The sequence below is a fragment of the Cherax quadricarinatus genome, chromosome 30, assembly GCF_038502225.1.
Source record: "Cherax quadricarinatus isolate ZL_2023a chromosome 30, ASM3850222v1, whole genome shotgun sequence".
Taxonomy (NCBI): domain Eukaryota; kingdom Metazoa; phylum Arthropoda; class Malacostraca; order Decapoda; family Parastacidae; genus Cherax; species Cherax quadricarinatus.
The window spans coordinates 35583162-35727340 of NC_091321.1; the positions used below are offsets into that span (position 1 = coordinate 35583162).

Here is a 144179-nt window from a genome sequence, read left to right on the forward strand (position 1 = left end):
CGTGCCGAATATGTAAAACTGGTCAGTTAGCAAGAACTCATTCAAAATTAAGTCCTTTCTAAAAATTTCTCTTATACTTTTAAAGATATATTTTTTTCATTAATGTTGATGTAAAAATTATAATTTTGCACCAAAAGAAACTTAGAAAGCTTACCTAACCTTATTATAACAAAAACAATTTATTTTAGCCTAACCCAACTAAATATATTTTAGATTTGTTTACAGTAATTTAATATTAAACAAACACAGTGAAATACATTTTTTTCGTTAGGTTCAGAATGATTTTGGCGAAATTATTGCATACACAAATTTTCACTTGTCCTATATGGCAAGATGAGCGTTGCTATTTAAGCCAAGATCGCAAGTTCTGCCTATTCGGCACGACATATATATATATATATATATATATATATATATATATATATATATATATATATATATATATATATATATATATATATATATATATATATATAATATATATCGTGAGTAATGAGGGGGTGGGGGGTTTGTGAGGTGTGGCAGCAGGTATTAGCAGTAAGGGTTTATCACACGATGTGTCGTAATATGGAACTGTATTGGAGGAGGTGGGTGCAGGATTTTTCGGAGGGATATGGAACGCTAACGTTTGGGTTTTTATTGAATCTGTAAATTGGGAAGGGTGGGAAGAGGGGTGATTCTTGGAGAATACATGTGGAAGGGGAAGTCAGGGGTCACAATGGGGTCGCCTCCCGGGGGCTGTGTGAGGTGACGTGAATGTGGGTATGGAAGAATGTGGGTATGGAAGATGTATGGAAGATTGGTATTAAGGGGTACGGGAGTTATTTCTTGAGTAGCTTTAGGTAGATGTCGTTTTGATAAGGACCTGCCTCGTATGGGCCAGTAGGCCTTCTGCAGTGTTCCTACATTCTTATGTTCTTATGTTCTTATGAGTCCATTGTGATGTGGCATGAAAGTTGGCAGGGTGATGAAGTAAAGTAACTTTTTTTTTAACGTGTGTGGAATTAGTGTTTGCAGACGTGTCATCATCATTATATATGTATGTACTTGTTAATATTCGTGCTGAGCATGTACTGTGCTCAGAGTAAAATTATGTATTTTAGGTTTTAAGTATGTGTGTATTGGTGATGGTATAGTACTGTCACAATTTGTATGTAGGATTCCTGCTAGTCGAATATACTAGCCTAATGTTAGTAGCTGTGAGCTTAGTATTAAATGTAGTGCGACCTGCGAGTCGTAGTGTTTAAAAATATGAGTATTATTATTATAATCAAGGGGAAGCGCTAAACCCGGAGGATTATACAGCGCCTGGGGGGGGATGTGGAAGGCACTCAGGCTTAATTCGGGGAACTGGAGCACAGATCCAATTCCCTAAATCAAGAGCCCCTCACCAACATCAAGGAACCTTCCTTGAGGGGAAAAATATGAGTAGACATAATTTTGTGTTTCAGTTGTGTTGCCATACAGTGCGAAGAGATAATGTTAACATAGGTATAAATGTCTTATTCTGTTGTTAAATGTTATGTTTACTTACTGGTGCTGATGTGTATTTCTTATAATAACGTAAATTACCTGTTTTTAAGTCAGTGTTTCTTACAAAAATTTTTTGCAACCTTATCAATGTTTTAAGGTTGAGACACCATAGATGGGAGGTAAATGATATGTGAAATCAGAATAGAGTTAACAACCATTGTTTGTAGTATATGTTGTTAGGTTGTAAATAGTGGGGTGGTTGGATAACCACAGGGGGGTAAGGTGTAATATGTCAGTGTGTAATATGTTCAGTGCAATGAATTGCATGGTCTGTAATAGTTTTCTAGTGGTCGATTACATCATTAATAGTGGGATGAAAATGAATGTATCTGAGGGCACAGATTATGTACCATTTCGAGGGATGTGTAGATAACATTGTTGTTCATATATGTGTAAATTCTGTTGGATAGCCTAGAACAGATTAACTCGGTGGCACTCGATGTATGCACAAGGCTTATTCCTCTAAGAAAAAGGAGGAGTAGATGTAAAATAGAAAGAGACAGGCGCTCCCTTTACAGGCGACGGAAAAGAATAACAGAGCGGCTAAAAGAGGTCAATATATCTGAAATGCGTAGGGAGACACTGGTCAGAGAAATAGCAAGCATCGAACTTAAGCTAAAGGAATCTTATAGGAGTCAGGAATCGCGGGAAGAACTAAAAGCCATGAATGAAATCGAAAGAAATCCAAAGTATTTCTTCTCCTATGCCAAATGAAAGTCGAGAACAACGTCCAGTATTGGGCCCCTACTTAAACAAGATGGGTCCTACACAGATGACAGCAAGGAAATGAGTGAGCTACTCAAGTCCCAGTATGACTCAGTTTTTAGCAAGCCGCCAACCAGACTGAGAGTCGAAGATCAAAATGAATTTTTTATGAGAGAGCCACAAAATTTGATTAACACAAGCCTATCCGATGTTATCCTGACGCCAAATGACTTCGAACAGGCGATAAATGACATGCCCATGCACTCTGCCCCAGGGCCAGACTCATGGAACTCCGTGTTCATCAAGAACTGCAAGAAGCCCCTATCATGAGCCTTTTCCATCCTATGGAGAGGGAGCATGGACACGGGAGTCGTCCCACAGTTACTAAAAACAACAGACAAAGCCCCACTCCACAAAGGGGGCAGTAAAGCAATAGCAAAGAACTACAGACCGATAGCACTAACATCCCATATCATAAAAATCTTTGAAAGGGTCCTAAGAAGCAAGATCACCACCCATCTAGAAACCCATCAGTTACACAATCCAGGGCAACATGGGTTTAGAACAGGTCGCTCCTGTCTGTCTCAACTATTGGATCACTACGACAAGGTCCTAAATGCACCAGAAGACAAAAAGAATGCAGTTGTAATATATACAGACTTTGCAAAAGCCTTCGACAAGTGTGACCATGACGTAATAGCGCACAAAATGCGTGCTAAAGGAATAACAGGAAAAGTCGGTCGATGGATCTATAATTTCCTCACTAACAGAACACAGAGAGTAGTCGTCAACAGAGTAAAGTCCGAGGCAGCTACGGTGAAAAGCTCTGTTCCACAAGGCACAGTACTCGCTCCCATCTTGTTCCTCATCCTCATATCCGACATAGACAAGGATGTCAGCCACAGCACCGTGTCTTCCTTTGCAGATGACACCCGAATCTGCATGACAGTGTCTTCCATTGCAGACACTGCAAGGCTCCAGGTGGACATCAACCAAATCTTTCAGTGGGCTGCAGAAAACAATATGAAGTTCAACGATGAGAATTTTCAATTACTCAGATATGGTAAACACGAGGAAATTAAATCTTCATCAGAGTACAAAACAAATTCTGGCCACAAAATAGAGCGGAACACCAACGTCAAAGACCTGGGAGTGATCATGTCGGAGGATCTCACCTTCAAGGACCATAACATTGTATCAATCGCATCTGCTAGAAAAATGACAGGATGGATAATGAGAACCTTCAAAACTAGGGAGGCCAAGCCCATGATGACACTCTTCAGGTCACTTGTTCTATCTAGGCTGGAATATTGCTGCACACTAACAGCACCTTTCAAGGCAGGTGAAATTGCTGACCTAGAAAATGTACAGAGAACCTTCACGGCGCACATAACGGAGATAAAACACCTCAATTACTGGGAGCGCTTGAGGTTCCTAAACCTGTATTCCCTGGAACGCAGGCGGGAGAGATACATGATTATATACACCTGGAAAATCCTAGAGGGACTAGTACCGAACTTGCACACGAAAATCACTCACTACGAAAGCAAAAGACTTGGCAGACGATGCACCATCCCCCCAATGAAAAGCAGGGGTGTCACTAGCACGTTAAGAGACCATACAATGTCAGGGGCCCGAGACTGTTCAACTGCCTCCCAGCATACATAAGGGGGATTACCAACAGACCCCTGGCAGTCTTCAAGCTGGCACTGGACAAGCACCTAAAGTCGGCTCCTGACCAGCCGGGCTGTGGCTCGTACGTTGGTTTGCGTGCAGCCAGCAGCAACAGCCTGGTTGATCAGGCTCTGATCCACCAGGAGGCCTGGTCACAGACCGGGCCGCGGGGGCGTTGACCCCCGGAACTCTCTCCAGGTAAACTCCAGGTAGCTCCAACAGGTTTGGGTTAAGTGATAGGATGGGGGAACAGGGTTGGGGGGGGGGAGGTTATGCCCACATGGAGTTGCAAGTGTGGTGTGTAATAACTGTAGCTAGGATTGTGTTACTTTTATAACTACGTGAGTTTTATATATTGTGTTTTTGTAATGTTACGTTTTAAATAAAAATAATAAAAAAATGTGGTTGCAGGGGTCGAGACTCAGCTCCTGGCCCCGCCTTTTCAATGATCGCTACTAGGTCCTCTCTCTGCTTCCTGAGCTTTGTCATACCTCGTTTTAAAGCTATGTATGATACCTGCCTCCTCTACATCACTTGCTAGGCTATTCCACTTCCTGACGACTCTGTCACTGAAGAAATACTTCCTAACATCCCTGTGACTCGTCTGAGTCTTCAGCTTCTAATTGTGACCCCTTGTTTCTGAGTTCCCTCTCTGGAACATCCTGTCTCTGTTCACCTTGTCAATTCCACGCAGTATTTTGTATGTTATCATGTCTCCCCTGACCCTCCTGTCCTCCAGTGTCGTCACTCCGATTTCCCTCAACCTTACTTCGTAGGACATTCCCCTTAGTTCTGCAAATAATCTTGTTGTAAATCTTTGTACTTTCTCTAATTTCTTGACGTACTTGACCAGGTGTGGGTTCCAAACTGGTGCTGCGTACTCCAGTATGGACCTGACGTACAGTGTACAGTGTCTTGTGTGTGTATGTGTGTATTATTATTATAATCAAAACGAAGCGCTAAGCCACAAGGGCTATACAGTGTGTGTGTGTATATGTATGTGTGTGTGTGTGCATATGTGTTGTAGACAGCCTGTACTGTCTGCACAGACAGCCCATGCTGTCTGCCAGCTTAGTTCATATTTTGCGCCACTCAGATGCTGCCCTCTGTAGCCAGGCCTCTCGGTAGGCACGCCAGCCTGTCTGCCCTTGCCTCGCGCTCACTCTCACAGCGGCCTAGCAGGAAGACACAAGTGCTCCCAGCTCTCTCTCGTGGGATGGCCCTGCCCGGGCCATGGGCTCAAACACACAAGCGTGTGTACCCACCACGACTTAACAATAAAGTAAGAAGCCTCCGAAGAAGTATATCTTTAACCACCCGCTTACAGCCTACCAAACAAACTCATTATAGTGTTTATGTGTGTTTATGTGTACTTATGTGTATGTGTGTGCGTGTGCGTGTGTACACGCGTTTGTCATAGTCTTTGAAACAAAATAAGGGGGTTCAATATATCACACTAGGCTGAGCTACTCTTTTGAAGATTATAGGATTATTTTACAGTCAATTTCTTATTAATATACACTAATATTTACTAATATAATACTTACTGGTGTACACGTGTGTTTGTGTGTGCGTGCGTGTTTATTAACTTCTCGTTCTTGAGAAAAAAAAGGGGGGGGGGTACTTTTCCGGCCCGGGTCTTTGCACTCTAGGCTACGATACTCTTTTGAAGATTCTAGAATTATTTCTCATTCTATTGCCTATTAATAAATACTAATATTTACTATTATAATACTAGTGTACACGTGTGTTTGTATGTGCATACTCATTTACTAACTTGTTGCTCTTTGAGAAACAGGGGAGGGGGGGGGTCACTAGGAAACACAACTCTTCTACAAATTTTTAGATAGCTTACTAAATATTATCAGGATTACCTCTATCTGCTGGCACTGAAAGTTAGGGAGAGAGTGATGGTATAACATACAACCAGCAGGGCGAGACACTGACACTTTAAACACTAACCAGACATAGACAAGTGATGTCTGCACAACACTGGAGGTTCGTGGTGGTGGCTGCTATGATCACCTTCACTTTGTAATTTCCTCAGTAACTTACATCATGCGTTCAAGTTTTTATTTTATTTTATTTTTTAATGCTTGGTATTCACTCTTTTTTCTTTAGTATTATGGTCATAACTAATTTGATGATATTAACTACATTCACAACACTAACAGCTAAAGACCGACTAATTTTGTCTTTCATTATTTACTTAATCGCTCGTATATGACCTTATCACTACGCTGCTGCTATAACCCACCAATATTTAAGATCACAACCTTGACCCAATTAACTATGTTTGTTTCGATTATTTGTGTGTCACACTGCGGCCAGCAGCCTGATCAGCTGATTTTCTACCCTCCCTCGCACGGATTCCAGTAAATCACCCGCGTTCAAATTTAAATTGTAAACATCTTGATCTTATGACATTATTCACACACTAAAAAGCTGTTACATTCTTGTAGGTATGTTCACTGATTCATTCACGTACGATGACCGCTAATAATATCTTAGGACAGCCACTAGAGCGCTAATCCTGGGAGCACTATTTAACGATACTGCTTCACGTGTGTGTGTGTACTCACCTAGTTGTACTCACCTAATTGAGGTTGCAGGGGTCGAGTCCAAGCTCCTGGCCCAGCCTCTTCACTGGTCGCTACTAGGTCACTTTTCCTGAGCCGTGAGCTTTATCATACCTCTGCTTAAAGCTATGTATGGATCCCGCCTCCACTACATCGCTTCCCAAACTATTCCACTTCCTGACTACTCTGTGACTGAAGAAATACTTCCTAACATCCCTGTGGAAAATTGCATTTAGCTGGATGTATCATTATATACATAACAGTAAATGAACAAAGATAATTATTATTTACCAGTTAGACAAGTAGGAATTTAGGACACCTAGGTCGCAAAAAATGTCCACCTTCGATACCTACCACTGTCATATCCACAAGTTTCTCTGGACCTATTAATCATAAATGAAACATACATCACCAGGAATGCTGGTAAATATATAAATTTGTGGACTGTATATTAAATTAAAAAATGATTATATATAAATACACACTACCTATCAAAATATTTATTGGGCCTACAGAATCATCACTTACCCCAGAAGGTGCTAAATTTACATTATGTGAAAGTCTTTCTGTAGCTTTACTAAGCCCTACTGTAGATATTTTCTCTGGAAGTCTATCTACAGTTACTGCATTAACACGTTTTTTCTCATTGCCCAACCTGACAGTTACATAAACAGTGTCATACAATTGAGACCTTTTATCTGAGAGAAAACCAGATAATTTTAGAGTTGTAGGATCTCCCATCTGTACTTTCATACCATGAAGACATTTATGTTTTATGAAAGTATGCTGGGATCCCTGGTCCAATAATGCAGTTACATTTTTTGATTTATGCCTTTTATCATCAATTTTTACCTGTAACACAGGTAAGGCTACTTCAGCAAAACCATCATTATTAACATTAGCAGCAATTTTTACATTAGCCACTGTTGTGTCAGGATTGTCAACATTATCATTATTATCAACATTATCATACAGACCCTTACACATGACTATATGGTGTCTTCCTTTGTGACATTGATAACAGTTGTTTAATTTAGCATGACAATCCTTTACATTGTGATTACCTAAACACCTGATACATCTGTCAAGTTCCTCCAATCTTTCAACTTCATCATTCCATGAATTGTATGCATTGCAATTCTTAGAAAAATGAGTACCCTTGCAGAAGAGACAATCTCTCTTTTCTTTGACTGGTTTCTTATTAACTGGGCTACTCTTAGGAGGGTACTAATTCTTCTTACCTTGTGGAGAATCATTATTTCTGATTCCTGCTACTTGATATGTACCTATGCAACTATTTTTAGGAAATGAATTTTGATTATTAACATTGGGATAATTTTTCCCTTTGTGAAACTTGACAGATACCTCAGAGTTATTATGTGTTGTATCTTTAAAATGAGTTAGTTGGCTGGTCTGCAACTGCACAATTAAACCATACCCCCGGCCGGGATTGAACCCGCGGTCATAGAGTCTCAAAACTCCAGCCCGTCGCGTTAGCCACTAGACCAGCTAGCCACAATAAGATTCATCCAACTAGGTATATTTCTACACCATAGGAAGGTTAGCACAGGCACCACTGTGACCACAAATGCAAGTTTTTACAGACGAATCTTCAGCTAGCGTCGCCGTGACGAACTCTAGCTCAAGTCCCTTCACTGCCGTCAACTTGAGTCATGTTGACGGCAGTGAAGGGACTTGAGCTAGAGTTCGTCACGGCCACGCTAGCTGGAGATTCGTCTGTAAAAACTTGCATTTGTGGTCACAGTGGTGCCTGTGCTAACCTTCCTATGGTGTAGAAATATACCTAGTTGGATGAATCTTATTGTGGCTAGCTGGTCTAGTGGCTAACGTGACGGGCTGGAGTTTTGAGACTCTATGACCGCGGGTTCAATCCCGGCCGGGGGTATGGTTTGTTTGCAATCGTGTCATTACGATTTCTTGAGTCAAGTGCACAATTAATTCTTGTAGACCTAGTCTTATTTCCTCCAGACCAAAATAACTCTTGCGATACTTGTTTTACAACTTAATTTATTCTGTACCATGGCACTCAATAACCAGTCTGATTCCTTTAGATTATATTTATTACTTAAAGTTTTGAGAGTGCTCTCCAGTTTAACTCTAAACTGCTGTAAACCTTTGTAAGTGTGATCTGGGGATTATAAATTAACAATGATATTCACTAGATCCAACCTACTTTGTTCTATATTACCATAAGTGACCTTCAACAAGTCAACTGCTTCCTTGTAAGAGTCATATACATTGGGAAAGGCTTGTATGAGTATGTGAGCATCTCCTCTTACCTGTCCTTTGAGGTAAAATAATTTAGTTACACAGGCTAGGTCACTCCTGTCATGCACAGCTGCTTTAAAAATTGACCAAAACTCCTTCCAATTTTCTCCAGGATTAAATACAGGTAAACATAATTCTGAGAGTCATCTACATTGGGAAAGGCTTGTATGAGTATGTGAGCATCTCCTCTTACCTGTCCTTTGAGGTAAAATAATTTAGTTACACAGGCTAGATCACTCCTGTCATGCACAGCTGCTTTAAAAATTGACCAAAACTTCTCCCAGTTTTCTCCAGGATTAAATACAGGTAAACATAATTCTGGGAGTTTTGGCAAAGACATATTATTTGTTGGAGTAGATTGATTAACTGCCTGGTATATACATTTTAATTTATTCAAGGCCTGACTTTTACAAGAAAGAATCTTTTCCTCTAATTCATAGTACTATTAATTATGAGATCTACTTCAGTCTCATCTACACAGTTTACTAAAAAATCTCCTTCATATTTGTTATAATATAATTTGTATGAATCATATCTATTAATTAAAGCATCTAAATACAATTTTAAATCATCAGTATTCACAGTTTCTTGATTCATTAATTCCAAACATTTATTGTATGTTTTTGTTACATGCCTTTTTCTAGCTTGCAGAGATGCTTTCTTTGCTCTATATTCCATATGTTTGTCTTCTACATTAATTTTCTCATTTTCAGCCATGATGCAATGTATTAAATTCAACCCAATCAATAACACTGATACAACTTACCTTTGAATAAATCCCAGCTGCTTGAGCTCAGCAATTACATGTAAAAAAATATAATATAATTTTTTAATGTACATTAATACAAACCTTTAGCCAGACATGGCTCATCAAAATTATTGTACAAATTAATATAAATCCTTGCCAGAATTTGGCATATCAAGATTAATATTATACACATTAATATAATTTGCAACACTTGGCTTATCAATTACACATACACTAATATAAATCTTGGTCAGAATTGTCTTATCAAATTAATATTGTACAAATACATTAATATAAATCCTAGCCACTTTGGCTTTGGAAAATTAATATTATACACAATATAATCTTTAGCCACCCATGAGCTTAGCTTATCAAAATTAATATTGTAATAATTATAATCCACTACACATTAAGTAAATTTATGAACTTAACATCCACCTCCTTCTGTCATTTCACATATAATTATTAAGTAATTAACTAATTAATGACTTCACTAATTACCTCCAGTTCAAGAAGGACCAACGGGCAAATGAATTTGGAAAATTACATTTAGCTGGATGTATCATTATATACATAACAGTAAATGAACAAGTAGGAATTTGGGACACCTAGGTCGCAAAAAATGTCCCCCTTCGATACCTACCACTGTCATATCCACAAGTTTCTCTGGACCTATTAATCATAAATAAAATATACATCACCAGGAATGCTGGTAAATATATAAATTTGTGGACTGTATATTAAATTAAAAAATGATTATATATAAATACACATTTATATAACAGAAGGAGAATATATCTTAATCATAACACTCACCAATTTGACTGGAAATCTAGGTGTATCATACTCAGAAAACCTCTGTCTATACATGAAAATAACAACTGGCCAGAGTTATAACATAACAGACTTATCTGAGGTTCCTGGAGTTGTCCTGTCCTGTCGCCTGATATCTCAAGTTATGCAGGAATGCACATCCAACAATTTCGCCTCCTATTTGAGAGGTGTCAACCCAATTTTAACCTCTAGAGCACGAAAAATTCTTCCCATTACACTGACGTTGTATCCAATTCAAATTAACAATGGCGACTCTCCCTTCTCCCCAGGCTCAGTTTCCCATTTTCTATGACAAATGTTATTAAATACAGTATGGCCATCTATATAGATATAAATACTGAATTTCTGGAAAATATATACAGTATTTTCCACAATCCCTGTGATTCATCTGTGTCTTCAACTTCCAACTGTGTCCCCTTGTTGCTGTGTCCCATCTCTGGAACATTCTGTCTTTGTCCACCTTGTCAATCCCTCTCATTATTTTGTATGTCGTTATCATGTCCTCCAGTGTCGTCAGGTCGATTTCCCTTAACCTCTCCTCGTACGACATACCTCTTAGCTCTGTGTGCGCGCGCGTGTGTGTGTGTGTGTGTGTGTGTGTGTGTGTGTGTGTGTGTGTGTGTGTGTGTGTGTGTGTGTGTAAGTGTAAAGAAAAGTTGGTCAAGGTAAAGCTTAATTAACAAAGTTGCTACAAATATTCCATACAATTTATTTAAACCCAATAACAGTTTAAGAAATGATATAACAATGTAAATTTACATGTAGCGAAGCAAGGCATAACGTCTGTTAATCTTATGATTCAAATTGTTGTGGGTAAGTTTTAGCCATGTGTGTTACTGGTGATCGGCGTTATTACAAGATTGACTCCTTCATCTGGTCTCAAAACGAGCAGAGATTTACCGGTCTTCAGCTCCGTGTGGTTCTTGTCAAGGTGTATTTCTGCTGCTAGCAGCAGCTTAGCAAGAGCCACCTTGGCCTCCATCAGGGCAAAACGCATACCTAATAAAAAAAAAAACAAGATAATATAAGAGAGAGCATGTGTAACTTTAAAAGATTACATTTACCATTAAATTTCACTGAGATTTCGTTAATACAATCCCCCCCCCCCACCACCACCACCAACACACACACACATACACACGTTTGGGACACTATCTGACAGAGATAAGAGGATGAACCAGCAAGACGGGATTTAATATTCTCCTTGAGCAGTTCAGACATTGAGCACATCACCTATGAAAGGCTCCTTGGAGCTAGTGATCATGGTCCTGAACTTTGAATACAGAGTAGAGTTAGAAGTGAAGAGGGAAACAGGGAGAAAAGGACTAGAGAAGCCAAACAGAGGCAGAGGAGGGGTTCGTACCCAAGGGAAACAGAAATAATGGAATGTCCAGAATGAGCCTTGATTCACGCAAAGGTATCGAGAGGCCAAATGCAAGTGTGCTAGAGAATGTGGAAAGTACAGAAAACATAGCCCCAGGGAAAATAAGGAGATTAGTGGCCTGGTGGCTAATGCTCTCGCTTCACACGGCAAGGGCCTGGGTTCGATTCCCAGGCATAGTAGAAACATTGGGCGTGTTTCTTTACACCTGTTGTCCATGTTCCCCATCAGTGAAATGGGTACCTGGGTATCAGTCGACTGGTGTGGGTCGCATCCTGGGACACTGACCTAATTTGCCCGAAATGCTCAGCATAACAAGGGACTTTCTATATAGTACTATGTCATTGACGTCAACTAGGCCTGTATACCATGTACTTGTAGTAAACAAAAATATTATTAACGAATATGCACAGATAAGGGGGAAGGCCCAGCGGCAATATGGAAATGACTTACACAAGAAATAACCGAGAATTATGTGAAAGAGCTCAACGTGAGATTTAAGGAAGCATTTTCAGAGGAGACTTTAAGGGCTCTAGAAATCCGGAATGGTGTGTGTGAATTGTGTCTTGGACACAATACACACAACCGAGGAGGAGGTAACAGACTGCTGAGTGACCTAGATACCTCAAAGGCAGTGGGACCAGACATCTCTCTGTAGGTCCTGAGAGAGGGAGCAAAGGCACTGTGTGTGTGCCACTAACAACAATCTTCAACATATCTATCGAAACAGGGCGACCACACGAGGTGTAGAAAACAGCAAATGTAGTCCCATTTTTTAAGAAAGGACACACACACACGCAGCGTTAAACTACAGACAAGTGTCACTGATATGTATGGTATGCAAAATCATGGAGAATATAATAAAAATTATCATGTGGAGTGCTAAGCCCGATGGGATTATACAGTGCCTGTGGGGGAGGGGGGAGATGGAAGGCAAATCAGGAGAAGAGTGGTGGAGCACCTAAATAGAATGAGAATATACAAGGCTTAACCTCGCTGCCTTGATTTAAATAAAAAAAGTCACACTGTGTGTACTCACCTAATTGTACTCACCTAATTGTGGTTGCAGGGGTCGAGACTCAGCTCCTGGCCCTGCCTCTTCACTGATCGCTACTAGGTCCTCCCCCTCTCTGCTTCCTGAGCTATGTCATACCTCTTCTTAAAATTATGTATGGTTCCTGCCTCCACTACATCACTTGCTAGGTTATTCCACTTCCTGATGACTCTATGACTGAAGAAGTACTTCCTAACGTCACTATGACTCGTCTGAGTCTTCAACTTCCAACTGTGACCCCTTGTTTCTGTGTCTCCTCTATGGAACATCCTGTCTCTGTCCACCTTGTCTATTCCCCACAGTATCTTGTATGTCGTTATCATGTCTCCCATGACCCTTCTGTCCTCATGTGTCGTCAGTCCGATTTCCCTCAACCTTTCCTCGTACGACATTCCCCTGAGCTCTGGGACTAGCCTTGTTGCAAACCTTTGTACTTTCTCTAACTTCTTGACGTGCTTGACCAGGTGTGGGTTCCAGACTGTTGCAGCATACTCCAGTATGGGCCTAACATACAGTGTACAGTGTCTTGAACGATTCCTTATCAAGGAATCGGAACGCTATTCTCAGGTTTTCCAAGCGCACGTGTGTGTGTGTATGTGTGTGTTCATGTGTGTGTTCGTGTGTGGGGGAGTTGTGAGGGGAAGAGATAGGGTTAGGGGAAAGGGGAGAGATGGTTAGAAGGATGGGGAACCAGAGTGATGGAGAGGTGGAGAGTGGGAAGGGAATGTTGTGGCCTAAAAAGCTCTATCCCACAGATTCAAATTTGTAGTCCCAGCTCTGTTTCCTAGTAATGCTATCTTCTCCACTTATTGCACTTTCTGCTGGTTATTATCCTATTCCTTGCTCACGCTGAGAGACAACCTCCTCACGTTACAGTTGTGGGAGCTAGACCCTATACCTGACCCCCAACACCATGTTCAGGCGAGTACATACTGCTGGCAGCATTAAGCTCGTTGACTCCTGGCTCCTGGTTCCACTTCCATTTCTTCTCTATATGTGTTTTGATCCCATTTACAGTGCTTCAACCACAGCACTAGACTTGCACTTTACTGTCTGCATTGTGGTCACACCTTATCACTTATCATTCATGATTGCTGGCACTGGTGGCTAGCTGGTCTAGTGGCTAACGCGACGGGCTGGAGTTTTGAGACTCTATGACCGCGGGTTCAATCCCGGCCGGGGGTATGGTTTAGACCTGGGTTATGACTCAATGTTGTACCGCTTGTTATCATCTAATACACTTTTTTCTAATACACTCTTACTATCTAATACACTTATCTAATGCACTACACTATCAGGATGCTTCCAATCTTTATTATGGACACCGTTGCTTCGAGAAGAACATCAACATCTCAAGAATAATTGCTAGTTATTTTTCCTTTTCTTTCCCCTCACTTTATGCACTACCTCATCTGTCCTTTACTTGCACTTAACTCTCTGGCTTGGGTCACACTTATTATTTTGTGGCAACACTGCCTACGCCCGGCTCTAGGCCTTCTCTCCCCACTTCTGGTACTGATTTCAATTTCGAAATTATTTATGTAAATTGTAGCCCTCACCTCCCTTTTCTGGTTTAGGCAGCTTGTATTTCACTTCCCGTCTTGTTCACTAAGCTCTAACACTTTAAATGATCCCTTCAGTGTCCTTGGATAGGACAGATACAACCTAAAATCCGTGAACACTGAATATGCTGTTACTCCCACCGTGTGTGTATGTGTGTACTCACCTAATTGTGGTTGCAGGGGTGTGTGTGTGTACTCACCTATTTGTACTCACCTATTTGTGGTTGCAGGGGTCGAGTCCTAGCTCCTGGCCCCGCCTCTTCACCGGTTGCTACTAGGCCCTCTCTCTCCCCGCTCCATGAGCTTTATCAAACCTCGTCTTAAAACTGTGTATGGTTCCTGCCTCCACTACGTCATTTTCTAGGCTATTCCACTGCCTTACAACTCTATGACTGAAGAAATACTTCCTACTATCTCTCTGACTCATTTGTGTCTTCAACTTCCAATTGTGGCCTCTTGTTTCTGTGTCCCCTCCCTGGAACATCCTGTCTTTGTCCACCTTGTCTATTCCACGCAGTATTTTATATGTCGTTATCATGTCTCCCCTGACCCTCCTGTCCTCCAGTGTCGTCAGGCCGATTTCCCTTAATCTTTCTTCATAGGACATTCCCCTTAGCTCTGGAACTAACCTTGTTGCAAACCTTTGTACTTTCTCTAGTTTCTTGACGTGCTTTATCAAGTGCGGGTTCCAAACAGGTGCTGCATACTCCAGTATGGGCCTGACATACACGGTGTACAGTGTCTTGAATGATTCCTTACTAAGGTATCGGAATGCTGTTCTCAGGTTTGCCAGGCGCCCATATGCTGCAGCAGTTATCTGATTGATGTGTGCTTCCGGAGACATGCTCGGTGTTATACTCACCCCAAGATCTTTCTCCTTGAGTGAGGTTTGCAGTCTTTGGCCACCTAGCCTATACTCTGTCTGTGGTCTTCTGTGCCCTTCCCCTATCTTCATGACTTTGCATTTGGCAGGATTAAATTCGAGAAGCCATTTGCTGGACCAGGTGTCCAGTCTGTCCAGGTCTCTTTGAAGTCCTGCCTGGTCCTCATCAGATTTAATTCTCCTCATTAACTTCACATCATCTGCAAACAGGGACACTTCTGAGTCTAACCCTTCCGTCATGTCGTTCACATATACCAAAAATAGCACTGGTCCTAGGACCGACCCCTGTGGGACCCCGCTCGTCACAGGTGCCCACTGTGATACATCATTACGTACCATGACTCGTTGTTGCCTCCCTGTCAGGTATTCTCTGATCCATTGCAGTGCCCTTCCTGTTATATGCGCCTGATACTCTAGCTTCTGCACTAATCTCTTGTGAGGAACTGTGTCAAAGGCCTTCTTGCAGTCCAAGAAGATGCAATCAACCCACCCCTCTCTCTCTTGTCTTACTTCTGTTATTTTATCATAAAACTCCAGAGGGTTTGTGACACAGGATTTGCCTTCCGTGAATCCGTGCTGGTTGGCATTTATACTCCTGTTCCGCTCCAGGTGCTCCACCACTCTCCTCCTGATAATCTTCTCCATAATTTTGCATACTATACACGTCAATGACACAGGTCTATAGTTTAGTGCCTCTTTTCTGTCTCCTTTTTTGAAAATGGGAACTACATTTGCCGTCTTCCATACCTCAGGTAGTTGCCCAGTTTCCAGGGATGTGTTGAAGATTGTGGTAAGTGGTACGCACAACATATCTGCTCCCTCTCTAAGGACCCACGGAGAGATGTTGTCCGGTCCCATTGCCTTTGAGGTATCGATGTCCCTTAGCAGTTTCTTCACCTCCTCCTCATCTGTATGTATGTCGTCCAACACTTGTTGGTGTATTCCTTGTTGGTGTCCCCATCTGGTCTGTCCCCCCAGAGTCCTTCCTGTCTCTACTGTAAATACTTCCTTAAATCTCGTGTTGAGCTCCTCACATACCTCTTGATCGTTTCTTGTGAGTTCTCCACCTTCTTTCCTCAGCCTTATCACCTGGTCCTTGACTGTTGTCTTCCTCCTAATGTGGCTATACAGCAGTTTCGCGTCAGATTTGACTTTCGATGCTATGTCGTTTTCATACTGTCGCTGGGCCTCCCTCCTTATCTGCGCATACTCGTTTCTGGCTCTTCTACTAATCTCCTTGTTTTCCTGGGTCCTATGCCTCCTGTACCTTTTCCATTCTCTGTTGCACTTAGTTTTTGCCTCCCTACACCTTCGGGTAAACCAAGGACTCGTTTTGGTCTTCCTATTATTTCTGTTTCCCTTGGGAACAAAACTTTCCTCTGCCTCCTTGCACTTTGTTGCCACATATTCCATCATCTCGTTTACTGATTTTCCTACCATTTCTCTGTCCCATTTCTGTGTGTGTGTGTGTGTGTGTGTGTGTGTGTGTGTGTGTGTGTGTGTGTGTGTGTGTGTGTGTGTGTGTGTGTGTGTGTGCATGTGTGTGTGCATGTGTGTGTGTGTGCATGTGTGTGTGTGCATGTGTGTGTGTGTGTGTGTATGGGTGTGTATGTGTGTGCATGTGTGTGTATGTGTGTGCATGTGTGTGCATGTGTGTGTATGTGTGTGTGTGTGTGCATGTGTGCATGTAATCACCTGGTTGTGGTTGCAGGGGTCGATTCACAGCTCCTGGTTGCTACTAGGTAACACTTCCTGATCCAAGAGCTTTATCATACACAGCTCATTCTAATCTCCTAACTATGGATTCTCTGCATTACACTCAAACCACACATTGCCCACAGACATGATATCTCTACTGCCTCCAGCCTTCTCCTTGTTGCAACATTCACCACCCATGCATCATGCCCATATAAGATCATTGGTATGATTATGCTCTCATACATTTCCCTCTTTGCTTTCATGGATAAAGGTCTTTGTCTCCACAGACTCCTCAGTGCACCACTCACCTTTTTACCCTCATCAGTTCTGTGATTCACCTCATTTTTCATTGACCCATCTGCTGACATGTCCACCCCCAAATATCTGAATACATTCACCTCCTCCATACTCTCTCCCTCCAATTTGATATCCAATCTTCTGTTACCTCATTTTTTTGTCATCCTCATCACCTTACTCTTTCCTGTACTCACTTTTAATTTCCCACTTTTACATACCTTATGAACCTCAACCAACCTCTGCAACTTCTCTTCAGAATCATCCAAAAGCACAGTGCCATCAGCAAAGAGCAACTGTGACAACTCTCACTTTGTGTTATATTCTTTATCTTTTAACCTGACACCTCTTGCCAACACCCGAGCATTCACTTCTCTTACAACTCCATCTATAAATATACTGAACAACCATTGTGACATCACACATCCCTGTCTAAGGCCTACTTATACTGGGAAATTATCTCCCTCTCGGCTACATACTCTAACCTGAGCCTCACTATCCTCGTAAAGACTTTTCACTGCTTTCAATAACCTACCTCCTATTCCATACATCTGTAACATCTGCCACATTACCCCCCTATCCACCCTGTCATATGCCTTTTCCAAATCCAAAAATGCTACTAAAACCTCTATACCCTTATCTAAATACTGTTCACTTATATAATGTCACTGCAAACACTTGGTCTACACACCCTTACTCTTCCTAAAGCCTCCTTGTTTATCTGCTTTCCTGCTCTCCGTCTTACTTTTAATTCTTTCAATGATAACTACCATATACTTTACCAGGTATACTCAACAGACTTATTCCCCTATAAATGTTACACTATCTTTTGTTCCCTTTGCCTTTATACAAAGGAACAATGCATTCTCTCTACCAATCCCTTGGTACCTTACCCTCTTCCATACATTTATTAAATAAAAGTACTAACCACTCCAAGACTATGCCCCACTTACTTTTAACATTTCTATCTTTATCCCATCAATCCCAGCTTCTTTATCCCCTTTCATTCTACCCAATGCCTCAATCATATCCCCCACACTCATAACTGGTTCTTCCTCACTCCTATAAGATGTTATTCCTCCTTGCCCTATACATGAAATCACAGCTTCTCTATCTCCATCAACACTTTACAATTCCTCAAAAATTCCCTCCATCTTCCCGATACCTCTAACTCTCCGTTTAATCACTCTCCTCTCCTATTTTTAAATATCAAATCCATGTGTTCCCTAGGATTTCTCAACTTATTAATCTCACTCCAAAAATTTTTTTCAATAAAACATGTTGATAACATCTCACCCACTCTCTTTTCACATTGCTTCACCACTCTCTTCGCCTCTCTTTTTCTCTCCATATACTCCTCCCTCCTTGCTTCACTTCTACTTTGTAAAAACCTCTCATATGCTAACATTGTCTCCCTTACTACTCTCTTTACATCATTATTCCATCAATCGCTCTTCTTTCCTCCCGCACCCACTTTCCTGTAACCACAAACTTCTGCTGAACACTAACACTATCCTGAAACCTACCCCATACATCTTCTACCCCATTGCCTATACTCATATTAGCCCATCTGTCTTCCAAAAGCTGTTTATATCTAACTGCCTCCTCATATAGTTTATAAACCTTCTGTCTGTGAGGTGCGCAAGCGTGCGTGCCTTTATATATATATATATATATATATATATATATATATATATATATATATATATATATATATATATATATATATATATATATATATATTTATATAGAATGGGGTCCACCTCTGGTGTAAATTGTGGGACCCATAGCCTCGGAGAAGTGGATAAAAAGGCTTCAAGGAAGAATATTTGGATTTCTTCCTGAAGCCATTTGAATATTCCACTTCCCCTACCACCCCATCTTTTAAACTATTTTTTTTTACCAATAGGAATATTTTATTACATAATATGGCACAGAAGATTTAAGAGATACATTGTTGATATAAAGGTGGCATATATATATATATATATATATATATATATATATATATATATATATATATACACATGTTGTTACGTGTGTATCACCGATTATAAGGCGAAAATCTCATCCAGCTCCTCAGAGCTGGGGCGTGTGCCCAAAATGCAGCATGCATTACCCCTTTGAACAGCCACGCTGAGCCGCTGGAACAGAAAACTAGCTGCCCTGGGATCCCTAGTTACCCTGATGAGTCTTTTTCCCAGCTCCTTAAGGAAATTAGATGCACTCTTTCCCCATGAGCCAAGGGTCTCTGAACCTATGGGAACAAACATATAATGATGGGCAAGTTCTCCATATTTTCTAGACTTTTGGGACTCCCTAAAGCTGGCAGCTGCCCCTCCTTCCTCCCTGGTGTATTGGAGATAGGTATCAGCCAAGGTAGATGCACATGTATAGTCCCACACCACCTGCTTCCCATCTGTCCAGGCTTGAAGGGTGATACCATCTGGACGCTTCTGGCTGCCATCAGATCTGCATAGTTGGGGTGGCTCCCTTTCTGCTGGGCATCCAGCTGTTGTGAGGCTCCTCTTGATAATGTTATTAACCTCCTCATGTCTTGCAATCTTTCCCTCGGATTTACGGCACACAAGACCATGGTACCCGAATCGGTCTGCTGCTTCACTGCCACAAATACACCTGTGTTCGGCGAGAATAGGGGCGGCAAGTCGAAGGGCAACACTGATGCGGATGGTCTGTGGGTCGAGGCGTGTGCCAAGGCTGGAGTTGGGAACAGCCAACAGAAAGTCCCCAGCATGAGGGGCTCTCACTGCCAGCAGGCGGGCTCTATCCTTCCCTGACACACTCTGAAGCATCGTTGAGGCTATATTTTCCACTATTGGACCATCCCAGTGCGATTGTTTGTAGTTGTTGGGGGGAGCAGGTCTGGTTTCTGAGCCCGTTAGATTATCCCAGATCATTGCTCCGTCAATGAATTTTTGGTCCTGGGCTCCAATCTTGTCCCTAAGATGTTCAGGGAGAATCGCTGCTACAAGCTCTCTGGATGCAATACACGAGGACAGAAAAGCAGGTAACGCAATCTGTGATGACTTGCGGACACCAATGCCTCCTAGTCTGACTGGAAGTGTAGCTTGGTTCCACTGCCCGTCTTCTAGAGTAAGGTTAAGTACTTTCGTAAAAATCTGCCTCAGAATACTGTCATATTCGTGCAGTATAGGGTTATCATATGAAGGTGCACATCTTAGGAAATATGTCAACCTGGGCAGACTCAAGCACTTTGTGAGAAGGTACAAGGCATCGTGGGTGTCCAGATTGCCTATTCGTTGTTCCATTCTCCTTAACTCTTCCAATTTCTTCCTGAGAATTGTGTCAATGGCATTGCTTCCCAGAGGTGCTCCTAGCAAGACACTATTTGTGGGGGCAATGACTGCTGCTCCTGGTAGTTTTGATCTCACTGCATTTATCACTTGTTGACTGACTGAGATGATTTCACATTTGGATGGATTCAGGATGAGACCCATTTCCTGTCCCCGTGTCATTACCTGTGTAAGGTCATGTAGGAGGGACTCCTTTGTACCTGCTAGTGTGCCCTCATCTAGGAACCAGATGTTTAGCTCGCTGGTCAGTCTGACTGTGATTTCCCTAACTGCAATACAGAAGAGAAATGGTGCAAGAGGATCTCCTTGTTGGACACCCTCTGATGATGTTATTTCATGCTCTCCAAAGAGAAGCATTGATTCCTTGCTATACCCAGCTGAAACAAAAGGGAAGAGACCAGGGAAATGTTCTTGTACTGCTGCTAATACCACGTCTCTTTTCAGGAGATTGAACGCATTCTTGAAATCTAATTTTACCACTGCATTGTCCTCAGGCAGGTTGTTGATATATGCCCTTGTTGCATGAACCGCTGCTTCACTTCCTTGAGAGACCCCAAAGCCAAGCTGGTTTGGTTGAAGCATCATGGCTGCCTGTGCACGAATACTTCAGACAGCAGCTTTGGATATGAGGCGGCGTAACGTGTTGCCTACTGCAATTGGCCGAATTCCTCCATCCTTCTTTTTAAGTGAACAAAGTGTTGCACCAAAAAAGAAAGGTCTAATTTCATCAGGAATCAGACCAGCCAAGGAATTGTTGACGAACCTTGTGATCTCTGAAAGCAGTGTCTCAGCAATTTCCCCAATAACTGGATTAACCATTTCCTTTAAATGCTGTGGCCTTATTCCAGTGTAACCCCCAGCAGAGCCAGATGGGAACGACATTATTGCTTTGTAAATGTCTGAGTCTTCCACAATCAATGGTTCCATAGTGGGGACAGAGGTGTTGGAACTGTTGGTGCCACTGGTTTCCCTGGCAGGGTGCTTTCCTCTAAGTGCTTCAGCCGTGTCAGCATCCCTGGGAGCAACTGTATCTTCACTGGTAATAATTCTGATTGCCCCCACTGTGTTGCCCTCTTCAATTTTCTTGCTCACCTGGACTCTGACTTTTTCACTGTCAGTAGAGTGAGTGGGGGTTCTGCCTCTCCCTTTTTTGTGTTGACGAGGAAGGTGAATGAGGTTATCAACTCTAGGAAAATCTCTTAAGGATTTAATTATCATTGAGGCTAGCCTCTTTCCCCTTCTTTCCGGCACAGCTAAGCAGACATTGCCAAAAAGTAGCAAGTTGTGCCATGCCTTGATGGTTGGTGGAGCATTTAAGATAGTGGAACCATCGTTTACTTTTTTCAGGAGGTCTGTAAGTTTCCCAGCTGCGTGTGGACGGGCTGCTTTGGGAATATGTGTGAGTGTCCTCGTACCTGTTGCTTTGATTGCTTCCAAGAGATTGTCTGATGAGATAAAATCTGTTGGAGTGGGTTCAGGTGCCTGAGGTGGCTCTGGATCATCACTTTCCACAGGAGGACATCCTGAACCAGGGCAACTACCGTGTTTGCGGAGGAAACCATTAGAGTTGAGACAACGAAGCTGTAAGCATGACCGACACTTGCCTCTCCTAGTATTGCCAGCCGTGCCATTTCCCTGGCTGCTTGCTTCCTCCTGGTTGGCATCCATCTGCTAGACTAGACAATAGGAGTGGAATATGACATGCTGGGTGGGTATGGTGCGTGGAAGGTAGTGAACTTGACCGTGGTGGCCTGGTGGAGTTTGAGGGGCCGGGAGGGGAAGGGGAAAACTTCCCTTGGGAATTAGGTGGGGGAGGCGCAGGTTGAGTGGGGTTATCCCGGGGAGTACAATACACATGGACTTGCACACTATATATTGTTCACACTGTCTTACAATACACGTAACTTTATTTGTTTCCCATGTACACTATGAACAATGTGGGTATGGGCACTGCTGAACCAATGTGGTCACTCACCATCTAGTTACACATCCCACCTCTTCCACCCACCCCCGTGACGTGGGGGTGGATGAACTGACTGGTCACTCCCTCGTTAACATTAATTTCACATTGTTTTTCCATAACATAAGCCTTTAAAAAGTCCATGCATCGACACAATCATTTCCACGTTAACTGGAAGCATGGTGATATATATATATATATATATACATATATATATATATATATATATATATATATATATATATATATATACAAGTAATCAATCTTACCTATGCAGTTTCTAGGTCCCATTCCAAAGGGTATGTGAGTGAAGCTGGTGATGTTGGGTTTGTTTTCCGGCAGGAAGCGGTCTGGCTGAAACTCCTCGGGTTCTGGCCAGTAGCGAGGGTCGTGGTGCAGACTCCACAACGGGTAAGTCACCACGTCACCGGGATGCAGAGTTACTTCAGTGCCAGGTATTCTGTTAGTGCAAATTTCTTTTTTATAATGACAGATATTATTAACCTTGAGTTCATTCAGTGTAGCAGATAATATGACAGGAAACAACATAAAAAATGAGAGGTTTCTGACTAACTAGACTTAGAAGTTTTCAAGGAAATGAGTATTGCTAACCTGAACAATCTGACTGACCAAAGTGTAAACCATTAAGCTTTGTCTGATGCTAAAGTCCAATGACACTGATTCACATATCACTCGACAGGTAACCTGCAGCTACCTTCATGACAAAAATGCCTATGACTGAAAAGAGTCCAGACAAAGTTCAGGGTTGATCTGACAGGTAGTTACTAGAATTCAATCACAGAAAATATAATGTTATAAAAATATAGAAAGGGCAAATTGTGATCAGAAATGGAGTACAGGCTAGGGCACAATGAGTGTATAACTTACTCTAAGAACAGGTCCTCTTGGAAACCATATTACCGAGTATATTGCCAGAGGAACACAGCTAAATAACCTCTGCAGCAAATGTATATTTGGTAAATCAACGATTAGTCTATAACACTATCAAAGAAAGCGCCATTTACGACACTAAATACGACATATGTCAGACCAATCTTAGTGTACGCAGCACCAGAAAAAAAAAGCTGAAAGGCAATTTGAAAATGATATAGCATCAAGGCAATTTGAAAATGATATAGCATCAAGGGCCAAAACTGAACCAAAGCTTCTTTACAGCAACAAAATAAAAATAAAACCAAGTTTTAAGAGCCAAGTTATAAGGGTAGAGTAGAAGGATGGGACACTGATGGAGAGCAGCAGATAATTATATTATATGAAAGCTTATGCACAGATACCATGAAGTCTTTATAGAAAGCAATAGAGAGATACTGGAAAATATCATCATCAGACCAAAACAATAAGAGGTAGAAAGCATCAGCATAACAAGATGAAGTGATGAGATTACTAAGAGAACTTGATGTAACGACAACAATGGGACAAGATAACATCTTCATGGATGCTTAAAGAAGGAGTGGAATTTCTGGGTGACTCAAAAGCAAAGTGTACGACCAGTCTCTGATCAGTACAAGTTCCAGAAATTTGAAAAAAGGGCAAATGTCGTTTCAAATATAGGATGGAGAATAGGCAAGAGACACTGAATTGCAGACTAGTTTCTCTAATATACATTTTGTCGGATGTTATGGAGAAGGAAGAAAGAATGGAAAAACATACTGAAGCACTTGAGAATATTCTTTAATGAAAAGCATCATTAATTCAGTGATGGAAAATCCTGTCTTACAAATATGCTGAGGTTCAATGACAGAGTCACAGAAGTAAAACAAGAACACATAGTTGAATAGATTACGTTTTACTGGACTGTGGGAAAACATTTGATACAATTCTACACCAGTGGTTAATATAAAAATAAGAGGAACAGGAAGGGTTAAAATCCAAGTTGCTCCACTGGGTCAAGGAGAACCTGAATGACAGACAGCAGAAAGTAACAATAAAGAAAACAAATAAGAATGAAGACAATAACAAATGGAGTTCCACAAACGTCAGTATAAGAAGGGCTACGGCTTCTAATATATACAACGACCTACTTGAACTGATGGACTTATTTGTGTAACTCTGAGGATGATGTAAAATTAATACGAAGTATAAGAACTGAAAAGGATAGGTATAGGTATAAGGTGGCCCAGTGGTCTGGTGGTTAAAGCTCCCGCTTCACACACGGAGGGCCCGGGTTCGATTCCCGGCGGGTGGAAATTCCGACACGTTTCTTTACACCTATTGTCCTGTTCACCTAGCAGCAAATAGGTACCTGGGTGTTAGTCGACTGGTGTGGGTCGCATCCTGGGGGACAAGATTAAGGACCCCGATGGAAATAAGTTAGACAGTCCTCGATGACGCACTGACTTTCTTGGGTTATCCTGGGTGGCTAACCCTCCGGGGTTAAAAATCCGAACAAAATCTTATCTTATCTTATCTTAACTCCTGAGAAACTTCAACAGACTGAAGATGTGGTCAAACAAGTGACTTACTGAGTTCAACTCGAGCAAATTTAAAAGGATGAGGACAAACAGAACGCAGAGGATATTATTATAATCAACATGGCTTCAGAATTGATAAATCTTGTTTTCTAAACATAACAACAAACTTTTAGTTTTTAATTCGACTCAATGTTAAGAGCAATTTAAGTATTGGGTAATATTTCATGTTGTTACCCCATAACAATTTTGTTTTCAATTTTAGCAATTTTTTCCACCTAAACATTATGTATCTTCCATGACTTTGCAGAAGAAATCTCAGACAATACGACAGAGGACTGAGTGACCTGTTATTTCCATCTCATTTTTTTTTTGGGGGGGGACTATATTGACATATGTAATATATTTTTGTTTGGACGTATGAGAGAAGTAGTAAAATTTTATTTATTAAGATGAAAAAATATTTCACAAAGAATCACAAGAAGTCCATATATACTTTTTTTTATAAATTCATACTATATTCTGGGCCATTTTACCAATATTGGTCAACTCTGCTGTTTATCGACCGGATACGTTCATTTTTTGTGTACTATAAGAAGCTTGTTTCGACCATTCCTTCACGAAGCTTCAATATGATGGGCCAAAAAACAAATGAAAAAGGGCAAAATTTACTAAAAATTACATTTGGCAAGCTCAACTATGAAGTGGTACTGGAAAAAGTGGTTTTGACACTTCCTGCTGGCAGAACACTTCAAATTCCATCAGTTAACGAGTTCCAGTTCTGTAATAAACCTTATTTTCATTTAACAAAAAATACAGTTTATAAGTTTTTTGACATTTAGTAAGATATCAGAACATTTTAGCCACACAAATCTGAAAATGTTTGGGATACTTCAAAAAGGTACACGTAATATTGTACAGCAATCATTTTTTTATGTTTTTTGTGGAAATCACTAAGTTGTTCATTATTAATCATGGGTTACCACAAAATAGGTGAATAACTTACTTCCGAGAAAATGGTGGAAACGTGCGTATGTCCGAGTACTCGGGGAATTATTTTTTTCCCTGAAAAAAAACCTTTTTTTTCACTGTTTTCATAAGCTATGAGTGTCCATTGCAGTTTACCTCAGCTAGATTCGTTTTCTCTCATAAGAGTCACGAATGGACGGTGCTGTGGGTAGTGTCCATAAAGTCCCTTTCTATTCTATTCTATTCTATTTGATTCGCCGGTAATCCCGGCCCGGGTCTCTTCCATTTTGGTGACCCGGCATTGGCTCCCCGGGTAGGGAAGTGACATTTATCGTTACTTGCACCTGTGTGGCAGGTCTTCAGAAGGAAGGGGGGGGGTACCTCACCGGCCCTATGGCCAGATGACGTACCAAACGTTAGTGTGCACTAAAAGTGGCTGGTGTGCAGTGCAATGGAGGCCCAAAGCAGGCCCTCGCAGCAACTTCAGCGGGGGGGGGCGGATGACATGCAAGGACTGGAAGTAAGGTTTCCAAGTCCCTGACAGCGAAGTACACAAGATGTGCTGCCTCATTCTCTCGGGTCTGCCCTACTGGGGTCATTGGGAAGTGTCTACGGCGAAGGGGCATCGTAGCCGGGCAGTCTAACAGGTAGTGCACCAAGGGCTGCGGAACCATTCGGTCTCAATGGGCACAGAGCTCCTCTCGTGCCCGTTCAACAATCCGCGCAGTGGTGGGATACCCTGAGCGTAGGCGGTGGATATGCACCCTCAGTTCCCTGGACTGTGTTCGAAGACTTGGAGGGGGCACCCTGTGGGTCGCCCTGACATACCAACAGAGGCTCCGTGACTCCCCAGGGTCAGGGAATGGGCGCCTCTCCGCACCAGCAGCCAACAGCGCAATCTGGCTAAGGCTGATGGAGATCGCAGCATGTGGCTGTGCCTCGAGGGTTGCAGTCCTAGCAGCCTCATCTGCAGCATCATTGCCAGGGATACCCACATGGCTCGGGATCCAGTTGATGGTAGCCCTGCGACCCTGGGCCATGAGAGTCTGCAGGTCACCCCGGATGGATGTGATTAAGTGTATGTTGTCCTTTGGCTCTCTGTGCATAAGCGCTTGGATTGCTGCCTTGGAATCAACGTGGATGATGGGGGGATGCTGATGGTCTGCAAGAGCATGCCGCAGAGCTTGTTGGATGGCAAAGAGTTCGGCCTGGAGGATGGTGCAATGGTCTGGGAGGCGCCAACCTGCTGTCAGATTGCTGTGGAACATCCCAGCAGCTGTGCGGCCTACCACTGGGTCTCTGGAGCCATCAGTGTAATATGGCACACACCCTGGGCCTTCCGCACCCACAATGCTAGCCGAGGCAAGGTGGTGCAGAATGTCCCGGGTGCAATGCCTCTTGCTGTCTGGTAGGGTTGTCCAGCTCACCGCAAACAGCTCTGGTGCCCAAGGGGGTGGCACTGTGTAGTTCACTGCCAGTCTGTCGCAGCCTCCCGCCTGGAGCAATGTCATGGGCAAGAGCTTCTGTGTGGCATCTGCTACCGACCACATCCATCGGCGGCCGGGATGCAGTGGAATGACCTGTCCCTGGCGGACCCGTAAATCTCTCATCAGTTTGTCAGCCCCTGGGAGTCGGAGATACTTTGCAATCCTCCTGGCAGCTACCAGTTGGATCCTGTCTTCAAGAGGCTGTAGCTGCACTTCAAGGTTCAGAGCCACTGCATTGGCCCACCTAGGAGCCCCCAGCATGGCCCGTACAGCTGTGTTCTGGATGACACAGAGGGATTTGATGTTTGTGGGTCTGGCGTGAACCAGAGCAAGTGCCCTATAGTCAACGAGGGAACGTATTGCCTGGATGTAGAACAACCTCATGACCTCGAGGCTGGCCCCAACCCTAGGGTTGGCCATGGCACTCAATGCCCTGACCCTCTGCAGAGCCCTCTCTTTAATGTGGCGCACATGTTTCTGGAAGGTGAGGTGCCTGTCAATGTAGATGCCAAGGTACCTATAACTGTGAACCCACTCCAGGTCGATGCCCAGGACCCGCAGCCTCTGACTGGGCACCTTGGTGCGAAGGATCATGGCTTTGGATTTTGCTGCAGATATTTTGAGTCCCAAGTGACGGCAGGTGGAAGCCAGCAGATCGAGGTCCTCCTGGGCACGCTGCAAAAGCCGGCGCTTCCTAGGTACGACAAGTGCCAGGTCATCGGCATAGCTGAGGAGGACGGTCCCTCTGGAGAAAGGCAGGCACACCAGCTGATGCATCAGTACATTGAACAGGGTGGGACTAAGCACCCCGCCCTGTGGAGTGCCATTGTCTCTTCAAACAGGTGTAGTGTCTGATATGTGGAAGATGGCTAATGTAATTCCTATTTTTAAAACAGGGGACAAGTCGTTACCGTCAAATTACCGCCCAATAAGCCTGACCTCAATTGTAGGCAAATTACTAGAGTCAATTATAGCTCAAATTATAAGAAGCCATCTCGATAAGCATAGCTTGATTAATGATACTCAGCATGGATTCACAAGAGGCCGGTCTTGTCTAACTAATTTATTAACTTTTTTCAGTAAAGCTTTTGAGGCTGTTGACCACGATAAAGAATTTGATATTATTTACTTAGATTTTAGTAAGGCATTTGATAGAGTTCCGCACCAAAGACTGTTGAAGAAAGTAGCAGCTCATGGCATTGGGGGAAGAGTGCTCTCGTGGATCGAATCATGGCTCACAGACAGGAAGCAGAGAGTGTCCATAAATGGGGTTAAATCCGAGTGGGGATCAGTAACAAGTGGCGTTCCACAGGGATCAGTCTTGGGCCCGTTGTTGTTTATAATATATATCAATGATCTTGATGAAGGAATTACTAGTGATATGAGCAAATTCGCCGATGACACGAAGATAGGTAGGATAATTGATTCAAACGTAGATGTTAGGGAACTTCAGGAGGATTTAGACAAACTCTACTCTTGGTCAGAAAAGTGGCAGATGCAGTTCAATGTAGATAAATGCAAGGTTCTGAAGCTCGGAAGTGTCCATAACCCTAGCACTTATAAGTTAAATAATGTAGAACTTAGCCATACAGATTGCGAAAAGGACTTGGGGGTTATGGTAAGCAGCAACCTTAAACCAAGACAGCAATGCCTAAGTGTACGTAATAAGGCAAATAGATTACTGGGATTTATATCAAGAAGTGTAAGCAACAGAAGTCCAGAGGTCATACTGCAGCTTTATACATCATTAGTAAGGCCTCACCTAGATTATGCAGCTCAATTCTGGTCTCCATATTACAGAATGGACATAAATTCGTTAGAAAACATTCAGCGTAGGATGACTAAATTAATACATAGCATTAGAAATCTTCCTTATGAAGAAAGATTGAAGACTCTTAAGTTACATTCACTTGTTAGACGAAGAATGAGGGGAGACCTGATCGAAGTGTATAAGTGGAAGATAGGTATTAATAAAGGGGATATTAACAAGGTCTTGATGATATCTCTCCAAGAGAGAACCCGCAGTAATGGATTTAAATTAGATAAGTTTAGATTTAGAAAGGACATAGGAAAGTATTGGTTTGGAAATAGGGTAGTTGATGAGTGGAACAGTCTACCTAGTTGGGTTATTGAGGCTAGGACTTTGGGTAGTTTCAAATTTAGGTTGGATAAGTACATGAGTGGGAGAGGTTGGATTTGAGTGGGACTTGCACATCAGAGCTTATTTCTTGGGTAGCATTGAAAATTGGGTTGGTCAAATGTTTGTTAGTGGGATGAATTGTAAAGGACCTGCCTAGTATGGGCCAACAGGCCTGCTGCAGTGTTCCTCCTTTCTTATGTTCTTATGTTCTTATGTCTTGAGAGAAGAGGCATGCCCCTGGAAGCGTACCCGGGCCCGCCTGTCCTGGAGATAGGAACGAAGCCATGAAAGCAGCCTGCCTTTAATCCCCCTGCAGGCCAAGAGTGAGAGGATGGCAGGTGCACTGGCTAGCTCAAAAGCTTTCTCGAGGTCAAGAAAGACAACAATGTGGGCATGGGCGTCCGACCCAATGCCGGTCAGTAGAGTGGTAAGGCTTTCGAAAGTGCCCACTCCTCTGGTGAAGCCATAGAGGTGTTTATGAGGAGGGCCAAGCTTCCACCTCAGGCGCTCCAACACCATCCTTTCAGACACCTTCGAAATGCAACTGGTGAGGGAGATGGGTCTCACACTGCCAGGATCCCCAGGCTTAGGAATCGGTATGATGTCAGCCTCCTTCCATACGACAGGGAGTTTGCCAGCTCGCCAAGTCTGGTTGATGACTCCCAGGACAGCTGAATGTCCAGAATGGCCAGACCGAGTGATCATGCCATAGGTGATACCATCATGCCCCGGAGCAGTGACTCGATGAGATGTGAAGGCTGCCTGGAGCTCCTGGTCGGTGAAGTCTTCATCCGTGACATCCCCAGCCTGGCATGCTGCTTGAATCACCATCACCCTTCTAGGAAGGAGGGTGGCTTGGAGGTCCTGGAGATCCTGAGGCAGTTGAGCCATGGCCGCTCTGGAGGTGAATAGGTCCACCAGACGCTCTGCCTCCGTTGCGGGGTCTGGGTGCAACCGAGCCACACTGCGATGCTGCCCAGTGGCCAATCGTAACTTGGTCCAAATCTCAGATAAGGTGGAGGAGTAGCTGAAGGAGGCACACCACTCGAACCATTTAGCCTGCCGGACCCTGTGTGAGACATGGCGTGCATGCCGCACCACTTCCCTGAGCAGACGCATGGACTCAACCGTGGGATTACGCCTGTGCATCTTGCGTACAACATTGATGCGGTGGTTCTGTTCCCTGATGTCCTCATTGTAAAACCACCAGTCACGTTTATAGGACCCTCCGACTGTAATCTTAGGTATTGCTGCCTCAGCTGCACATGTGAAGGCCACCTGCAAGCTTTGAGCCGCCTCATCTGGGTCTTCTGGAAGGGGAGACTCCGCCCACCAACGCTCAATGACCTCCTGGAAGCACTGCCAGTCGGCCTTTTATAGATTCCATCTGGGGGTAGGTGTGGGGAGCGGGCACCGCTGGACCATCAGCGTAGTGACCACTGCAAAGTGATCACTGGTGAGATGGGGGTGGACCTCCCATCTCGCGCTCGAGAGCAACCGCCTAGAGATGAGTGTGACATCCAAGCGGCCACCATAGTGATGGGTTGGCTCACCATTATTGAGGAGGGCGATCTCAGGGACCTCCTCCAGCACAGCCGCAAGGTGCCTCCCAGCTGCGTTGGTAGGAGAGACAGAAGAAAGTATTGGGTGGTGGGCATTGACATCCCCAGCCACAACAAGACCCTCCCGTGGGGCTAGTGCTGCCACCTCTGAGATGTCAAGGGTGTACCGAGAGCTTCTGTAAATATTGTAAACCACGAGAGGTCCATCCGCCAGGTGTAGGGTGACAGCCTGAACCTCTACGCCCTCCCCACAGTCGATGGGGTCAGTGGAGATTGAATGAGGGATAGTGGTCCTGACGTAGATCGCCGTGCCCCTGCCAGTCCCTTCCAGGCATTGAAGGTAGGCAGAGAATCCCGGAATACGTGGCTGCATTTGACGTGACAAATCGGTGAGTGTCTCCTGAAACAGGAAGACATCAACCTCATCCTGAACTGCAGCTTCAATCACTAAGTGAATTTTCCGCTGCAGCCCACAAATGTTCCACTGGAGGATCTTCAAGGGCCGCAGAGGTGGCTCACTGATTCCATCTCTGCCTGGGACTCGTCGTCCGTTGTTGGCGACTCCGGGGCCTCCTCCATCACAGACTGGAAGGACTCCTGGATGATGGCTTGAAGTTCCATGGAGTCTTTCCTGTCCAGTAGGACCACGCCCAGCATCCATGACAGGAGCTGCCTGCAGGCGCCCCTGTCCTCTGCCGATGGCAGCAGGCGACAGAGGAGCGCTGAGATGACCCCGATGGTTTTCTTCAGTCGATCCGGAAAGGATTCGACCATTACCTCTGCAGGCATTGAGCTGGACGACCCGTCGAGGCGGGGCTGGGTCTCTGGGTATGTCTGGGTGGCTGTCGACACTGCAGCAGCATAAGCTGGGTGCACCCTGGGCCCGGCATGAGTGGCCATGGGCTTCCAAGTCCCCTGGCGGGGAACCTCTGCCTGTCGCTGGCCGCTCACAGGAGGGGCCTGTCCTTGGGAAGAGGCCTGCTGGCCGTATGGTCAAGGAATGTTGGTGCCCAGCTGGGACCTGCTGGGCAGTGTGCCTGGCCTGTGGCTGTTTTTTCCAATGATTCTGCCTTCTTGGCCACCTTGCCATCTGACGCCGCAGTTGACCGCGCTGCTGCAAACCAGTGTCTGCCCTCTGATGCCCCCGCTGGGAGCCCAGTGCTGGGAACTCGCTGGTATTGCCCTCCTGCGGTATCCGGGGAACCGTGATTGGAGCCCATGCTGACTGTTGCTGGGCAGTTCCAAGGCTGGGTGGCGTCGGGGCTGTCGGGTCGTTCCGATGACGAACCTGCTGCCAGTGCTGCACCATCACAGGACAGCTCCGGTTCCAGGCATGGTGCCTCTTTGAGCAGTTGGCACACTTGGGCGCTGGCCGAAGGGCTTCGCCAGGTGGATGTTTGAGGATTGCAATGCAGTCCTTCGAGTCGTGTGCCTTGCTGCACACACCACACTTCTTCTCTCGCTGGCAGGTGGCTGCAATATGATTGAACCCCTGGCAGTTGAAGCATTGTACTGGGCCTGACAGGTATGGTCGGGTCTTGAATCTTCCCCAGACCCCAAGGTCCAGGTGCGTGGGAAGTGGACCTTTGTGGTGGATCAGCACCTGGCGGATGGGCACCTTGTTCACCGTTGCAGTGAGTCGCTCCGCCTTGACAATATTGGGCACTTCCAAAATGGGGTCCAGTGGGAGGGGCACAGGGACGTGTAAAAGCACCCCCTTGTACACCTTCTCCGAAGCAAGCAGTTCCACCATGCTGGGATGGGTCACAACCAGCCCCTTCAACTCCTCGTAAGAGTCTTCGTCCCGAGGAATGACCAGAACCTCGTTCCTGAGAGTGAACTCGCAGCAGAACTTGAGGTGGGGGAGACCTTCTAGATACCTTACAAACCCGTAGTTGGGAACCTTGAATTTGTTGAAGGCCCTGGTTGCTTGTGCCCGAGCTGAGCGGGAACTTCTCCTTCCACGTGGAGTCAACCAGTCCCCGTCCACTGTGGAGGCCAACGCAACTGGTGTAGGGACCTGGGATAGCTCCATCCTTGCCACTTGAGGAGCTACTTCCTCCTGGCTTCCTTCCACGACCCCTATGGCCATCTGGGGGTGCAAGTCTTCTTGGGTAGGGGCTGCTGACGGACCTAGTGGCAGATTGGTAGGCACAGTAGTCTCCACTGCTTCCTTGGCCTTCTTGGTGGGGGCTCCCACCTGCCCCACGTCGTCCTCCAACTCGTCCCCGCATTCCAAGGAACGTTTAGGCCGCTCTCCTGGATCTGTCATGGTGACTGTAGGTGTGGGGACAAAGCCAGCAGCAGAGCTGCTGCCTGTGACCTCACAGCCGCCCACACCGGGTGCAGAGCTGTGAGGCTCAGAGCCCCAGTCGGGGCCCGTAGCCACCCTCTCGTGGCTCACTGTTCTGAAGCACTGAACACAGTCCAAGGATCACCAGGAATGACGCTAATCTGTGCGTAAACTAACACAGATTTGCGAACACAATACACACTGTTTTCCAATCTTCGTCCACTCGATAATCCTTCTTGATGTAAATCCAATTCCAATCCCTGAAGGATGTTGAACCTTGCTCCTGAAGTCCCTTTCCTATCACACGTTATATTATGCTAGATAGTGTTTATTCTGGCTTATTTTTTATGTTTCTATGCTATTAATATGTCGCCTTATGTCATAATTGATCAATTATGATAGGTAAATAAGCCGTATTATTGATATTAGCATAAGAATAGAACATTTTGTTGGCTGCTGCATTTGTCAGACACAGCGTAATTTAAGCTAGCGTAAGCTCGTTCTGACTCACGAAATCATAATGACACGACTGCAAACACAAGCGCTTCTTCCCAGAAGGTTCCTGATTGCTTCTCCAACTCTATATTAGTGTGGAAAATATTTTAATTTTCCGAAGCTATAGTGCCTAATGGGCGTTTAATGTGTAGATATTGGCCAAAAAAAAAAATGAAAATGGAGGAGAACCAAAAGGAAACCTCTGCGCCTGCACGGAGGTGTGAAGGGAAGAAGGTGGGAGTGTTTGGAATGGAATTAAGAGGCTGGGAAAGCATAGAACCAGGAAATTGGCATTCACGGTGGCCTAAGGATTAATATAGGCCTCACTTCATTATAAGAAGTGTTGTAACTGTTCCTGGTGAAGAGTGAGGGAACGTGATTTACGGGACCACTCTAATAAGTGGCAGAATGAGTGAATAATGGTAGATGCCATGGAGTGTTCAGGGGAAAATACCCGTGATTTAATCATCACTCATTGGTCTCAAATCTTAATGTGTCGACCTCTAACGCGTGTAAAATTTAAGAGGCACTAAATTGTCTTGTGAATTGTAATGTAATCGGTGATAACACTAATGGGTGAAGTGAAATAAGTCGCCGTTCTCCGAGTGAACACATGTTACATCATGGTTCCTGTCTCGAGGATAGTGAAGTTTTTGTGGAGTCACCACTTCTAAACTGGGACAAACCAGCAGATATCTCGTCCTGCTGGAATAAGAACCGTATTGGTGTAGCAGGACATCGAAATGAGATGGTGAATGGAGGAAATCAGGAGCATCAGTCGCCCACAGTTAAGTAACCCTTCTAGTTATAACAAACTGATACTGGCCAGTTAGGTATGTTGTAATTGGATAGGTTGTGGGTGATCCAGCTACATCAAGTGACCACCAGAGAATATCTGGGAGGTGGTGGTATTATATACAAGTGTTTTTTCCTTGATGGATATATATGTGTGTAATCTACCCCCCACTTTCCTTCAGTCAAACCAATAAAATCTATACAGTCCACAATTAATTAGTAGCGCTGTACTTGTGGGTGCTATCCATTCCATACTGGTCTCTGATAGATGTGGATAAGATTGTGAGGTCGAAGGAGCCACCTGCAGTGACCAGGGGTGGCTAAGTTTTCTCACATGTCTACACGGGGTAACTACTGTAATCAACAATATGGTTATTGTCTCCCAGTTAGATTACTTGTATGAATGTAATGTTGAGGTACATACAGGTAACCCCTATAAAATTTTTCATAATTAGCTCCGCTCACTCTACAATGATGTCAAATCATGAATAAAAGAAAACGGACAGAAAAGTTAGATTCATGGCATGTCAGCACCTACGCCAGGTAGCATCACCATACATGTTATAAATTACTATAATTCCTTGTAGGAACGTCATAACGATGATAATTATACCAGGGTGTTGCCAGAAAACTCGGCTATTATTCGATAAGATTAACCCATTTCTCGTATTTTTCTATTTTTTTTACTAGGCTCGCTGCACATGTCAGGGACCCCCTAACCCTAGACTTTTTGGCAATGATCAGTGTTATCTTAGTGTCAACTTGGAATTGCAGTTATGTTGAGTGGATACTGGCAGTGCTACTGGTGTGTGTCTGGTTATAAAATTGTTTATATGTGTAAAGATAATGCTATATATTGAGGACCAACCTTAGTTACGTAAAATGTAAATAATTCGACCTCAGTACACTCAGTGCACAGTTGTGCACCAGCTCATCCTATATTAGTTTAACTTGATGAAGATTGTGATATTTCATCATATTGTACATATTTGTACATTTTATGTTTAACAATACAACCATCGGTGTACACACCACATTGCAAAAAAAAAAAAAAAAACTCTAGAAGGGAAAACATTGTCAGTGTAATAAAAACTTCAATAAACCATTCGTCTCTCGACCACTGGGAAGAAAGGATGCTTCTTGAGTCTCCCTACACGCCACCTGGTGGTGACTGCTTGACTTAGGCACCAACATGGCGGATCGTATCAGCCGGAGAGTGAATACTGTCTGTATTGAATTAGTTCGAGGAACATTAAGCAGTGCGACAATGCATGTACTGTTATCGGCCATAATTAGGGACGTCTATGGGATACCGAATGATGAATGGAATGACAAGGGTTTTTGTGAAGTTTACAAGAGCCGGTTTTTACACCAGGATTGTGGATGAATTTCAGGAAAGGAGGATGAGTGTGAATTCAACAGTAGAGGTGTGTCTACATGATGTTTCGAAATATTACACGTGGGTAAAGGTGCGTAATGTACCCTTTGAGGCAACATCGTATGGCATTCAGGAAGCCTTCAGCAATTATGGAACTGTTCATCTGGCTAGTATGGGGGTGTGGAGAGACGGGCCATTTGAAGGGCTGCCCGAGGGGTCCTGCACCCTGTAGATGTCATTGAGGCGGGCAATACCCTCGTATGTTACGCTGACAGGCTATAGGACCCAGGTATTTGTCCACTATGCGGGGCAGAGGAAAACTTGCTGATTATGTGAGTCTTACGAGTACATGGCGGCGCAGTGTCCTCGAAGGCAAGCCCCTAGGATGGCGTTATCGTGGATGGTGGATCAGCAACCGTTCAACGTGGATGTGGAGTTGGGGGTTGTGGATGGACAGAAGACGAATCTCTGGAGGGAGGAAGTGAACAAGGTGGAAGAGGTGATGGGGATGTGTGTTACCCTCTCGGAGGTAACAGGGGAGAGCCCCCCATCGCCTGAGGGAAGGGTGGACGTGGAAGAGTCTACCCAGGAGAGGATGTTGGAAGCAGTGCTGCAGGAGTTCTTGGACGAGCCGGAGGCCGGGGAGGACAGACCCGAGAAGTTAAGTGAGGTGCAGCTGATGGATGAGCAGCAGGGACAGGTGGAGGGTTCGCGGAATGGCAGAGAGGACAAGGAAGTGGTGGTGGAAGTCCATCAGGAGGACTCACATGAGGTAGATATGTGTGTGAGTGAGAGCTCACGCAAACGGATTGTGGGTGCCTTGGACGTCGATGAGGTTTTAACACCTGGGCAGAGACCTGGGAAGAAGTCATGGGTAGATGTGGGGGAAAAGGCAAGCAGGGGAGGGGGTGTACCGGGAAAGCTCGGTTGGGAGGGCAAGGAGGGGTTGGTGGACAGGTTAGGAAAAATGATAAAAATTGTATGGGTACCATGAAAGGTGAATTGAGTAAGCCACAGTGGCATAGGGGTAAGCCGCCTTTTCTGGGAAGTTCAAGTGTGTAACAATAAATGTAAATGGTCTTAAATCTGAGGTAAAAAGGGTTTGGTTAGAATGGTTTTTACGAAGGTTTGATGTAAATGTATGTTTTTTGCAGGAGCATAACCATAGGTTAGGGTGTGAATTGCGTTTGCGGGTTATAACCTAATTGCCAGTAATGCTTTGCAATTAAAAGGAGGGGTGGCAGTGGCTGTAAAGGAGACCAGTCCATTCCGTGTCATGGGTTGGGAGGAGGGGGGGGAGGGTCGTAAGGGTAGATGGGCACTGGGTGGTGGGGAGAGTATGTTTCGTTGGAGTTTATATGCCGGCATGCAACAATGTTAGAGAGAAAGTTGATTTTGTTCGTGATGTTTTGATGTATTATTTGCGGGGTTTACCTTCCATAACTGTACTTGAGGGTGATTGGAACTGTGTGAATAGGTATGGGAATGTCTCAACGAGGGGGGCGGGATGTGTCTTGGGTGCTCTAAGGGATGTGTTAAGGGATGTAGGAGTTGTAGATGTGGGGGGGAGGGGGGAGTATGGGGTGGAGCACACGTTCATTTGTGAGAATTATGAGGCGAGGTTAGATAGGATATATGTGATGCAGGGGATAGGTGTGGAGAGGGTGAGGGCTTTTGATGTCAGTTTTTCGGATCACAGGGCGGTGATAGCTGATCTGCGGGTGGATGGTATAGTACGCATATATGCTGGGTATTGGAAATTGAATGTGAGGCTTTTGCAGGAGGGATATGTTGGCTCTTCCTTCGAGGAATGGTGGACACATTTCTGGGATGGTAGGGATGGTGAGATGGATTTGCTTGACTGGTGGGAGGTGAGGGGTAAGATAGGAATCGCGGAGTTTTTCAGGGCACGTGGCAGGGAACAGGCACGGTGGCGGTATGGTTTGCAAAACTACCTGGAGGGACAACTGAATGCGTTTTACGATGGGGGGGGGAAGGGAAGGTATGAGTAGTCTTCATCGCTTGTGATTCAAGCTCCAAGCAATTCTGAGTGTTCTTTTTCATCCTTGTGGTGTTGTGGTATTTTGTGGGTTGTTTTTAAGCCAGTCGGCTTAGAATTATCTTCGCGGCAGTGTGGCTGTCCTCAGTGGGGCTTACGCCATTCAACCCATAGACCCAACCACCCACGACCACGTGTGTCTCTCCATTGCCGGTCTTAGCCCTGTTTCAGCCCACTCACTCGACACCGGCCTCAGCCCTGCTCAGCCCACTCACCAAACCACTACCACTGTGTTATTGTACTCTTATTACGGGTACTAGTACCATATTTTAAGGACCACATAGGGGGTCAAGAGCTAGAGTGTGTCTTCGACAGTGGCGCCAACCATTGAAAGCCTCCTGTGTGTGTCTATCGTCGATTTAAGCGCAAATTCTTCGAGTGTGGAGAGAAGTCAGTGAATGTAGTCAGCCACCAGTCTCCTCTACCCTCCACCTCCAACCTTCCACCGTCAACCTCATTCGTCACCAAGTCGTTACAGCGACAATATTTTCCATAGAGACATTTGCGAGTGTTGAGACATTTCTTTAGTGTTTCCAGTGATTTTTCTCTTAGTGACATTCAGTGACTCTTGATCAGACTTGAAGTAAGTTCCTTAGTGTTTTTCCTTTGTTGTGTGTGCAACATATGAGCAATACAGAACTTGTGTTTACACTTCAGAATCACCTTGTGTTCTCAGTATTCCAGTGAAGTATTTCAGTAATTTATCAGCTTTATTCTGCATCACAACTCAGTGTTGTCTGTTATATTTTTTTTTCTTCCCAGCATTTGTGTATTTTTGTTTTGTTCCCTGTGTGTTGAACATTGTTGTGTTCATATTCTTTCATTTAGCCAGTGTCTAATTTGTCTTATTTCCACAGACAATAGTGCCATTATTTTGTGCAAGCAAGAAATAATTTTTACAAAATTTTTCACACATCAAGTTTCATTGCAAGAAAATTCTAGTATTGTGTTTATGTTGATGTGTTGTGTTCTGCATCACTGTAAGTGTTCAAACTTTTTTTGTTCTGTGTTTTAGCACCTATTATTTTTTTCATGTTTTATTGAACAAATTCACTCTTAGTGCAATTTTTAAGTTCTTCTTTTAGAGTAAATTGTTCTTTTGCTTGTTAAGTGTTGTTTAAGTTGCAGTTAAGAGTTAAAGTGTTCATTCCTTGATATATTTCTTTTCTTGTGTGTGTAATAATTTTTTTTATTGCACATTGACTCATTTTGCAATAATTCTTGTGCAAATATTGTGTTGCCACTAAAGTTTTTCTTGCAGAAATTTTATGCAGTACTTGTTGATTAGCAATTGTAATTTTGCAATATTGCTACAGTTTATTTCAGTGCAGTTTCTTATGCTCTGTTCTGTGCATAATATTTTATTCTTTGTGTGCCATTTTATTCCCTTTTTAGTGAATTGTTTTTGCTCAGTTTTTCTTAATTGTGCACAAGATTTATTGAGTCCATTTTAACATTTTTTTTGATTGATTTATCATTTTGTTGTGTATTTTCCTGTTGCATTGAAAGTAAAGCCAACTCACTGTGCCATTTATTCAATTTAAAGTAAAAGTTGAGCAAATCAGATTTGAGTAAAGTACAAGTTCTCTTGATTTTCAAGTGTTGTTTGTTCAGTTGCATATTTTTCTTGTGTGAGTTCTTTGCTTACTGTGTGACCCGTCAATTTTTAATTACTTATGCAGAATAGTTAAGCATTTTTTTCTTCCCCATTTAAGTTCATTGTGTTGTGTGTTCCTCAGCTACATTTTCTTTTGGTTCTCTAAAGTCTTGTTTTACATTTTGCAAATATGTCTCAAGTTTTCTCAAGCGATGCCTCAGCACATGCTGCTAGTACAACCATTAATGCGTCAGCCCAAAATTCGAGTAACTCCTTATCAAACAATAGATATACTCAGACTTCTAGCCTGCGTAATTTCAGTCGTGACCCAGACAGCCTTGAAGGTTGGTTTACCGCAGTTAGAGCCAGAGCTAATGCTTCAGTTGATGGTCTTCCATCTGAGAGGTGTTTAATAAGTATCAGAAAGGAGAGTCTAGCCCGTTCTCCAGCAGCCTCACATGTATTTAACTTAATTCGTATGAAGGATTTCCAAGATCTAACCAGGTGGCAAGATTATGAACAGTTAATTCGCAATTATCTTGAACCGGTGCGAGAAACCGATCCGTTCGTTGTTCTCAAAGAATTAGTTTGCACAGCTCCGAGACCAGAAGAGTCATTAGATGAGTTTGCTCTTCGTCTTAATAACCTAATGTCCTCATTCGTTAAAGCAGGTCAAAATTCAAATTCAAAGATAACGATAAACCAGCCCTTGATGGGTTTGCCAAATTAGCTGCATTTGGAGTTATTAAACAACTAATGCCACCGACATCTATGTATGTGTACAATTCAAGTCCGCTAGATGCTACTATGGGACCGCTTGCAGCTCTAATCCATGTACGAAATTTGTGTCCCGAGGGAACCTTCCCTTATCGTAAGTCTATGCCAAACACCTTGTCCACTCCTGTACTTCCTCTAGTTTGTGCTACTACCAAAACTCCCAACCTTAATCACTCGCGTCCATCATCCAAAGCAAGTGTTAAGAGCCATCATTCCCGTAGCACCCGTAGTACGTACAGTACCCACAGTCAAAGAGTTTGCTACAATTGTGGTTACCGTGGCCATATCGCTATTAATTGTCATGACAGTCACCCTAAGAAGCGTCGTACTGATGATGAGTACCAGTCAGATCTTCCCTACTGTACTTATCATAGAATTTATGGACATGACACTTCTGAGTGCAATGCTCTCTACAACCTGCAGTACTCTAGATCTTTCCGTGGCCGTTCCAACCGCAGAGCCAGGAGAGGAAACAGACGTCGTGGTTCACAAACTAACCAGAACCAGGCTCATTCTTCCAATTCGGGGGAATCCGAGCGCCCAAGTCTACTCGTCCAGTCGTGACAGTAGTAGGTGATAACGAGTACACCATTTCAGTCCAGAATTCCTATGAAGCCTTAGCCAGCCTTGAGATTGACAGCCCTGCTGTTGATGCTGCTTCACACGTCTCTGACGTAGAGGAATTTGGGGATGAAGTAGAAAATGCCTTCTCCGATGACAACCCACCTTTCTGTTTGCATATAACTCCTAACGAAACGATTGGTCCATTAGTACAAGCTTCTGTCCATAATGCGCCCGTTCATGTGTTCATGGACTCTGGTGCGCAAGTTAATATCATTAGGTCTAGCTTGTTTAAAGAGAAGCAGTTACGACGTGTCCTCCTCGTTGAACCAACTACTGTAACCTCCCTTAGTGGAGTAGCTGGTTCCCTTCTGCGTGTCCGAGGTCAGACTTCGCTCACCTTTACTATCCAAGGCAGAGACTTTACTGCTGCTTTCCTTGTTGTCGACCAGATTACTTTCCCTGGTGACCTTCTACTGAGATTTGCTTCCATGCGAGACTTACGCATTGTGCTCGACCCGTACCGATGGCATGCCCAAATTGACGACTTGATCGTTCCATTCTGGGGTTACCAGCTTGGATCAGAAATCTGTCATACTGCTGCAGAGTATGATGTACGCATTAAGTCCTTACAAGCCAATGCATTCTCCAGTAGCGTACCGAAGCGGTCAGGCACTGTTAATTCTGTCACTCCCATCTGTGTTCCACCTACACCTTCAGACTTGCAGGATAGTGTTCCGTTGCCTCAAGTATCCGAGGACACTCAGACTGCCTTGAGTGCACAGCCTATCCCTGCAATGACTGCTAGTTCGAGTAGTAGTTTCTCCACAGGGGATGCCTTGTCAGAAAACGATTACTTGAAACTAGTAATGCCATCTGTTGTTGATGTCACATGCCGTCTGCAGAAAGACGTCTCTGTTGCGGCTAGTGCTCTCACTAGAGTGTCTGTTGTTGTTCCTAATGTTCCAGATGGTGATAACGTCCTAATTGACAGTGATTCCTGCAAGGTCAAGGGTTTATTTGTTGAGCCTTCCTTACATGTTGTAAGAGACAGTAAGATCAATTTATTCCTTGCTAAATTGTGAGTTCATTACCTTTGTAAATTGTGAATTCATTACCTCTGTAACTTGCTCAGCTATCAAAACTTTGGAGTCCAGTCCCTGGACCAATTATGTACCTCTGTAATCTTTTGACTACCGCCCACAGGATGGGTATGGGGTGCATAATAAACACATTAAACTAACTAACACTTCGGGTCACAGTGTTCGTCTAAGAGCAAATACCAACCTCGTTGACCTAGTTCACTATCCTTACCCTGTTCAAGTACAGGATGACGTGCCACCTTACCAGTGGGTCGGTGCTATTTCAACGGTGGAGACCTCATCCACTCCGCTGGATCAATCTATCCCACCAGTTGAGGAGAAAGACTTAGCTCCCACTGATTTCCCAGACGAAGTCCAGCGCTTGTTGACGCTGTTGAACAAACGTTGTACAGCCATTGCCTTACCAGGTGAGAAGATGGGTATAACGAACTTATTGTCCCATCGTATTCCACTTGAACCTGGTACCAGACCTATTTATATACCTGCGTACAGAATGCCTCATTCCCAAGTTGCTGTCGCAGAGGAACTGATCAATCAAATGCTCAATGATGGAGTTATTGCACATAGCAATTCACCCTGGAATACGCCCTTGATCCTAGTGCCTAAGAAGGACGGCACTTGGCGCCCGGTGATTGACTTTAGGAAGTTAAATGCAAAAACCATTCCAGATCGCTTCCCACTTCCTGTACTAGGTGATCTTTTACGCAATATCGGAGATAACAAAGTCTTCTCAACCCTGGACTTGTTACAAGGGTTTTGGCAAGTCCCTCTTCACGAGGACAGCCAAGAGTTAACTGCATTCTCCATTCCCACAGGTCATTATCACTTCCTCCGTATGGTGTTTGGATTACGATCGTCTCCTATCACGTTCTCTAGACTCATGACCAACATCTTTAGAGGTCTTATAAGTAAAGCACTTATGGTGTACTTAGATGACGTAATCGTCATGTCCGAAGACGTGGACACACACCTGAAAAGACTTGATATAGTACTTGGCAAGCTTGAAGAAGCCAATTTAAAGATCAAACTGTCCAAATGTCAATTTTTCAGATCAGAAATTAAGTTTCTTGGTCACGTAGTCACTCCTAGAGGGGTTACGACTGATCAAAGTAAAGTAACTGCAGTACTAAATTTTCCAACTCCCAAAACTGCTGATGCTGTAAGATCGTTTGTGGGCTTAGCAGGTTTTTATAGATCTTTCATTGCCAATTTTTCTTCCATAGCTGCTCCGCTAACTGAATTGCTTAAGAAAGATGCTCCTTTTGTTTGGACCTTCCGTCAAGAAAGAGCATTCCAAACTCTAAAAGAAAAGTTAACATCTGCTCCAATTTTGAAATTCCCAGATTTTTCTAAGCCCTTCTATCTGACAACTGATGCTAGTTCAATTGGCATAGGTGCCGTACTAGCTCAGAAGACTGATGGCAAGTACAACGCAGTTGCATTTGCTAGCCGAGTCCTTACGAAGGCTGAACGTAATTATACAGTAATGGAGCAAGAAGCTTTAGCAATAGTATGGTCTTTAAAACACTTCCGAGACATTATTTACCAGTACCCTGTTCATGTCTTGACAGACCATGCACCACTGATACCTTTATTCCAGAACAAACAGCCTACTGGAAGGTTAGCCAGATGGACCTTGACTATCCAAGAGTTCAATCCCACTTTTGAACATTTACCTGGCAAGTCGAATGCAGTCGCAGATGCTTTATCGTGACACGTTAGTGTAGTTACTGCAGATCCTCCATTTACTGTCGAGGATGTCAAAAATGCCCAAAGAACAGATCCCATGTGGTCTGGTGAGATTCGATTCCTGCTCCAGGAAGATCTTATTCTTACTGTGAAGCCAACAGCACCCATTAGTGACTTTGTAATGAGCCAAGAATTACTGTATCGAACAGCCGAGTTGGGTACTCCAAGTAGAAGAGTTTACCAGTTAGTAATTCCACAGTCACTAGTGAACGTAGCTCTACAGCTAGTTCATGATGCACCAGGTGTTGCACACCCTGGTATGGATCGTTCTGTGAAACAAGCCAGAATGAAATACTTTTGGCCACGTATGGCAACTGACATTTCCGAGTATGTTAAGAAATGTAGTGTCTGTATGCAACATAAAGGAAATGTCAATGGTCCTAATCCAATCCAAGTGTACCTCCCAGACCATTGCACCATCCTCCAGGCCGAACTCTTTGCCATCCAACAAGCTCTGCAGCATGCTCTTGCAGACCATCAGCATCCCCCCATCATCCACGTTGATTCCAAGGCAGCGATCCAAGCGCTTATGCACAGAGAGCCAAAGGACAACATACACTTAATCACATCCATCCGGGGTGACCTGCAGACTCTCATGGCCCAGGGTCGCAGGGCTACCATCAACTGAATCCCGAGCCATGTGGGTATCCCTGGCAATGATGCTGCAGATGAGGCTGCTAAGACTGCAACCCTCGAGGCACAGCCACGTGCTGCGATCTCCATCAGCCTCAGCCAGATTGCGCTGTGGGCTGCCGGTGTGGCCAGGCGCCCGTTCCCTGACCCTGGGGATTCACAGAGCCTCTGTTGGTATGTCAGGGCGACCCACAGGGTGCCCCCTCCAAGTATTCGGACACAGTCCAGAGAACTGAGGGTGTATATCCACCGCCTACGCTCAGGGTATCCCACCACTGCGCGGATTGTTGAACGGGCACGAGAGGAGCTCTGTGCCCATTGTGACCGAATGGTTCCGCAGCCCTTGGTGCACTACCTGTTAGACTGCCCGGCTACGATGCCCCTTCGCCGTAGACACTTCCCAATGACCCCAGTAGGGTAGGCCCGAGAGGATGAGGCAGCACATCTTGTGTACTTACCTGTCAGAGACTTGGAAACCTTCCCGCTGAAGTTGCTGCGAGGGCCTGCTTTGGGCCTCCATTGCACTTCACACCAGCCACTGTTAGTGCACACTAACATTTGGTACGTCATTTAGCCATAGGGCCGGTGAGGTACCCCCCCCCCTTCCTGCTGAAGACCTGCCACGCAGGTGCAAGTAACGATAAACGTCACTTCCCTACCTGGGGAGCCAATGCTGGGTCACCAAAATGGAAGAGACCCGGGCAGGGATACCATACCGGAGAATCAAATAGAATAGAATAGAATAACCACATGTGAATGGCTATGAGGTTAACTTGTTTAATTTTAATATTGGTAATGTGTTTAACCACATGAGTGGCTATGATGTTAACTTGTTTAATTTTAATATTGATAATGTGTTTAACCACATGAGAGTGGCCATGATGTTAACTTGTTTAATTTTTAATATTGATAATATGTTTAACCACATGAGAGTGGCTAGGATGTTAACTTGTTAATGTTTAACATTGATAATGTGTTTAACCACGTGAGATTGGCAATGGTAACTTTTTTAATGTTACATATTGTTATCGTGTTTCACCACGTGAGAGTGGCCAGGGTTTCAACTGGTAGAGGGGCGGGTGGGGGTTGTGGAAGTGTTGGAAGTCAGTGTTAGCATCAGTGTATTATGAAGATCTTGTGATTATGTAACACTGTGTTTCTAGGTAGATTGTAGGTTGTGTTAGGCTATCTAAAGGTAACATTGTATGTATGTTCACTCAATGGACCGTTGTAGTACGAGTGTTGAATGTTCTGTCATAACATGCACCATTTCATGGTATCTTTATATTGAATCTTGTAATACAGTTTTAAATAAAATATAAAAACAATAAAAACTTCAATTATTTATCTTGTATAATAGATCTACTAACCACTGTATGTAAATTATTGTGAAGACCAGACTTACTTGTAGGTTTTGGTACACTGACGTTCCTCGAAGGTCGAGGGAGGGTAGAGTCTCAGAGTTTCTGAAATATAAGATAAGATTTTGTTCGGATTTTTAACCCCGGAGGGTTAGCCACCCAGGATAACCCAAGAAAGTCAGTGCGTCATCGAGGACTGTCTAACTTATTTCCATTGGGGTCCTTAATCTTGTCCCCCAGGATGCCACCCACACCAGTCGACTAACACCCAGGTACCTATTTGCTGCTAGGTGAACAGGACAATAGGTGTAAGGAAACGTGTCGAAATGTTCCCACCCGCCGGGAATCGAACCCGGGCCCTTCGTGTGTGAAGAGGGAGCTTTAGCCACCAGGCCACCGGGCCACTTAGCCACCAGGCCACCGGGCCACTTAGCCACCAGGCCACCGGGCCACTTAGCCACCAGGCCACCGGGCCACTTAATTAGCTGAAAAGCATCAGATGAATAATTATTAGAATCCTTATTCTTATACTCGTGAACACAATTATGTAACGTAAAAAATACATCTCAGTTAAATGTTAATATTTGTCCAGCCTCCAACTTATCCGTGGGTCGTTAGTTTGTTATTTAATTATTGGTGGTTAAATTTATGTAAATTTATGTTTAAGTTAACCTATTCTAACATAATCTAACTTAACAAGTAAGACACCTGTGTAACATGTGTATTACTCGTCAACTTGTTGGTGTTTAATACTTTTTAACAATCTAATTTAACATAACCAAGAATAGAACATCATGACTTTTTTGTAGTTGTTTAGACTGAGGGAAATAAACTAGAAATCAGTGCAAAAGAAATAAAAGTTCTAGTTAAAGAATAAGTTTATAAACTATTGATTACACAGTTATTATCGTCTCTGTTGAAAAAAAAAAAAAAAAAAAATTATTGATCTCTGCCGTTATTTATCCCCTCAAGGAAGGTTCCTTGATGTTGGTGAGGGGCTCTTGATTTAGGGAATTGGATCTGTGCTCCAGTTCCCCGAATTAAGCCTGAATGCCTTCCACATATCCCCCCCCCCAGGCGCTGTATAATCCTCCGGGTTTAGCGCTTCCCCCTTGATTATAATAATAATAATAATGCCGTTATTTATATAAAATATATAACTCGATAATATAGGTGCAGCTTTATGTCACAGAAATTATTGATATATTAACGTAGCTATCAGCCTGTAGCTACGAGCAGTGGCAGACAGCAGAGGTGTTATATGAGTGACCATCATCCTGCTGTTATGGGCAGTGTAACAGTAGAGGTGACATGTTACCATGTCTGTCATCCTGCTGTTATGGGCAGTGTAACAGTAGAGGTGACATGTTACCATGTCTGTCATCCTGCTGTTATGGGCAGTGTAACAGTAGAGGTGACATGTTACCATGTCTGTCATCCTGCTGTTATGGGCAGTGTAACAGTAGAGGTGACATGTTACCATGTCTGTCATCCTGCTGTTATGGGCAGTGTAACAGTAGAGGTGACATGTTACCATGTCTGTCATCCTGCTGTTATGGGCAGTGTAACAGTAGAGGTGACATGTTACCATGTCTGTCATCCTGCTGTTATGGTCAGTGTAACAGTCGAGGTGACATGTTACCATGTCTGTCATCCTGCTGTTATGGGCAGTGTAACAGTAGAGGTGACATGTTACTATGTCTGTCATCCTGCTGTTATGGGCAGTGTAACAGTAGAGGTGACATGTTACCATGTCTGTCATCCTGCTGTTATGGGCAGTGTAACAGTCGAGGTGACATGTTACCATGTCTGTCATCCTGCTGTTATGGGCAGTGTAACAGTAGAGGTGACATGTTACCACGTCTGTCATCCTGCTGTTATGGGCAGTGTAACAGTAGAGGTGACATGTTACCATGTCTGTCATCCTGCTGTTATGGGCAGTGTAACAGTCGAGGTGACATGTTACCATGTCTGTCATCCTGCTGTTATGGGCAGTGTAACAGTAGAGGTGACATGTTACCATGTCTGTCATCCTGCTGTTATGGGCAGTGTAACAGTCGAGGTGACATGTTACCATGTCTGTCATCCTGCTGTTATGGGCAGTGTAACAGTAGAGGTGACATGTTACCATGTCTATCATCCTGCTGTTATGGTCAGTGTAACAGTAGAGGTGACATGTTACCATGTCTGTCATCCTGCTGTTATGGTCAGTGTAACAGTAGAGGTGACATGTTACCATGTCTATCATCCTGCTGTTATGGTCAGTGTAACAGTAGAGGTGACATGTTACCATGTCTGTCATCCTGCTGTTATGGGCAGTGTAACAGTAGAGGTGACATGTTACCATGTCTATCATCCTGCTGTTATGGTCAGTGTAACAGTAGAGGTGACATGTTACCATGTCTATCATCCTGCTGTTATGGTCAGTGTAACAGTAGAGGTGACATGTTACCATGTCTGTCATCCTGCTGTTATGGTCAGTGTAACAGTAGAGGTGACATGTTACCATGTCTATCATCCTGCTGTTATGGGCAGTGTAACAGTAGAGGTGACATGTTACCATGTCTATCATCCTGCTGTTATGGGCAGTGTAACAGTAGAGGTGACATGTTACCATCTCTATCATCCTGCTGTTATGAACTGTGTGACATAGGAGAGATGATTTATTATCAAGAATGACCTGTTGTTACGAGGAGTGTCAGACACTAGAGATATCATGTTACTGTGACTATCAGTCTCGTGTTATGGGCAGTGTGACACAGTAGGGGTGACATATATCTGTGACTCTCAGCCTGCTGTTACGAGGACTGTCAGATACTACAGGTATCATATTATCTTATATTTTAATCAAAACCATGTACATAATACATACATAGGCATTAACGTTATTTGCAGTGGACAGTACAGCTGTCATATTGTGACCGTCAACTTACTGTTATGGACATGTGACACTGTAGAGGAGTTATATTGTGACTATCAGCCTGAGCAGTGTGACAGTAGAGGTGTTATATTACCATAACTCTCATCATACTATTGATAGTATACACTACCGACAAGTAATATTGACGTGATCATCCGTCACCCTTGGTGAGAGGTGGTCGGTCCCTCAAGCCTTAAGCATATTCAAGCAACCAGACCTTATATACTAGAGGTGAGATTAAGCAGTTGGAGTTAACGTGACAGTTGAGTGTCGCCCAAGACTGGAAGCTGTTTAGCAAGAGTGCAAATTTCCCCTGCTTCCAGTGCTGCATTCACCTGTATCCGACTAGGGACCTGATGATGGAATTTGCTATATTTTATTTATCTTCCAATTTCCCAATGTTTCAACCCTCACCAAAACTCAAACCCGTATGCTCACCATGGAAAGCGAGAGTTTTTGCCAACAGGCCACGGGCGACCATGGCCTGTTGGCAAATAAAAAAAGAAAAATTGACTAAAAATAACATTTGGGAGCAAGATGGCACATACTGGCACTTGGAAGAGCAAGATGGCACATACTGGCACTTGGAAGAGCAAGATGGCACATACTGGCACTTGGAAGAGCAAGATGGCACATACTGGCACTTGGAAGAGCAAGATGGCACATACTGGCACTTGGAAGAGCAAGATGGCACATACTGGCACTTGGAAGAGCAAGATGGCACATACTGGCACTTGGAAAAGTTGTTTGGACACTTTCTACTGATAGAACAGCGCTAATTCCATTATGATATGGTCATAAATATTGTAATAAGCCTTACCTGTAGTTTACCTGCACAGGGTTTCGGGGGTCAACGCCCCCGCAGCCCGGTCTGTGACCAGGCGTCATGGTGGATCAGGCTCTGATTAACCAGGCTGTTATTGCTGGCTGCACGCAAGCTGACGTACGAACCACAGCCCGGTTGGTCAGGCACTGACTCCAGGTGCCCATCCAGTGCCTCGAAGGCAGCCAGGGGTCTATTGGTAATCCCCCTTATGTATACTGGGAGGCAAATGAGCAGTCTTGGGCCCCAGACACTTAACTTCATTCTCAAAAAAAAAAAAATAAATAAACAGTTATAAATCTTTGACATTTAGGAAAATATCGGCCTTTTACCCCCCACACAAATATAAAAATATTTGTGATACTTCACAAGATTTCTATAATCTTGTAAAACTATAATTCTTTCGCTTTTGTTGTAAAAATCACTTCAATCCGTTTATTATTAATGGTACACTTTCAAGAAATAGGAATTATGTCTTATGTTATATAAGAGAAATTGTGATAAGTAAATAAGCGTAATTGTGAAACATTTTAGCACAGATACCGACTCCTGTGAGAGTCTCGCCGAACTTCTGCGGCAGCCTTCGCTGGGTGTGGACGCCTCTCTCTCTCTCTCTCTCCTGAGTATTGGTGATAAATTTTCCCCATTCTCTGTGGGATATTTGTCCTCATCTACTTTGCTCACTGGGCACTCTGCAGGAGGGGTACCTCTTCCTCGGCTTACTTTTGGCCAGCTACATTTTTTCCGCTCTGCGGATAATTGTTTAACGGTCTTTGGTGGGAAGCCGGTTACTGAACTCAGGTGAGAGTGTGTGCGTCCCACTGTGCTGGAGCTTGGCAAGGTGGTCCACGAATCTAATTGGAAACTTCACGTTTCTATCTCTATTTACAAAGGAACTTTTGTTCCTTTTCTCTCATCATCCAGCCTTGGTCAACAAATGTTCCTCGAGCCATCGAGAAATCGGGCTTGATACGGCTTATGCTGTCAGTGGCCCTGATAAACCCAACAAAGAAAGAGTATCTTACCTTGTACAAATATGGTACAACAAGGGGACTTATACCAAAGTGTTGCCAGATTGTTAAGTAATTTTTCTATAAACTTAACTCAATTTTCGATATTTTCAATTTGTTTTTTACTCTACACACGGCACATGTTAGCTTCTCATAAGGAAGGTTGTTGAACAAGCAAAAAATTTGGCAATAAAGATACCCATGTCTCAAATGTGTGTTATTTATCAATCAGGCTATTGCTGCAGGCAGTGTGAGAAAGTACAAGTATCTGTCATATTACAGTGACTATCAACCTGTGTGTAAGAATGAGACACTTGTGCGACATACGGGTATCTTTACTCTGGAAACGTTTCACTAGACAGACACGACATACACACACCACCGACTTCCACTGTTGCTTTTGTCCACTGATAACACTGCCTACCACTGTTCCATTTCACCTGTCATAAGTATATAAGCCCATTTTTCGTGAATAACCCACTTTTATCATGACTGATGGACTGAACACAACTCTAGGCTCAGGGACGGATTACCTCAACCTTCTCCTAATTTTCAATCTTTCTCTACGTTGGACTCAAAAAGCCATTAGCTGGATAAACACTTCAAAATTGATGCACAAAGATGTGCATATAATGCACAGTGATGTGCATATAATGCACAGTGATGTGCATATAATGCACAGTGATGTGCATATAATGCACAGTGATGTGTATATAATGCACAAGTGTCTTATTTATCAACTATCAGCCAGTTCTTACATTCAGTGGCAGACAGTTGATGTGTTGTTAATGAAATATTGTTACGAACAAGCTAAAGACAGTTATATTAAGTTCAGAATGTTTATTAAAACAGGCAGTACGGTTCCTTAAATAAATGGTGTCTAGAACTGTACTAAACTGCCAATATCTACAGAACATTTGATATAACACCGTGACCACCAGCATGTTGCTACACTCAGTGTAGGACACTTGTTGTGTTACATTAGTGTGACCACCAGCATGTTGCTACACTCAGTGTAGGACACTTGTTGTGTTACATTAGTGTGACCACCAGCATGTTGCTACACTCAGTGTAAGACACTTGTTGTGTTACATTAGTGTGACCACCAACATGTTGCTACACTCAGTGTAGGACACTTGTTGTGTTACATTAGTGTGACCACCAGCATGTTGCTACACTCAGTGTAGGACACTTGTTGTGTTACATTAGTGTGACCACCAGCATGTTGCTACACTCAGTGTAGGACACTTGTTGTGTTACATTAGTGTGACCACCAGCATGTTGCTACACTCAGTGTAGGACACTTGTTGTGTAAAGTAAAAGGACACAAGTGCAACTAATGTGACATTTATTGTGGCAACGTTTCGCTCTCCAGGAGCTTTATCAAGCCATTACAAACAATACATGTATGTATGTATAATGTTCGCCAAGACCGTAGTCCTGGCACAGGTCTCAATCTTGCGATGACCCGTCTCTGGCTCCCGAGGGAGAAAGGTTTCTACAATGATGCGACACATGCTGTTCAAGCACTCTTCTGGTCAGTTCAACTGGTGCATCTCATAAGCGACAACACCGTATGTACTCCTAACTATGGACACTAGCGAGGAGGAGGATATGTCGTTATCACAGGTAACAGCTTGTTTGGTTCGTTGACTCCATGGTACACTAGTGTCGCCGCAGTCATCTCTGGTTCCTCTTCGGGAGGGAATATCACTCCTAGTTGCCTGCGGAGTGTCTCAGTAACTTCGCACTCCAGAAGATAGTGTGTTAGGGGCCGCTGGACAACGTGCTGACAGTACTGGCACATCTCCTCCTCAGCCTTGTCTACCATCATCTTGACTGTGGGAAAGCCCAAACGAAGCCGATGGATGGCGGTACACTGCGCTCTGGACCAGCTTCTATCATATGGAGGGGGTTCTCCCTGAGTCGCTGCTCGGTACCACTGTTGAGATGGGGTATCACCTAAGACCTCCCCCATAAGTTTCGTGGCTCTGGCAGCCACCAGTTTGGTCTGTCGTAGGCTGATTGGGACAGTAATCCCAACATGTGGATAGTGTGTTGCTGCCTTGGCTGCATCATCTGCCGCCTCATTTCCCCGGATGCCAGCATGGCTGGGGATCCAGTTCAATGTCGATCTGTTACCCTGAACTTCTAAGGGTGTCATTATGCTCAGGATCGATGTGATGAGGTGAACATTGTCCTGTGGTTGAGGATGGGAGAGGGCATTGATTGCAGAGGTGGAATCAACATGTATGACAGGTCGGAGTCTATGTCGTAGGGCATGTGACAATGCCTGCTGAATCGCCACCAGCTCAGCTTGAAGGATCGTGCAGTGGTCAGGGAGTCGCCAGCCTTGTGAGTGACCATTGTGGTACAGTCCAGCTGCTGCTCTCTTCCTGTCAGGGTCGACAGAACCATCTGTGAAATACACTGCACATGTGCCTCCCTCTGCCAGTGCCATGCTTGTCTCAGCATGATTGCTGAGAGTGTCTTGACTGCAGAGACGCTTAGAGATGGGTAGCTGCATGATGCAAACATCGGCTGGATCTGGGCGCCAGGGAGGCGGTGTATGGTACCCAGCAACAGGAGGGTCTCAACTCTTCTCAAGGAGTAGTTGTATAGGCAGCAGCTTCCGCCCAGCAGCACAAAACGAACGAATCCAGGAGTAGTCCGTGAAGAGTGTGGGATCTTGTGCCATGGTTGTCAATATCCGTCTCCTTAGTGGGGTACCTTGCTGCCTGTGCAGAATCGTGGCCACTTTGCAGGCGTTTATGTATCTTACTCTGTCAGCCAATGAAGGAAGCCGGGCCTCAGATTTGAGACATACTGTGCTGGTCCAGATGGGGGCCCCAAGCATAGTTCTTATCGCCTGATTTTGTACGACCTCCACTCTTTGCCTGCTCTGCGGGAAGAGATGAGCTAACGCCGGTGCACCGTAGTCAATGAGCGAGCGTATAGCTTGTATATAGTACAAGCGAAGTACATCTTTGCTTGCCCCTGCATGGTGCCTCGTCATGGCTCTCATGGCGTTGAGTCTGAGTAGAGCACGTGACCTGACATACTCGGCCTGTTTCTGAAAGGACAGCTTTTTATCAATGTAGATTCCCAAGTACATGTAGGAGCCTGTCCACTCAAGTTCTATATCCTGAATATGTAATCTATTCACAGGATCTGGTCCCTTGAACATCATTGCAAGAGATTTCTCGGCCGAGATCTTGAGGCCTAGTTCCTTGCAAGACTGCGTAATTAGGTCCAAAGCTCTCTGAGCCTGTCGTTCTAAATTGCCTTTCCCATTCACTACGAGTGCAAGATCATCAGCATAGCTGAGGAGCTGTGTACCACTATGAAAGGGAAGGCTCACAAGTTCCTGCATAAGGATGTTAAACAGGGTAGGACTGAGCACACCTCCTTGTGGAGTACCGTTTTCCAGGGATTTAAAGGAAGAGTAGTGTCCCTGAAAGCTGACACAGGCCTGCCTGCCCCTAAGGTAGGACTCTATCCAGGCCAGGAGGCGTCCTTTGATTCCCTTCCGAGCTAGTATTGCCAGAATTGCTGTGGGGCTGGCTAGCTCAAATGCCTTTTCAAGGTCGAGGTAGACGACAATACTAGGTTTTTTGTTACTGTCAGCAATCTGGCTTAGTAGAGTGGTTATGCACTCTGCTGTACCCACTCCTTTGGTGAAGCCAAATATGTGATGATGAGAGGGTCCAAGTTTCCATACGTACAATCGTATTACGACAATCCATTGACACACACTCAGTTCACGGAGTTCACTACCTTATCACAAGATAGGCACATGGCTTCTGCCGAAAAGAAGAGGTCACGATGCTCCATGAACACGACAGAGGACTCAGATTTGGAAATGTGGGGCGAAATTCTAGCGAAGAAGTTGCGAGAGGAAGAGGAAGATCCTGCTCACATTGTAGCAGATCTGACAGTCCCAACCATGGAGCCAGCGACAATAGAAACAGGTGCGGAAATAAACACCCCACCCCCCGAAAACCAAGAGGGATGGAACACTGTGGACAACAAGAAGAAGCGCCATCCGTCCAAGGAGCAGGCAAACCAGCTCAACCGACCTGGCAAATTCAAGGTGAAGTCTTACGGGGACCACAGAACCCACTATGGGGTTGTTTCATACCTGGAATCACGACACAACCTGAAGTTCAAGATATGGTTCAACTTGAGGGGAGAACCAATATTGACTCCTCTCAACAAGGAAATGTATACCACCTTGAAGAGAGTCATGGAGACAGATCGCTCATTCACCCTGGAGGAACTGGACTCTCGGCAGAAGATCACCAAGGGTGTAGTGATGCGATACCCGCTGATGATGCCCATCGAGGCAGTAGCAGCTCACCCCAGTGTGGTGTCAGCTCAACGTCTCAAGGCAAAGACGGCAGGCAATGCACCAACCCGACAGGTTCTCATTCAGCATGTAGGACCACTGCCATCCCAGCTGGATCTCGGTTCTTGGGGCAGGTACGATGTCAGGACCTTCACAGCAGAACCAGTTCGCTGTTTCAAGTGTCAGCGTTATGGACACCTGGGTGCACTCTGTCCAAACAGAGTAATCTGCGGTGTCTGCAGCCAGCACCACCCTACCGAGGAATGCATCACCAAGCTGAAAAATGCATTGCCACCCACTCCACAATGCCCGAACTGCAGGCAGAAACACCATGCCTGGAATCCTCGATGCCCCGAGAGGCTCGCCAGAATTCAAGAAGTCTGGAAGACGCCAAAAACTCGGCAACAGGCTACGACGGATCATCACTCTCAGCAAACGATGGGTGCAGAGAACCCTGCCATACCACAGATCTCTCAGCAGCTAACCCAAGTCAATGCCCAGGAATTCCCAACCCTAGAAGCCTCAACCAGGCGTCAAGGTCAAGAACCTCCTGCACCCCTACCTCAACGAAGAAACAGAAACAAGAGGAACAGGAGGCGTCAACAGGGTGCATCTGGTCAATGCGATCAGCAGGCGGCACTAAACGAGCCCCCACCGGCCATAGCACGACAACGCAGGCACTCCTTACCCGGCACAGGCACTTTGCAGACTCAACTGGCACCTCACCAGCAGATCCCGGCTACCCAACCTGGTATACAGCAACAGACCACGGTGCATACAATAAAGAAATCCAACCCTCAGCAGTCCCTACAGACCACAACAACCCAGATAATATCCACTCTTTCGAACCCAACTCCAAAGCAGGCCCTCACCAGGGAGGATCTCGTAGCACTCATCAAGGTGTTCACAGATCTTATTTGCAACACAATCAACTCCACGGAACAACAGAGCGCATTCCGGCAGATGGTCAGTACGCTCCTGAGAGTGTGCTTTCTGACCGAAGAGGAGACAGTGGATGCCATGAATTTGCAGGTTCTCAGAGCGGGCAGGACTCAGTCTCCAGCTCAGGAAACAACAGCAATGGAATAACCTCGGTACCAAATCACACCCTCAAGGTCCTACAGTGGAACATTCAGGGCCTGAGGGGCAAACAGCACCTCTTGCTGGAGGCAGTAATTCGGGATCGGGTTGATATCGTCTTGCTACAAGAAACTCTGACTGTCCCGACTATGTGCCCAAGACTACCCGGTTTTGCTGGGTATTTTCGGCACACGGACCCGGGCGTTCACTGCAGAGGCACAGCTGTATTTGTATCCAATACAATACCTCACGAGGTTATAGCCAACCCTGTGGACTGTGGGGAGGATGTCGAGGTACAGGCCATCCTTGTGCACATACCTGGGGCGCCCATTACCATCTATAACATCTACAAGAACCCAAGACACACCCTTGACATTGCGGAGCTCCTCGCACTAGCACGCACTGAGTGTATTATTGTGGGTGGAGATTTCAACGCACATCACCCAATGCTGCACTCTCACTCAGCAACCAATGCTGCTGGCAGACACATAGCAATGCTCCTACACGATATTCCAGAGGTAAAGTTGCTAAACAATGGAGACCCCACACACCTGTTGGGTGGCTGCCTCGACCTTACCTTCGGGTCAAGACAATTCGCAGCAGGAGCCACATGGGAAACTCATCCTCACCTTGTCAGTGACCACTTTGCAGTGATCACCACCTTCAACATCAACAGGCCTCCCACAGTTGTGCTGCCTCCTAGATGGGACGTAAAGAGGGCCAACTGGAAGGTGTTTCAGGATTATCTTCATGACTGGTGGTCCACATACTCTCTATCTGAAGACTGTGATACAGCTGAACAGGAGCTAATCACTGTTCTCATCCAGGCAGCAGAGTGCGCAATTCCAAAGAAGTCCGCAGGACACACTCACAAAAGAGACTGGTGGTTCTACAACGACGAGGTGCGGGAGCAGAACCACCGCATCAACTCTTTTAGGAAGCTATACAGGCGTAACCCTACGGCAGAGAACAGGAATACTCTGAGAGCCATTGTGCAGCATGCCCGCAGAGTCTCTCTCAGAGTAAAAACTGAGAAATGGCTGGAGTGGTGCTCAACATTCGGGCATCACACCACCTTATCTGAGATATGGGGCAAACTCAACATAGCAAATGGCAAGAGCAAGCCGAGGCCACCAGCACACCCGAACCCATCCCAGGAAGCTGAGAAACTAGTGGAGCTTTTCACTTCCAGGGGAGCATCCACTCAGCTCCCACAGGACATCCGGAATATACAGACGGATCTTCTGCCACAGCGCCAGCTAACGATACAAGCTGCATGTGAGTCGGAAGATGTAACTGATGAAGACCTCACGGACTTGGAACTCCGACGTGCCATTAAGAACACAGGTGACACTGCTCCGGGCATCGATGGTGTTACATACTCCATGATTGCACGGGCTGGGCAGAGTGGATGGGAGGCCATACTAGACGTCATTAACAAGTCGTGGAGGGCCAGGACACTCCCAGCAGCTTGGAAGAAAGCTACCATCGTACCAATTCCAAAGCCCAAGGACCCAGGCAGTATGAGACCCATATCGCTGACCAGCTGCTTAGCCAAGACTGCTGAGAGGATGGTGTTAAACCGCCTCCTATGGAAACTACAAACAATACATGGACACAGAGGGTATATAAAGGCTCAGAGTGAGGTGCAATGCTAGTGAGGTAACATTTCGATGTTCACTAGTGGTAGTAATAGTAGTGGTAGTGGTAGTGACAAAAGTAATACAATATGATAGAGCAATTAATTCGTACAAGAGTAAAAGGATATAAAAGCTAATACTTGGGTAACATAAAAATAGGTTGGACAAATATAGACTGGAAAGAGGCAGCTTGTTTCAGTGTTCACTCTCTGTAATGTGCTTTGTGTAGTATAACAGGAGAGACTATGTGATGGCAGGGTTTACTGTTTTCAGGAGGATTCTTGCTAAGACTTGGGAGATGGTGAAGCTGCCGTCGTTTTGTTTAATTGTATTCGAAACAGCGATCAGTGCTGATTCGAGGCACTTGCGTCTGCGGAAATTAGTTTCTTTGATCACTAATTGGGCGTCTCTGAATTTCATGAGATGATTGGTGGAATTTCGGTGTTGTACACAGGCGTTGTTCAAGTTATCGTTCCTACATGCGTAAATGTGTTCATTGAGGCGGGTGTCGAGGTTTCTTGCTGTTTCACCTACGTAAATCTTGTCACAGCCTCCACAGGGTAAAGTGTAAACTCCTGCATTGACTGGTTCGTGGTGCTTGGATTGTGTCCTGGTTAGATCCTTTATTGAAGTGCTAGAAGCGATGGCGACTCTGGTGTTAGCTTGTGAAAGTACTTTTGAGATGTTCAGTGCAACCTGGCTATTGGGAAGAATTATAACTTTGTTGGGAGTGGTGTTGATGCAGGGAGAATTAATGATTTGAAGAGCTCTTTTTTTGCAGTCTTTGATGAAAAAAGAAGGAAAATGTAACTCGGTGAATGTTTGGTGAATATATGTACATTCCACGTCAAGAAACTCAGGACTACAAATTCGGTATGCTCTTAGGAAAAACCAGATGATGATGCCTCTTTTGGTCTTGGTATATTGACTGGAATAGAAGTGTGTAAGATCATTTTTATTTGTGGGTTTCCGATAAACTTGAAATCTTAGGTTATTGTTTACTTTGTGAATGAGGACGTCGAGGAAAGGTAGCTTGTCATTGGACTCTTCTTCTAGTGTAAACTGAATCGCCGGTTCAACTGCGTTGAGCCTTGCCTGAAGATCCCGTACATCAAAACGTTTTGGAGTTATTACGAGGACATCGTCCACGTAACGTAACCAAGTGACGCTTGAAGGGATGATGTTTGCGAAGTGTTCGGACTCTAGGTGTTCCATATATAAGTTGGCTAGGACGGCACTTATGGGGGACCCCATTCCCATGCCGTAGGTTTGTTTGTAGAGCTTGTTATTGAAAGAAAAACAGTTGAAATAAACACAGAGTTCAATCAAGTCAACAAAATCTTCGAGAGGTAGAGGAAGATTAAGGTCCTGATTGACTTTACGTCGTAGAACCTCGATGGCTGTTTTGGTAGGTACTTTTGTGAAGAGGGAAGTCACATCCAAACTGCTTAGTTTCTTGTTACGGATGGAGAGATTACGGATGCGGTTGAGAAGGTCGCCTGAGTGTTTAAGATGAGCGGGGCTGATGGTCCCCAGAAGGCAGGAAAGATGTTTGGCAAGAACTCCGGCTAGTTTGTGTGGAGCACTGCCTATTCCTGACGTGATTGGTCTGAGAGGAATTAGTGATCAAAGAAACTAATTTCCGCAGACGCAAGTGCCTCGAATCAGCACTGATCGCTGTTTCGAATACAATTAAACAAAACAACGGCAGCTTCACCATCTCCCAAGTCTTAGCAAGAATCCTCCTGAAAACAGTAAACCCTGCCATCACATAGTCTCTCCTGTTATACTACACAAAGCACATTACAGAGAGTGAACACTGAAACAAGCTGCCTCTTTCCAGTCTATATTTGTCCAACCTATTTTTATGTTACCCAAGTAATAGCTTTTATATCCTTTTACTCTTGTACGAATTAATTGCTCTATTATATTGTATTACTTTTGTCACTACCACTACTACTACTACTACGACCACTAGTGAACATCGAAATGTTACCTCTCTAGTATTGCACCTCACTCTGAGCCTTTATATGCCCTCTGTGTCCATGTATTGTTTGTAATGGCTTGATAAAGCTCCTGGAGAGCGAAACGTTGCCACAATAAATGTCACATTAGTTGCACTTGTGTCCTTTTACTTTACATATTGTCGGTAATTCTACCAACTTTATTACGACACTTATTGTGTTACATTAGTGTGACCACCAGCATGTTGCTACACTCAGTGTAGGACACTTGTTGTGTTACATTAGTGTGACCACCAGCATGTTGCTACACTCAGTGTAAGACACTTGTTGTGTTACATTAGTGTGACCACCAGCATGTTGCTACACTCAGTGTAGGACACTTGTTGTGTTACATTAGTGTGACCACCAGCATGTTGCTACACTCAGTGTAAGACACTTGTTGTGTTACATTAGTGTGACCACCAGCATGTTGCTATACTCAGTGTAGGACACTTGTTGTGTTACATTAGTGTGACCACCAGCATGTTGCTACACTCAGTGTAGGACACTTGTTGTGTTACATTAGTGTGACCACCAGCATGTTGCTACACTCAGTGTAGGACACTTGTTGTGTTACATTAGTGTGACCACCAGCATGTTGCTACACTCAGTGTAGGACACTTGTTGTGTTACATTAGTGTGACCACCAGCATGTTGCTACACTCAGTGTAGGACACTTGTTGTGTTACATTAGTGTGACCACCAGCATGTTGCTACACTCAGTGTAGGACACTTGTTGTGTTACATTAGTGTGACCACCAGCATGTTGCTACACTCAGTGTAAGACACTTGTTGTGTTACATTAGTGTGACCACCAGCATGTTGCTACACTCAGTGTAAGACACTGTGTGGGTGGGTGTGAGTTGGACCTGACTAGATTGTGCTGCTGGGTTTGGTGCCGTGCTCCTTCCTTAAGTGAATATGACCTGACCAGACTGGGTGGGTCATTGAGGTAATCCTGGGGGTGGACATGGACGTGCTCCGCATGGGTCAGTAGGCCTGTTGCAGTGTTCCTTCTTTCTTATGTTTTTAATTATGCTTGTTAGCCACAACTGTACACTGACAGTGTCATCCACAGGCGAAACGTTTGAAGAAGTTTCTCTACCAGTTGCTTCTGTTTTTCCACGTATGAATTTTCTACATTGCTTAAAATATTGCAGTAATTTTTTTTAATAATATCAACGAAAACACTCTCGAGATATAGCAGGAGAATGGTGATGGCAAGATGATGTTGAATTTTAAATATTAGTTAACAATGTAATGATGAATTATTACTAGGTCGTCTATTGATATTTAAGTCATCAACAAGAAATAAATAGTAAATGCACATCTGACATGAACATAATTTTAAAAGTCACAGTCCATAGAAAACTTAAAAGAATTATGTCCACACTGACAATTTTCATTTAACATCTGACCGTCATCTTCAACTATGCACTCAAGCAAGACTTAGGAAATGTTAATAACACAACTGCAAACAAATCACGGAACATGTGGGGATGGAACCCATGGGAAGCGAGTCTTAAAACTCAAAAACCAGTGCGTCAACAACTGGGCAAGCTGGCTTTAATAGGATCCATTCTACTAGATACATTTCTAAACACCAAAGGTAAGTTAGTATTGGCCAATCTGTGACCACAAATGAATCTTGTAAGAGCCAAGGTTAATCTCCACCCGTTCCGTTACTCCCTAAACCAGAATCTCACCCATGAGACAAGCGTTGAGGAATTTGGCTTCCATGATGCCCTGGTAGGTAATATCACCATATTCATGGATAATCTGCTTTATCTCCTCACGGAGACGCTGCTGATGTATGGGATGCTTGGCCAGTAGGAATGATGAGAAGGCCAGAGTAGACGCTGTGGTGTCGTAGCCAGCGACAAGGAACAACACACTCTGTGCCACGATACTCTTGCTGGTCAACACTGTAATGATATGATAACTTAGTTATGCCCTTAGTTATGATGGTTAATGTATATTTTACAACCAAATTTTAAACTTGATATAAACTATGTTTTATCAAATCCAAATTTTTAGGTCTTGCAATATTTCAACTATTATCTAGTGTTTCAGTTTTATCATAATGATAACGTTCAATGAAAAGAGAAAAAGTAAAAATAAAATGTCGGAATCGTAGCGAGTCAAATCTTAAAATTGACCTGAAATTTAATTTAATCATAATTTTCAAACATTGCATCACAATGATTGCTTTAACTATGTATTTGAATGCAACAATATTGTTTCATGTTAAGCTATAATATTTTGTAATCATTTGGTGGGTTGGTGGGCTGGAGGGTTGGTGGGCTGGTGGGTTGGGTTTCTCAAAGAAACAACATACCATGTGATGCTCCTCAATAATCGAATGGCTAATAAATTTAAGTCATCGTTGAATACCAAAACCATCTAAGTTTAACTGAATGAGACTCTTATATAATTATGATTCACAAGGGTTTAGAACTTTACATGATAATGCAAATAATATCACTACACTTTTTAGGAGTTATCCAAAATATTCTGATAATGTATCATCACTGACCTTGCTTAGAATGATTGACGGGAATGCTGTTAACGTTAGTGACAAAAGAGTCGTGGCTGATGGTCTCCTGGGCAGTTCGGTCCTGGGTAGTGGTGGACTGGTTGTGTGGGACAGTTGATGTGTCAGTAATGATGGTCTCCTGGGCAGTTCGGTCCTGGGTAGTGGTGGACTGGTTGTGTGGGACAATTGACGTGTCAGTAATAATGGTCTCCTGGGCAGTTTGGCCCTGGGTAGTGGTGGACTGGTTGTGTGGGACAATTGATGTGTCAGTAATAATGGGATGGTTAACATCAGCTCGAGCGTCCAAGAGCAAGTCCAAGTAATCACCCCGTCTTTGTCCTGCATTTCTGGCTGCAATTGTCTCTTCTACAACATTCGAAAAGAATTTTGTGCATGGTGAATCTATTTTGATTCTCAAGGCATTACCGATCGTCGGGAACATGTTGAAAAGAGTAAATTTTATAATCGTTAAAAAGGAAAAATTAAAAAACATGTCAGCATATTTGGAAAACTCTGGCACCTCGCTCTTAAAAGAATTACATTCAATACCAAAAGCACAGGAAGCAATAGTATCCATAGCAAACCTTCCAAAGTTTACCTTCATGTCAACAAAAGGTTTGTTAGCTGCTTCTTTAAGAGAAAAAGAAACAAGAGCATCGGCCTTCTCACACATCAGAGGAAACATGGAGCGCATCTTGCCAGACGTGAAAGTGGGACTCATGATTCCCCGGAGAGTCTTCCACTCATCTCCGGTAAGGTTAATCAGCATTTCGTTTGAAATGCTTCCTTCTTCAGATAGAAACTTTCGACGGTCCACAAAATGATCAAAATCCTTAACTAAGATGTTTTTGAGTAAGTCAGGATCGCCAATCATGAGAACAGGATGGAACAGCTCATACAGTCCACTGAACGTTGAACCTCCATACTTGTGATACACCTGAAAGCAGATTCTCATCAAAATGTGAGCGTATTAACCACCATTTTCTCACCTTTCAGAAGTAATTCTTATAATTCCTAAATACTTTTATTTTTTTTATTATTTAAAATATGCATTACCAAAACAAGTAAGAGTTGATCTTGCATCAAAAGCTTTGACAAGGATTTGGATGAAGATCATTAAGTAGCAAGTACAGACCTCGTCGAAATAATGCCATCGAGACTGGGATAACGATAAAATCTTATGGATATGTCCGAGGAAGGGAAGATAAGGAGGGGTTGAGACTCCTCGAGACGACCAGTAGCTGTGGCGCCAGCGGGAGTATGCCCAAGCTGCCATCACTACTCCAGCCACCAACAACCACACCTCTACTCCCATCCTGAAAACCAATTGAAAATAACTTACTATTTTATAATGTATTGTGTCACTAATCCCAAGAACATCTCAAAGTTTTATATTAATATTCTGTAAATTAAATAATCTCCTTGCCAATTTACCTTTCATCCCTCTGTCTCACCTTTCCGTCTTACCCTCATAAACACTCTCAGCTGAGGCTGACAGATTTCATCACTTGAGACAAGAAATTCAGTCTCTATGTAAATATCATAAAGGAAGAATAACAACACACTGCGGGTGTACATAAATTTTTATGTGTTTATGTTCAGTTTTATTTCAAAATTGAGTCAAGCAAGATAAAAGTCTGAAAAGATCCATTCATGAGATAGTAATGGATTTTTCTGATATTTTCTCCTATACAAATTGTCTTAGTGACCCATTGTGAACATATTAAGTAAAAATAATGTTCACATCTTATCTTGGATTAACCAAAATTAACTGAGTTGTTGAACATCAGTGAGTGAGATTGTTTCTTGATGTTCAGGTTTGATTTTGCAGAATAATTGCAAAGATTATTATATAATTTGTGTCAATAAGTACTGATGATAGGCTTTTTACCTTTCTTTTATTATTCTGTAATAATGATACATTTACAACGTGTATGATAGGCTAACCTGTATAATAATAATTCCTAAATTATAGTAACTCCTCAACTTCTGAAAGAAACCTTTGAAGTTCCTAAGTGACACAACACATTGTGACTTAACAAATTCTTCTTAATATTCCCGAAGTCTCCTAATTCATACAACAAAACACAACCTGTGTGATGGAATCAGAAAAGGAATAACAGTCAACTTTTTTTTCAATATACAACTAACTTATGTACCCAGTTTGTTTGATAACCATTAATTTACCTACTACCATGTCACCCATTCTTCAGCAGAGTGTGGTAAAGTGTAAAATAATTTACCTACTATCATCCCTCCCATCCTTCAGCAGAGTGTGGTAAAGTGTAAAATAATTTACCTACTATCATCCCTCCCATCCTTCAGCAAAGTGTGGTAAAGTGTAAAATAATTTACCTACTATCATCCCTCCCATCCTTCAGCAGAGTGTGGTAAAGTGTAAAATAATTTACCTACTATCATCCCTCCCATCCTTCAGCAGTGTGGTAAAGTGTAAAATAAAGGATCATTCAAATTTTAATTGGAAGAAAGAATTGGATGAGAAGATAAACGAGAGCCCATAAAATACTTATAACCAACAAGTGTTTCAACCTTTAACTGGAAATGCCACTTTTTTATATATATCTTCAAATATAAACAGTCCCCAGCACAAAATATTCTAAGGTATTATAATTAAATAAGTAATGTTCAGCTCAACACATTACCTCACAGTATGTATATGCTGAGTGTCTAAGGCGAGGACATCTGCCATCATATATAAAAATATACGATCTTTCCCCTAGACTGTACATAACATTATGGTGTCCCGTAGCTCGAACGCTAGGACACTCAGCTCACACACTGAGGTCAGGGGTTCGAATCTCCTCCGGTATGGCTGGAAACCATTAGGGATGTGTTTCCATAAGACACTTGCTGTCCCTGTCCCTGTTCACCCATCAGTTTAAAATGGGTATCTGGGTGTTAGTCTTACGTCATAGATGTCAGCTATTGTCTATACCTTGTACTTGTAGTAAATGAAGATGTTATCATTATTATTATTATTATTATTATTATTATTATTATGTCCTCCTCCCCAAGTCATCGCTGACCAGTTTTACAAAATTTGTTTCTTAATTTCTATCCCATCTGGAATGGATGCTCGCATGATGTCGATAACGGCTCAGAGAGCATGCATAGTGCCTTAGAATTAAGGAAAAGGGGACAAACAATATTGTAAGAACTATAGGGGAATATGCCTGTTGAGTACTCACCTAATTGTGGTTGCAGGGGCTGAGACTCAGCTCCTGGCCCCGCCTCGTCACTGATCGCTACTAGATATTCTGCTTCCAGAGCTTTGTCATACCTCGTCTTAAAGCTATGTATAGTTCCTGCCTCCACTACATCACTTGCTAGGTTATTCCACTTCCTGACGACTCTATGACTGAAGAAAATACTTCCTAATATCCCTCTGACTCGTCTGAGTCTTCAGCTTACAATTGTGTCCCCTCTCTGGAACAGCCTGTCTCTGTCTGAGTATACCTGGTAAGGTGAATGGTAAAGTTATTATTGAAAGAACTAAGAGTAAGACGGGGAGCAAGTTTGTACATGAAGAAGGATGCTTTACGGGCGGTAGTCAAACCTTTTTTTTTTTTTGCATGCCACGCGAATTAAAAAAAAATCGAAAAAATACGAAAATTTAACTAATCATTTAGAAACACAGCTTAACTCTTTGGCAACACAAAGGTATAAGAATTATTGTACAACGATGTTCCTACAAGGAATTATAGTCATTTATAACATGTATGGTGACGCCTCAGTGTGTTGCATGCCTGTTCACATGCAGTAAATTCTTAGATTCTTTTTTTTTTTTTTTTTTAAGTTTCTTGTATTATTCTTTCTAATATTATAATTGACGATTTGTCATCATAACAGAGTGAGTGTAGCTAATACAGAATCTAAGAGCCAATCAGCAACCATCTGGTAATATTTGTTTACGTCAGCGGAATTTTTGAGCCTCGTGATGCTGGAAAATATATTTTATTATTGTAATAATATCAATGTTACGGCTTATTTACCTATCATAATTGATCTAATATAACATTATGAACAGTATAAATAATATAAAAACATGGTAAATACTCCAGAATGTTTGCCTGTAATATGCCTATGATACTCCAATATAGACACTATGAATTGTGCCCAAACAAAAGCATTCACAGTGCTAAACTCACAACCTATAATGTAGTCACTTAGCTTTAATACCAATGTGGAAAATTACATTTATCTGAATGTATCATTATGTACATAACAGTAAATGAACAAAGATAATTATTATTTATCAGTTAGACAAGTAGGAATTTGGGACACCTAGGTCACAAAAAATGTCCCCCTTCGATACCTACCACTGTCATGTCCACAAGTTGCTCTAGACCTATTAATTACAAATGAAAGATGCATCAACAAGAATTCTGGTAAATAAAATTTGGTGGACTGTATATTAAATTAATAAAGAATTATATATATACACATATACATAACAGAAGGAGAATATATCTTCATATCACTCACCAATTTGACTGGAGATTAAGGTGTATCATACTCAGAAAACCTCAATGTCTATCTATGAAAATAACACTGGCCAGAGTTACAACATAAGACTTATCTGAGGTTCCTGGAGCTGTCTTGTCCAGTCGTTTGATATCTCAAGTTATGCAGCAATGCACATCCAGCAATTTCGGCTCCTATTTGAGAGGTGTCAGCCCAATTTTACCTCTAGAGCACGAATATTCTTCCCATTACACTAACGTTTCTAATCCAAATTCAAACAACAATGGCGAGAGTCTTCTGTGCAGACGCTGTTTCCCATTTTCAATAACATATTTTTTATTAAATACAATATAGACCATCTATTTACCTATAAATTATGTTATTTCCAGAAAATATACAGAATTTTCCACAACCATACTCTGTAATAATTTAAATTTAAGAATTAATCTAAGTCTGCCCGAAATGCCTAGCAATGCTAGGTGTCCTAGTGGCCCCTATGTAATTAGTATTTTAAAACATGTAAACCACACAATATCCAAATTCTGTAAACCCCACATTGTAATCCTTATAGAGAATAAACTTGATTGATTGCCTAGGCATAATAGAGGCTCTCTTTGCACTGCAACCCACTATTGTAAATATAAAATCTCAATGTACAATGTAAATCTCAATGTAAATCTCAATGTGCAAAGACATAAAATAAATAAATTGAGTGGTTGCAGTCAGACCCAAAGATATAATAAATATTGCTTGGACCATAACCTTAAAATCTGGTGTTCTGTGGTCCTGGGATAAGAGAAAACGGAATGTTTGTAAGACTAACTGCACTATATCACTAGTTTCATAAGGAAACACTGAAAAAAGCGTTTTTCTCTACAATTTATTTTTTCCTGAGTCATGAGATATGCACACATTTTCGCTGAATATCTCGGGAATAAGTTATTGACTTATTTCAATAAGAGTAATAAAACAATGATTGTTCTTTATTTTTTTTTTTGGGGGGGGGGGTAAATATTCCAAATATTTTGGGATTTGTGTGGGAGTAAAGGGAAGATATTTTGCAATATGTTAAAAATTTACCAAATTTATTTTTTAGTGGAATAAAGATAAGATATTTACAGGTTTATACCTCACCAAAATTACACATTAGCATAGTTTTATGAGCAGCAAGTCCCCAAACAACCTTCCTTAGTGCCATTTAGGCTCTGCTTGTTGCCAAATGTAATTTTCAGTGAATCTTTTTTTTTTTCTTTTTTTTGGGATATCTTATTGAAACTTTTTTACAATAAGGAGAGTAAACACTTCTTAATGTTTACAAAAATGAAAGAAATCGGACGAGAAAAAAATGTTTTACTACAGCCCCTTTGGGGCCCTTACGGGTTACATAAGAACATAAGAAAGGAGGATCACTGCAGCAGGCCTGTTGGCCCATACTAGGCAGGTCCTTTACAATCCATCCCACTAACAAAACATTTGCCCAACCCAATTTTCAATGCCACCCAAGAAATAAACTCTGATAACTCTATCCACTCATTTACAAGTCCCTCTCAAATCCAACCCCTCTCACTCATATATTTATCCAACCTAAATTTGAAACTACCCAAAGTCCTAGCCTCAATAGCCCAACTAGATAGACTATTCCACTCATCAACTACCCTATTTCCAAACCAATACTTTCCTATGTCTTTTCTAAATCTAAACTTGTCTAATTTAAATCCATTACTGCGGGTTCTCTCTTGGAGATTATTTGACCTGTTTTTTATTTATAGCCTGAAGTATTTGTGTAATGGAATTTGACCATGTTTCCATAAGATCGTCCAAAAAACAAATGAGAAAAGAAAACAAATCTAAAAATGTGGTTTGGCAACTGCCTTCACTTATTAGCACTGCAAAAAGTGCTTTGGTCACTCTTACTGATAAAACAAAGCCAATCCGGTTTTTGGTTGATGTGGAATACTCTAATGTACCTTTTATTCATCTCCCCCCAAAAATAAAATTGGTAAGTTTTTGAAACATTGCAAAATATTTGCCCTTTACCATCACACAAACTAGTTCTATTCTATTTGATTTGCCGGTATCGATCCCGGTCCGGGTTTCTTCCAATTTGGATGGGTTGGATTTGAGTGGGACTTGCACATCGGAGCTTGTTTCTTGGGTGGCATTGAAAATTGGGTTGGTCAAATGTTTGTTAGTGGGATAAATTGTGAAGGACCTGCCTAGTATGGGCCAACAGGCCTGCTGCAGTGTTCCTCCTTTCTTATGTTCTTATGTTCTTAATTTGGTGACCCGGCATTGGCTCCTGGTAGGGAAGTGTCGTTTATCTTTACTTGTACATGCATGGCAGTTCTTCAGCGGGAGGGGGGGGGGTACTTCTCTGGCTCTATGGCTAAATGACATACCAAAAGTTAGTGTGCACTAACGGCGGCTGGTGTGCGGTGCAATGAAGGCCCAAAGCAGGCCCTCACAGTGACTTCAGCAGTGGGGGGGGGGGCGAGTGACGTGCAATGACTGGGAGTAAGGTTTCCAAGTCCCTGACAGCTAAGTACACAAGATGTGCTGCCTCATCCTCCCGGGCTTGCCCCACTGGGGTCATTGGGAAGTGTCTAGGGTGAAGGGGCAATGCAGCTGGGCAGTCTAACAGGTAGTGCACAAAGGGTTTCAGAACCATTCGGTCACAATGGGCACAGAGCTCCTCTCATGCCCATTCAACAATCCGCGCAGTGGTGGGATACCTTAAGCGTAGGCAGTGGATATGCACCCTCAGTTCTCTGGATTGCATCTGAATACTTGGAGGGGGTGCCCTGTGGGTCGCCCTGACATACCAGCGGAGGGTCCGTGAATCCCCAGGGTAAAGGAGTGGGCGCCTGGCCGCACTGGCAGCCCACAGTGCAATCTGGCTGAGGCTGATGGAGATTGCAGCACGTGGCTGTACCTCGAGGGTTGGGGTCCTTGCAGCCTCATCTGCAGCATCATTGCCATGCATACCCACATGGCTCGGGATCCAGTTGATGGTGGCCCTGCGACCCTGGGAAATGAGCATCTGCAGGTCACCCCGGATGGATGTGATTAAGTGTATGTTGTCCCTTGGCTCTCTGTGCATAATTGCTTGGATCGCTGCCTTGGAATCAACGGGATGACGGGGGGATGCTGATGATCTGCAAGAGCTTGTTGGATGGCAAAGAGTTCAGCCTGGAGTATGGTGCAATGGTCTGGGAGGCGCCAACCTGCCGTCAAATTGCTTTGGAATACCCCAGCAGCTGTGCGGCATGCCAATGGGTCTCTGGAGCCATCGGTGTAATACGGCACACACCGTGGGCCTTCCGCACCCACAATGCTAGCCGAGGCAAGTCATTGCAGAATGTGCTGGGGGCAAATTCTCTTGCTGTCTGGGAGGGTTGTCCAGCTCACCGCCAACAGCTCTGGTGCCCAAGGGGGCAGCACCGTGTAGTTAGCTGCCAGTCTGTCGCAGCCTCTCGTCTGGAGCATTGTCATGGGCAGGAGCTTCCATGTGGCATCTGCTACTGACCACATTCATCGGCGGCTGGGGTGCAGTGGAATGACCTGTCCCTTGTGGACCTGTAAATCCCTCATCAGTTTGTCAGCCCCTGGGAGTCGGAGACACTTTGCGATCCTCCTGGCAGCTATAAGTTGGATCCTGTCTTCAAGGGGCTGCAGCTGCGCCTCAAAGTTCAGAGCCACTGCATTGGCCCACCTAGGGGCCCCCAGCATGGCCAGTACAGCTGTGTTCTGGATCACACAGAGGGATTTGAGGTTTGTGGGCCTGGCATGAACCAGAGCAAGAGCTCCATAGTCAACCGAGCGTATTGCCTGGATGTAGAATAACCTCATGACTTCGAGGCTGGCCCCAACCCTAGGGTTGGCCATGGGACTCAATGCCCTGACCCTCTGCAGAGCCCTCTCTTTGATATGGTGCACATGTTTCTGAAAGGTGAGGCGTCTGTCAATGTAGATACCAAGGTACCTATAACTGTGATCCCAGTCCAGGTCGATGCCCAGGACCTGCAGCCTCTGGCTGGGTTCCCTGGTGCGATCGTGAATCACTTTATTACTAACACAAACTATTATTATTAAAGATTTGCCGGTATTCTCCCGGCCCGGGCCTTTTCCAAGTGGTGGCCCGGCCTTGGCTCCCTCTTTTTTTTTATATTTTATTTAAAACCAATACAGTTTAACATAAAAATAAAGAAACAGTATGGATCTCAATCAAATTAACTGACAAACGGATTGCACCTACATGCTCGCAAGATATTGCTGCCAAACATACAACAACAACTTACGGCAAGAACATAGCTAAAAAAATTACATGTCACAGGGTCATGAATTGACATATATACACATTCATTGATGCAAAACCTTACATATATATAAATTGTACATATAACATGACCTCTGACAAAGGCTCAATACATTTGAACATAAAATATACAGAGAAGTTATATCAGTTAAATTCCATCCTTCACGTTAATCAAAAACCCAAAACCTAACATCATAATCTTACTAGAACATCTACAAACGCATCCCTAACAATACAGCTTTACATATACCAACATACAAATATACAGAAAAATAATACAGCTTAGAACACAATCACTGAAGCGCTATACTGTTACAATAAACCCATATACATAATCTCAGACACAAATGGACTACGTCACTAAACCGTCTAGATATGTCTGTATACCATACAGACTAAAACTTAACATCAAGAACTTGGCATTGACACCAAACCGGTATCAGGGTACAGACCATAATTATAAACTTTAAAAAGAATCGAATCATACATATATAAAGTATTACATAACGTCTGACCCATGACAAAGGCTCAAAGCAATAGAAAGGGATATATATATATATATATATATATATATATATATATATATATATATATATATATATATATATATATATATATATATATATATATATATATATATATATATATATATACATATATATATACACACACACACCCACACCCACACACACACGTACACACAAAATTTTCACAAAATCACATTAATCAGATGCACTGTATGCACAAAGCTAAACAGTATATATGTATATCTCATCATGCAAAAACCCAGCACGTAACATAAATACAAACTAAAACACACTTCATGTCGCAAATAACTTATTACTCAAGAATCATGTCATACAAGACTGATACACATCAAAATTATACATAAAAAATCTACTATATTATACCTACATTCTGAAAAGTGTTATATCTAACATAACGAGACCTTGAGCTCTACATCCACACTTGGATGCCATAAAGTCTCAATGAAAACAAGGAAACCATTCCAAACCCACATTCACAACACTCTCACGAACCTCCCCCAAAGGAGGCGAGCCCGTTGTGACCCCCTGACTCCCTCCAACCTATGAAAACCCCTTCACTCACTCATTATCAATCACAGATTTACGAGAATCCCTAACGTTAGCATTCTATACCCCTCTGAGAAAGCCTGATCCCACCTCCTCCCATACAAATCTCTGTTACGGCACATCATACGATAGAACGTTACCGCAATAACCTTCCTTCGCTCTTCACTATCCCCTCTCCCCCTCATCACCCACGACATATATATATAATCTACCATGATATAATCTAAAGCTCTTATGACACCCTCGTCTAACCCACCCATATCTAGACTTAAAGCACGCAAAACCGACACCCCACGGCCCCCCACCCTCTGTACCAACCTACTTAACCAGCACCTAGCCTCCTCTAGCCCTTCACAAAAGTAAACTACATGGAACGCAGTCTCATCCCCTCCACAAATACAGCACCCCCACCCTCTACAACCTGTCTGTTTCGTAATATCTCACCAGACGGAAGGATCCCATGCAGAAAACGAAACATCACCTCACGCGCCCGAGGGTTTAACTTCATTTTACTAAATCTAAACCAAATACTCCTCCACGCATACATGGGGAACAAACCCTCAACTGGGACAACACACCTACCTACAAGTAACCTACACAAAACCCTTATACGAACCTTTCTCAGTTCTCTAACCAACATCACAGCCCTCAAAACTATTTCACATTCCCTCAACTCCATTCCTCGATACCACATACCCAGCCTGTCGTGTATCCTTCCCAAACGCCCCGCGTTCACACCCTCACACAACACTTCCCATTTAATAAAAACACATTTAGCCCTCCATCTCAAATCCATCAACCTCAACCCACCCTGCCTTAAAGGTAGCATTACAACTTCCCTCCGTAACCAATCACAACGTGAACCCCACAAAAATTTGTACACCCGTCTTAGAATCCCCGCAATCGCTGTCCCTGTAATTGGGAACACTGCTGCAACATGCCAAACCTTACTATACAATAAAATGTTCACGATTATCACTCGCTGTATCAGAGTTAGGTGTTGGGGTCTCAGAACACCTAGACGCCCCACGATCCTTTCCAATAACCTATCCGAGTTTTCCTCCCGCGCCGCAACCAAGTCATCCTTATAAATAATACCACAAATCTTTAAAGACACCGCCCATTCTTTAACAACATTACATCTCCCCCCCACACCCCCCACCCAAGAACCCAACCCCATGCACCTTGACTTCGCACTATTTACCTGCATACCCGTGGCACTTCCAAATAATTGCACCACCTCGTCCAACACTCCCATTGACATCCCTTCACGAATGAGCACAGTGGTGTCGTCAACATATCCAATTAAACCCGGCCAGGCCCTCCCACCCCCCACACTTCCCTCACATGGCGTACATAAGCTACGGTCAACCATTCTATAAAAGGGGTCCTGGAAACACGCAAACAATATTTGGGACATGGGGCATCCCTGTCTAAGGCCTCTACCCATTGCAATTTCCCTCCCCATACACCCATTAATCTGTATCCTCATTTTCGCCCCCTTGTACAACATATTTACCCACTCGACTATTTCCTCCCCAAAACCCTGTCTCCTAAGTATAACCTGCAAAGCTCCCCTTTCCACTCTATCATATGCTCCCTGCCAATCAAGAGCCAACAAAGCCGCCCCTCCACCCCCACCCTTAGCTTCCACAAAACTTCTCAGTATCCCATGTCCTTCAATCATCGACCTTCCCGGCAACCCAAACTGAGATTTTGACACCACCCTCCCCACAACACATTTGAACCTATTACCTAAAATTTTTGCAAACACCTTATAGTCTGCACACATCAGTGATATGGCTCGGTACTCCCGAAGGGTGGGCTGCCCCTTGACCTTCGGGACCAACACTACAACTGCTGTTACCTGCTTCTCCCCCAACTCACCCTTCTCCTTCATACGATTAAATAACCTAACTATAAATTCCTTTATCAACGTCCAATGTTGAAAATAAAATTCTACCGAGAGACCGTCAATACTGGGAGCTTTCCCCTTCCTCATTCCCCTTAACGCATTCTCTATTTCCTCTGCCATAATAGTCCCACTTAAAGCCTTTCTATCACTATTTCCTAAATTACACGTCACATACGTACACACCTTGTCCAACGCCACGTCACCCACCCCCCCACTGTTCCAGTACTTCTCGTACCAAGCCTCAGCATACGCATACATCCCCTTCGTGGTTCGTATCTCCTGCCCTGCTCTGTAATTTCCAACCATCTCCTTTACCTCTAAACATGGCATAGCTGTCACCGCCTGCCTTTGCTTTTGATGCCGCAAAACACACGCTGACGGCTTGTCGCCCCAAAGCACTTCCTCCACCCCTGCCTGCACCCTTACAGCTTGAAACCTTTCATTTTGCAACACCCTCAACCTTCCCTTTATTTCAGCTATTTCATCCATAGGAAAATTATTCCCACCCACCCCCCTCCCATAGCAACCTCTTAACCTATCCTCTAAATAGTTAGCCAGTCCATATTTTAAATTATTAATACGTTTTCCCTCTCTCACATAAAACTTTCTAATCCTTTCCTTTGCGTCACTATCCCACCATGTCACAATGTCATCCACTCCCTGTTCTTCCACACTAAGCTCCCTCCATAGGACTGAAAACCCCTCCAACCCCTCCTCATCACCTAACACACTCATATTTAATTTCCAATAACTTCTATATATGTCCGCGAGCGTCCCCCACCCAACCTCCACCACCACTGCCCTATGATCTGACATTGTAGCCTCAACAGTACTGAAAGATTTCACATCCACTCCCTGAGAAAGGTACACTCTATCTAGTCTCTAACAGTCTCTAACTAGTCTCCTAACAAACGAATATTCAGTCTCCCACACTGCCCCCCAAAGGCATCACGTAACCTAACATCCCTTAATAACTCCCTAAGAGCCACAGACATATATCCAGCCCCTCTTCGGTCCACATCAGCCACCCTGATTACACTATTCCAATCCCCACCAACTATCGCCAACTCTGGCAGTGCACTTAAGAAAAACACAAGATCCTCACACACAAAATCATTCTATGCTTTTTTGTTATTTTCAGCTGGCGCATACACATCCACCACCCATCCACACGCAACACCCTCCCTCCCTCTCCTCCCTCGCTTCTCTGCAAAACAAACGGGCTCGTCTCCCTTATTAAAATTCCCACACCACCTTTTAGACGGGGAGATGGCAGGGTAACTACTCGAAATCCTGCCACCTCCAACACCCTACCCTCTTTAAAATTGTGCTCCTGCAGGAACACAACATCCACTCTAGATTTATTCAGAAAATTACGAAACCAATCTCTCTTCATACCGCTACATAACCCATTAACATTTACAGACATACACCTAAGGCCTATTAAAGTTTCCACCCCTGCTTCCTCTCATCACTCTTTACAACTCCAGAGCTTGAACGTAAGTTTGACACCTTCAGAGTGCTCTCTTTCCCTCCCCTCTTCTTCCTGTGCCTCCTGTCATGGCTACCACCACCTCCACCAATACCTTCGCACTTTACCTCAGTCTGTTTCCCAGGCCTTTGTGCAGGCATAAGGACGTCATCATAATCTGATGTAGCCGCCCTCTTTCTCGTGACAGTCATGTTACACATGTCTTGGTCAGATGTTACCTCTCGATGAACCTCCACCTCTACCTGAGAATGGTTTAATGATTCAATGGACGACTTCAAACCACCATCACGTCCCAAATTATCATGTCTCAGACTTTCTGGAAGCAACGATTCTCCGATGACACCACGCTCAGATGTAACGTCCTTCTCTGGTGGTGACAAAGTCTTCAACACCTCCAACACTTCCTCCTCAATCTCAAGAACCTTCTCCTGTAATTGCTGCTCCTCCATATCCACAGGAGACGACACCTGATCAGGCAGCTTGGGGCGGGACTCCAACTCACCGCCAATCCTGTGTGCCCGATCCACTATCTCGCTCCACAAAACACCACGCCCTCCATCCGATGTTTGTTCCACCTGCCACCTTTGAAGCAGGGGCTGTGACATCCACCACAGGTCCAGGCACATGTCTTCACTTGTCACAGGTCGCTGCTATGTGATCATTCTCACCACATAGGCGGCACGTACGTCGTTGTCCTGGGTACATTACCATTACCTGCGTCCTGAAATCTTGTAGATACACATATGACGGTATTGGGTGCCTCAACGTCATTTTGAGGTTGAAAGAACCCTCTGGAAAACCAGCATAGGCTCCTGCCGCCCACATACCATGTTGAGCATAATGCACCGTCCCATACTTCTCAAAAACTTTCCTTATATCCGCCTCGTCCGCCTCGTCCTCCTCAAAGGGAACGTTGCGTAGCTTGATCCACGTATAATGCCGTGAAACATCTATCATTCTTACACTGACAGCTGGTGTGACGTTAAGACTCACGTCCTGAAACCTGGTGACTAACGATTCATAAACCGTTGCTGATAGCAGTTTGACGAAAATTCGTTGTCCTCCGTTCAATGCTACACCATACAAGTCACTATCTTGTACTCCATATGTCTCCCGGATGATCTTTGGCAATAAGACTTGCGCAGAACTGGGCATTATCGTTCCTTTAAGTAGCTCAATGCCTACAGTATTCATCCGTCGTCTCAGACTAACCACCATCTTGACAATCACAGTGCACCTATGTTGTTAGCCGAGGTGTGACAGCACCACTTCACACTGCTGCAGCCAGGTAACTGACAAGGGAGCTCCCCTACAAACAGCAGAGGGGTGCAGAGCACAACCGCACTCTACCGTGGTCAGGCAGCGAATTCAAAATGTGGAACGCTTCACCATTTTAATTCAAAATGTGGAATGCTTCACGATTTTGCGTGTCATCCTTGCGCAGGGGCCATGCTAATCTTCTCTGTATCGTTCCAATTTTAGTATATGTACTGCCGAAGCAAGTACGTTCCCTCTTTAGGGAGTGTCTGAGACCTAAGTCTCCCATGGGAGGAGGCACAAGTACCTCCTCATCTTTGTGACCAACTGTCCCCAGGCTTAGCCACAAGCTAGGCCTCTCTGGTCTGCCATCCCCGCCCCAAGGGTACTAATGGGAATGACAGTCTTGTGAGCTACAAGCTCCGGGTCAGGCACCTACCCTACCCTAGAAGGGTTAGGCATGGTATCGATGAACACAAACTAGGTTAGGTTAGGTTAGGTAAAGATTAGCCGGTATTCTCCTGGCCCGGGCCTTGTCCAAGTGGTGGCCCGGCCTTGGCTCCCTCTTTAGGGAGTGTCTGAGACCTAAGTCTCCCATGGGAGGAGGCACAAGTACCTCCTCATCTTTGGGACCAACTGTCCCCAGGCCTAGCCACAAGCTAGGCCTCTCTGGTCTGCCATCCCCGCCCCAAGGGTACTAATGGGAATGACAGTCTTGTGAGCTACAAGCTCCGGGTCAGGCACCTACCCTACCCTAGAAGGGTTAGGCATGGTATCGATGAACACAAACTAGAAAATATTTGAGGTGTGTAAAAAATTGCTTCACCAAAAATTCGATCATGCATTCTTTTATGTTCGTTTTGAACATCATTTCAGTCTGTGCATTAATGGTGAGATTACATGAAATAGGTCAATATCTCTGAAGATATTCGTGGAAAACGCGCACATAACATTTGACTCTGGGGAATAAAATTGGGAAAAATAGCTCTGTTTTGGCATTTTTTTATGTTAAAAGTGATCTAAGAGTGTCTCCTGACATGAACCCCGTTTTCTCTGGTCTTATGGACCAGGGAACAAATGAGAGAACGTATCTTACACAAATAACCTCACGTATCTTTCTTGCAGTCATATCCTCGGGCGGCTGCTGGCCGGCATCTGCCTGCTCACCTATCCTTTTAAGATAAGATTTCGTTTGGATTTTTAACTCCGGAGGGTTAGCAACCCAGGAAACCTAAGAAAGTAAGTGCGTCATCGAGGACTGTCTAACTTATTTCCATTGCGACCCACACCAATCGACTAACACCCAGGTACCTATTTGCTGCTAGGTGAAGAGGACAACAGGTGTAAGGAAACGTGTCGAAATGTTTCCACCTCCCGGCTGCCGGGAATCGAACCCGGGCCGCGTAATTGCACATGTTATTCCCATGACTGCCGACATCCAACCACTACCACGATAATTCGCTGCCTGACCACGGTAGAGTGCGGTTGTGTTCTGCACCCCTCTGCTGTTTGTAGGCGAGCTCCCTTGTCAGTTACCTGGCTGCACCAGTGTGAAGTGGTGCTGTCACGCCTCTGTTAACAACATAGGTGCACTGTGAGTGTCAACATGGCGGTGAGACGCAGGATAAATACTGTAGGCATTGAGCTACTTCAAGGAACGATAACGCCTAGTTCTGCACAAGTCTTATTGCCAAAGATCATCCGGGAGACATATGGCATACAAGATAGTGACTTGTATGGTGTAGCATTAAACGGAAGCCAAAGAATATTCGTCAAACTGCTATCAGCTACGGTTTATGAATCGTTAGTCACCAGGTTTCAGGACATAAGTCTTAGCATCACACCAGCTGTCAGTGTAAGATTGATAGATGTTTCACGGCATTATACGTGGATCAAGTTACACAACGTTCCCTTTGAGGCGGACGAGGCGGATATAAGGAAAGTTTTTGAGACATATGGGACGGTGCATTATGCTCAACATGGTACGTGGGCGGCAGGTGCCTATTCTGGTTATCCAGAGGGTTCTTTCAACCTCAAAATGACGTTGAGGCACCCAATACCGTCATATGTGTATCTACAAGATTTCAGGATGCAGGTTATGGTAATGTACCCAGGACAACGACGTACATGCCACCTATGTGGTGAGTATGATCACATAGCGGCGACCTGTGACAAGCGAAGACGTGTGCCTGGACCTGTGGTGGATGTCGCAGCCCCTGCTTCAAAGGTGGCAGGTGAAAAACAAACATCGGATGGAGGGCGTGGTGTTTTGTGGAGCGAGATAGTGGATCGGGCACACGGGACTGGTGGTGAGTTGGAGTCCCTCCCCCAGCTGCCTGATCAGGTATCGTCTCCTGTGGATAAGGAGGAGCAGCAATTACAGGAGAAGGTTCTCGAGATAGAGGAAGAATTGGTGGAGGTGTTGAAGACTTTGTCACCACCAGAGAGGGACGTTACATCTGGGCGTGGTGTCATCGGAGAGCCGTCGCTTCCAGAAAGTCGGAGACATGATAATTTGGGACGTGATGGTGGTTTGGAGTCGTCCGTTGAATCATTAAACCATTCTCAGGTAGAGGTGGAGGTTCATCGAGAGGCAACATCTGATCAAGATATGTGTAACATGACGGTCACGAGAAAGAGGGCGGCTACATCAGATTCTGATGACGTCCTTACGCCTGCACAAAGGCCTGGGAAACAGACTGAGGTGAAGTGTGAAGGTAGTGGTGTAGGTGGTGGTAGCCATGATACAAGGCACCGGAAGAAGGGGGGAGGGAAAGAGAGCACTCTGAAGGTGTCAACTTAAATTCAAGCTTTAATAGGCCTTAGGTGTATGTCTGTAAATGTTAATGGGTTGTGTAGCGGTATGAAGAGAGGTTGGTTTCATAATTTCCTGAACAAATCTAGAGTGGATGTTGTGTTCCTGCAGGAGCACAATTTTAAAGAGGGTAGGGTGTTGGAGGTGGCAGGATTTCGAGTAGTTACCCTGCCATCTCCCCGTCTAAAAGGTGGTGTGGGAATTTTAATAAGGGAGACGAGCCCGTTTGTTTTGCAGAGAAGCGAGGGAGGAGGGGGAGGGAGGGTATTGCGTGTGGATGGGTAAGCGTGTGTCTTTTGTGAGTGTGTATGCGCCGGCAGAAAATAACATAGTGCTAGGAATAAGATGGACGAGTTGAGATTAGTTGCTAGTGTAGGTAACGTTGATGTACTTGCCTTAACAGAGACGTGGTTTAATTCAAAAAGTCGGGACATGCCTGCGGAATGTCATATTCAGGGTTTTAAATTGTTCCAAGTAGATAGAAGTATTGGGAGGGGGGTGGGGTGGCATTGAATGTCTGAGATCGCTTGAACTGTTGCATAAAAACGGGTATTAAGTCTGAAGTAACACATACAGAGTCTGTTTGGATAGAATTTTCAGAGGAGCATGAAAAACTGATTTTAGGAGTGATATACCGTCCCCCAAACTTAGATAGGGACCAAGGGAAACTACTATGGGAGGAAATTGTTAAGGCCACAAGGCACGATAATGTAGTAATTCTAGGAGACTTTAACTTTAGTCATGTTGACTGGAATTTCTTGACTGGGAATTTAGAATCATACGACTTCTTAGAAGTATTTCAGGATTGTTTTTTGAAGCAGTTTGTGACAGAACCTACAAGGGGAAATAACCTGCTTGACTTAGTTATGGCAAACAATGAATCCCTTGTTAATAATTTAGAAATTTCAGAGGAACTGGGTGCTAGCGACCACAAATCAATTACATTTAGCATTGAATGGAAGTACGATAGTAGCGATAACTCAGTAACAGTCCCAGATTTTCGCTTAACAGATTACGATGGGCTTAGAGAACACTTATCATCTGTTGACTGGGGTAACGAAGAGAGCTATCAATATGATAGTTTTCTGAACACTATACGTGCTGCTCAAAGAGCATTTATCCCATATAAAGAAATTAGATCAAATAGAAATGACCCAAAATGGATGAATAATAGGCTCAAATATCTACTAGGGCATAAGAAAGGAATTTATAGGCGTATCAAAAGAGGTGAGGGTCATCTTATGAATCAGTATATTGACATTAAGAGGGACATTAAAAAGGGGATAAGAAAAGCTAAAAGGGACTATGAAATTAAAGTTGCTAGGGATTCTAAAACTAACCCAAAAAGTTTTTTCCAGGTCTATAGAACAAAAGTTAGAGATAAGATAGGTCCCCTTAAAAATAACTATGGACACCTTACTGACAAAGAGAATGAAATGTGCTTGATTTTAAATAATTATTTTCTCTCAGTTTTTACACAGGAAGACACTAACAATATTCCAGTAATTAATTTTTACAGTGGGCTAGAAGAAGATAAATTATGTAACATCACAGTCACTACTGAGATGGTTGTGAAGCAGATAGACAGACTGAAACAAAATAAGTCGCCGGGTCCTGATGAGGTTTTTTCAAGGGTTCTTAAGGAATGCAAAATGGAACTCTGTGAACCATTAACTAATATTTTTAATTTATCTCTTCAAACAGGTGTAGTGTCTGATATGTGGAAGATGGCTAATGTAATTCCTATTTTTAAAACAGGGGACAAGTCGTTACCGTCAAATTACCGCCCAATAAGCCTGACCTCAATTGTAGGTCAATTATAGCTGAGATTATAAGAAGCCATCTCGATAAGCATAGCTTGATTAATGATACTCAGCATGGATTCACAAGAGGCCGGTCTTGTCTAACTAATTTATTAACTTTCTTCAGTAAAGCTTTTGAGGCTGTTGACCACAATAAAGAATTTGATATTATTTACTTAGATTTTAGTAAGGCTTTTGATAGAGTTCCGCACCATAGACTGTTAAAGAAAGTGGCAGCTCATGGCATTGGGGGAAAAGTGCTCTCGTGGATCGAGTCATGGCTCACTGACAGGAAGCAGAGAGTGTCCATAAATGGGGTTAAATCCGAGTAGGGATCTGTAACAAGTGGCGTTCCACAGGGATCAGTCTTGGGCCCGTTGTTGTTTATAATATATATCAATGATCTTGATGAGGGAATTACTAGTGATATGAGCAAATTCGCCGATGACACAAATATAGGTAGGATAATTGATTCAAACGTAGATGTTATGGAACTTCAGGAGGATTTAAACAAACTCTATTCTTGGTCAGAAAAGTGGCAGATGCAGTTCAATGTAGATAAATGCAAGGTTCTGAAGCTTGGGAGTGCCCATAACCCTAGTACTTATAAGTTAAATGATGTAGAACTTAGCCATACAGATTGCGAAAAGGACTTGGGGGTTATGGCGAGCAGCAACCTTAAACCAAGACAGCAATGCCTAAGCGTACGTAATAAGGCAAATAGATTACTGGGATTTATATCAAGAAGTGTAAGCAACAGAAGTCCAGAGGTCATACTGCAGCTTTATACATCATTAGTAAGGCCTCACCTAGATTATGCAGCTCAGTTCTGGTCTCCGTATTACAAAATTGGACATAAATTCATTAGAAAACATTCAGCGTAGGATGACTAAATTAATACATAGCATTAGAAATCTTCCTTATGAAGAAAGATTGAAGACTCTTAAGTTACATTCACTTGTTAGACGAAGAATGAGGGGAGACCTGATCGAAGTGTATAAGTGGAAGATAGGTATTAATGAAGGGGATATTAATAAGGTCTTGAGGATGTCTCTCCAAGAGAGAACCCGCAGTAATGGATTTAAATTAGATAAGTTTAGATTTAGAAAGGACATAGGAAAGTATTGGTTTGGAAATAGGGTAGTTGATGAGTGGAACAGTCTACCTAGTTGGGTTATTGAGGCTGGGACTTTGGGTAGTTTCAAATCTAGGTTGGATAAGTACATGAGTGGGAGGGGTTGGATTTGAGTGGGACTTTCACATCAGAGCTTATTTCTTGGGTGGCATTGAAAATTGGGTTGGGTAAATGTTTTGTTAGTGGGATGAATTGTAAAGGACCTGCCTAGTATGGGCCAGCAGGCCTCCTGCAGTGTTCCTCCTTTCTCATGTTCTTATGTTCTTATAAAGGTAAAAAATGATTTTGTGTGTGAGGATCTTGTGTTTTTCTTAAGTGCACTGCCAGAGGTAGCAATTGTTCGTGGGGATTGGAATAGTGTAATCAGGGTGGCTCATGTGGACCCAAAAGGGGCTGGATATATGTCTGTGGCTCTTAGGGATTTATTAAGGGATGTTAGGTTACGTGATGCCTTCGGGGGGGCGGTGTGGGAGACTGAATATACGTTTGTTAGGAGTGGATATGCTGCGAGACTAGATAGAGTGTACCTTTCTCAGGGAGTGGATGTGAAATCTTTCAGTACTGTGGAGGCTACAATGTCAGACCATAGGGCAGTGGTGGTGGAGGTTGGGTGGGGGACGCTCGCGGATATATATAGAAGTTATTGGAAATTAAATATAAGTGTATTAGGTGATGAGGAGGGGTTGGAGGGGTTTTCAGTCCTATGGAGGGAGCTTAGTGTGGAAGAACAGGGAGTGGATGACATTGTGACATGGTGGGATAGTGTTGCAAAGGAAAGGATTAGAAAGTTTTACGTGAGAGAAGGTAAACGTATTATATTATAATAATTTAAAATATGGACTGGCTAACTATTTAGAGGATAGGTTAAGAGGTTGCTATGGGTGGGGGGTAGGTGGGAATATTTTTCCTATGGATGAAATTGCTGAAAGAAAGGGGAGGTTGAGGGTGTTACAAAATGAAAGGTTTCAAGCTGTAAGGGTGCAGGCAGGGGTGGAAGAGGTGCTTTGGGGCGACAAGCCGTCAGCGTGTGTTTTGCGGCATCAAAAGCGAAGGCAGGTGGTGACAGCTATCCCATGTTTAGAGGTAACGGAGATGGTTGGGAATTATAGAGCAGGGCAGGAGATACGAACCATGAAAGGGATGTGTGCGTATGCAGAGGCTTGGTACGAGAAGTACTGGAACAGTGGGTGGGGAGTGGGTGACGTGGCGTTGGACAAGGTGTGTACGTATGTGACGTGTAATTTAGGAAATAGTGATAGAAAGGCTTTAGGTGGGCCTATTACGGCAGAGGAAATAGAGAATGCGTTAAGGGGAATGAGGAAGGGGAAAGCACCGGGTATTGAAGGTCTCCCAGTAGAATTTTATTTACAACATTGGACGTTAATAAGGGGATTTATAGTTAGGTTATTTAATCGTATGAAGGAGAAGGGTACGTTGGGGGAGAAGCAGGTAACAGCAGTTGTAGTGTTGGTCCCGAAGGTCAAGAGGCAGCCCACCCTTCAGGAGTACCGAGCCATATCACTGCTGTGTGCATACTATAAGGTGTTCGCAAAAATTTTAGGTAATAGGTTCAAATGTGTTGTGGGAAGGGTCGTGTCAAAATCTCAGTTTGGGTTGCCGGGAAGGTCGATGATTGAAGGACATGGGATACTGAGAAGTTTTGGGGAAGCTAAGGGTAGGGGTGAAGGGGCGGCTTTGTTGGCTCTAGATTGGCAGGGAGCATATGATAGAGTGGAAAGGGGAGCTTTGCAGGTTATACTTAGGAGACAGGAGTAGTGATTAATGCGGCTGGAGGCCATATCAAAGGATGCCGCCTTTTCACACCTATGTGCTAATGACCCTTTTCACACCTATGTGCTAATGACCTTTTTCACACCTATGTGCTAATGACCTTGACCCCGCCCACGACCCCCGCCCACGACCCCTGCCCACGACCCTCCACCCGCACCGCCCGCGCCCCCCCCCACGCCCGCCCACAACCCCCGCCCATGACCCCCCACCAGCGCCACCGAGCCCCCCGCGCCCCCTGCCCATCGCTCCTACCCACCACCCTCGCCGCGCCCTCGCACCCCGCCTGCGCCCCTCGCGCCCCGCCTTCTGCTGTGCCTTCTGCAGCGTCGTCCGGATCGCCCCCGCGCCCCGAATTTTTTCCGATTTTTTTTCGAATTTTTTTGAGTTTCTTGTGCTCTCCTCGAGTCAAATTTTTGAGTTTCCCCCTCCCACTTTCACCACCATCCAATTTTTTTTCGAATTTCTTATGATCTCCTCGGGGTCAAGTTTTCTCGATAATACCAAGACTCCATCTCCTCGGATCAAATTTTTGAGTTTCCCCCTCCCACTTTCACCCCCATCCCAATTTTTTTCGAATTTCATTTGCTCTCCTTGGATCAAGTTTTCTCGATAATACAAAGACTCTACTTCCTCGGATCAAGGTTTTGGATTCCCCCTATGGGGTTTCGAAATTCTTATGATCTCCTCGGGGTCAAGTTTTCTCGATAATACCAAGACTCCATCTCCTCGGATCAAATTTTTGAGTTTCCCCCTCCCACTTTCACCCCCATCCCAATTTTTTTCGAATTTCATTTGCTCTCCTTGGATCAAGTTTTCTCGATAATGCAAAGACTCCAATTCCTCGGATCAAGTTTTTCTCGATAATACCAAGTCTCCATCTCCTCGGATCGAGTTTTTGGATTCCCCCCTCTGGGGCAAGTATTCAAATGAACTCCTCCTATGGGGGCATGGTGCTCACTCTTACTACAGGTCTAAACAAGTGTGACGTCAGTATTCCTCTCATAAAGTTAAATGAAGTAAAGAGGGTGTTTACTCGGCGGTCAGTGACGTCACAGATACAGGCTGAATCTTGTCGACTTCCCCCTATGTCAGTGACGTCACGCAATAACCTCACACATACAGGCTCAATCTTGTCGACTTCCCCCTATGTCAGTGACGTCACATGATGACCCCACACACACAGGCTGAATCTTGTCGACTTCCCCCCCTACACATTTCATATACAACATAGGGAAAACATTTTCACTCTTAACCCAGGATAACCCAATTAATTTCACATTTTTTCGTTAATACCCACATCAATCCACAATTTCTTTACAACACAAGTCTAGACATTTTTCTCGTTTTAACTATTTCATCTCAGTTCACTCCCCACGAAGTAACCTACCTCCTCCCCACCCTCCCAAACCCTCACACTCCAACCAACACCTCACAATTTTCACTCATAACCCCCAATTTTTCTCATTTTAACTATTTCATCAGAAAGTCACCACAACACTTATAACCACTTTTCGATAAATTCACTAGTCACAATTTTACATATTACGAAGTTAATACACACACACACTTTACTTTGAACACCTTCAAAACACTCTCATAAATCATTTGAATACTCACAAAAATACCTTTGAACATTTCCAAACAACACTGAAACACTTCCAAGACAACATTTTGAATACTCCCAAATAAGATTTGACAGCTCTAATTTATCTACACTTACACATTTCATTAAATTACAACTCATCCCCCCAAACTCCTCCCTCAGGCTCCAGACTTCACAACATTATCACAAAAACTAACTCAAACACTTTACTTTGAACATCACCAAAAAACACCATCAATTGCCTTTAAATACTCCAAAAACATCATTCGAACACCCCCAAAATCACCTCTGAATACTCTCAGAACACCTTCATAAGTACTCTTGCACATCATTTGAACACCTTCAAAAACACCTTTGAACATTTCAAACAACACTGAAACACTTCCAAAACACCATTTGAGTACTCCCAAATACACCACTGAATACTACTACCATTCGCTGCCTGACCACGGTAGTGTGCGGTAGCGCTCTGCACCCCTCTGTTGTTTGTAGGCGAGCGCCCTTGTCAGTTACCTGGCTGCAGTGGTGTGAAGTGGTGCTGTCACACCTCGGCTGACAACTTAGGTGCACTGTGATCGTCAAGATGGCGGTTAGTCTGAGACGAAGGATAAATACTGTAGGCATCGAGCTACTTAAAGAAACGATAACGCCCAGTTCTGCGCAAGTCTTATTGCCAAAGATCATACGGGAGACTTATGGAGTACAAGATAGTGACTTGTATGGTGTAGCATTGAACGGAGGACAACGAATTTTCGTCAAACTGCTATCAGCAACGGTTTATGAATCGTTAGTCACCAGGTTTCAGGACGTGAGTCTTAACGTCACACCAGCTGTCACTGTAAGAATGATAGATGTTTCACGGTATTATACGTGGATCACGTTACGCAACGTTCCCTTTGAGGCGGACGAGGCGGATATAAGGAAAGTTTTTGAGAAGTATGGGACGGTGCATTATGCTCAACATGGTACGTGGGCGGCAGGAGCCTATGCTGGTTTTCCAGAGGGTTCTTTCAACCTCAAAATGACTTTGAGGCACCCAATACCATCCTATGTGTACCTACAAGATTTCAGGACGCAGGTAATGGTAATGTACCCAGGACAACGACGTACGTGCCGCCTATGTGGTGAGTATGATCACATAGCGGCGACCTGTGACAAGCGAAGACATGTGCCTGGACCTGTGGTGGACGTCGCAGCCCCTGCTTCAAAGTGGCAGGTGAGGAACAAACATCGGATGGAGGGTGTGGTGTTTTGTGGAGCGAGATAGTGGATCGGGCACACAGGACTGGTGGTGAGTTGGAGTCCCGCCCCCAACTGCCTGATCAGGTGTCGTCTCCTGTGGATAAGGAGGAGCAGCAAGTACAAGAGAAGGTTCTTGAGATTGAGGAGGAATTGGTGGAGGTGTTGAAGACGTTGTCACCACCAGAGAGGGATGTTACATCTGAGCGTGGTGTCATTGGAGAATCGTCGCTTCCCGAAAGTCTGAGACATGATAATTTGGGACGTGATGGTGGTTTGGAGTCGTCCATTGACTCATTACACCATTCTCAGGTGGAGGTGGAGGTTCATCGAGAGGTAACATCTGATCAAGATATGTGTAACATGAATGTCACGAGAAAGAGGGCGGCTACATCAGATTCTGATGACGTCCTTACGCCTGCACAAAGGCCTGGGAAACAGACTGAGGTGAAGTGTGAAGGTAGTGGTGTAGGTGGTGGTAGCCATGATACGAGGCACCGGAAGAAGGGGGGAGGGAAAGAGAGCACTCTGAAGGTGTTGAACGTAAATTCAAGCTCTGGAGTTGTAAAGAGTGATGAGAGGAAGCAGGGGTTGAAACTTTAATAGGCCTTAGGTGTATGTCTGTAAATGTTAATGGGTTATGTAGCGGTGTGAAGAGAGATTGGTTTCGTAATTTTCTGAATAAATCTAGAGTGGATGTTGTGTTCCTGCAGGAGCACAATTTCAAAGAGGGTAGGGTGTTGGAGGTGGCAGGATTTCGGGTAGTTACCCTGCCATCTCCCCGTCTAAAAGGTGGTGTGGGAATTTTAATAAGGGAGACGAGCCCGTTTGTTTTGCAGAGAAGCGAGGGAGGAGGGGGAGGGAGGGTGTTGCGTGTGGATGGGTGGTGGATGGGTAAGCGTGTGTCTTTTGTGAGTGTGTGTGCGCCGGCAGAAAATAACATAAAGGTAAAGAATGATTTTGTGTGTGAGGATCTTGTGTTTTTCTTAAGTGCACTGCCAGAGGTGGCGATAGTTGGTGGGGACTGGAATAGTGTAATCAGGGTGGCTGATGTGGACCCAAGAGGGGCTGGATATATGTCTGTGGCTCTTAGGGATTTATTAAGGGATGTTAGGTTACGTGATGCCTTTGGGGGAGCGGTGTGGGAGACTGAATATACGTTTGTTAGGAGTGGATATGCTGCGAGACTAGATAGAGTGTACCTTTCTCAGGGAGTGGATGTGAAATCTTTCAGTACTGTTGAGGCTACAATGTCAGGTCATAGGGCAGTGGTGGTGGAGGTTGGGTGGGGGACGCTCGCGGACATATATAGAAGTTATTGGAAATTAAATATAAGTGTGTTAGGTGATGAGGAGGGGTTGGAGGGGTTTTCAGTCCTATGGAGGGAGCTTAGTGTGGAAGAACAGGGAGTGGATGACATTGTGACATGGTGGGATAGTGTCGCAAAGGAAAGGATTAGAAAGTTTTATGTGAGAGAAGGAAAACGTATTAATAATTTAAAATATGGACTGGCTAACTATTTAGAGGATAGGTTAAGAGGTTGCTATGGGAGGGGGGTGGGTGGTAATAATTTTCCTATGGATGAAATAGCTGAAATAAAAGGGAGGTTGAGGGTGTTGCAAAATGAAAGGTTTCAAGCTGTAAGGATGCAGGCAGGGGTGGAGGAAGTGCTTTGGGGCGACAAGCCGTCAGCGTGTGTTTTGCGGCATCAAAAGCAAAGGCAGGCGCTGACGGCTATACCATGTTTAGAGGTAACGGAGATGGTTGGGAATAATAGAGTAGGGCAGGAGATACGAACCACGAAGGGGATGTGTGCGTATGCGGAGGCTTGGTACGAGAAGTACTGGAACAGTGGGGGGGGGGTGACGGGGCATTGGACAAGGTGTGTACGTATGTGACGTGTAATTTAGGAAATAGTGATCGAAAGGCTTTAGGTGGGACGATTACGGCAGAGGAAATAGAGAATGCGTTAAGGGGAATGAGGAAGGGGAAAGCTCCCGGTATTGATGGTCTCCCGGTAGAATTTTATTTACAACATTGGGCGTTGATAAAGGAATTTATAGTTAGGTTATTTAATAGTATGAAGGAGAAGGGTAAGTTGGGGAAGAAGCAGGAAACAGCAGTAGTAGTGTTGGTCCCGAAGGTCAAGGGGCAGCCCACCCTTCGGGAGTACCGAGCCATATCACTGATGTGTGCAGACTATAAGGTGTTTGCAAAAATTTTAGGTAATAGGTTCAAATGTGTAGTGGAGAGGGTGGTGTCAAAATCTCAGTTCGGGTTGCCGGGAAGGTCGATGATTGAAGGACATGGGATACTGAGAAGTTTTGTGGAAGATAAGGGTGGGGGTGGAGGGGCGGCTTTGTTGGCTCTAGACTGGCAGGGAGCATATGATAGAGTGGAAAGGGGAGCTTTGCAGGTTATACTTAGGAGACAGGGTTTTGGGGAGGAAATAGTCGAGTGGGTAAATACGTTGTACAAGGGGGCGAAAATGAGGATACAGATTAATGGGTGTATGGGGAGGGAAATTGCAATGGGAAGAGGCCTTAGACAGGGATGCCCCATGTCCCAAATATTGTTTGCGTGTTTCCAGGACCCCTTTTATAGAATGGTTGACCATAGCTTATGTACGCCATGTGAGGGAAGTGTTGGGGGTGGGAGGGCCTGGCCGGGGTTAATTGGATATGTTGACGACACCACTGTTCTCATTCGTGCAGGGATGTCAATGAGAGTGTTGGACGAGGTGGTGCAATTATTTGGAAGTGCCACGGGTATGCAGGTAAATAGTGCGAAGTCAAGGTGCATGGGGTTGGGTTCTTGGGTGGGGGGTGTGGGGGGGAGATGTAATGTTGTTAAAGAATGGGCGGTGTCTTTAAAGATTTGTGGTATTATTTATAGGGATGACATGGTTGCGGCGCGGGAGGAAAATTCGGATAGGTTATTGGAAAGGATCGTGGGGCGTCTAGGTGTTCTGAGACCCCAGCACCTAACTCTGATACAGCGAGTGATAGTCGTGAACATTTTATTGTATAGTAAGGTTTGGTATGTTGCAGCTGTGTTCCCAATTACAGGGACAGCGATTGCGGGGATACTAAGACGGGTGTACAAATTTTTATGGGGTTCACGTTGTGATTGGTTACGGAGGGAGGTTGTAATGTTACCTGTAAGTCAGGGTGGGTTGGGGTTGTTGGATTTGAGACGGAGGGCTAAATGTGTGTTTATTAAATGGGAAGTGTTGCGTGAGGGTGTGAACGCAGGGCGTTTGGGAAGGATACACGACAGGCTGGGTATGTGGTATCGAGGAATGGAGTTGAGGGAATGTGAAATAGTTTTGAGGGCTGTGATGTTGGTTAGGGAACTGAGAAAGGTTCGTATAAGGGTTTTGTGTAGGTTACTTGTAGGTAGGTGCGTTGTCCCAGTTGAGGGTTTGTTTCCCATGTATGCGTGGAAGAGTATTTGGTTTAGATTTAGTAAATTGAAGTTAAAACCTCGGGCGCGTGAGGTGATGTTTCGTTTTCTGCATGGGATCCTTCCGTCTGGTGAGATATTACGAAACAGAAAGGTTGTAGAGGGTGGGGGGTGTGGTATCTGTGGAGGGGATGAGACAGCGTTCCATGTAGTTTACTTTTGTGAAGGGCTAGAGGAGGTTAGGTGCTGGTTAAGTAGGTTGGTACAGAGGGTGGGGGGCCGTGGGGTGTCGGTTTTGCGTGCTCTAAGTCTAGATATGGGTGGGTTAGACGAGGGTGTCATAAGAGCTTTAGATTATATCATGGTAGATTATATATATATGTCGTGGGTGATGAGGGGGAGAGGGGATAGTGAGGAGAGAAGAAAGGTTCTTGCGGTAACGGTCTATAGTACGAGGTGTCGTAACAGAGATTTGTATGCGAGGAGGTGGGATCAGGCTTTCTCAGAGGGGTATAGAATGCTAACGTTAGGGATTCTCGTAAATCTGTGATTGGATATGAGTGAGTGAAGGGGTTTTCATAGGTTGGAGGGAGTCAGGGGGCAACAGCGGGCTCGCCTCCCTGGGGGGGGGGGGGGGGTCGTGAGAGTGTTGTGAATGTGGGTTTGGAATGGTTTCCTGGTTTTCATTGGGACTTTATGGCATCCAAGTGTGGATGTAGAGCTCAAGGTCTCGTTATGGTAGATATAACACTTTTCAGAATGTAGGTATAATATAGTAGATTTTTATGTATAATTATGATGTGTATCAGTCTTGTATAACATGATTCTTGAGAAATAAGTTATTTGCGACGTGAAGTGTGTTTTAGTTTTGTATTTATGTTACGTGCTGGGTTTTTGCACGATGAGATATACTTATGTACTGTTTTGCTTTGTGCATACAGTGCATCTGATTAATGTGATTTTGTGAAAATTTTTGTGTACGTGTGGGTGTGTGTGTGGATGTGAGTGTGGGTGTGTGGGTGTGTATGTGTATATATATAAATATATATCTCTTTCTATTGTATTGAGCCTTTGTCATGGGTCAGACGTTATGTAATACTTTATATATGCATGATTGATTCTTTTTAAAGTTTATAATTATGGTCTGTACCCTGATACCGGTTTGGTGTTCATGCAAGTTCTTGATGTTAAGTTTTAGTCTGTATGGTATACAGACATATCTAGACAGTTTAGTGACGTAGTCCATTTGTCTGAAATTTGTATATGGGTGTATTGTAACAGTATAGAGCTTGTTATTGTGTTCTAAGCTGTATTCTTTTCTGTTTATTTGTATGTTGGGATATGTTCAGCTGTATTGTTAGGGATAAGTATGTAGATTATCTAGTCAGATTATGATGTTAGGTTATGGTTTTTTGATTAATGTGAAGGATGGGATTTAACTGATATAACTTCTTTGTATATTTTATGTTCAAGTGTATTGAGCCTTTGTCAGATGTCATTTATATGTACAATTTATATATAAGCAAGGTTTTGTATATATGTCAATTCATGACCCTGTGACATGTAATTTTGTTTTTAGTTATGTTCTTGATGTAAGTTTTTGTTGTAATATCTTGCGAGCATGTAAGTACAATCCGTTTGTCAGTTAATTTGATTAGGTTCCATACTGTTTCTTTATTTTTATGTTAAACTGTATTGGTTTTAAATAAAATATAAAAAAAAAAATACTACTAAAACACCACCAAAATCACCATAAACTAAGATCAACACCCACATCCCACATCACCCACAACCCACAACACCCACAACACCCACAACCCACAACACCCACACCCCACAATTTTTTCTCGTTTTAACTAATTTCATCAGAAAAAGTCACATCAACAACCCACTTATAACATCTTTTTTTCGGTATCTCTAGTTCGACAACAACACCCACAACACCCACATCCTACAACACCCACAACCCACATCACCCACACCCCACAACACACACAACCCACATCACCCACACCTCACAACACCCACAACCCACATCACTCACACCCCACAATTTTTTTTTCTCGTTTTAACTAATTTCATCAGAAAGTCACAACAACAACAACCCACAACTTATAATCACACCTTTGAATAACCTCAAAACACCATTTGAGTACTCCCAAATACACCACTGAATACTACTAAAACACCACTGAATACACTCAAAACACCACCAAAATCACCATAAACTAAGATCAACACCCACATCCCACAACACCCCACAACCCACAACACCCACATCCCACATCACCTACAACCCACATCACCAACATCCCACAATTTTTTCTCGTTTAACTAATTTCATCAGAAAAAAGTCACAAAAACAACCCACTTATATCATCTTTTTTTTGGTATCTCTAGTTCGACTACATTACCCACAACCCTCATCAATTACCAATTTATTCACAATTTTTTCCCCTTCTTTTTACTGAATCTTAAATGTAATACACATTCCTCTTTACATTACTAAAATTTTAATAAAATCCTCTCCATACCTATGTCCTTGTATCCTCTCGTGAATACCTCTGGTGTGTTCTCCCTCTCTCGTGAATACCTCTGGTGTGTTCTCCCTCTCTCGTGAATACCTCTGGTGTGTTCTCCCTCTCTCGTGAATACCTCTGGTGTGTTCTCCCTCTCTCGTGATTCTCCTCCCACTTCGTAACGATGTTAGATGGTGAATTTAATGTATTAGAGAAAAAAAAATTAAAGAAAAATATTTTAATTGGAAAATATCTGAAAATTTACTAGTGAAGAACTCTGTTCCGCAAGATTACCTGGAGAGAGTGCCGGGGGTCAACGCCCCTGCGGCCCGGTCTGTGACCAGGCCTCATGGTGGATCAGAGTCTGATCAACCAGGCTGTTACTGCTGGCTGTACGCAATCCAACGTACAAGCCATAGCCCGGCTGGTCAGGTACCGAATTTAGGTGCTTGCTCCTATCTCGTTCCTCATCCTCATATCAAACATAGACAGAGATGTAAACCATAGCACTGTATCATCCTTTGCAGACGATCCTAGGATCTGCCTGAGTGCCATCCAATGAGGATGAAATAGAGGAAGGAAATGGAGTAAATAATAGCTAGAACTGAGTATACTACAAACTCTAATCACACAATAGAGCCGAAAAGTAATGTAAAGGACCTGTGCCTTATCACATCTGCGAAGAAAATGACAGGATGAATAATGAGAACATTCAAGACAAGAGATGCCAAGCCAATGATGATCCTTTTAAATCACTTGTTCTTTCCAGGCTGGAATACTGCTGTACATTAACATCATTCTAGGCAGGTGAAATAACAGATCTAGAGAATGTACAGAGAATCTTAACTTGACATATCAGTTCCATCAAACACCTTAACTACTGGAAACGCTTGGAAGCGCTTGATTTGTACTCTCTGGAGCGCAGGCGAGAGAGATACATAATAATCTACACCTGGACGATACTAGAGGGACTGGTCCCTAATCTGCACACAGAAATCACTCCCTCCGAAAGCAAAAGACTTGGCAGGCGATGCAACATACCCCCAGTGAAAAGTAGGGGCACCGTAAGCACACTAAGAAAAAACAATAAATGTCCGGGGACCAAGACTGTTCAACAGCCTCCCACCAGCCATAAGGAGAATTACCAATAGACCCCTGGTTGCCTTCAAGACAACCAGGGCTGTGATTAGTACGTTGGGGTATGTGTGGGCAGGAGTAACAGCCTAGCTGATCAAGCCCTGATCCACTAGGAGGCCTGGTCGTGGACCGGGCTGTGGGAGCGTTGATCTCCGGAACACCTTCCAGGCAGACTCCAGGTAGGCATTTTCGGACATATATTACGAGCAGTGTCTTCACAGTAAATTTTGGAAAATGGTTATAATTTAGCTCAGTGCACTCAGATCACACACTGAGGTCCGGAGTTCGAATCTCCAGTACGGCTGGAAAACATTAGGACGTGTTTCCATAAGATACTTGTTGTCCATGTTCACCCATCAATATAAAATACTACCTGGATGTTAGTCGACTGGTGAGGGTCGCATTTTGGGACAAAACTGACCTAATTTGCCCGAAATGTTCAGCATAACAAGGGGCTTTCTGTACAGTAGTATGTCATTGATGTCAGCTATGGTCTGTATACCTTGTACACGTACTTGTAGAAATTATTATTATTATTATTATTATTATTATTATTATTATTATTGTTATACCAAAATGTTGCTAGATTGTTAAGCTATTTTTCTGTAAGCAAAACTCGTTTTCCGATGTTTTTCGATTACTTCTCGTGCGCCGTGCCGCTGGGCCTCTTAGGAACAGCCAGGGATGTGTAGACCAAGTGTTGACAGGGAACCATGTAAGTGAACAGTATTTAAATAAGGGTTAAGAGGTTTTCTTTGCAGTAATGGATTTTGAACAGGGAGCATTTTGGCAGATGCTGCAAGTCTATGGAGTAGGTGGAATGTTTCTGAAAGCAGTTAAGAGTTTTTACAAGGATAGTGAGGCTCAGGTTAGGGTATGTAGGGAAGAGAGAGATTATTTCCCAGTAAAAATAGGCCTTAGTCACCATGGTTATTTTATATATTTATAAGTGCGGTTGTAAGAAAAGTGAATGCTCGGGTGTTAAGAAGAAGTGCTGAACTGAAAGATTAAGAATCAAACACACAGTGAGTGTTGTCACAGTTGTTTTGCTGATGACATTGTGTTTTATGGAGATTGTGAAGAAGGGTAGCAGAAGTTAATGGACGAATCTGGGAGGTATGCAAAAGGAGGACATTGAAAGTGGAATAGGAAAGAGCAAAGTGATGAGGATAACAAATATAGGAAATGAAAGATTGGATATCAGATTAGACGGAGTATATTGAAGTGAATATAGTATACACTTACTTTGGGAAAGTATTCGTCTAGTGCGACCATGGTGTAATAGCGCACTAAATGAATGATACAGGATTAATAGGAAAAGTTGGTGAATGGATCTATAACTTCCTAACACATAGAACACAAAGAATAATAGTAAACAGAGTAAAGTCAGAGGCAGCCACAGTGAAAAGTTCTTTCCAAAATACACAGTACTCACCACTATCCTGTTCCTTATCCTCATATCTGACAGAGATTCAATTCAATTCAATTCAAAGTTTATTCTCTATAAAGATTACAATGTTGAATTTACAGAATTTGGTTGTTGTGTGGTTTACATGTAGTTAAATAATGATTACAGAGTGTACCACTAGAACACCTAGCATGGCTAGGCATTTCGGGCAGACTTAGTTTAATTCTTTATTTTAAAATATTACAAATTATGAGGTAAGTTGGTATTATGGCTAAGTGACTAAATACTAGTTTGTGAGTTTAGCAATGTGAATGCTTTTGTTTTGGCACAGTACATAGTTTCAGTATTGGAGTATTATAGGATTCATTATTTTAAGATTGAGATTAATATTTCTGTTTATAGTCAAATGGGTGAGTGAGTGTAAGTGTGAACCACCAGGTGGTATTCGTGTAGTTAGTTGACAGGGTGTATCAGGGAGATAAGATGTTTTCTAATGGTAGTTTTGAAGGTGATGAATGTGTCTGCAGTTCTAGAGTTCTCAGGTAGGGTGTTCCAGATTTTAGGGCCTTGGACATACATTGAATTTTTGTAAAGGTTTAGTCGGACACGGGGAATGTCGTAGAAATGTTTGTGTCTGGTGTTATGCCTGTGGGTTCTGTCACAACTATCAAGAAAGCGTTTTAGGTCGAGGATGATATTGGAGTTTAAGGTCCTGTAGATGTAGATTGCACAGTAGTAAGTGTGGATGTACTGAACAGGGAGTAAGTTTAGATCTATGAAGAGTGGGGGGGGGTGTTGCCAGGGATGGGATTTAGTGATTATTCTTACTGCAGCTTTTTGTTGGATTATTATTGGCTTTAGGTGTGTTGCTGCAGTTGATCCCCAAGCACAAATAGCATAGGTGAGGTATGGATAAATAAGTGAGTGGTATAGTGTGAGAAGGGCATTTTGCGGCACGTAGTATCGTATCTTGGAGATGATCCCAACTGTTTTGGATATTTTTTTGGTTATGTGTTGGATATGGGTGCTGAAATTCAGGTTGTTGTCAAGGTATAGGCCTAGGAATTTGCTCTCATTATGTCTGGTAATTAGAGTGTTGTCGATCTTAATGTTAATTTGTGCATCTCCTGCTCTGCTACCAAACATAATATAGTAGGTTTTGCCAGTGTTAAGCGTAAGTTTATTGGCTGTCATCCAAGTCGATATTTTGATCAGCTCCTCGTTAACAATGGTGTTGAGGGTGGCAAGATTAGGGTGAGAGATGACATAAGTCGTGTCGTCAGCAAAGAGAATGGGTTTCAGGTGTTGGGATGCGTTTGGAAGATCATTGATGTAAATGAGGAAGAGCAGGGGACCAAGAACACTTCCCTGCCGAACTCCAGTATCAAGTGGCCGTGTTGTTGATGCTGTGTCTTTAATGGTAACATACTGATACCTATTAGTAAGGTAAGATTTGAAATAAGCAAGCGCATGGCCTCTTATACCGTAATGGTCAAGTTTGTGGAGTAGGATGTCGTGGTCTACTGTGTCATAAGCTTTTCTTAGGTCAATAAAAATTCCTAGTGGATATTCCTTATTTTCCAATGCTGTGTAAAGCAGATCAAGCATTTTTATGATTGCATCATTAGTGCTGTTATTTTTCCTAAATCCAAATTGGCAGGGGTTGAGTATGTTTTGTGCTGTTATAAATGAATATAGTCTCCTTTGCACGAGTTTCTCAAAGATTTTGGATAGCAATGGTAAGTTTGATATTGGCCTATAGTTGTTTAAGTCTGTAGGGTCACCACCTTTATGTATTGGTGTAACCCTTGCCATCTTGAGTAGTTTCGGGAAGGTGCTAGTTTCTAGTGACTTGTTAAAAAGTAATGAAATAGCATTCAAAAGGATATGGGCCGCTCGCTTGTGCAGTAATGGTGGGACATTAGACAGATTCCCTGAGTTGTTTTTAAGTGACTTTATAATCTCGGTGACTTCCGAGGGCTCAGTTGGTGCAAGATAGAAGTAATCTGGGAAATTCCCATCTAGGTAGTCCCCGGCATGGGCATTGATATATGGGATTTTATTGGCGAGATTAGATCCTATGGTTGAAAAGAAATCGGTTATCTTGTTAGCTGTGTCAGTGGGATGTAGTGGTGTTTCATTAGGTTTAGTTAGGACAATATTCTTGTTTTTTTTCAGTTTGTGGGTCCCTAGAATCTGAGAGAGTGTTTTCCAGGTCTTTTTTATATCTCTAGTGTCTATGAATCTACTGGAGTAGTATAGTTGTTTGGCTTTCTTTATTACTTTGGTGAGAACTGATGAATAGTGTTTAAGAATATCTTTGTGTATTAAGCCCTGTCTATATTGCTTTTCATATTGGTGTTTCTTGTCAATGGATTTCAGAATGGTGCTGGTTAGCCATGGGCAACCAAGCCGTTTGTTTGTGATCTGTTTCGTTTTTATAGGACAATGTTTGTTGTATAGTCTAAGTTATTTGTTAAGAAAAATGTCTGTCCAGTCATCAATACCATTGGCCTTGGAGAATTCTGTAGGCCAGTCAACAATCTCTAGGTCAGCTGTGAACTTCCTTATTGAGGCCTCGTCATGGAGTCTAAATGAGACTTTGTTGTATTCAAGTGGTGGTTTATTAATGTTTGTCAGGAGGAAGGTAGGGTAGTGGTCTGTAGTGCTATCTGTGATTATCCCTGATTTAAGGGGGGCTAGTATATTGGTCCATATGTGGTCTATTATGGTTGCACTTGTCTCATTGAGCCTGGTTGGTTTAGTTATTGTTGGTATGAGAAGTGTGTTGTTCATATTGTTGATGAAATCAGTTACAGGCTGATCATCTAGTAAGCCAAGGTTGATGTTGAAGTCTCCAGCTAAGAGAAGGTGGTGCTTATTCATTTGTCTGTTTGTTATTAGTGACTTTAATTTCTCACTGAAATTTCGGATGTTTGTGTGAGGTATCCGGTAAATGGCACCGATTGTTATAGGTGTCTTAAGGTTTTTTACAGTAAAATTAGCAAAAATGTATTCCCCATATTCATCACTAAAGCAAGTGGTGCTAATACAAGATAATTGGTTAGAGTAATAGATTGCAATACCACCCCCAAGTTGGTTTGGTCTGCAGTTGTGAATTGCTGTGTATCCTGGTAGAGGGTAGATATCTATTGTGTCCTGCTTAAGCCAGGTCTCAGTAAGAATAATGCAGGAGAAGGGTGTCTTTAGTGATTCAAGGAGTGCCAGGAGGTCATCATAGTGTTTGCTAAGGACCTGATGTTGTAGTTAAGTACTGATAGACTTTTAGCATTGTTTAGGATAGTGCTGGCTTGTGATGCTGTGTAATAAAGGCAGTTACTTTCCAATAGGTTTTGATTGGGTGTCAGATTATGGAGGTTTAGATCAGGGTCAACATGATCAATCATCTTCTAGGTTTAAATTATGGTTATTTATATCCTGAGTTATGTGTTGAGTTCTAGTACTGATATCTGTAGTGGTGGGAAGCTTGGATAAGTATATAGCTAGAGTATTTTGGTCATATAGAGTATAGTCACTACTACACATAATGAAGTTGATGTTGTCTATGTGTTGTGCTGGAATGAACTAAAGTACAACTAGGTATAAACTAGTAATATAAAAATACAAATTTAAAATAGAACAAGACTCTCACTTGTAATTGCACTAAGGTCTAATATAATGACTTTTGTGGAGTCTATGTTTTGAGCTAGAATGAGCTATAGTACAACTAGATTTAATCTAATAATATAAAAATACAAATTAAAAATAGCACCAGTCTCTCACTAGTAATTGCACTATGGTCTAATATAATGAATTTGGTATTGACTATAGTACAACTGAGTTTAATCTAATAATATAAAAAAGGCACAAGACTCTCAATTGTAATTGCACTAATGTCTTATATAAGTTGTTTACAAGAATTAGAGTATAACTAGATTTAAATTGACAAGGTAAAATATACAATTTAAGGTAGCAAAAGAATAATAATAAAAAAAAATGATAAAAATAAAAATGGCAATGACTTGGTTATAATATGCTAGTAAGATGGTAGACAGGATAGTATAAAAGTTGTAGTTGAAAATACTAGTTTAAAAAAATATAGAATAAAATGGTCAATAAAAGAAGTTTAAAATAAGTTTGATCAATATAGTTTAAAGCAAAATTGGGCAATAATAGAGATTTTAGAATAAAATTGGGCAATTGAGTATTTCTTAAAGTGAGGTAGAATTATTGAGGACAAGTTATGGCTAGTTTATAATAAAATAAGATAGAACAGTGATGCGGTAAGTTGTAAAAAAAGGAGATAGATTCTGTAGATATTAAACAAATTAAGACTATGAGGTAGAATGGTCGTTGAGTACAACAATGGCAATCAAAAGTAGTTGGGGTATTAGAATTTTAGGGGGGCACAAATTTATGACAATATAACACTAACGGTGGGCTGTGGGTATTATCTGCACTTTACTCTGATTCTGTTAGTCCAGCCTCACTTAGGAATGTTTTAAGGTCATGTTCTGTAGAGATGAAGTATCTCTTCCCAGTGGGCTGTTTCCTAACTGCTATTTTTCCATCCCTCACAAAGCACTGTTGGATTTTTTGGGCATAGCGTAATTTTCTTAGCCGATAAAGAAGGTTTTGTCTTGTTTTGGTAAGGCACTCATTGACGTAAACATCAGTTTTCATAGAAATAGATGTTTTTAGTAGGTTGTTTCTTTGTAGGCTAGTTTGGAATTTTAACAGCACTGTTTTTTTACCTGCTTGGTAGCCCATCAGTTTGCAATCCTTTAGGTCATCACTACGTATGTTAAGGCGAAGGTGGTCCTTGATGTAAGCCACAGCACCTTATCTACCTTTGCGGGTGACACCCGAATTTGCATAACAGTGTCATCCATCGATGACACTGAAAGACTCCAAGTGGACATCATCCAAATTTTTATATGGGCGGAAAACAATATGAAGCTGAGTGAAGAGAAATTTCAATTACTCCGAAATGGAAAACGTGTGGAAATTAAAAGTGTATCGGAATATAAAACAAATTCCAGTCACACAATAGAGTAAAAAACTAATATGAATGACCTGGGAGTGATAATGTCAGAGGATCTCACTTTCAAAGGTCACATTTGCTAGAAAAATGATACAATGGATAATAAGAACCTTCAAAACTAGGGATGAGAAGCCCATGATGATTCCCTTCAAATCACTTGTTCTCTCTAGGCTGAAATATTGCTGCACACTGGAGAATGTCCAGAGAACTTTCTCGGCACCTAAAGTACTGGGAACAGTTGAAGTCCCTTGATTTGTACTCTCTGGAACGCAGGCAAGAAAGGTACATGATAAATACTTGGAAAATTCTAGAGGGAACAATTCCAAATTTACACAAGAAAATCACTCCCTACAAGAGCAAAAGACTGGGCAGGAGATGCAACATCCATCCATTGAAAGTAGGGGCGCCACGAGAACTCTAAGAGACAACACAATACGTGTCGGGGGCCCAAGAGTGTTTAACTGCCTCCCAGCATACCAATAGACCCCTGGCTGTCTTCAAGAAGGCACTGGACAGGCGCCTCAAGTACCTGACCAGCTGGGCTGTGGTTCGTTTGTCGGTTTACGTGCGACCAACAGTAACAGCCTGGTTGATCAGCCTATAATCCAGCACGAGGCCTGGTCAGACTGGGTATATTCCTGGTCACAGACCAGGTATACTCCAGGTATTTCAGATTTGTGGAGGTGGATTCTCAGTAGATGGACGAGGGCAAACAGGTGAATGGTGTAATTAGGAGTATGTGAAAGCAAACTGGGAGATGTGAGAAAGTAAGTTGGTGCCAACGTTCTTATTCAGATGCGAACCATGGGTGGTGAATGGTGCAACAGAGAGAATGATGGAGGCAGTGCAGATGTCTTGGTGTGAATATTATGCAGAGAATCTATAGTTTGAAGATTAGATGGAGATGCAGGGTTATGTAAAGTATTATCCAGAGAGCTGAAGATGGGTTGTTTAGTTGGTTCGGACATTTTGAGAGGATAAAGCGGAATAGAACGACTTGGAGGGCGAATGAGGTTGTAGTGGAATGAAGCCGGGGTAGAGGGCATAAAGGAGGTTTTTTGATTGAGGGGCTTAGACTTCCAGTGTGCATGAACATGTTAGATTAGAGCCAGTGGTGATAAAGAGTTTTTGTGACTTGACAAGGCTTTATGAAAGGTATGGGGTTTGTTGGCCAAATGTTTGGAGTGAAGCTTATAGGTGAACAGTATTTACATAAGGGTAAAGAGGTTTCTAAGGGTAACCGAGGCCGGTGACACCTACACTACTCTGAGACCTCTCTCCCTGCTCTGGTTGCTCCCTTGCAACATTGCATCAGGAGCTGTATGACGCACTGAGAAGTGTGAAAGTCCCGTGGCTTGTCCTGCATAGTTAAGACCGCCCGTTTGCAATTGTTTGCAAATATATATATATATATATATATATATATATATATATATATATATATATATATATATATATATATATATATATACATATATATATATATATATATATATATACATATATATATATATATATATATATATATATATATATATATATATAAATATATATATATATATATATATATATATATATATATATATATATATATATATATATATATATATATATATATATATTCATTCATTCATTCATTCGAGATTCGCCGGTACTTCCGGCCCGGGTCTTCTTCATATGGCGACCAGGCTGTGGCCCCGGGTTGGGGGTGTCGTTCATATTCTTTCTTCTGTCTTCTTTCTTGGGCCCTCCAGCTGGAGGGTAACATCTTCTCTCTTGCGGCGACTCCCCGGAGGGGAGTGTCATCTCACTTCTCATCTTCATCAGCAGGCGTCACTTGGGCTTCATCAGCAGGCGTCTCTAGGGCCCAGGGTCTTCGGGCACTTGTTGCCCCATCAAATTGCTGGTTGTGTGGCATGGGCTCTAGGTAAATTCAGACTTTTACCTAGTAAACAGGTACAGGCTCCATTGGATATATATATATATATATATATATATATATATATATATATATATATATATATATATATATATATATATATATATATATATATATATATATATATATAAATGTAACCTAAGTGTGTGTGTGTAGAGTACAACCAGTGTGACCACAACCATAAACTTCCAAGCTCTTTTGTGATTTCTCATATTATCAAGGAACACAGACATTACCTGATGTCAGCAGCAACATATTATCAAGGAACACAGACATTACCTGATGTCAGCAGCAACATATCAAGGAACACAGACATTACCTGATGTCAGCAGCAACATATTATCAAGGAACACAGACATTACCTGATGTCAGCAGCAACATATCAAGGAACACAGACATTACCTGATGTCAGCAGCAACATATTATCAAGGAACACAGACATTACCTGATGTCAGCAGCAACATATTATCAAGGAACACAGACATTACCTGATGTCAGCAGCATCATAGAAAATGGCTGAAGATAACGACAATTTTAAAATGCTGTTGATTTATTTTTTTTGTCACTGGCCTGTGGTAATGTAGATAATGAATGTAGTCGACAGACAGCTTCTCCATGTGCATCAATATAACGCCACTTGAATTAGGTGAGTACCCTTATAAGTCATACTGGAGTTCAGGCTTCACAGACGCTTTAAAAAAAAACAGTGAAATTAGACACATGTGCAACAGTTGGGTATCTTTTATGAGGAAACGGTTCGCCATACAGCGGCTTCATCAGTCCATATAAAGGAGAATGTTGAAGAACAAGAGTTTGAGATTCTGTGAACCATTCATCTACATTCCTGTCTGACACAACAACATCTTGGGATCTTAATACAGGGAATTCTTCACTTGCCTAACCCTTGGACACGACCTACTTCCACATTGGGCAAATGTGACACCACCTACGACTGCTGCACCTCACCTACCTACAGTATATAAGCCACTTCTTCGCACATATGCTGTATTCTTTTCAAGACTGATGGACTGATTACATCGACTACCTCAAACTCCTCCTGTTCTTCACCATTCTCCTTTGTATGGACTGATGAAGCCACTGTGTGGCTAAACGTTTCCTCATTACAGATACCCAAGTGTTGCACATGTGTCTAATTTATCAACTTGTCGGTTCTCTGACCCATTCATCTACAAAAAAAAAAAAAAAAAAAGAAAAAAAAAAGGTTTCGAGACGAGATGAAAAGTAGCAAAGATTTTCCTCATTATGTTAGTCATTCGTTTGTTTGGTAATGTAAGTTATACAGGAACGTGAATATTTTCATCAGTTGTGTTATATTACAGGAACACGACAAAAGTGAAATTTTGTTACATAGTTTTATATTAGTAACCTTGACTGCAGCCTAATAATAGGCACACATGTCATAGCGTCAACACTGCCACCCAAGGAAGACACCATGCCAAGCCCTTCTAGGGCAGGGTAGGTGCCCGAGCCAGAGCTTGCTACCACCTGCAGCTCATAAGACTACCATTCCCGTAAGTCCCCCTGAGGCGGGAAAGCTGGCAGACCAGAGGCCTAGCTTCTCCCTATGAGCCCCGTGAGGGCGGGGAATGTGGCTAGGCCTGGGGACAGTTGGTCCCAACGATGAGGAGGTACTTGTGCCTCCTTTCACGGCAGACATTAGTCTGAGATACTCCAACGAAAGGGAGCCAAGGCCGGGCAACCACTTGGTAATGGCCCGTCCCGGGAGAGTACCGGCGAATCAAAAAGAAGAAGAAGAAGAAGAAGAAGAAGAAGAAGAAGAAGAAGAAGAAGAAGAAGAAGAAGAAGAAGAAGAAGAAGAAGAAGAAGAAGAAGAAGACTGCCACCTACCCCTGACAACACACTCATGCGACCTTGACTGCAGCCTAATAATAGGCACACATGTCATAGCGTCAACTCTGCCACTCACCTCTAACAACACACTCCTGCGACTGGTTTTATATTGTATATTACCTCTCACTGTTCTTTTATTTCACTTGGATTTTGTCTTATATTACATCCACTATATTCTCTCTCTGGTTTGTTCACCCTGGATAACATATCCAGGAGTGAGCAATAACATCGAACACTGACTCACGCTTGGATAACATATCCAGGAGTGAGTAATAACATCGAACAATGACTCACCCCTGGATAACACATCCAGGAGTGAGTAATAACATCGAACACTGACTCACCCCTGGATAACATATCCAGGAGTGAGCAATAACATCGAACACTGACTCACGCCTGGATAACATATCCAGGAGTGAGTAATAACATGGAACACTGACTCACCCCTGGATAACACATCCAGGAGTGAGTAATAACATCGAACACTGACTCACCCCTGGATAACATATCAAGGAGTAATAACATCGAACACTGACCTGGTGGTTAACGCTCTCGCTTCACACGGCGAGGGCCTGGGTTCGATTCCCAGCCAGAGTAGAAACATTGGACGTGTTTCTTTCAACCTGTTGTCTATGTTCCCCATCAGTAAAATGGGTACCTGGGTGTTAGTCGACTGGTGTGGGTCGCATCCTGGGACACTGACCTAAGGAGGCCTGGTCACAGACCGGGCCGCGGGGGCGTTGACCCCTGGAACTCTCTCCAGGTAAACTCCAGGTAAACCCCTAGATAACACATCCAGGAGTGAGTAATAACACCTAACACTGACTCTCACACTGATCAAGGAGTCATACCCACTGTATAGTAACTCTCCTTAACTATATATTGACTCAAACACTGTGTATTAACTCTCCTTCACTACATAATGACTCACAATGTGTAATAATTCTCCCTCACTAAATATTGACTCACACACTATGTTAACTCTCCTTCACTATATATTGATTCACACACTGTGCGTTAACTCTCCTTCATTACATAATGACTCACACCCTGTGTGTTAACTCTCCTTCATTACATAATGACTCACCCTGTGTGTTAACTCTCCTTCACTATATATTGACTCACACACTGTGTGTTAACTCTCCTTCACTATATATTGACTCACACACTGTGTGTTAACTCTCCTTCACTATATATTGACTCACACACTGTGTTAACTCTCCTTCATTACATAATGACTCACACTGTGTAATAATTCTCCCTCACTATATATTGACTCACAATATAGTGTACATGAAGTCTGACTCACTGTGGTTGTCAACGGTGTGGTGACAGCGAGAAGCTGTGGGAAACAAGACTTGTGTACACTTCTGTACAGTTATTAAAGAACAAGGTGTATTAAGTTTACTTTGTATTAAGACTGATGAAACCTCTCCTGCCGGGCGAAACGTTTACTTTCCCACACTTAGCATCTTTATTTTCACTCTCACTCAACTGTACACTGTCACATTCACTCTACATGGACTGTCAGTCTGTACATTAACTCTCGCCACACTCCACTGCACACTGTCACATTCACTGTACATGAACTGTCAGCCTGTAGATTAACTCTCGTCATAATCCACTGTACACTGTCACAGTCACTGTACATGGACTGTCAGCCTGTACATAACACTCGCCATACTCCACTGTACACTGTCACATTCACTGTACATGAACTGTCAGCCTGTACTTAAATCTCGCTATACTCTACTGTACACTGTCACATTCACTGTACATGGGCTGTCAGCCTGTACATAACTCTCACCATACTCCACTGTACACTGTCACATTCACTGTACATGGACTGTCATCCTGTACATTAACACTCGCCATACTCCACTGTACACTGTCACATTCACTGTACATGGACTGTCAGCCTTTACATAACTCTCGCCATACTCCACTGTATGCTGCCACATTCACTGTACATGGACTGTCATCCTGTACATTAACACTCGCCATACTCCACTGTACACTGTAAAGTTCACTGTACATGGACTGTCATCCTGTACATTAACAATCGCCATACTCCACTGTTCACGGTCACATTCATTATACAAGGACTGTCATCGTGTACATTAACACTCGCAATACAGTAGTGAAGATTTCTTCTGTATGGCTCGGAAGTAACACCTATGTGTTACTTCCAGTCGCTCCTTCACCCCTACATAGGTGTGAAATTTTGCATCTTTGATAATGACCCTGACCTCACCCTCGACCACGTCACCCTCGACCACCTCACCCTCGACCACCACACCCTCGACCACCTCACCCTCGACCACCTCACCCTCGACCACCTCACCCTCGACCACCTCACCCTCGACCACCTCACCCTCGACCACCCCCCCCACGACCACCGCCCCCCCCCCCCGCCCGGGCCCCCCACCCGCGCCCACCCGTGCCCGCATCCAGCAACGCCCCGCGACGCCCCTGCAGCGCATTCTGCAGCGTCGTTCGGATCGCCACCGCTCCCTGATTTTTTTTTTCCAATTTTTTTTCGATTTTTGTTGAATTTCATTTTTTGTGCTCCCCATATCCTCGGATCAAGATTTACCCTCCATCTCCCTCCCCACATCTCCCACAATCCACTTCCATCTCCCATACCCTCTATGCCCAAATATTCCTGCTCCATCTCTGAGTCAAGGCCTCCTTCTCCCTCACACAACCCTCTAAACACAATATTCCTGCTCCACTTCCTTGGATCAAGTCCTCCCTCTCAATCTCCCCCCATAAAATTTCCATCTCCTTGGAACAACTTTGTTCTCGATATCAATAATACAAAGATTTTCCCTCCACTTCCTTGGATCAAATTTTTTGGTCCTCCCTATGCAGGTAACTTCTTCACATGCATGACGTCACCCTACCTGTGTTTACTCAGCGGTCAGTGACGTCACGTGATAACCTCACTCAAGACACAACAGGATTGATCAAGCTAGGTCACTCTGCGTCCCCTTATTAACTTAAAATCAACTAAGTTACTTTTCTTCTTGTTAACTTAAATGAAGTAAACATAGGATAACACTGTTATTTTCCATTTTAAACTATTACATTTTCTTCATTAAATGAATTCTCACTAATACACATTTTCGTTAATACCAGCAACAATCCACATTTTTTTACATAATACAACAAAAGATTCACTTTTCTCTCTCCTCAAGTCTAGACATACACCGACTGCCAACGTCTGCCCAGCGAATCTCATCTGATTTACCTTCAGATTAAAATCTCCGGTCAGTCCCCACGAAGTAACCTTCTCTCTCTACCTCAACACCAACACTCACTTCTACCATAGCGAGAATTTAAGGCTAGATATGCCTACTAAATTAATTCTTTTAAAATATATTCACACAATACCTTTAACACTCGCCATACTCCACTGTACACTGTCACATTCACTGTGCATGGACTGTCATCCTGTACATTAACGCTAGCCGTACTTCACTATACACTGTCACATTCACTGTACATGGGCTGTCAACCTGTACTTTAACTCTCGTCATACTCCACTGTACACTGTCACATTCACTGCACATGGACTGTCATCCTGTGCATTAACGCTAGCCGTACTTCACTATACACTGTCACATACACTGTACATGGACTGTCATCCTGTATATTAACACTCGCAATACTCCACTGTACACTGTCACATTCACTGTACATGGACTGTCATCCTGTATATTAACACTCGCAATACTCCACTGTACACTGTCACATACACTGTACATGGACTGTCATCCTGTATATTAACACTCCCAATACTCCACTGTACACTGTCACATTCACTGTACATGGACTGTCATCCTGTACATTTACACTCGCCATACTCCACTGTACACTGCCACATTTACTATACATGGACTGTCATCCTGTATATTAACACTCGCCATGCTCCACTGTACACTCTCACGTTCACTTTACATGGACTGTCATCCTGTACATTAACACTGGGCTGTGGGGCAATTTTCGTAACTCGTTTATTTACCGTCCGATTTTCTCCAGTTTTGGTGCACAAGACAAAGTGTTCTCACTCACTCTTGAAAATATTTATCAAAAATATACCTCAAACAACAACTGAGAAAAGACTGATTTACTGAAAATGACCTCTGGGGTGATGTAATTTTTTTATGGGGCTACGTAAGGTTGTTTGGACACTTGGTGCCGAGAGAACAATGTTAATCCATATACTGACCGTAATATTTCCTCTAAAATACCTTACCGTTATTTCACAAAAAAAATAAAGTTTGTTAGTTTCTGGAATACTGCAAAAAAATCTGCCCTTTACTCCCACATAACTCCCAAAGTATTTGGAATATTTCCAACAATTCTTTTGTCCAAATAAGAGAAATCATTATTCTACAATGTCTGTGAATATTATTCCATTTAATTAAGTAATAAAGGAAGAATTTGGTACCTAAGGTGGATAAGTTACTTCCGAGATATCGGCCGGGAACGCCGGCCGGCCCCCGTCTCAAAAAAAAACAAAAAAAAAAAAATCGCGAAAATCGCGTTTGTTTGGGTGTATTTCTTAGTAAACTGATGTTCTAGTGCAGTTATCCTCTTCAAAACACCGTTTTCTCTTACTCAGAGACGAAAGCATGGGATATGGAGAGGAGTAACTCAATATTTATCGAAATATTTCCAAAAATCTTTCGTCATATTATGGCCTATTTTATTCAGTCTAGAGTATATAACATGTTTGTATGTTATTTACAGTGTTTATTATATAATATTAGATCAATTCTGATAGACAAATAAGCCGTAGAGTTGATATATAAGCGTAATAATGGGCGATTCCTGCTGGTACCTCAGGAGCGGGAACACTGCTGAGCGTTCCCTTCTGGTTCCCGGGAATCACTAAGTCTACCGATAAGTCCCACCTACTGTTTTATGATGCCAAATAGTCAGTTATTATATTAGAAAGAATAATGCAAGTAAAGGCGATAAAAAACAAGGAAACAACTCCAAAAAATAAACGGGCCGTGAGCAGACTCGGTACCAACATCGCCGTCACCATATCTGATATAAATGACTATAATTTCTTGTAGAAACGTCGTAGAACATTCATTCTGGTACCATTGAGTTGCCAAAGATTTGAGCTATTTTTCATGATATATAACTCAATTTCCATATTTTTCCGATTTTTGGGTGAGCGCGCGCGGAAAATTGCCGTACAGCCCCCTTAATACTCGCCATACTCCACTGTTCACTGTCACATTCACTGTACATGGACTGTCATCCTGTACATTAACACTCGCCATACTCCACTGTACACTGTCACATTCACTGTACATGGACTGTCATCCTGTACATTAACACTCGCCATACTCCACTGTACACTGTCACATTCTCTGTACATGAACTGTCAGCCTGAACATAACTCTCGCCATACCCCACTGTACACTCACATTTAATGTACATGGACTGTCAGCCTGTATATTAACTCTCGCCATACTCCACTTTACACTCTCACATTCACTGTACATGAACTGTCAGCCTGTACATAACTCTCGTCCTACCCCACTGTACACACACATTCACTGTACATGGACTGTCAGCCTGTATATTAACTCTCGCCATACTCCACTGTACACTGCTACATTCACTGTACATGGACTGTCATCCTGTACATTAACACTCGCCATACTCCACTGTACATAACATTTGCCATACTCCACTGTACACTGTCACATTCACTGTACATTAACACTGACCATACTCCACTCTACACTGTCACATTCACTGTACATTAACACTCACCATACTCCACTCTACACTGTCACATTCACTGTACATTAGCTCTCACCATACTCCACTGTACACTGTCACATTCACTTTACATAACATTCACCATACTCTACTATGAATCTAAAACAACACAATAACATATAAATAACTTTACCTTACGCTTAAAGAATGATTTGTTGAACGTTATATTAACACAGCTGAATGTGCGTCCTCTGTCCTCCAGTTCTCTCGCTCTACTGACGCAGCTAAAACACACACACACACACACACAAACACACTTACACATGCAGACGCACACGCAGACACACACGCAGACACACACACACACACACACATACACACACATATACACACAGAGGTTAAGGGAAATCAACCTGACGACACTGGAGGACAGGAGAGATAGGGGGGACATGATAACGACATACAAAATACTGAAAGGAATTGACAAGGTGGACAAAGACAGGATGTTCCAGAGATTGGACACAGTAACAAGGGGACACAGTTGGAAGCTGAAGACACAGATGAATCACAGGGATGTTAGGAAGTATTTCTTCAGCCACAGAGTAGTCAGTAAGTGGAATAGTTTGGGAAGCGATGTAGTGGAGGCAGGATCCATACATAGCTTTAAGCAGAGGTATGATAAAGCTCACGACTCAGGGAGAGTGACCTAGTAGCGATCAGTGAAGAGGCGGGGCCAGGAGCTCGGACTCGACCCCCGCAACCTCAACTAGGTGAGTACAACTAGGTGAGTACACACACACACACACACACACACACACACACACACACACACACACACACACACACACACACACACGGGGCCAGGAGCTCGGACTCGACCCCCGCAACCTCAACTAGGTGAGTACACACACACACGACACCCCAAGGCAACTGAACAATCCAAACCAACCATCACACTCCGATCACTCTGTTCCCCCCCCCCCACCACAGTTACAGTATTAGAACAGAAGTTGAAGGTTTGGTACACAAATGCAGATGAATTAACGATAAAACATGAGGAATAGCAAGAAAGAATCAATGAGATGTCCCCAGACATCATAGCAGTTACAGAAACAAAACTCACGGGGGACAATAACAGATGCAATCTTCCCACCAGGATACCAGATCATGAGGAAAGATAGAAGGGGCAGAGGGGGAGGTGGGGTTGCTCTGCTAGTAAAAAAAAAATGGAAATTCGAGAAAATGGAAGGCATAGATGAGATGGGAGAAAGAGACTACATAGTAGGTACACTTCAGTCTGGGGAACACAAGGTGATATATAATCCACCACAGAACTGCAGGAGGCCAAGAGAGGAATATGAAGAGAGCAACAGAGCAATGGTGGACACACTTGCTGAGGTGGCAAGAAGAGTTCACTCCAGCAGAGCAAAGTTGCTGGTTATGGGGGATTTCAACCACAGTGAGATTGACTGGAAAAACCTGGAGCCACATGGGGGTCCCAAAACATGGAGAGCCAAGATGATGGACGTGGTGCTGGAAAACCTCATGCAACAACATGTTAAGGACACTACCAGAGTCAGAGGGGAGGATGAACCAGCAAGATTGGACCTTGTGTTCACCCTAGGCAGTTCAGACATTGAAGACATCACGTATGAGAGTCCCCTAGGAGCTAGCGACCACGTGGTTCTGTGCTTTGAATATATAGTAGAGCTGCAAGTGGAGAGAGTAACAGGAGATGAATGGGAAAAGCCTGACTATAAAAGAGGGGACTACATAGGGTTGAGGAACTTCATGCAGGAGGTCCCGTGGGACAGAGAACTGGCAGGAAAGCCAGTGAATGAAATGATGGAATATGTAACAACAAAATGCAAGGAGGCAGTGGAAAGGTTTATTCCCAAGGGCAACAGAGACAACAGGAAGACCAGAACGAGCCCCTGGTTTACCCGACGGTGTAAGGAGCCAAAAATAAAGTGCAATAGAGAATGGAAAAAGTACAGAAGGCAGAGAACACACGAAAATAGGGAGATGAGTCGTAGAGCCAGGAACGAGTATGCACAGGTAAAGAGGGAGGCCCAGCAACGGTATGAAAATAACATAGCACCGAAAATCAAGACTGACCCGATACTGTTGTATAGCCACATCAGGAGGAAGACAACAGTCAAAGACCAGGTGATCAGATTAAGGACAGAAGGGGAAGAACTCACAAGAAATGACCAGGAGGCATGTGAAGAGCTAAACAGGAGATTTAAGGGAGTTTTTACAGTAGAGACAGGAAGGGCTGTGGGAAGTCAGCACAGAAGGGAACATCAAGAGGGAATATACCACCAAGTGTTGGATGACATACGAACAACCGAGGAGGAGGAGGTGAAGAAGCTGCTAAGTGACCTTGATACCTCAAAGGCGATGGGACCGGACAACATCTCCCCATGGGTCCTTAGAAAAGGAGCAGAGAAGCTGTGCGTTCCTCTAACCACAATCTTCAACACATCCCTTGAAACTGGGCAACTACCTGAGAAATGAAAGACAGCAAATGTAGTCCCCATTTTTAAGAAAGGAAACAGAAACGAGGCGCTAAACTACAGACTTGTGTCTCTGACATGTATTGTGTGCAAAGTCATGGAGAAGATTATCAGGAGGAGAGTGGTCGAACACGTGGAATGGAACAAGATTATAAATGAAAACCAGCATGGGTTCATGGAAGGCAAATCTTGTATCACAAACCTCCTGGAGTTTTATGACAACAGAGAGAGGGGTGGGTTGATTGCATTTTCCTAGACTGCAGGAAGGCCTTTGAGACAGTTCCCCACAAGAGATTAGTGCAGAAGCTGGAGGATCAGGCGCATGTAACAGGGAGGACACTGCAATGGATCAGGGAATACCTGACAGGGAGGCAGCAACGAGTCATGGTACGTGAAGAGGTATCACAGTGGGCGCCTGTGACGAGCGGGGTCTCAGAGGGGTCAGTTCTAGGGCCAGTGCTATTTTTCATATATGCGAACGACATGATGGAAGGAATAGACTCTGAAGTGTCCCTATTCGCAGATGATGTGAAGCTGATGAGAAGAATTAAATCGGATGAGGATGAGGCAGGACTGCAAAGAGACCTGGACAGGCTGGACATGTGGTCCAGAAACTGGCTTCTCGAATTCAATCCTGCCAATGCAAAGTCATGAAGATTGAGGAGGGGCAAAGAAGACCGCAGACAGAGTATAGGCTAGGTGGACAAAGACTACAGACCTCACTCAGGGAAAAAAACCTCGGGGTGACCATAACACCGAGCACGTCACCGGAGGCACATATCAACCAAATAACTGCTGCAGCATACGGGCGCCTGGCAAACCTGAGAATAGCGTTCCGATACCTTAATAAGGAATCGTTCAAGACACTGTACACTGTGTATGTTAGGCCCATACACAGCAGCACCAGTCTGGAACCCACACCTGGTCAAGCACGTCAAGAAGTTAGAGAAAGTACAAAGGTTTGCAACAAGGCTAGTCCCAGAGCTCAGGGAAATTTCGTACGAGGAAAGGTTGAGGGAAATCGGACTGATGACACTGGAAGACAGAAGGGTCATGGGAGACATGATAACGACATACAAGATACTGCGGGGAATACACAAGGTGGACAGAGATAGGATGTTCCAGAGAGGGGACACAGGAACAAGGAGTCACAACTGGAACCTGAAGACTCAGACGAGTCAAAGGGACGTTAGGAAGTATTTCTTCAGTCATAGAGTCGTCAGGAAGTGGAATAGCCTAGCAAGTGAAGTAGTGGAGGCAGGAACCATACATAGTTTTAAGAAGAGGTATGATAATGCTCAGGAAGCAGAGAGAGAGAGAGAGGACCTAGTAGCAATCAGTGAGTAGGCGGGGCCAGGAGCCGAGTCTCGACCCCTGCAACCACAATTTGGTGAGAACACACACACACACACACACACACACACACACACACACAACCAAACTACAAAAGGGGGAACTACTCAGGCATCAGGAACTTCCATCAAGGCATTCAGCGGGAGAGGGAACTGACAGGAAAACCGGTACAAGAAATGATTGACTATGTGGCAACAAAATGCAAGGAGGCAGAGGAGAGGTTTGTTCCCAAGGGAAACAGAAATAATGGGAAGAACAGAACGAGTCCTTGGTTCACCCAAAGGTGTAGGGAGGCAAAAACTAGGTGTACTAGAGAATGGAAAAGGTACAGAAGACAGAGAACTCAGGAAAATAAAGAGATTGGCCTAAGAGCCAGAAACGAATATGCACAGATAAGAAGGGAGGCTCAGCGACAATATGAAAATGACATAGCATCGAAAGCCAAGACTGACCTGAAACTGTTGTACAGCCACATCAGGAGGAAAACAACAGTTAAGGACCAGGTAATCAGACTGAGGAAGGGTGATGGGGAATTCACAAGAAACGACCGAGAGGTATGTCAGGAGCTCAACACGAGATTTAAAGAAGTATTTACAGTGTAAACCAGTAGGACACACACACACACACATACACACACACACACACACACATATGGGCTAGGCGGCCAAAGACTGCAAGACTCACTCAAGGAGAAAGATCTAGGGGTGAATACATCGCCGGAAGCCCACATCAACCAAATAACTGCTGCGGCATATGGGCGTCTAGCAAACCTGAGAAGAGCGTTCCGATACCTTAGTAAGGAATCGTTTAAGACTCTATACACTGTGTACGTCAGGTCCATTCTGGAGTACGCAGCACTAGTTTTGAACCCACATCTAGTCAAACACGTCAAGAAATTAGAGAAAGTGCAAAGTTTTGCAACAAGGCTAGTTCCAGAGCTAAGGGTAATGTCCTACGAACAAAGTTTAAGGGAAATCGGTCTGACGAAACTGGGGGACAGAAGGGTCGGCGTGACATGATAACGACACACAAAATACTGCGTGGAATAGATAAGGTGGACAGAGACAGGATGTTCCAGAGATGTGACTCAGAAACAAGGGGTCACAATTGGAAGCCGAAGACTAAGATGAGCCGATGAGATGTTAGGAAGTATTTCTTCAGCCACAGAGTTTTTAGGAAGTGGAATAGTCTGGCAAGTGATGTAGTGGAGGCAGGAACCATACATAGTTTTAAGACATGGTATGATAAAGCTCATGGAGCAGGGAGAGGGAGGATCCTGTAGCGGTTAGTGAAGAGGCGAGGCCAAAAGCTGAGTCTCGACCTCTGCAACCACAATTTGGTGAGTTAGGTGAGTACACATACATACACACACACACACACACACACACACACACACACACACACACACACACATACATATACAGACTCATTCTCTCCCCCCTGCACCCTCCCTCCACCTATCTCCCACTCCTTCCCTGATACCCCCTTCTCTCTCTCACCCTCCTTCTCCCCCTCCTCTCACTCTTTCTCCCTCTCCCTCTCCCATTCTCTCCCTTTGCTTCTCCCCCCTCCTCGTCCCCCATATTTCACCCTCTATACCCCTGCCCACCCCTCTCCCATTTAGCCACTGTCTCCAGCTCCCTCCCCTACCTCCCCAGCCCTCCACCCACACTCGGACAAACACACCACAAAACAAACACACAAAATTTAAAAAAAAATGGGTTGCCAGAGAGCAGGAAGGAAAACCAGGGGATTGGAGGATGAGTCTGCAAAAGAAGATTGGGCAGGTGAGCTCATGAAAAGGGAACATGAATAGGGGAAGAAGCTAGAAGAACTTAGCATGAGAATGGAAGAGAAAAGAGATGCAGAATGCAAGGCATGAGAGATGCAAGTCACAGCAGCAGAGGCTAGGATACAGAGATTAGAAGAGGAACTGAAAAATCTGAAACAGCCTAAAGAGCTAAAGAACAATTTGGGAATGACATTAGGGAGTGGTACCTCAGACACAAATAAGGGGGCTGTAGGGAACAAAGGAGTGAAACTGTATGCAGAATCCCTATCAGACCATTATGGTGCCCGAGAAAAAGAGAGAATCACATCAGGAGCAATTGAGGGACTGTAGAAAATGAAAGAGCTAAGCTAGATGTGGAGGCCCTAACAGACTACAGCAGAGCCCAGAGAAAGCTGAGAAGGGCCCAAAGACAACAACTAGTGAAGAAACTGTAGAAAGAAAAGCTGCAATGGAGGAAACTAAATCAAATCAGGGGATGCATAGGGATATGCAGTGGGAGCATGAAAGGAAGTTGAAGGGGAAACTTTCAAAGCAAGAAGATAAAACATGAAGACAAAACTGAAAACACACATGCCATATCAAATGCCTCCACCCACCTCATTACAAACTCCACCCCCACAGCAATCACCCATCAGATCTCCATGTACCCCCAGACTATAGTTTTAGAAAAGAAGTTGAAGGTGTGGTATACAAATGCAGACAGAATAAAAAAAAAGTGCGAGGAGTGGGATGAAAGAATCAAGGGACATCCCAGACATAATTGCACTCACAGAAACAAAGCTCACCAGGATGATAACAGATTCAATCTTTCCACCCTGATATCAAATCCTCAGGAAAGTTAGAGGGAGGAGAGGGGGAAGAGGAGTTGTACTGCTCATTAAAAACCGGTGGGGATTTGAGGAAATGGAAAGAATGGATGGTATGGGCGTAAGGGACTACTTAATAGGAAAAATCCAGTCTGAGGCCAGAAGGAGGTAATTGGAGTAATGTACAACTCACTACTGAACTGCAGGAGCCAAGAGAAGAATATGATGAGAGCAACAGAGCAATGGTCGACACACTAGAAGAGGTGGCCAGAAGAGCTCACATGGCAGGAGCAAAGTTACTTGTAATGGGTGATTTCAATCACAAGGTGATTGACTGGGAAAACCTGGAGCCCAATGGGAGTCCAGAAACATGGAGAGCCAAGATGATGGATGTGGTACTGGAAAGCCTCATGCATCAACATGTTATAGACACTACCAGAGAGGTAAGGATGATTCATCAAGATTGGACCTTGTATTCACCTTGAGTAGTTCGGACATCGAGGATATCATGTATGAAAAGCCCCTTGGAGATACTGATCATGTGGTTCTGTGCTTTGATTACATACTTGAGCGGCAAGTGGAGAGAGTATCAAGAATACGATGGGAAAATCAGACAACAAAAGGGGAAACTGCACAGGCATGAGGAACTTCCTGCAAGACGTTCAGTGGGAGAGAGAACTGGCAGGAAAGCCAGTAAAAGAAATGATGGACTGTGTGACAACAAAATGCAAGGAGGCAGAGGAGAGGTTTGTTCCCAAGGGAAACAAAAATAATCGGAAGACCAGAACGAGTCCTTGGTTCACCCAAAGGTGTAGAGAGGCAAAAACTAAGTGAACTAGAGAATGGAAAAGTTACCGAAGACAAAGGACCCAGGAAAATAAAGAGATTAACCGAAGAGCCAGAAAAGAGCACAGATAGGAAGGGAGGCTCAGCGACAATACGAAAATGACATACCATGGAAAGTCAAGTCTGACCCGAAGCTGTTGTATAGCCACATCAGAAGGAAAACAACAGTCAATGACCAGGTAATCATACCAACAGGTATGTGAGGAGCTCAACATGAGATTTAAAGAAGTATTTACAGTGGAAACCGGTAGGACTCCAGGATATCAGAACAGGGAAGTACACCAGCAAGTGCTGGATGAGGTACATATAACCAAGGAGGAGGTGAAGAAGCTGCTATGTGAACTTGATTACCATATCCTTAGTAACTGTGATTTTACATAATTTATTGTCTTCAGACCCACTAAAGAAATTAATAACTGGGATATCATTTTCGTTTTTTATGAAAACCGAGGGGAAATAATTATTAAAAATCTAACACATTTCATTATTTTTGTCAGTAAACTTCCAGAGTTAGTTTCAAGTGGATCTACTTTTTCTCTAACTTTGGTTCTATATATCTGGAAAAAATCTTTCAGGTTTATTTTCGAAGCCCAAGCAACTTTAATTCCAAAGTCACATTTAGTTTTTCTTATCTTCCTCTTAACGTCCATCTTATTATGGATATATTGATTCACAAGATGATCCTCACCTGTTTTGATACACCTATAAATTCCTTCTGTTCTAAATGAGGTTTGAGCTTATTATTCATCCATTTCGGATCATTCTGTTAGTTACTTCAGTCCACAGATGATTGGTGTTCTCTAAGCCCATTGTAATCTGTTTACTGAAAATCTGGGACAGTTACTGAATTATTCCTACTATCAATCATCCATTCAATGCTCAAGGTAATTGATTTGTGGTCGCTTGCGCCAAGTTCCTCTGTAATTTCTGGATTATTAACAAGGGTATTCTTTTTAGCTAGAACCAATTTAAGTAGGATATTTTCCCTAGTTGGTTCTGTAACAAACTGCTTTAAAAACAATCCTCAAGTACCTCAAGGAAGTCATTAGACTCTAAATCACCAGTCAAGGAATTCCAGTCAATCTGACTTTAGTTAATGTCCTCTAGAATTATTAGGTTATCATGTATTGTGGCTTTAATAGTGTCTGCTCAAAGTAGTCTCCCTTGATCCCTGTTCAAGTCTGGGGAGGATGGTATATCACGACTAAAATAAATTTTTCATGCCCATCTGAAAATTCTACCCAGACAGACTCGGTATGTGTTATTTCAGACATACTCGTTTTCATGCAGCAGTTCAAGTGTTCTCGGACATAAAGGGCCACCCCATTTCCTTTCCCATTACTTTCATCAATGTGAAGCAACTTAAAACCCTGAATGTGTCATTCAGCAACACATCCCGATTCTTCATATTAAAGCACATCATTGTTACAAATACATCAAAGTTACCCGCACTTGCAACTAATCTCAGGTCATCCATCTTGTTTCTAGTGCTATGACTCTTCCTATACTATGTCTTAGGAAACCAACTCTTTTATTTTCTCTTCTTGCTCGTTTCTGTTCCACCACTATCACTATTGCTGTCCTTATCACCTAGTGCCACTGTCTTTGCAAGTATTCACCAATAACTCTGTTTCCTTCTGCCTGTAACTGGTATCCTTCAAACTCTTAATATTGCTACCCTGATAATTGTAGCACTTCTCAATTCTTTCTCAGAAAAACTTATACCAACTATTTCTAGTTTCATGCCCTAACAGCTCCCTCCACTGCATTGGCCAGTGCCCCCACACCTGACCTTGATAAGTGAACCCCATCCTTGGTTTACATGTCATTTCTGTCACAGAAGAGGCCCCAGTACCTCAATTCCCAGTACAGTGGAACCTCGGTTGTCTAACACACTACTTGTCAAACAAATCAGTTTTCGAAAAAGGAATTCGAGAAAAAAATGTCCTGGTTTTCGTACAAGCTCTTGGTTATCAACCAGCAATGCTTGGATCATGTGATCTGCAGGCAGAGTCCACAGCGTGGGTCCTAGTCAGTATAGCGACTAACTCACGTGCTATAAACACCTCTTGAACTTGTGAATTTTTTTTATTTTGCAGTATTGGTGCATTTTTTTATTGTCCACAGTCGTACAACAACAGGAATTAGAATGAGTCACTGAAATCATTACTGAATAATGGCTGTGTGTGTAGGTGAGACTCAGAAAATACAAGGAAAAACAAATTCTAAATATCTCGACCATGCATTTAAGTTTGAAAGAATTAATACCGTAATATATGACACAATAATTTAAATCTGAAAAAGTATATAATTGTCAGTCCCATTATATAGCAGCTTTGAAGCCAATGTTGTTGTTACAGTGTGACGCCATAAGCTCAGCTCACTCAGATAAACTGTGAGCTTTAAATTTCGGCCTAGGTATGGGTCTACGCAGCAAGTGTGCACCATATAAGAAAAATGCTGCAGCACACAATGAATAATGAGAAAAAAACTGCGACCGTGTTTTTGGTTTTAAACTGCGACTTTGTGGTTTATTTTCGTATGTTTTATTGTAGTTGTAGTCTCGGTTTCTTGGTCTCATTTGATTATATGGAAAATGCTTTACAGAAAAAGGATGATATTTATTAGTTTTAGGACTGAAAGTAGCTTGAAAATGAGATCAAAACAGCAGAAATGTTTGATTTTTGCCGATATTCCTGAGTACATAAATGACGTCACTTGTCCACTACCCGTCCAACTGGCCTGTCTATAAAGCGTTCACGAATCGGTTGACATTATTTATACAATTATTATAATAATACAGTAGTCTGCATAACAGTAAATCTCCTATTTTTTTTTTTTGTGTGTGAATAAAAATTCGAAATGGAAAGCAAGAGTATTATAAGAGGGGCCTGAAGACGTGACTAAGAAACAGAGGAAATTTTTTTTAGTGCCAGTAATGTCTACCATGTTTATTCCAGACCCTAGTTTTAAATTGGCAGTTTTGTGTGAAATAGGCTAAATTATCGATTTCTGAACACTTTATTGGGTAGTTGAGATAGGTAAATGGACGGTTTCTTGTACTCAGTCGATAGAATAGAGGGAATGCAAGCGAAATAGCCATAAATTTGGACGACTGGTACAATGCAATGGCCCAGGTTCGACAGATTTTTAGTGAGACAAAGATTCATTGAGCCAGAAAAAGGTATTAGTGGTGAAAAGAGACAAAGAGGAGAAACAACACGAGACGGAGAGTTGCCTGATATTGTTAGAATGTGATTCTCCATCCAAGCAGTAAAATACCACCCTCCTCCTCTTGCTTCCGGTATGACATTAGTTCTTCTCTGTTAAATTTTCATTCATTGTACAATATTTCAGTTAAAGTTTCTCTTAACATTAATTTCATAGTTTTATGTAGTATTGGGGTCTGGAGTGGTTTAATTCTATTTACATTATTCAATATGGGAAAACTTGCTTTGGTTGTCGTCCATTTTTGTTGCTGAACCGACATTTGGAACAATTAAGTTCGATAACTGAGGTTCCACTGTACTTCAGTTCCCTTACAGTGTTTGCTCAGCAAGCAATTAACACCGACTGCCCTAGACAACCATTCAATTCTAACTTCTCTCTGGCTAAATGCCATATATTACAGGGTGCCCTCCCTCCTTCCTGCTGACCTATACTTGTTAATCAAGACTTCATTCCTATGTCTGCCAACATCGTTGACTCCCTCACTAACACAATAGGATTGTTCCCATTACTTTCCATGATGTTGTCCTGATGGGTAACAACATCCTGCATCCCAACCCCAGGGAAGCACACCCTATGTCTCCTTTTCCTATCTGTAAGACAAAAGGCCCTGTCCATACATTTAACATGACTGTCTCCAACTTTAACAATGTTCTTACCGTCACTGGCTGTGTTTGTCGTGACTTTCTCGGTGGTCTTTGTAGGGATGGTCTTCACTGGGATGTCTACGGCCATCAGTTCACATTCACCTGTCAATACTGAGAAGTAATTGATGGTTTCCAGAGCAGTTTCTTGGACCTTTGTTAGCTTCAGCATGATTCCTTCTATTCCATCCACCATCTAATCATTGGCAAAGCTGTTCTTGTCAACACTGTTCCGGAAATAATCTGTACACACATGCATGCGGGGCCAGGAATTATGAATCGATTCCTGCATCCACATAGAGGTGAGTACACATAAATACACACACGTCATGTTTGTTACACAGCAGACGCTAACCGTTACCACAGCTTGGATTGTTATGAACAAGACGCTGACCCCTAGTTTCAAAGCTCGCCTCTGTCTAGTGTGTCCAGTACCCTCAGTCATCATGAGGCTGGCAACGTGAGCAAACACACTTGGGTAGATGGTAGAGCTTACAGTTACACCAATAAATTGCAGATCAAGTGCAGACTAGTATCTTTCTACCTACCACTCGCATGAACCCAAAATCTTATTACAAATAGATGCAGCTCAACAAGAATGGTGGCAGGATTTTATATTTTGCCGCCTAAGCTGCTAGTTTATTGTGTAGCTCATATTCATCCTGTGGACGGTTCCATAAGAGCATATGCCCTAGAAACTAGAACCCAAAATGGTTTGCACGAGTACATGCAAACCCTCTGTATATGGTCCAAGTCGGACCGACACGTCGTCTTCAGCTCCTCTCTTCTATGTGCGGGTTATTTGTGTAACGTTCCAGTCAGGGTGTTTTCCCATTTTTTGTTATTTAAGCAAATTTATTAAACTTGCTTAATATATCTGGCAGTTTATGCTCATTAATAAGATATCTTGACATTTCTCTATATTCATCAATAAGGTGACAATAAAACACATTATGTTCAAGATAGTGACCAAGAGGCTAGCCACTTGGTTTGTTCACAATGTGTGTGTCTGTCAAACTGTAAGAGGTACTTGTAACGAAGACTAAGCCTGACTTCTTCATCAGTCAGTCTGTTCATATTACAAGTTGCTCCATAAACGTACTAATCTACGTTCATGTTTTCAGGCTTCTAAATACATTCCTATACAAATCAGTATCATTATTTACTTCTCTCCTGTTACGAAAAATATTCGATCCTAGTGGTTAAAAGCCTTTGTCTAGGGGCATATACGTAATAGAAAATAAACCTAGGGCATATATATAATAGAAAATAAACATAGGGGCATATATATAACAGAAAAATAAACCTAAGGGCATATATATAATAGAAAATGGTATAAACCTTGGTAATAAATACCGACAAGTTGGTTTAGAAAGACACGTAAGCAAACACTAACATATTTATTAGAAAACTTTTCGGTCCTGGGACCTTGATCACTTCTAACATACAGAGGTAGGAAGACATTATATATATAGGCGGAGAGTGAGATGTGACGCACGTGACCTGAGGAATGTCATAAATTTTACACTTGAACTCGAAAATGATGGCAAACTTCCTTTCCTCGACGTTCTACTATGCAGATCTCCCGACAGTGACAAACTTCTCTTCAAAGTGTATAGAAAACCTACCAACAAGGACGATCTTATACACTTCTATTCACACCAAAACACCCGCACTAAGAGAGGAGTCCTCATTGGCTTCTTCTTGAGAGCTCTTCGCATCTCCAGCCCTTGTTTTCTAGAAGAAGAATGCACTTACATAACACAAGCCTTTACACGTCTTCAGTTCCCATCTTTCTTCATCCGAGATTGCAGACTCAAGGCACAAGCTATCCTCAACAAACCGCCCATGGAACAGCCCCCTAAACAGTTCATAGTACTCCCATGTGGCGATGTTGCCACGAATACTCGCCGGGCACTTGCTATGAGTAACATCAACGTTTCCACCATAAACACATCATCTATCAAAGACCTCACTACGAAACGCACCCCCACACCTCTAACTTCTACAGCAGGCGTCTACACTATCCCTTGTGGGTTCTGTCCCAAGAAATATGTAGGCGAGACAGGCAGAGATCTTGCAGTCCGCCTGAATGAGCATCGAAATGCCTCTAACAGACACGATATAAGGTACGCCTGTGTCCTCGACAGAGACTCCACGGAACATTTGATGAACTGGAATGAGGTACAACTCGTTCTCACCGAACCAGACCTCAGACGCCGACGGTGCCTAGAAGCCTCACTAATCGCCGTCACCGACACTATAGAACACAACACTGGAAACTACAAAATTTCAAAAACATTGGCATACATGATACTTAAGCAGCACCAACCCAACAACACAGGAGTCACATGATTTCATCGTCTACCCGTCCTCATCATAGGTAGAGGTTGTTTTGATAAGGACCTGCCTCGCATGGGCCAGTAGGCCTTCTACAGTGTTCCTCCATTCTTATGTTCTTATGACATTCCTCAGGTCACGTGCGTCACATCTCACTCTCCGCCTATATATATAATGTCTTTCTACCTCTATGTTAGAAGTGATCAAGGTCCCAGGACCGAAACGTTTTCTAATAAATATGTTATAGTGTTTGCTTACGTGTCTTTCTAAACCAACTTGTCGGTATTTATTACCAAGGTTTATACCATTTTCTATTATATATATGCCCCTAGGTTTATTTTCTATTGTATATATGCCCCTAGGTTTATTTTCTATTATGTTGGTTTAGAAAGACACGTAAGCAAACACTAACATATTTATTAGAAAACGTTTCGGTCCTGGGACCTTGATCACTTCTAACATACAGAGGTAGAAAGACATTATATATAAAGGCGGAGAGTGAGATGTGACGCACGTGACCTGAGGAATGCCATAAGAACATAAGAATGGAGGAACACTGTAGAAGGCCTACTGGCCCATGCGAGGCAGGTCCTTATCAAAACAACCTCTACCTATGATGAGGACGGGTAGACGATGAAATCATGTGACTCCTGTGTTGTTGGGTTGGTGCTGCTTAAGTATCATGTATGCCAATGTTTTTGAAATTTTGTAGTTTCCAGTGTTGTGTTCTATAGTGTCGGTGACGGCGATTAGTGAGGCTTCTAGGCACCGTCGGTGTCTGAGGTCTGGTTCGGTGAGAACGAGTTGTGCCTCGTTCCAGTTCATCAAATGCCCCGTGGAGTCTCTGTGGAGGACACAGGCGTACCTTACATCGTCTCTGTTAGAGGCATTTCGATGCTCATTCAGGCGGACTGCATGATCTCTGCCTGTCTCGCCTACATATTTCTTGGGACAGAACCCACAAGGGATAGTGTAGGGGCCAGTGAGAATAAGGATAAACTCAAAAATAGCCTTCGGCCTGAGATTTATAACAAAATGGTGCAGGACAGTTAGCTTCATGTGGTCTGTATGATGTGTGGCCCACACTGTAACCTCGTGATGTGTGACCCTCACTGTAACCTCGTGATGTGTGACCCACGCTGTAACCTCGTGATGTGTGACCCACGCTGTAACCTCGTGATGTGTGACCCACACTGTAACCTCGTGATGTGTGACCCACGCTGTAACCTCGTGATGTGTGACCCACACTGTAACCTCGTGATGTGTGACCCACACTGTAACCTCGTGATGTGTGACCCACGCTGTAACCTCGTGATATGTGACCCACGCAGTAACCTCGTGATGTGTGACCCACACTGTAACCTCGTGATGTGTGACCCACGCTGTAACCTCGTGATATGTGACCCACGCTGTAACCTCGTGATGTGTGACCCGCACTGTAACCTCGTGATGTGTGACCCACGCTGTAACCTCGTGATGTGTGACCCCTCACTGTAACCTCGTGATGTGTGACCCTCACTGTAACCTCGTGATGTGTGGCCCACACTGTAACCTCGTGATGTGTGACCCTCACTGTAACCTCGTGATGTGTGACCCACGCTGTAACCTCGTGATGTGTGACCCACACTGTAACCTCGTGATGTGTGACCCACGCTGTAACCTCGTGATGTGTGACCCACGCTGTAACCTCGTGATGTGTGACCCACGCTGTAACCTCGTGATGTGTGACCCACGCTGTAACCTCGTGATGTGTGACCCACGCTGTAACCTCGTGATGTGTGACCCTCACTGTAACCTCGTGATGTGTGACCCTCACTGTAACCTCGTGATGTGTGACCCACACTGTAACCTCGTGATGTGTGACCCATGCTGTAACCTCGTGATGTGTGACCCACGCTGTAACCTCGTGATGTGTGACCCACGCTGTAACCTCGTGATGTGTGACCCACGCTGTAACCTCGTGATGTGTGACCCACGCTGTAACCTCGTGATGTGTGACCCACGCTGTAACCTCGTGATGTGTGACCCACGCTGTAACCTCGTGATGTGTGACCCACGCTGTAACCTCGTGATGTGTGACCCACGCTGTAACCTCGTGTTGTGTGACCCACGCTGTAACCTCGTGATGTGTGACCCACGCTGTAACCTCGTGATGTGTGACCCACGCTGTAACCTCGTGATGTGTGACCCACGCTGTAACCTCGTGATGTGTGACCCACGCAGTAACCTCGTGATGTGTGACCCACGCTGTAACCTCGTGATGTGTGACCCTCACTGTAACCTCGTGATGTGTGACCCACGCTGCAACCTCGTGATGTGTGACCCACACTGTAACCTCGTGATGTGTGACCCTCACTGTAACCTCGTGATGTGTGGCCCACACTGTAACCTCGTGATGTGTGACCCTCACTGTAACCTCGTGATGTGTGACCCACGCTGTAACCTCGTGATGTGTGACCCACACTGTAACCTCGTGATGTGTGACCCACGCTGTAACCTCGTGATGTGTGACCCACGCTGTAACCTCGTGATGTGTGACCCACGCTGTAACCTCGTGATGTGTGACCCACGCTGTAACCTCGTGATGTGTGACCCACGCTGTAACCTCGTGATGTGTGACCCACGCTGTAACCTCGTGATGTGTGACCCACGCTGTAACCTCGTGATGTGTGACCCACGCTGTAACCTCGTGATGTGTGACTCACGCTGTAACCTCGTGATGTGTGACCCACGCAGTAACCTCGTGATGTGTGACCCACGCTGTAACCTCGTGATGTGTGACCCACGCTGTAACCTCGTGATGTGTGACCCACGCTGTAACCTCGTGATGTGCGACCCACGCTGTAACCTGGTGATGTGCGACCCACGCTGTAACCTCGTGATGTGTGACCCAATCTGTAACCTCGTGATATGTGACCCACGCTGTAACCTCGTGATGTGTGACACACGCTATAACCTCGTGATGTGTGATCCACGGTGTAACCGTGTGGTGTGTGACCCACGTTGTTACCTCGTGATGCGTGACCCACGTAACCACATGAGGCATGACCCACGTTGTAACCTTGTGATGTGTGACCCACGTTGTAACCTTGTGATGTGTGACCCACGTTGTAACCTTGTGATGCGTGACCCACGTTGTAACCTTGTGAAGTGTGACCCACGTTGTAACCTCGTGATGTGTAACCCACGTTATAACCGCGTGATGCGTGACCCACGTTGTAACCTTGTGATGTGTGACCCACGTTGTAACCTTGTGATGTGTAATCCACGTTGTAACCTTGTGATGTGTGACCCACGTTGTAACCTTGTGATGTGTGACCCACGTTGTAACCTTGTGATGTGTGACCCGCGCTGTAACCTTGTGATGTGTGACCCACGTTGTAATCTTGTGATGTGTGACCCACGTTGTAACCTTGCGATGTGTGACCCACATTGTAACTTCGTGATGTGTAACCCACATTATAACCGAGTGATGCGTGACCCACGCTGTAACCTTGTGATGTGTGACCCACGCTGTAACCTTGTGATGTGTGACCCACGCTGTAACCTTGTGATGTGTGACCCACGCTGTAACCTTGTGATGTGTGACCCACACTGTAACCATGTGATGCGTGACGCACACTGTAACCATGTGATACGTGACGCACACTGTAACCATGTGATGCGTGACCGACAAGATGAAATTAAGACACATGTGCAACATCTGGGTATCTTTATTGTAGACGTTTCGGCATCCAGTGGCTTTATCAATACAAATTCCAGGACATAACTTGAAGACAGTAGGACTATGTACAGAAGATGAGGTAATCAGTCCCTCAACCTAGCAGTAGGTGCAAAGAGCACCGTAGTCGTGGAGGTTCTGAAGCAGAAGCAAGGAGCCTGGCGCTTATATAGTAACGTCAGGTGGAAATGGGACGAGTAGCTGACGAGGGCATAGTCACTGGTAGGCAGGATTCCCCAGTGGAAGTAGGTCCTATCCAAAGAGATGGGCTAGTTGTAGTAGTAGTTGTCGTGAAGGTTATGTACATGTCCTCAGAACCAAGATTCCATGATGTTGCGGTGTCTGACAAGTTGTGCAAGAATGGTATGTAATACCGACGAGATGAAATTAAGACAAATGTGCAACATCTGGGTATCTGCACTGCAACATCATGGTATCTTGATTCTGGGGACATGTACATAACCTTCAAGACTACGACAACTACTACTATTACTAACCCGTCTCTTTGGGTAGATAATGTTGGTAGTGGTGGTAGTGGTAATGTTGGTAATGGTGGTAGTGGTAATGTTGGTAGTGGTGGTAGTGGTAATGTTGGTAGTGGTGGTAGTGGTAATGTTGGTAGTGGTGGTAGTGGTAATGTTGGTAGTGGTGGTGGTGGTGGTGGTGGTGATGTTGGTAGTGGTGGTGGTGGTGATGTTGGTAGTGATGGTGGTGGTGATGTTGGTAGTGATGGTGGTGGTGATGTTGGTAGTGGTGGTGGTGGTGATGTTGGTAGTGATGGTGGTGGTGATGTTGGTAGTGATGGTGGTGGTGATGTAGGTAGTGATGGTGGTGGTGATGTTGGTAGTGGTGGTGGTGGTGATGTTGGTAGTAGTGGTGGGGGTGATGTTGGTAGTAGTAGTGGTGGTGGTGGTGATGATGTTGGTAGTGGTGGTGGGGGTGATGTTGGTAGTAGTGGTGGTGGTGGTGGTGATGATGTTGGTAGTGGTGGTGGTGGTGATGTTGGTAGTGATGGTGGTGGTGATGTTGGTAGTGATGGTGGTGGTGATGTTGGTAGTGATGGTGGTGGTGATGTTGGTAGTGGTGGTGGTGATGATGTTGGTAGTGGTGGTGGTGATGATGTTGGTAGTGATGGTGGTGGTGATGTTGGCAGTGATGGTGGTGGTGATGTTGGTAGTGGTGGTGGTGGTGATGTTGGTAGTAGTGGTGGGGGTGATGTTGGTAGTGATGGTGGTGGTGATGTTGGTAGTGCTGGTGGGGGTGATGTTGGTAGTAGTGGTGGTGATGATGTTGGTAGTGGTGGTGCTGGTGATGTTGGCAGTGATGGTGGTGGTGATGTTGGTAGTGGTGGTGATGTTGGTAGTGGTGGTGGGGGTGATGTTGGTAGTAGTGGTGGTGGTGATGTTGGTAGTGGTGGTGATGTTGGTAGTTGTGGTGGTGGTTATTACGACCCCTGAATGGGTCACAATGTATATAATGTATATTACCTTTTCATATAATTTTATATTGCTTATATTTGCTATAATAGCTAAATCGTAAATATATTGCTTTATATTATTTTTTGACTTTGTTATATTATTAGGCAGGATGTAACATTTATATATTATTCAGTGCTCATTGTTCGAGTGTTAAGTAGCTGACAAAATTGTTTAACTACTGTATTATCGTTTTGCTCGTTATGCTGCTGGCTTCTGTGTTGCTGGGCAGCAGCAGTTCACAGAGTCACATGATCAGGGGGGTTGATCACACCTCACCTGGAGTAGTCTGCCTGGCCTGCACTTGCTATTGTCGGTTCGACGTTGCTTCTAGCAAGACGGTCACTCCAACTCCCCCTTGATGGCCCTTGTTAGAAGATCGTCTCTGCTGCTTTCTTGTTGTTGGTTCTGTGTAACTGTTCTCAGAGCATAGTCTAGACTTGGTGATTTTCGACGTTGTACTGAGGTTGTGTGTCTCATAGACACTCTGAGCAACTCAGGTCCTGAGCTGTAGCTTCTGACCTAATTTGTACTGGTATCTGTGTACTGTCACAGTCGGGGATTTTCTAATGCTGAACTTAGATTCAGTAGTATGGGAGTTTTCTGGCTTTTGTACAGGACCTGCAAATGGTACCTACTTAGTGTCATTATATTATCTCCTTGTACCTGATTCTGTGTCGCTGTTGCTTGTTATATTGCTGATCGGCTTATCAGTCATTTTATTGTTCAAGAAAGCTGTTTTGATTGCCAGGTTGGTCAAGAAGTTAGTTCATGTGAGGACTTTTAGTCTGTCACTGGTTAAGTCTAGTGGAGTCTTGAGACATAGCGAACTACTTAGAGCACTTACACACATACACACAAACTTACTTGTATATATTGGTATTATGTTGTCAAATTCTAATTATGTACCAGACGGTACCTAAAAGCCATAAAGATGTGATATGTGCCTTCAGCACAATACTACTGTACACAAGAGAAGTGTAGCAACTTGTATCCTATATTATATTCAGTTGATTAATTTAAATTACTTTGATCTTATACGACTAGACTTCTTTGTTATTAATAAATTTATTAAATTTTAATTTCTTTAGTTAGTAGTCTACCAGTTGTAATCCTGAAGCACTATTGAATCATACTGAATTCTAATGGATAATTGGACAAGGATACTGACTACTTGTTACAAAAACCCAGTAACAGGCTGGATGCTAGAAGGGCAGTCCTTTTTAGTATTCACTGGAGATTTCTATTATTATAAATCGCGTTTTTTGTAACAGAGGTGATGTTGGTAGTGGTGGTGGTTGTGATGTTGGTAGTGGTGGTGATGTTGATAGCGGTGGTGATGATGTCGGTAGGGGTAGTGGTTGTGATGATAGTGGTAGTGGTTGTGATGGTAGTGGTTGTGATGTTGGTAGTGGTGGGGATGGTGATGTTGGTAGTGGTAGTGGTTGTGATGTTAGTAGTAGTGGTCGTGGTGATGTTGGTAGTGGTGGTGGTGGTGATGCTGATAGTGGAAGTGGTTATAATGTTGGTAGTGGTAATGTTGGTAGTGGTGGTGGTGGTGATGTTGGTAGTGGTGATGTTGGAAGTGGTAATGGTTGTGATGTTGGTAGTGGTTGTGATGTTGGTAGTGGTGGTGGTGGTGGTGATGTTGGTAGGGGTAGTGGATGTGATGTTGGTAGTGGTTGTGATGTTGATAGTGGTAGTGGCTGTGATGTTGGTAGTCGTTGTGATGGTAGTGGTGGTGATGGTGATGTTGGTAGTGGTGGTGACGGTGATGTTGGTAGTGGTGGTGACGGTGATGTTGGTAGTGATGGTGATGGTGATGTTGGTAGTGGTGGTGATGGTGATGTTGGTAGTGGTGGTGATGGTGATGTTGGTAGTGGTGGTGACGGTGATGTTGGTAGTGGTGGTGACGGTGATGTTGGTAGTGGTGGTGATGGTGATGTTGGTAGTGGTGGTGATGGTGATGTTGGTAGTGGTGGTGATGGTGTTTTTAGTAGTGGTGGTGGTGACGGTGATGTTGGTAGGGGTGGTGGTAACGGTGATGTTGGTAGTGATGGTGACGGTGATGCTGGTAGTGGTGGTGACGGTGATGTTGGTAGTGGTGGTGACAGTGATGTTGGTAGTGGTGGTGACAGTGATGTTGGTAGTGGTGGTGATAGTGATGTTGGTAGTGGTGGTGATAGTGATGTTGGTAGTGGTGGTGATAGTGATGTTGGTAGTGGTGGTGATAGTGATGTTGGTAGTGGTGGTGATAGTGATGTTGGTAGTGGTGGTGATAATGATGTTGATAGTGGTGATGATGGTGATGTTGGTAGTGGTAGTGGTTGTGATGTTGGTAGTGGTAGTGATGTTGGCAGTGGTGGTGATGGTGATGTTGGTAGTGATGGTGATGTTGGTAGTGATGGTGATGTTGGTAGTGGTGGTGATGTTGGTAGTGGTGGTGATGTTGGTAGTGGTGGTGATGGTGATGTTGGAAGTGGTGATGGTGATGGTGATGTTGGTAGTGGTGATGTTGGTAGTGCTGGTGATGGTGATGTTGGTAGTGGTGGTGGTGATGGTGATGTTTGTAGTGGTGGTGATGGTGATGTTGCTATTAGAGTTGTTACAGTGATGGTCTTTGTGGCGGTATTCATACAAGTAACGATTGTATTTTTACAGATATAATTGAGAAATTGGTAATTATGATGATTATGTTGGCGTGAGTAACAGTGAGAGTGGAAGTAGATGGTGGTTTTAGGAGGGAATTGTTGCTGTTGAGAGAAAAATGGGTGCCATTGTGCTGTTGTTGCTGCAGCCACTACGCTGAATAAAATACGATACCTTGCTTCAAGGACGAGAGGACAAGGAGGGGGATGGTACGCTATCACTGGTAAGCAACTAACCTCAGTCCAGAGATGCATGCGCTATCTCACACATACACACACACTCTCACACACTCTCACACACACGCACACACACACACAAATACACACACACACAAACACACAAACACACACGCAAACACACACACACATCACTTACGAGAGGCCCCTTGGAGCTAGCGATCACGTGGTTCTGAGTTTTGACTATATAGTAGAGTTACAAGTGGAGAAGGTAACAGGAACTGAAGGGGACAGGCCAAACTATAAAAGGGGGGACTACACAGGTATGAGAAACTTCCTGCAGGAGGTTCAGTGGGACAGAGAAATGGTAGGAAAATCAGTAAACGAGATGATGGAATATGTGGCAACAAAGTGCAAGGAGGCAGAGGAAAGTTTTGTTCCCAAGGGAAACAGAAATAATAGGAAGACCAAAACGAGTCCTTGGTTTACCCGAAGGTGTAGGGAGGCAAAAACAAAGTGCAACAGAGAATGGAAAAGGTACAGGAGGCATAGGACCCAGGAAAACAAGGAGATTAGTAGAAGAGCCAGAAACGAGTATGCACAGATAAGGAGGGAGGCCCAGCGACAGTATGAAAACGACATAGTATCGAAAGTCAAATCTGACCCGAAACTGCTGTATAGCCACATTAGGAGGAAGACAACAGTCAAGGACCAGGTGATAAGGCTGAGGAAAGAAGGTGGAGAACTCACAAGAAACGATCAAGAGGTATGTGAGGAGCTCAACACGAGATTTAAGGAAGTATTTACAGTAGAGACAGGAAGGACTCTGGGGGGACAGACCAGATGGGGACACCAGCAAGGAATACACCAACAAGTGTTGGACGACATACATACAGATGAGGAGGAGGTGAAGAAACTGCTAAGGGACATCGATACCTCAAAGGCAATGGGACCGGACAACATCTTCCCGTGGGTCCTTAGAGAGGGAGCAGATATGTTGTGCGTACCACTTACCACAATCTTCAACACGTCCCTGGAAACTGGGCAACTACCTGAGGTATGGAAGACGGCAAATGTAGTTCCCATTTTTAAAAAAGGAGACAGAAAAGAGGCACTAAACTATAGACCTGTGTCATTGACGTGTATAGTATGCAAAATTATGGAGAAGATTATCAGGAGGAGAGTGGTGGAGCACCTGGAACGGAACAAGAGTATAAATGCCAACCAGCACGGATTCACAGAAGGCAAATCCTGTATTACAAACCTTCTGGAGTTTTATGATAAAATAACAGAAGTAAGACACGAGAGAGAGGGGTGGGTTGATTGCATCTTCTTGGACTGCAAGAAGGCCTTTGACACAGTTCCTCACAAGAGATTAGTGCAGAAGCTAGAGCATCAGGCGCATATAACAGGAACGGCACTGCAATGGATCAGAGAATACCTGACAGGGAGGCAACAACGAGTCATGGTACGTAATGATGTATCACAGTGGGCACCTGTGACGAGCGGGGTCCCACAGGGGTCGGTCCTAGAGCCAGTGCTATTTTTGGTATATGTGAACGACATGATGGAAGGGTTAGACTCAGAAGTGTCCCTGTTTGCAGATGATGTGAAGTTAATGAGGAGAATTAAATCTGATGAGGACCAGGCAGAACTTCAAAGAGACCTGGACAGACTGGACACCTGGTCCAGCAAATGGCTTCTCGAATTTAATCCTGCCAAATGCAAAGTCATGAAGATAGGGGAAGGGCACAGAAGACCACAGACAGAGTATAGGCTAGGTGGCCAAAGATTGCAAACCTCACTCAAGGAGAAAGATCTTGGGGTGAGTATAACACCGAGCATGTCTCCGGAAGCACACATCAATCAGATAACTGCTGCAGCATATGGGCGCCTGGCAAACCTGAGAACAGCATTCCGATACCTTAGTAAGGAATCATTCAAGACACTGTACACCGTGTATGTCAGGCCCATACTGGAGTACGCAGCACCTGTTTGGAACCCGCACTTGATAAAGCACGTCAAGAAACTAGAGAAAGTACAAAGGTTTGCGACAAGGTTAGTTCCAGAAGAAAGATTAAGGGAAATCGGCCTGACGACACTGGAGGACAGGAGGGTCAGGGGAGACATGATAACGACATATAAAATACTGCGTGGAATAGACAAGGTGGACAAAAACAGGATGTTCCAGGGAGGGGACACAGAAACAAGAGGCCACAATTGGAAGTTGAAGACACAAATGAGCCAGAGAGATATTAGGAAGTATTTCTTCAGTCATAGAGTTGTAAGGCAGTGGAATAGCCTAGAAAATGACGTAGTGGAGGCAGGAACCATACACAGTTTTAAGACGAGGTTTGATAAAGCTTATGGAGCGGGGAGAGAGAGGGCCCAGTAGCAACCGGTGAAGAGGCGGGGCCAGGAGCTAAGACTCGACCCCTGCAACCACAAATAGGTGAGTGCACACACACAAACACACACAAACACACACAAACCACAATTAGGTGAATACACACACACACACACAAACCACAATTAGGTGAATACACACACACACACACACACACACACACACACACACACACACACACACCACAATTAGGTGAGTACACACACACACACACACACACACATGTGAACGACATGAGGGAAGGGATAGACTCAGAAGTGTCCCTGTTCGCAGATGATGTGAAGTTAATGAGGAGAATTAAAACAGACGCGGACCAGACAGGTCTACAAAGAGACCTGGACAGGCTGGATGCGTGGTCCAGAAAATAGTTCCTAGAATTTAACCCCGCTAAATGCAAAGTCATGAAGATCGGAGGAGGGCAAAGAAGACCGAAGACAGAGCATAGGCTAGGTGGCCAAAGGCTGCAAACCTCACTCAAGGAGAAAGACCTAGGAGTGAGTATAATACCGAGTACATCGCCAGAAGCACACATTAACCAGATAACTGCTGCGGCATATTGGCGCTTGGCAAACCTGAGAATAGCGTTCCGGTATCCCAGTAAGGAATCTTTCAAGACTCTATACACTGTGTACGTCAGGCCCATACTGGAGAACGCAGCACCAGTTTGGAACCCACATCTGGTCAAACACATCAAGAAATTAGAGAGTGTAAAGGTTTGCAACAAGGCTAGTTCCAGAGCTATGAAGAAAGGTTAAGGGAAATCGGTCTGACGATACTGGACAGGAGGGTCAGGGGAGACATGGTAACGACATACAAAATACTGCGTGGAACAGACTAGGTGGACAGAGACAGGATGTTCCAGAGATGGGACACAGAAACAAAGGGTCACAATTGGAAGCTGAAGACTCAGATGAGTGTTATTGCTGTTCTTTCTGTTGAACAGCGGTTTAGTGCCGATGAAGGTAGCGTAGGTAGCAATGATACGGCCGTGGACTAGATTGGCTTTAATCGGGTAGGAGTGAGTACACAACGGGCAGTGTGAGGAAGTGACCGCAAGCCAGTCCGTGGAGGGGGAGTACCTGTGTACCTCAAGTCGGTCGAAGCAGGAGTGAGAGAGGGTGGACTGTGTGTCCCACCGACCTAGGTAGGCCTACAGAGGGCAGCACTGAATGCCGCGAAATATGAACTAGTCAGAGCAGACGGCTAGGCTGTGTGCTCTGCCAGTACAGGCTGTCTACATTTGCTCGGCCACGCACCTCGCGTCGTCCCGACGCGACAATACTGGTGGGCCCATAGGTATAAAGGAATTACACTAGCTACCCCAGAGAGGGACTGGCTTTCGCTCACTAGTAAATAAAAAATGGACAAAAAAATGCAACAGGCAAAAAAAAAACTCTCCCATCCAGGGGAAGAGAAAACTGGTTTGCCCGCGCTGTTTCATCGAGTAGAGAGCCGGGAGACGTCAGCACTGGAACTAAAATCTTCTATATACAGGTTGTCCGCAGGGCTGAACATCAGTTGACCACTCGTCTACTAACGTTGTTGCACGCTCACATCTGCAAACAATGACTGACAGTAGCATTTCCTAAGGTGTGACATGTAACTCAGAGGGCAGCACTGCCCTGACCGTAATACAGGCTTTTTCCTTTAGTTAAAAAAACACTGGTGCACATACATACAATAATACTATATCCATGGAATTCATTACACTCTGGGTACCCTTCTAAAAGTATTTACATAATTACATGATGTTGTCCACCCTGACTCTATTATCGACTAGCTATACAATGTGTGTGCATTTATACCCATTTCTGCAAGCAAACAATTAGCATAACTAGCGTAGGAGTCGGACAAGTCAGTAGGTACGTCAATGTCACAGAAATGTACTGTTGTCCTGGGTCGCAGGCCATAAGTATGGAGCCTTACTGGGCCGTCTTCCGTACCAGCAGTAGTGGGAGAAGGGGTAGACGGTTTGTCCCTAACATTAGTCTGATCGTGGCGTTGCAACGCACGCGCCTCCAGCTCTACTTCGGCCTGCATATGGTCCACATACTTCATGTGATCAAGGTGGGCTTCCTTGATAGCTCCCGTAGCAATCTCCCTCACCTCGAACTTATTGCCACGGAGCTGTCGTAGGACACGGTAAGGACCCACAAACTTTGGGACAAGTTTGTGCATACCTGGGGTCTGCACTGGGTTGAGCAACATAACTTTGCAACCTGGTTCCACTTTGCTTTCCTTGGCGCGGGCATTGCGCTCTGACGTGAACCTATCAGTAGCTTTCATAAGGTTCTCTCGTACCCGCTGGAAGACAAGCTGCGTTGTCCTCATCTTTACTACACTGGGGTTATCAGTATCGTAAGTAGGTCTAGGTGGAGTAAACAGAATTTCATATGGTAAGCGCTTGTCATAGCCATACAAAGCAAAATGAGGTGTCTCACCGATCGAGCTGTTGAGGGAGGAATTTAATGTACACTGAACATCTGGGATAGCCTCATCCCATGTAGTACAACTTGGGTTAACGGTTACTCTGAGCACCTCCAGGACTTTGCGATTTGTACGTTCAGCAAGACCATTACTCGCAGGGTGGCGTGGAGCTACTGGCGCTTGATGAATGTTGAATCTGGAGCAAAGATCCTGCATTATGCCATTTATAAACTCAGACCCATTGTCTGACAGAAGGACACGTGGGCAAGTATGACGAAGAACAACATGCTCACGGAAAGCACTAGCGACCGTTTCAGCGGTTTTATCAGGAATGGGTACTAATTCACTGTACCGCGTCAAGTTATCTACCATTACAAGCAGGTGCTTATTTCCCTTCTCCGAGGTCGAGAAGTTCGTCAACAGGTCGACAGAAGTTCTCTCCCAGGGCTCCTTTGTAATGGGATACTTTAGAATGGGGTTAGGACCTGTAATGGTACCCTTGTGCTGTAGGCAGACAACACACTGGTGTACATGCTTGGCAATGTCCGATGCCATCTTAGGCCAGAAATATTTCATTCGTGCCTGTTTGATACTGCGGTCCTTCCCGGGGTGCGCTACACCTGGGACATTGTGGATCAACCTAAGAGTAGCTGGTATCATGGACTCTGGTATCACCAGTTGGTATACGGTTCTGCCGGGGTCCACCAGCTGTGCAACACGGCACAGTACTCCTTGGTTGACCACTAAATCCTTCAGTGGAACGGGAGACTTGACCTGTAAGTCAACGTCCTCCTTGGTAAGGAAACGAAGGACTGGAGACCACACAGGGTCCTGTCGTTGGGCTCTCTCGAGATCCTCAACAGAGAACGAATTGCCGACACTCACGAATGCTATATGTCTCGACAGGGCGTCAGCTACAACATTTTGCTTACCTGGGACATAGCAAATTTCAGGGTTGTAGTCATTGAACGTGAGCGACCACCGAGCATGCTTTCCCGAGAGGTTCTTATTTGCAAAAAGGGCCAATAAGGGTAAATGATCTGTATAAATCTTGATAGGATAATGATAGATGATATCCCGAAAATGACTCAGGGCCCATACAATGGCTAAAGCTTCTAGCTCTGTCACTGAATAATTGACTTCCGCTTTAGTAAGAACACGGCTAGCATAGGCAATAGGCTGTTGCTTCCCATTAGATTCCTGTGACAAGACTGCACCGATGCCAACTTTGCTGGCATCAGTCGTCAAGGTAAATGCCTTGGTGAAATCAGGGAATCTAAGGGTTGGGGCTGATGTTAACTTGTTCTTAAGAATGACAAAAGCTCGTTCCTGATCGCACGTCCACTCAAAAGGGGCATCCTTCTTGAGTAAGCGTGTCAGGGGTGCAGCAATGGTGGAGAAACCTGCGATAAAGGTGCGGTAGAAACCCGCCAGGCCTATGAAGGACCGGACTGCATCCGCCGTCATGGGTCTGGGGAATTTCTGCACGGCCGAGATTTTAGACTCGTCCGTCTTTATGCCATTCTGAGTTACTACGTGACCCAGAAATTTTATTTCCTTCCGGAGGAAATGACATTTGGAGAGCTTTACCTTAAGATTTGCCTGAGCTAGCCTGTCCAATACCCTGTCAAGTTTCTCAAGATGTGACGGGACATCTTGCGACATGACTATGAGATCATCCAGGTAGACCATGAGCGTGCCACCTAGGAGGGTACGGAAAATTGTCGTCATCAAACGACTAAACGTGATTGGGCTTCCGCGCAAGCCGAAGGGCATCCTCCTGAACTGGTAATGACCAGTTGGAGTAGAGAAAGCTGTCAACTCTCTACTCTCATCATCGAGGGGGATCTGCCAGAACCCTTGAAGAAGATCAAGAGTTGAAAAGACCTTATTATCGCCGATGTTCTGCAACAGGTCGTTCAGAACTGGCAATGGAAAACGGTCTGGGATGGTACATGCATTCAGTTTCCTGTAATCGATAACAGGGCGCCAGGTTCCGTCTTTCTTGGGAACCAGAATAAGGGGAGCATTCCACGGGGAAGTGGACTCCTCAATAACTCCATCACGGAGCATCCGTGTAATGAGTTCTTCGGCGAAGACTCTTTGCGCATGTGGCAGGCGATACGCAGGTACATAAATGGGTTTAGTACCTTTGTCAAGTGGAATACGGTGAGAGATCAGTGAGGTCAAACCCATTGACTCACCATCTAGTGCAACTGCAGAACGTGCACGATTGAGAACCTGGAGAAGTTTTGGAACCTCTTCAGGATAGTCTGTCAAAGCTAGATCATCTTCCTGCACTGGCCGGGTGTTGGAAGAGTCAGCAGCAGACTCGCCTGGGAGAACTGCACTCACAAGGAAGTCAGCTGGGGCTTCACCCTCCACTCTCACCGGGAGAGGGAATCTGACAAGGTCAACAAGTGAGGTATTCTTCCGCAGGGGAAATTCTCGACTATGCATGTTGACAACAAGGACTTGCAACTTACCACGTTGCACTGTGTGCAAGGATGGTTCAAGGGAGAGGCCCTTGACTCGGCATGTGTCGTTGTCAACCAGCACATGGTCTCCTTCAAAAGCTCTGCTCACGTACACCGTAACAGGAGTGAGCGAGTTAGCTGACAAAGTGACGTCATACTTTGTACAAGCAGTAACTCTGCTCGCTGATGCCATGACACGAGTCAGACAGTCGCCTGCCGACAGGGATACTGCGGCTTGACAACTGCTGGTCTCTACAACAGCGTCAGAGTTAGAGTGAAGGTTAGACTGGGCGTCCCCAGACTGGGTTTCACTGGTAACTACGCGCTGATGGCCAGGAGGTGATGGGCAACGAGCTCTACTACGAGGTCGATCAGGACGCGAGACCGACCCCGGGGAGAATGTGCTATGGAAACCACCGGTTTCCAACGATTCTAGGCACTGTGCGTACTCTGAGACGGAGTAGCACGTAGTGGATCCTAAGCGCACGCCCCAGAAGGGCACATCCACTCCGTTGAATTCCGCTTTCCACTCAGCTGGATCTAAACGGATCCTAAGATCTGCCATGGTTTTGAACCCTATGAGCAGGTCACCATGGAAAACAATACCATCTACGACTAAGAATTTTGCGGACAGCTTGTGACCCTGGACCACAAATTCTAGCGTTGTGCGACCGCGAACCGTCAGCGGTTTACCTGAGACTCCTCTCAAGGTCTGAATGGCAGATGGCTCTGTCAACATGGCCGTGTGAAGGCCAATGTCTCGGAAAAAGGTGGAGCGGACAATGTTAACCACCGAACCTGTGTCTAGGAAAAGCTGAACAGGCTTATTGTGGACAGTGGACTCGATGAGCGGTCCACATGGGTTGTCATACCGAACATGAAGGCATGACAGGCCGACGAGATCCCCGGAGTCACAGCTGCTCGAGGCTCGACACTTGTTGACGAGGCTCGACCTGGAAGGTACGGTAAGAGTCTCAGCAACAACGTCAAGACACTCGGTTTCCTCACTGTCGGCAAGCGTATCACTGCCCAGGGCGGCGAATGCATTGCGGACAGGGACGGAATACAGCGACTCCGACAGGGTTACTACGTCTTTCGCTGGTTTTGCGGACGCGCCTCTTCCCCCGAACTAGTGGAAGGGCTTCTACGAGCATGTGCGTTGCGCGACGACTGCTTGCTCCACTCAGCTGTCAGCATACTTCGCAGCTTGTTACACTCATGGGAGGTATGACTGGAAGTATTGTGGTAAACACAGATTCCCTCGCGAGACTGGGCATGCGGACGGTGACGGTTACTTTGCGGGGACTTAAGTTTGTAACACTCAGATCGGTAGTGCCCTCGTTTGCCACAGTTGAAACAAGTCACTACACGCTTAGCGAGTGAGGTTGGGGGTGGTGTCTGCTGGCGACGTTTCGCCCTGGTCCAGGAAGTCGATGACTGCCTTTTTGTATAAGACCGACTGTTGTTACTGTGGTCGCTATTTTTACTTAGGCGCGTATTAGTGGGACTGGGGTTAGAACCTTTGTGGGCTGGCTGTCTGACAGCAGCAGCAAAAGTGACTTCCGGCTGCGACCGCGGGGTCACTGCGGACGGCGCTGCAAGGATGGGTAGGGGATCATCCACAAAGCGGCAAACCTTGCCTTGCTCGGAAGGCGGCTTGAGCGAGTCGATGGCGTCATATGCACCCAGGACGTCGTGCTGAGGGCCGAGTCCTAGCGCATCAATGGCAGCCCAGAGGTTAGGGGCGGAATCCCTCCGCATGATGCCGACAGCCAGCATGGGGATGATGTCTTTAATAGCCATACGGCCATCACCATCCGCCCACTTAGTGGAGTTGACGGCATCAGTAAAGTCCGTGGCGGCTTGCTCGAAACGGCAAACGCAAGCCAGGGGGCTTTCGTGCCGGTATTGACATTCGGCCAAGACGCTGGTAACGATGTCAATGTAATGGCGTTGGCGACTACGCCGAAAATAACGCCTAAATTCCTCCTTAAGTTCACCCCAAGACTGAATCTTACAAACGCGCTTGAGCTGCACAAAGGCACCTATATCACCCTGGGTGAGATCCACTGCTGCAACAGCAGCACGAATGTACTGTGTATCTGTTGGGCTATCAAATAGAGCCTGAACAGTCGCCTCGACTGACTGCAGCCATGGCTCTAAACTATTTGCACGACCGTCAAAAATAAGGGTCAGGTATGGACGATGAGCCGGCCCACTGGTGGTCGAGGCTTGAGCCACAAGTTGACCAACTGTCGCTGGGGCTTCGATGCCCTGCCGTGTGCTCACGCTGGCTGAGGCACCATTGCTGGCACCAGCAGAATCTGGGGTAACGGCATGGCCACTGCGTGTCTTAGTCATGACGTCAATTGTTGAAATGCAAGTAGGTCACGAAGATGGTAAACAGGTCAGAGCAAGAAATGGTATGCACTGGCTACAATTCAAAACAGAGTCAAAGAGAACTCAGCACCACAGTACTAGGTAAACTGCTTAGTGATAGAAATAATTTGAGCAAAACAACAATAAAAAGGGAAATAGTGATACACTCTGAACACAAAATAAGAGATGTATGCAAGTGAATGTACTACAGGGAAGTGCACAAAATGAAGCTAAGGATAGTCAATAATTTCACCAGGAATCTGGCAACAAAATTTATGAAAAGGAGTTGAACTGTAACACTGGTAGCAAAAATTGCACAAAATTAAAATAAATCAGGTACTACACAACACTAAACTGTGCTGCAAGCACAGTTTAAAAAGATTGCGGGTGCTAGCAGTAGCAAATTGAAATGCAAAAAAAAAAGGGGGTAATTCACTTGCACAAGGGAAGTTGGCACAAAAAAGATATCAGAGTATGGAATAGTGCCAAAAATCACACAAAAAAAAAAAATACACTGACCAGAATTGCTATATTGCACACAAAATAAAATTAATAAAAATGCAAATTATTAAATTCAAGAATATGGCAAAGGTTAACTGGTGTTAGCAGGGTGTACACTGGCAAAAAGAAAAAAAAAATTTGCACAATCTCAAGGTCAAAATTAATTAACTTCACAAGGAATTTTGGTAATTAATGGTAAATAAGCAGGTTCCCAAAAATACACTCAATGACTTGGGTATATAAAATAGCAAAAAGCAATGCACATAGGTGAATATTCACTGATAAAACATAGAATATATGTAGAGCAAAATAAATGGGGGAACAGAAAAAAAAATTTAATGGGCTAGGCACAGATTGTATGACTGCAGGTAGAATATACTAATACTTAAGTACTTGGAGATTACACTTATAAAAAAAAACTAACAAACAAAACAGTGCAGGGGTGTCAACAATCTGTGGCTAACTTGCAGGTGCAACTAAAAAAAAAATAACAGCACACAGGAATTACATGAAAACTGTATGTGAGAGGTAAATTGTATAAATGGTTAACACTGAACAATTTAAATCAATAACTGAGGTGCAAGAAGCAGAAAGAGAAAAACTGGAATTTAAAATGTAGGAGTGCAAAAATAAATTCACAAAATTTAAGCTGTAGGTAAATGGCAAAATGTGCACTGATGACACTGAACAATTTACTGAAGTATGGCTTCAGTAACTAACTGTATTGGTGCAGGACAGTTAAATAATGTCACAAAATATTAGGAAATGCTAGGTAAGTCACTGTTTACTTAACTTTGAGTGCAGGTGGACGAAGGTACGGCAGGTGCTGGAACTTTCAGTGATGTTCTAGTGACACTACACGCCTCGTAGCATTTGTATACTGCTATGGGGCTTCAATGTCGTAGAAAAAAAATATCAGAAAGGACTTGGGAAGAACAGGAAGGACCGGAGTAACTCTGTGGAGGTATAAGATATTAGACGTGGGTACCCGGCGTGAACCACAGCTGGTGTATGGTTGTTTACACTGGCAAGCGTGTCTGGGCGCGCTGACTGACTGCGGCTTCAGCACACGGAGAACAAAACATTTACTGCACTACTCGAACGTGCTAAAAACAAGCTTAAGTGAAACTTTGAACTGGGACGAGTAAGTTTTACTGTAACAAATCACTGGGGAAAACAGAACTGGTGATAAAACAGCAAGGGAAAGGGAAAAAAAACATTTAAACTGGGCAACACACAAAAAAAAAACTGCACTGGCTGGAGATACGTAGGCGCTGAGTAGTAGTAGACACTATGATGAGTCACGAGCTGCTGTAGACGCTGAACTTTGCTGGCTTAGGGGCTAAGCCAACTGGGTTCCCACGTGGCTAAGCCAGGTAGAACTTCTTGGAGGAAACTGGGAAGAACACAACACACATGGACGGCGAGAAGGACGTCTTTGCCTAGCAGATAAGGCTGTATAGAGGGCTGGTGTGTTTACACGCTGATTAGGGTATAAACCAACCCGAGAGCTGCCTCGTGGTCACTCGTGGAGCCACACGAAGCCAACACACTAACGACCTCACCTCTACTTCTTGTAGCTGAGAAGGGCGTAGGGACGCTGTAGGAGGCAGGAGAATGGTGCTGGAGAGTGTTGAAGGGCTGTAGAGAGGGTGATGAGGTGAACACGTGACTGCTAAGGCTGGAGATGACGCCGTGATGCCTATGTCCAGATTTTGTGGGAAAAATCTAGGACGAAGATCTATCTCGGGTCCCGTCAAGACGCTGGGAGTAGCAGATAACTCTTTAGGCTAGCAGGTGCGTTGGATGACGACGGATGATGTTGACTGGTGTCGACCGATCCCCTCCACCCTGAAGAGGCTCACAAGGCCGCTGACTCCGCTGTCACCACTGTTATTGCTGTTCTTTCTGTTGAACAGCGGTTTAGTGCCGATGAAGGTAGCGTAGGTAGCAATGATACGGCCGTGGACTAGATTGGCTTTAATCGGGTAGGAGTGAGTACACAACGGGCAGTGTGAGGAAGTGACCGCAAGCCAGTCCGTGGAGGGGGAGTACCTGTGTACCTCAAGTCGGTCGAAGCGGGAGTGAGAGAGGGTGGACTGTGTGTCCCACCGACCTAGGTAGGCCTACAGAGGGCAGCACTG

General features: G+C 43.9%; 1 protein-coding gene and 1 non-coding gene across 4 annotated transcripts; both read right to left on the reverse strand.

The window, feature by feature from the left end:
* Window positions 1-9156: 9156 nt before the first annotated feature.
* On the reverse strand, window positions 9157-110605 carry LOC138853438 (cytochrome P450 9e2-like). 3 transcript variants are annotated; one of them, XM_070090101.1, is made up of 7 exons: window positions 110489-110605; window positions 63413-63593; window positions 62278-63214; window positions 61448-61666; window positions 45962-46022; window positions 22799-22989; window positions 9157-11361 (listed from the first exon to the last, which is right to left on the reverse strand). In XM_070090101.1, the coding sequence occupies exons 2-7, from the start codon at window positions 63590-63592 to the stop codon at window positions 11183-11185; spliced, it is 1767 nt and encodes a 588-aa protein (XP_069946202.1). In that variant the 5' UTR covers window position 63593; window positions 110489-110605; the 3' UTR covers window positions 9157-11182. The 3 variants fall into 3 exon arrangements, with proteins under 3 accessions (XP_069946202.1, XP_069946203.1, XP_069946204.1); XM_070090102.1 differs by having other exon boundaries at window positions 110494-110575; XM_070090103.1 differs by lacking the exon at window positions 61448-61666.
* Window positions 76978-77084, reverse strand: LOC128690978 (U6 spliceosomal RNA). The gene has a single exon (XR_008407378.2). It is a non-coding gene; the product is annotated as a U6 spliceosomal RNA (small nuclear RNA).
* Window positions 110606-144179: the final 33574 nt, after the last annotated feature.

Excerpts from the sequence above, each read along its gene's own strand:
- LOC138853438 (XM_070090101.1), bottom strand. The coding sequence starts at position 63,592 with ATGGGAGTAGAGGTGTGGTTGTTGGTGGCTGGAGTAGTGATGGCAGCT. Across the intron at positions 46,023-61,447 it reads CCTCAACGCTTGTCTCATGG|AAACTCTGAGACTCTACCCT; the intron begins GTGAGATTCTGG and ends CTTATATTTCAG. Across the intron at positions 22,990-45,961 it reads CAGTGTACCAAAACCTACAA|AATACCTGGCACTGAAGTAA; the intron begins GTAAGTCTGGTC and ends TTGCACTAACAG.